General features: G+C 31.5%; 5 protein-coding genes across 7 annotated transcripts; 3 read left to right on the plus strand and 2 right to left on the minus strand.

The window, feature by feature from the left end:
* Positions 1–1101: 1101 nt before the first annotated feature.
* Positions 1102–34488, minus strand: LOC148278599 (uncharacterized). Its single transcript, XM_088231166.1, has 18 exons — positions 34232–34488; positions 31142–31379; positions 29839–29999; positions 28086–28229; positions 26868–27073; positions 25553–25778; positions 22955–23176; positions 22623–22714; positions 19279–19447; positions 17393–17558; positions 11057–11287; positions 9270–9433; positions 5341–5481; positions 5051–5259; positions 4450–4657; positions 4122–4343; positions 1991–2091; positions 1102–1275 (listed from the first exon to the last, which is right to left on the minus strand). The coding sequence occupies exons 2-18, from the start codon at positions 31363–31365 to the stop codon at positions 1102–1104; spliced, it is 3060 nt and encodes a 1019-aa protein (XP_088087292.1). The 5' UTR covers positions 31366–31379; positions 34232–34488.
* A 5498-nt stretch (positions 34489–39986) lies between these two features.
* LOC148278600 (cytochrome P450 9e2-like) lies at positions 39987–64693 on the minus strand. The gene is made up of 10 exons (XM_088231154.1): positions 64644–64693; positions 62404–62641; positions 55799–55959; positions 52027–52170; positions 50254–50459; positions 42049–42274; positions 41738–41959; positions 41208–41299; positions 40786–40954; positions 39987–40384 (listed from the first exon to the last, which is right to left on the minus strand). The coding sequence occupies exons 2-10, from the start codon at positions 62625–62627 to the stop codon at positions 40209–40211; spliced, it is 1620 nt and encodes a 539-aa protein (XP_088087280.1). The 5' UTR covers positions 62628–62641; positions 64644–64693; the 3' UTR covers positions 39987–40208.
* Positions 64694–70905: 6212 nt separating this feature from the next.
* Positions 70906–89015, plus strand: LOC148278601 (cytochrome P450 9e2-like). The gene is made up of 10 exons (XM_088231158.1): positions 70906–71032; positions 74572–74792; positions 75309–75469; positions 78315–78449; positions 79014–79219; positions 80534–80762; positions 81947–82168; positions 84318–84415; positions 85373–85541; positions 88929–89015. The coding sequence occupies exons 2-9, from the start codon at positions 74575–74577 to the stop codon at positions 85427–85429; spliced, it is 1326 nt and encodes a 441-aa protein (XP_088087284.1). The 5' UTR covers positions 70906–71032; positions 74572–74574; the 3' UTR covers positions 85430–85541; positions 88929–89015.
* A 5961-nt stretch (positions 89016–94976) lies between these two features.
* LOC148278602 (cytochrome P450 9e2-like) lies at positions 94977–107119 on the plus strand. 3 transcript variants are annotated; one of them, XM_088231157.1, is made up of 10 exons: positions 94977–95093; positions 99699–99919; positions 100575–100732; positions 101687–101821; positions 102053–102258; positions 102503–102734; positions 103296–103517; positions 104621–104718; positions 105034–105202; positions 106886–107119. In XM_088231157.1, the coding sequence occupies exons 2-10, from the start codon at positions 99702–99704 to the stop codon at positions 107065–107067; spliced, it is 1620 nt and encodes a 539-aa protein (XP_088087283.1). In that variant the 5' UTR covers positions 94977–95093; positions 99699–99701; the 3' UTR covers positions 107068–107119. The 3 variants fall into 3 exon arrangements, with proteins under 3 accessions (XP_088087283.1, XP_088087281.1, XP_088087282.1); XM_088231155.1 differs by lacking the exon at positions 94977–95093 and adding an exon at positions 97014–97094 and having other exon boundaries at positions 106886–107115; XM_088231156.1 differs by lacking the exon at positions 94977–95093 and adding an exon at positions 97016–97186.
* A 1287-nt stretch (positions 107120–108406) lies between these two features.
* LOC148278603 (uncharacterized) lies at positions 108407–133553 on the plus strand. Its single transcript, XM_088231151.1, has 12 exons — positions 108407–108544; positions 109723–109960; positions 110709–110891; positions 111535–111619; positions 112814–113125; positions 115279–115475; positions 117891–118028; positions 119806–119962; positions 121699–121855; positions 128135–128269; positions 131766–131875; positions 133356–133553. The coding sequence occupies exons 1-12, from the start codon at positions 108542–108544 to the stop codon at positions 133507–133509; spliced, it is 1869 nt and encodes a 622-aa protein (XP_088087277.1). The 5' UTR covers positions 108407–108541; the 3' UTR covers positions 133510–133553.
* Positions 133554–139194: the final 5641 nt, after the last annotated feature.

Here is a 139194-nt window from a genome sequence, read left to right on the forward strand (position 1 = left end):
TCGCACGCCGATTATTCCTACTTTTGACATGTCCATCTTCAAGTATTTGATGGACTTGATCGTGCCATGTCTTTCTCGGTCTTCCTCGTTTTCTGCATCCATCAACATTTGCATCGTAGATCCTCTTAGCCGTTATTTCGCAGTCCATTCGCTCTACATGTCCAAACTAACGCAGCACCCCTTTCTTGATTCTGTCAATAATGCGTGTCTCAGCCTTACACACTTCACGGATCTCGACATTTGTGCACCTATCATACATCGTTTTACCACACATTCGCCTGAGGGATCGCATTTCGACAGCATTCAACCTACTTTCATTATTATTTTTCCAATTCCATACTTCGCTCCCATACATTAGAGTTGGAACTAGAACTCCGTTGTGAACTGCTAGTTTGGCCTCCTGCGATAAACATTTGTTTGCCAAAGTAGATTTTAGTGCACCGTTCACCCTGTTCCCGGCACTCACCCTCCTTTCAATATCTTTATCGGCCTTTCCGTCCCTAGTAAACATACTTCCCAGGTACACAAATTCTTCTACCTGATTCAGAATATCTCCGTTCACGCTGATCTCACATTTAGTTATATTTTCATCCCTTTCAAAAACCATCACTTTCGATTTATCATTTTATCGATTCATCACTTATATTTACACCAATATGTATGTTATTTCTGATAGTTGACTGAGGTCTTGATTATTGAAAAGGAAAACAGGGTAAAGTACGAATAGCAAAAATGAGTAATACAATTTTAAATACAATGTTTGATTATGTCCAAATGCTTGCAGACTGGCTGGATTTCCTCCCTAGGGAGTTGTTCATATTTAAATTTATTTCAACAGAGAGGGAAAAAGCTTTCGAGAAGGGAATATGGAAGTCTAAGCATTTACAGGGCTTATGACCTGTCATTGGCTGGTTTAAGTGGCCACTTTACACATTGTGTAACATTCACCATTCTGCCCATGTTTGAACATCCACAAGTGGCCACTTAAACCAGCCAATGACAGGTCATAAGCCCTGTAAATGCCTAGACTTCCATATTCCCTTCTCGAAAGCTTTTTCCCTCTCTGTTGAAACAAAAACAATTTTAAATAGTTTATTTATACTAACCAAGACATTGCCTGGGTCCAGCACCAAAGGGAAAATACGTAAACGGCTTCATCAGCGGTTTATTAACATCTGAGAATCTTTCTGGATCAAATTTATTTGGATTTTCGTGGTACTGAGGATCTCGATGGATTTGATTTGTTGGGATAAATATTTGATCTCCAACTTGTACCTGCAATAAAATAACGCTCAAAAAACATTTAATGACGCATTCCTCTGTTTTATTGTCCTTTGATGTCTTTTTCAGTTTGAACAATCATGACCTGAGGTGATTCTCATGCACAAACCTTTCGTATAATGGACTATGGGCACCCCGCGCTTTTACTCTTTAAAAAAATTCTGTGGGCTGTGGCCCGCCGCCCCACCAACTTCTAGTACCTTCCTAAATAGTAAAATTAGTCACCGCATGCATTGATTGCGGGCGCTTGCTAATTAGATTAGGATATATCTAAAATACGAAAGGTTAGTACTTCTGTATTTTATTTTTATGTCATTGCAGATTTTCAAGAAGACAGTAGTCAACTAATGAATAGAACTACTGAGCAAACGAAAAATTTGCAGCTATCACCCTGCCAAAACGCTGTTTCTATATTCAGTAGCTGTACCGTGTAGGTTAATTTCAAATTTATTTTACCTATTTGATAGTCTGTAAGTTGTAATTGCTACATGAGGTTATTTGCTATAAAAAATAAAACTGAATAAATAAATTATATTGATGTTCTGTTTCCAAGTCTGACAGACGAAATCTAGTTACATCTTCACTCGAAAATAAAATTAGTGAGTGTAAATATATTATCATTACTGATTCAATGAAAAAATAATGACTTATACGTCTTCATTCTGTTGTTTGCTAAGTATTTTTCATCATTTTCTATTTCAATTTTTACCTTATAGGTTTTCCCCCCATTGTCATTCTGGGGAGGAAACTCGTACGGTTTTACACAAATCCTATCTAGATTACTGATTCCAGGCCAAAGTCGTAACGTTTCTAAAAAATAAAAATAAAAATTAGTATAGAATTCGACTAATACAATTAAATTTGTAATATCTTGTTTCGTTTATTTAAAATTTATGTAAAATAATAAACTCGTTATCAATTTTTCGGACTTATTGCTAAAAGCAATATCTTTAAGCTAACCAAACACAGACTTGTGAAAAGTTTGTACATTTTTAAGATTTTTTTTTAGGTATATAAATATACGAGTTTTTAATATCAACTGTTTTGAGTGCTCAGACAGAGCTTGTACATATAGATATATTAACAAAACAGTTTACATATTGAGTGTTAACATAAGTTGTGTCCGTTTATATACTAATTAAAAATGAACACCATAAGTAAAACAAAATAGTAAAGGTTGTACGCTATTCGAAAGAAAATTTTCAGCCCTACAAGATATTGTGTTATTAAGTATCATAAAATTTTTGATTACGAACCTTCAAAATGGTGTGTCAAGTAGACGACAGTTGGAATTTTCGACACCAACTTCTGTTAGCGTTCAATCGAGATAATAAAGGAGAAAACAAAAACGAACACAATTTATGTTAAAACCTAAGCTTTCGTTATTTATACATGAATGAAAATGAAAATGAATGCAAAAAGCATTTAACTCTTAAAAGACTTTGGGAAATAATTCCTTTGCCCGCGGTGGTGTAACATCGTGTTTCTACAAGCGACAGACGGAATGTTCAGACATTTGAAAAGAAAACATGGAGGCATACTGTTTAATAACTGCATTTCCATATTTTATAAAAATAAACACAAAATAAGCCATGTTTTAGCCAAATAATTTTAAAATCTTACATGCGTGCGTCTCTCATCACTGTCAATAAATTGCACAAATTAATATGTAACTGTATAGATGCCCATGATATTCTTGCTCAGATTAACCTTAATGTACCTCACCCTAATTTGCGTACCAATACTGTCTTTGCTGTGGGAAATTGTAAAAACAAAATTGGATTATTTTCCCTTCTGCCAAGAATCTTCAGAACATTGAACAAAATCTCACTCAACGGTATTGTCGATGAGTTCCTACAGCAAAGGCAAGCATTTAAGAATCGAGTGGTTTTGTCACTCCTGATTCGCGATGGAACACTTGCCATGTCCGCCTAGATTATGGCATAATTATACCTTTTGTAAATTTAAATAGATTTTAAGATTATTTAGATGAAGTGTAAGTATGTATATATATACTCATAAATGACAATCTGTAAGGGCTTCCATAAACCTGTGGTTGGTTTATCCATTTGACAAAAAAATTTATAATATGGGCTTTAAGCTTCGTGGCAAGAGACATGCGTCTGCGCAGTTTCTTTTCCTTGGAAGTTTAGCTTTAAGCTGAGTGTACGTATTTGGGAGTTTGCTGGGAATTCAAAGCGTAAGTTACTCGGGAACATTACCGGAATTTAAAGAATTTACTGAGAATTTATGATTTTTAATTTAATAATGCCTGTTTTTTTTTTTATATATTATTTTAATATAGGTTAAAAATTATCTTTTGCATATCTTAACAGCGCGTAAATGTATCCGAATTTTGCAATAAGTCTATTTTGGGTCACCGGTAACGTTTCCATCACATCACATCAGTACTAGTGTGACATCACAACCACAAAATAATTAATAGAGGATCCCAGATAAAAAGGAAAAAAAAAAGAAGGAAAATTAGGGGTTCCAAAGATACAGAGATGTTTCATAAAGAGGAACAAAAAAGAGGTAGCACATTCCAAAGTCTGGCAAAGGTGCCAGACTGCCAGGTTTAAAGTAACGTAAGGATGTAGTACTCGTATGAAGAATGAAAATCCAAAATTTTCTCTACGGAGACTATTTTAAACGATTTCGAAACGATTTACCATGATTAGAACAGTAAATTAAGTTCTCTGCGAAATATTTTGGTGCATAGTGGTTGTAAAAAAATATTGAGAGTGGTTGAAAGTTTACGCGCTGCCGCGCAGATTTAAAAAAGGACGATTTAGTTTACTACTTGAGTAAATCGTAAACGTTTAAAATGAGTAACTCACCAGAAACAACCATATCCAGGTACTTCAAATTGTGTATTTCGTGATAATCAACAACACCATTATTAGATTTTAATGATTCATCGATTTCTTCTTGTAGTCTCCGTTGTACTTCGGGATTTACTGCCAATTCATAACTCATAAAACTTATAAGATTAGCAGAAGAATCGAATCCAGCAAATAAGAAAACAAGTGCTTGAGCCATTATGTCATCATCATCCCATTCTGAAAAAAAGGGTAAAATATTCTGTACCGAGACATTTTCTAGGAAAACAAAACCCACACTGTTTTTTTTATATCATTTGTTACATAATTCATCATCCCAAATTACCTGGTTTCTTTTTCATTCTACCTAAATCGGACTTCTCCAAGTCATTGGAGTTGGAATCATCTTCTAGTTTACCTTGCTTAGCCAACATCAGAATATGTATCATGTCTTGTCTTATAATATTGTGATCTATCCTTTCTTTCATGTTGCTATTAAAAAGGTTTCTAAAGAAGTCAGTCACATGGGATCGGCCTAGTTGAATCTTGAAAAGCTGAAAATTGACATAATGCCATAAAATATGCAAACTGTGTTCATGAAAATAAAAAAACGGATGTTTTTATGTAGCGAGTTTTAAGTTTATACCACTGCATAATTTTTATGTCCAGCGGTTTTAAAATAATCAACCCGTTTTCAGGACAAAAAATTTAAAACTAATTTTAAAATTATTCGTAATTATTTCATACGTACGTAATTAAAAATTATACTGAATGCGTAGTTGGAATTAAAAAATATATTTTTTCTCAATTTATTATACCTAGTTGAATGAGTTAAAAAAAAATATCAGCTCATAAAATTTAAATATTTTTTAAATTTCTTTAGAGATATCTGGTGTAATAAGTTTTAGGTTTGAAATAATCAAGAAAATTAAAAAAGGTTAAATTACTTTCATCAAAACAGCAGGAAACACAAGAAACATTAAAACTTTTACAAAATCCAAAGCCGTTATAATTGTGGTGTCTTTAGCCATCAAGTAAAATGTATTATCCTTTTCCGCTAATGAATTAGTTTTGATTCCAAACGCGCAGGACGCGATCACGTCATTCGTATACCTTGTATACGGATCCTTTATTTCGATTTCCAGATAGTCTTTACCTATAAAAAAATGTAAAGTTGATAGATGAAACAATAGGCATTACATTGTAGTTATAATTTATTAAGAGTTGTATTCAGTACCGTTGTTTAAATTGTCAATTTGGGTGTTGAAATCTGCTACTAAGTTTTCAACACATTCTTGCATAAAAGGCAACATGGCACGCATTTTGGAACTGGTAAATGCTGGAGATAATGTACTTCTCATTGCTTTCCACGTTTCTCCTAAAAAGTTAAAAAAAGTGTACAAGTTATCAGTCTACACATCAGAAAGCCCAAACAAAAGATCAGATTAGAAATGCAGGTCTGAAAAACTACAAATCGGTAGTCAGATGGCAGAAGGGACCATCTGTAATTTTCAAAAATGTTCAGGAGAGCTAAAATAAGACTAAATTTCAAGACTTCAATCTACAAACTAAAATATTTTAGTGTTTTTTTTAAATAACAAATTACCATTATAAATAATAATGCTGTTTTTATTAAATTTTTTTTATGTGTATTTACCGAAATATTTATTAAAACTTTTGAAAACTAAAACACAGAAAAAAATACAGATGGTCCCTTCTGCCATCTGACTACCAAATTAAGCTATTAAAAATATGTAAACCAAAGTCCTTAAAATAAAGCTTGATTAAAATGACAGCTGCCAAACTAATGTAACTAGTCATGGAAAATTACTAATCACTGATCATGTACCGATCAAATCGATTTTATTAGATTTTTCAGGAAAACATAAAACTCTGTTTTCGAAAATTTAAATAAAAACGAAAAAAAAAGCCTACCATAGTTTGTTTAAGAAAATTATTTACTAAAAAATGAGAAAATAAATACGGTTTTTTATGAACAACAACAAATGAATTATGTTTTTATTCGATCGATTTAAATTCATCAATTTGTCTCATCTTTAACATTTTTGCAAATTTTGTAAGAACGTCGTTAATATTTTTTTTAAATTTATTTATTTTAGTTTTAAAGCTGATTTTATTATTTTTTTATTTTTATGTTGATTTATATGTCAAAAATTGTATAAAAAAAATTAACATGCTAGATACGAATGATTTTTCATGTGTCAATATAAATCATTCCTTAGACGTTACTACAAATTTATGTCGTTACTTTTGCTGACAACTGTCATTCTATCAAGCTATATTTTAAGGACTATAGTATTGAATATGACATGTGATTCTTGATAGCACCCGACCCTTCGTCCGTTCTAGCCAATACGTTTGATTTTTCCATGGATCAAAATATCATAAACACCTCGTAGGTGGCATGAGTCTACTTCTAGCAAAAGTTATGATTTAACTTCCTCGCACTATATCAGTTATGTAATCTCTATATGTAAACACACCAGTTTGACATAAACTACTTGACTAAAATTGAGACCTTAAAAATTGTGCACAAAATAACACTGGGAAACATACAAGACGACGATATAATATTAGCCAAAAATGCTGACATACACAAATATAACACCAGACAACAACAACACTATCATATTGAAAAAGCAAAGAGAAACACGGGACAGTCAAAAATGCTACATAATGGACTGAAACACTACAACGACTTACCTTACTACTTGAAAACTTTTACTGGAGATAATTTAAAATCAATTTGAAAAAGCAAATGATGACTGAACTAACTAGACTAGACGAGACATAAAATGACTAGACAATATAAAATTTCTAACGTAACCCTAACGGTTTTTTTAAAATTGTAAATAAATAAATGAAAAAAAATATAAATGTTTCCCTCGGCACGGGACACCCCAGTAAAGGAACATTTTTATGTTAAAAAATATTTCATACAAACAATGTAAAGGTGTAAATAAATAAACAAATAAATATGTTAAAAATGTAAACCCCGTTAGCTAATACTGCAATAATAGATACTCGTAATTGAATAGAAGTTCAAAGTTAAAAAGATGGGACTTCAATCGGGTTGTGATCCTGTGGCTAGTGTCTCGGACTCACGGCTCAAAGGTTCGTGGTTCGAATTACTATCACTACCCCAACTTGATTCCCATTTTCTAATAGTGAGTTATTTACAACTCGTTGAAAAAAGCCCTCAAAATGAAATATTTTGGTAAATCACAAGAACGCAAATATTTATTTTGTTAAAAAAAATTAAATAAAAGGTTTTTTGACCATTTTTATCTATGATCCTCTGTTACTTGTGTAATGAAGTGATTGATAAAAAACAATATTTTTTTAGATAATTGTCTTCAATTTCAAAAAAATACTAATGAGAGATAATGTAAAGTTTTATCAAAATAAATTTATCTCTAAATTCTTTTTACGGTAAAATATTATTTTTTTAGACCAAATTTAATGTTACCGCGGAATATAATATTTGGTAATATTATATGACATGATATTCATTATTTGGTCTTAAAATTTGGAAGACTTAAAGGCATTTTAAATTCACCTTAAATTGAATTGTTTTTACATCAACGCCACTCGCTTTCCACACCTAATGTTGCATAGGACACTTCATTTATATGAATCGAACCCGAGACCTCTCGCATGGTAGGCAAAAGCGCTCACCAGTACCCTACGAGGCGGGCAGACAATTTCGCATTACTAATATAATTAAGTTGTATCCTAAATAACAGATCATCGCCGAAAAGTAAGTGACACTGCTTGTTTAAGGGATTTATAAAATGAAAAATATACTCAATCAAATTTAACCGATAATGTTTTAAAATAAGATGAGATTATTTATTTATTTTTATTTAAACACTTTATATACATATACAGTTTACATACACATGATTATTCATGGGCGGGCATATTGCCTTAAGGCAATTTCTTTCTACCTACCTAAATCGTTAAATTTAAGAAAATCAGTTGTATACGAACATATTGTTGGTTAGTTAATAATTTTATTATTTAACAAAATATTGATAAAACTATATTTATTTTAAAAATAAAAATTGATTAAATATCTACACTTTACTATGAAAAATACCCCTGTGGAAAAAAACAGAGTCCACAAAACTCATTGTATTAGGTGTAAGTTATTACATCATTACAATGGAATTCCATTAAAAAAATTTAATAAATAATTGAAATCAAATATGAAATAATAGTTTGTCATCGGGTGCTCTGGCATTATTGTTAATTTAAATTAACATAAAAGACTAAACAAAGTATTGTAAACATATAAAATAATGAACATATATTTGATTTGTATTAATTTAATGCCTTGAATAAAAATAGTGTTTAGAAGAAGAAAAAACTCAACAAAATGAGATAAAATGGTATAAAAAATATATAATTAGAGAGGAAAAAGAGATTTAATAATAAACATAAATAAATATTACGATTTTAAAACTTTTTAGAGAAAGATATTGGGCGCTCGTTAATGCAACCAAATCTAGATAAATAATAAAGCAAAACAAATATTTTTTTAAAATTTATATACAAAAATAAATGAATTAAATGTGCTTTTTAAAATTATAATCTAAAATATATAAATAAAAAAGGGAAAATGTATTTAACGAAATATAAAATATATTGAATCAGTAAAGAAACAGTATGTCTTCTAACTACTTTTGTAATAAAAGCATATTTTGTATGTTTTATTAAGATATGTTTTCAAGTGACTGCATATGAAATACTTTAAGAGCAATATAATCTAACGTTTACTGTCTGTAAATATTTTTTAAATTTTGGTACAAATAGATCATCAACAGATGTAAATCATGTTAAATAATTGTGTTCAAATTAACTTTAGTAAATCAAGCTAAACATCAGTTGGAAAATAATTTTACTCCGTAAAATACCTTTAACTGATAAAACATTTCATTCTTTATACATAAATGGAGTATTATGTCTCTGATTATATACAAAAGTTGGTGCAATCAATTTGACAAGTGCGTTTTGAAAATTTCGTCCATATTGTACATATTTCATGTCTGATGCACAAAAATGTCCAGAATTTCGTATCTGCTAATGAATTCTTGGTCAAATTATTTAACTTTTCTCATAAAATTGTAATTTTTAATATACCTCGCATGGCAAATACCATTTTTGCTGACAGGGGATCAGCTTCCTCAGAAGCGAACTGGATATGATCCACAAAGTGATCGAAGTCTTTTACCATTATTTTTCTAAGTAATTCTGGGTCCCTTATTACCAGAGCAGGCGAGACTAAATTAAGCATTCCCGCGTATCTAAAATAGAAAAAGATTTGTTCAAACGATATCATTTTGATAAGTACTCGTATCTATTGTTTTAATCCTAATGTCCTGAATGTAAATGCCGCAGCCGTATAGTCATTTTGACTAGAATGGCTAGCCAAATTACAAAACGACTCCGCATTGTAAAAGCGCCAATCGACAATTTATAGAACATCGTCATCATCAGCCGTCTCTTGTCCAATGGTTAACATAAGCCTCCCCCTTTAGTTTCCATATCTCCTTATCCTGAGCCAACCGCATCCAACCACTTCCTGCAACTAGTCTTATGTCATCAGAGCACCTTGTCTGAGGCCTACCGACACTTCTTCTACCCGTTCTGAGTCACCATTCCAGGACTTTTTTGATCCATCTAGAGTCTGTGGTTCTGGCTAAATGACTAACCCAGCTCCATTTCTGGTTAGCAGCCTTTTGGACCACATCGGTGACTTTGCACTCACTCTAATCCATGTATTGGTTTTTCCGTCTCTCAAATAAATACCCAATTTTCTCCTTTCTATGTCTCTCTGTGTCACTGATAATTTGTGATTTTTTTTCTAATCATTTACACTAGCTCTGAAAGATGTCTTCGAAACTCTTGACTGGAACTACAAGGGTATTAACATCAACGGTAATCTCATAAGCAATCTCAGATTCGCAAATGATATAGTCATATTTGCTAAAGATGAGAAAGAAACTTGAAAACATGATAAACGAAGTTAATACAGTATACTTGAAAATAGGCTTGAAAATGAATGCTTCAAAAACTAAAGTAATGAGTGATGCCAACCAATTATGTAACATCTTGGTAAATGCACAAATCATTGAAAGGGTTATATAGGACATGAAATAAAGCTCCGGAAATATAATCAAAAGGTAAGAATAGAAATAAGGCGAGGTCATTTTGACACAATTATTACAAAATATTTTTCGTATCGCTACGACTTTTTAAACTTTTGTAAGTTTGAAATTACTCCGCCCGTGACGTCACGAATTGTCTTCGGTGCATTGTGCTGACATTATAAAGCCGAACACTAAACGTTGAAAAAATGGCTACCCAGAAACCGGAAATCTAACACAACATATAACAACGCTATAATTGAATGGTTATTTTTTACATGAGCTTGTGACGTTTTAAAGTTGTTCATTTACGAGTATATTAAAACCATTTTTATTAATTTTATGCTTTCATTTTTACCGCGCGCATGTAAGATAAAAAATTCCGTATCAGTGAACTTCCTCTTTTTTCTGTACTCAATTCGTACCTAATTCTACATTAATTATGATTTATTGTGTTTGGATAAAATATATTTTATCATATAAGTAACTGGGCACGTACATAATAGTAGCAATAAATAAACATTTTATATCATCCATCTTGGAAAATGTTCACACACTTTTTTTTACAATTTATGTATCAATTATTTTAAAATTATGGTTGTGTCACTATGAATGGTATCTTTGTAATCAACTTATGAATGTATAATGTTTTTAAAAAATAAACAATAAATTAATTTTATGTAAAAATCGCTGTTTTTTTTCCGAAGAAATAAAAACCTTTTAAATTGTAAAGTTGACCGCCGAGTCATATTTATTGAATAAAACGGAATAAACACCTACCTTTCTTCGGGGAATTCGTCGTACACATCTTGCAATAAATCTATGATATGTTGTTTTCGAAGGTAAACCCACAACATATTACCCACGAAGGGATATCCTTTAGCATATTTCAATCCTAAATTTTTGAAATAATCATTTTTCCTATAAAAATAATAGGTAACGATGCACAAAAGAGAAACAAGTAATATTGCAAAATCCCAAAATCCAAATGAAACCATCTTCACAGCTATCCTTAATCAAACTGTTTGTATTCAGGACAGCCAGACAACTAATTAGTTTTTCTGAGACGCCTGTTTACGTCTAAAATGAAATATGTATCCATTATCTTTTGTGTCATAATATGTCTGACAGATTAGCGGTTTATTTGCTGTACAGGTATATACAGGTATATATTCAATCAAATTGAATACTGACGCTTTAAATCATTGATTAATTATGAAATTTTAGCACGATTATATCAGTATAATGTTGGTATTAAGTAGTTTTTCTTCCGCTATCAAAAAATATAACGTAATTTGAAGGATAAACCTTTCTGTGATAAGCGAAAGAAAATGTTTTTTTTAAACATGTCTAAACTAGTATTAAGGTTTTTATCAATAAACATTGAAAAATGTATAGATTTTAATTAAATCTTTGGAAATGTTTAATTAAACGTGCTGGCTAAAGTGTTGATACTAATACTAAATAAATGTTTTTTTAAACATGTCTAAACTAGTATTTAGTTTGAAAAGTTCCTCTTTCATATTATTCTTTCAATCAGAGACCCAGATGTTAGCAAAGGGTCAATATTTTATATGATTTCTTCCAGTATATTCAAGCATTATTTTTCAATTGGTGAAATGGGGCCTTTTGTTTTCGCAATTTTATCCCCGTAAGCTTAAACTGTAAAAACGGAGAGTAAAATAAACTTTTAAATCGGAAGGTCTAATACTTGAATTGAAAATTGAAAATGATGTGTTTATTACCCTACTCCATTTGTGTGTAATAAATTAAATGATTTACCAGTAAGGGGTATTTTATGGAGCAAAATTATTATTATTATTATTATTATTATGTTCAGCTCGATATAAATTAGAACACATCTATCTAACAAGATTTACATCTGTTGATGGCCTAGTTGTACCAAAATTTAAAAATAAATATGGACAACGTACGTTGGATTATATTGTTCCAAAAATATTTAATTTGTTGCCACTTGACACGAAAACATGTCATTGTAAAAATAAAATTATGTTTTTATTGCGTAAGTGGTTAGTAGACAGAACGTAACCACATTGATTTATTGTTTATGTAAAACATTTTTATTTTTTTAATCTCTCATTGAATACATTTTTGTTATTTTCTTAGGTTAACCTTTTCTTTCATTTCTTTCTTATTTCATTTACATTTTTCAGATCTTAATTTTAATATGTACTTAATTTTCTTATTATTTTATTTTTTTCTGTAGATATGAATTGAAATTCTCGATTTACTTTGTTTATTTTATTTTTTATCTTGTTTTGATTACATTTATGAGCACACTCTATTTATATATGTGTTTATTTATTTTTTCTTATCTTTGAAATATATTCAAGTAAATTACTATTCTTTAATTTTAATTGTATTATTTCACTCTATTTTCTTACTTTAAAATATATATATATATATATTTATATATATATATATATATATATATATATTTATATTCCTTCAAACTATTTTTATGTTTATTATTTTATATGTATACAGTATTAAGTCTGTTACTCGTAAACTCGTTAAAGAAAAGAAGGATGCGTGGATAAATTTGCTTGCTGTAAAAAAGAATACAATTGAATATGAATCGGCTAAACGCGTGTATGGTGAAAGTAAGAAAAAGGTTAAGCAGGGTGTATGTGAACGGAAGAAAAAATTGAAGGATGAAGAAGGAATGAAAATGACACACAATTTCCATGAAAACATTAAAGTTTTCTGGAAAGCTGTGAAAAACTCCAGGAGTAGCAGTGAAAGCGGAGGCATGACAGTTGTTAAAGATAAGGATGGAAAAATGGTGACTAGTGAGAGTGGAATAAAAGAGAGATGGAAGGAATACTTTGAGGAAGTTTATGAATCGCACACTGGTAACTCGGGCGGTGCCGATGTATCGACATCCGAGGTGTGTTTGAACGCAAATGATGAGGTAAGTCAGATTAGTATGAAAGAAATTATCAGTGTTGTCAAATGTATGCGGAATGGTAAAGCGCAAGGGTATGACTGTATTGCAGCAGAGTTTATTAAGTCGGGTGGCAAATTAATTCTCACATGGCTACATAAACTTTTTAACTTGTGTCTCAAGGAGGAAAGGACTCCACCTGATTGGAGGAGGGCAGTTGTTATGCCGTTATACAAGGGAAAGGGTTCTAAGGTGGAGTGTGGGAATTACAGAGCTATCAGTCTTCTGAGCGCTGTGCCAACCGATATGCCAACATCATCTATGACTTCTCTGACTATCGCTCAAAACCATTTCATTCTCTTTTTCACGTTTTCATCAGTTGTTGATGTGCTGGGGCGTCCGGGCCGTCCGTGATCTTTAACGTCTTCACGGCCATTTTGAAAACGCTTATTCCACTTGTAAACTCTTGTTTTCCAATTTGCCGGGCTCATAAAAACACGTCTAACCTTAGTGGCTGCCACAGACAAAGTAAACAAGTAATACAGCTGAAAATTTTAGCATGCTCCAGGAGCATGTATACCAACATAATTGTTATTTTCAATTGACAATCGGACTCTCCAAATCTGCGAAATTTAAATATTCCCGTTATTTTCTGAACACACCTCGTATTATGTAAGTATAATTAATACAGTTTGGTAATCGAGCGATACATTAATAGTTATCCTACGGAAACATAATTTAATAAAAATATGATCACATGCAAACGAATTTACATAAATTTAAATAGAAAATTCATCGAGCATTTTAATTTTTTAATGTTTGCTGACGACATTAAAATATTTATAAAGGTTAAGTTACAAAATAATTGTTTTGAATTACAAAGCAACTTAGATAATCTAGCAGATTACGCACTGATATATATTTATTCATTTTTTCCCCGTTATAAACAAATATTAATAATCAAAATAATGTGATCGTACTGGGGTGGTTACCCGTGCCGAGGACATTTAAAAAAAAAAAAATTACATGTGAGAATAAACAAAGAAGACTTAATGTACAAAGATAATTAACAAAATGCTCAGACAGTTTTAAACACTACGTATTTAAATTTATATTTAATTTGTGTACACCTTTATTATCTATACTATAAAACGCGCAATAGAAGAACAAAAACATAACATCAACTATACATTTGTGAAGCAGTTCATTCAATATTGGTTTGGACGAATAAGGCAATCCACTTTACTTCTGCCCGGCTCCACTATCTATTGTTTTATAACCTTTTTGAACATTTTCATATTTCTAATTGATTTAGTTGACAGTGGAAGTAGGTTATAAATTTTAATTGGATAATACTCAAAATACATTTGTCCGAAATTAGTATTAGTTTGTATTTGTTTAAGTTGTCTTTGTGTTGAGGATCTAGTGATTGTATTATGTGTAGGTGTTGTATTGTTGGGGTTATGTCTTTCATTTGAGTGAGAAAAGTTTTTGAATGTGTAAGCAAGTATTGTTTTAGCGTATAATTGCTTTGGTGTCATAAGTTGTGATTTGTAAAATATTTATTTAAACGCTTTATATAAGAACACGGGTTTTTCAAGGCCAAATCACGAAACTTAAGAGTAACATTCCTCATGGTAAACTTTTTTTTATATCCTTATATTTTTTTTCAAAAACTTTTTTTTTTTGTAATTTGAAAATTGAGTAAATCCCTCATTTCTCCCACTAGCTTCCATTCCACAAACCCCTCTCCTACCTATCCATTAGTGGCGAATTCTCCCTATAATCGATTATTTGCGGCTTACAGTATTTTTTTTTAAAGTAATGTTTTATGTGTTCCATTATTATCGGAGAAAAACACGTCACAAAAAAAACATTGCATTTAATGGGTTAGTAAATTAACATCATATTCCTTTATTCCATAAAGCGAACCAGTTGCGCCTCTATTGGCCAAAATTATTACTACTGGGTTACACGAAATGACTTTGATGAAGAAAAAACATGAATTCTATTACGTCTCTCAATCCCAAATTTTAGAATCATGTTCGAAAAATGACACTTGCAATATTGCAGCTTTCCTTAATGCAATTAAGTCTTTCAACACTACTTCATAAGGGCTATTATTCTTTAAAATAAATCTGTTTGACTAAGGACGGTCCAAGGGAGGTGGCATTATACGCACTCGTCATGTGTAAGAAAGAAATAACGAATATAGTTTCTATGTCTTAACACGGAAGTTACAAGTTAATATAATAGGTGGTTTTTTGATTTGTGTAAATAAAAATATGAAATCCTCTATTGTTCCCTGTAAAAATGTAAGTGTTGAACAATTATTTGTTAAAGTTGAAATTCAGGGTGTCAAGTTGATTATTGGAAGTGTATATATCCCCCCTAATTCTGATTCTTGTCATTATAATGACCATTGTGAAGATGTTGAAAGCATTTATAGAAGATTTCCTAAGTACCAAATGTTATTAGTGGGTGACTATAATCTTCCGAGTTTTAACTGGCTTAACTTAGTGGACACAAATGTTACTGGTGTGTTGACTATGAACTCGAGTATAGTTAGAGACATGGCCGTTTTCCTGGGTCTATCACAGTGTAACTATGTATTCAACTCAAATAATCGTTTTCTGGATTTGAATTTTTCTAACATACCCTCAATTATAGTTGACCAAAGTGTAGATGCTCTTTTACCTATTGATGCCCATCATCCGCCATTAGATATTACGATTTTCAATTTATTAATTGCTAAACTAAAACAAGTGACTACGTACAGAAATTTTTCAAGAGTCAACTTTTCACTAATTTGTAATTATTTGGAATCAGCTGATTGGAGTTTTCTTCAAGACTATGATCTAAATGACAATCTCTTAGCTTTTTATAATATTTTAAACTCTTCTATTGAGCAATTTGTACAAATTTCAGTTCAAAGGGAAAACGAATATCCAAGTTGGTTTTCTAAGGATTTGATTGATTTCATAACCTCCAAAAAAATTACGCATAAGCAATATAAAAAAACCAGATCAATAACTGATTATATTGAATTCAATAAGATAAGGAAGGATTGTAAAAAAACATCATTAATATGCCACAATGCATTTATAAAAAAGATCGAAGATAATATTCTGACTGATCCTAAGTATTTCTGGAGATATGCTAAAACCCTAGACAATAGCGATACTGGTGTTCCTAAATTTTAATTTCGTAAATTATTTAGTTTATCAGAATATATACTTCGTGCCTTAGATATTTTTTTTGCATTTCCTTAAATGTTTGACTATAACACTATTAACATATTACAACAGAGATGAAGAACATTTAAGAGAAGGTAATATAGAAGTCCAGGCATCTACAGGGCTTATGACCTGTCATTGGCTGGTTTAAGTGGCCACTTTACACACTGTGACATTCACCATTCTGCCTATATTTGAACATCTATATTCCGTCAATTCTTTCATCTGTTGATGTTTGTGAAGTTAAAGAGCTGAAACCTTTATTTATGCGGGTGAGATTCATCAAAACTCATTAAAATAGCATTATATCAATTCATTAGTTAACCCATAGAAAATTTGTTGATAATGATCCTTAAGATAAAAATAACTTTATTAAATTTACTTACATATAACTTTGAATTATGTATCCTTACCTCTGTTCTGTATAAATACATTTAACTTTTTAATAAAGATACCAGTCTCGAAAATGTCGCGAAAGCGATGAAACCGGTCACTGGATATTCCAAATTTGTGGATTAAAGCATCACTCGTGTTTTATTTATATAATAAATATTAGTATTGGCTCTACGTAATACGTCATTGTTGGTTATCATATCGGTCCAAGATATTCTTAACATTCTACGGTGGATCCACATTTCAAATGCTTCAAGGCGGTTGATAATATTGACTTTTAGAGTCCACGCCTCTACACCGTACAATAAGACAGGCCATATATAACATTTGACCATTCGTTGTCTCAGCTTAGGGTTTATATTATCGTCACAAAGAAGATTTTTCTTTATCTACTGGAGGAGCTTAAAATACGAGTATTGTTGATATTTTAGACTAGTTTTTTGACCGGTCTTGGGGATGCTTCAGTATGCGAAAGCGTTTGTTGGTCAATAATAAATAAATAAAACGAACCCATGATGTTTGATTGATATATTATTCTGTTTCAACTTAGCGCAATGAAAATTATTTAACTAAGTCAGCCTTTGTCGGTTTTTCAACCCCAACTGGATTCCGCCTTCAGCATGCATATTGAAAGGGTGACTCTTGATCCGTAAAGGAACTTGTGTCGCGGGTGTCCGGATTATCTCGAACTCCGATAAAAGGTAAAACATCATTACCTTTACCTCCATGAGAGCGAAACGATTTCCTGAAACACAATTTCAAAATCATAGTATCAACACACCGCTATCCAGTCCAGAGAAGGACCTACTTTAGGACCAGTTGGTACAAAGCACTAATCTCTTACCAGGGGCGAATCGTCAAAATAATCGATTATGCACAGCTTATCATTATATTTTACTTTCTATGATAATGTTTTATAGTAACCATGTTCACGAGAAAATAAATAAAATAATTATTATTTATTATTAATATTTAAAGCATTAACGTTGTGGTCAAAAAAAAGGTAGAGGGGATGGAGGAAGGGGGTGAGCTTAGTAGGTTTAGGGTGACCATTACAGCGGAACATCGTATATCGGACTAAAAAAGTCGGGAAAGCTAGGGTTTCCTAGGACAGCGGTGCCCGTATCTTAACGGCCGTAGTGAACGGTGATGCGGTGGACAGCCGTCGTAACGGTGACTAGAAAGTGGCTTAAGAGGGTGTTGATAACATTTATCAACACCGTTTTCCTAGGAAACCCTAGCTTAAGTGATTGTTTACAAATATTAAAGAACGTTATGTTATTATTTTTTATTATAAAAAACCATCTCTCGCAGTGAACGATGATACTAGCCGATTACGTCGGCTAATTCCTCCATTCAAAAAAGTACACTATATTTTACATCTCCTAGTTGCGTTCTTTCAGTACTAAAAAAAGAAGAAATCTTGATCTCTTTTTTATTTATGTGTTGGCAATTTGCGAGTGTTTTCAAATAATTTTATCATTCGACTTTTTCTTTTATTTTCCATTTGAATTTCATTTTTTTTTTCTCTTTTTGAGTACCTATTCGCAATATGTTAATAATTTTCTTTGTATGTATATTTTATAATTTCTCTTTCTTCGCACATGTAAAAGGCAAACAGTGTAATTTTTTCGAAATAATGAGATTAAATAAATGAAACTTGTTTTCTTCAAAAGTTCAAAAGTTGCTGTCAATGTTCACTAAATATATTATTTATGAAAAATATGAATATTCATTTGGAGTCAGTATGTTGAGAGTACGGCGTGTAATTATGGATGTAAAATTACGTGATTTTACCAAAAGACGCGGTAAAACACCAGTAATTTTCATAAATGATAGTAATTATACTGTGGAATATGGAGACTTTTTATTTGTTTTTTTTAAGTTTACCTTACCTAAACACACAGTTTTAGCTTTATTCGAAAATACGTGGTTTTTCAACATGAACATTTCTCATAGTAAGCAAAAAAAAAATCCTTATATTTTTTTTCCAAAAAGTCATTTAAAAAAAAATTCAAACTCAAAATGTAGTGAATCCTTAATTCCTCGGACAAGCAGTTTCTCCAGAAACCCCTACCCCTCTCCTACCCAGCCGCTTCCCTTGTCCGCGTCTGGTGCATATCGCTTTGTTGGTCAAATACGATTTTTTCGCATTTTTTTTTGGTCTAGGAGTGGTAGGGGTTTGCGGAAGGGATGCTACGACAAATTATATATATTTTTTAATGGCTTACTACGAGAAATGTTCCTCTGAAGTTTCGAGGTCTGGCCCTGAAAAACCGTGTATAAATTGAAGTGTAAAAAATGTTTACTGACATTAAGATGACGTGATTTTTATATTTGTAGGGTGTGGTGTTTTATAATCTAGAGAGAAAATGTCAAAATACGTTTGTATCAAGAAAAGTCAGACCTCATTTTCTTTTAAACATGACGTTCAAGTATTTTTTTTCAACGTAAAAAACACCTACCGATACATATTCGGGGCCCAATACCAAAAGGGAGGTATGATGCTGTAGGTATGGAAGATTTTTTCTCTTCAGAAAATCTTTCTGGAATAAACTTCTCTGGATCGGGAAAATATTTAGGATCTTTTTGTAACGAATAACCTGGGATGCAAACAATTTCTCCTTTTTCAATCTAAAAAGAATTTTTTTTTTAATTTTATTTGGGAAATCAACAGTTCTACATACATATTTAGTAAGAAAACAGATATAGTGTATAAACTCAGAACTAATAACAGATTTCCACATAGTATACAAAGTTAGTGAAGAAAATATATTACATATCAAATAAATACATATAAAAATGTTATTTTTATGAACTTAATAATCAAAGAATTTTTAAAATATTTATTTTAAGAACATTAAGTTACTATAAATTGGGCGGGATTTGGACAAGAATGCTGGAAGAGAGGATAAGGAGGGGAAGGGAGATGTACATATTTATTATTATAATGTCTACTAAGTTACATAATGCATTTTTAGTGTAAATTTTTAATCTGACAGAGTGATCTTTGTGTAATTTATATTTTTAAATTTTGTATTGTACACTGAAAAAGTCCTAGGAAAAAAAGCATTTTTAACATACGATGTTTTACTTATTGGTACATTAAACAGGTGGTACCGTCTACTGTTATTTATAAGAATGTAGAACATTCAGTGAAGTAATTGAGAGGGGAAAAATATTGTAAATTACATAGAAAAAACAATTATCAAAAAAGAATGACCCACCCTCAGACGCTGTATTCTTTGTGGGCTTTTTTTTCCGATTCATGTTATAGCTTAATTTCAAGATGTATTTTTCTAAAGTGTATTTCTGTAATTATATTTCTATGTAAATTAATATATGTATGAAAAAATAAACAAATAAAAAAAATAATTAAAAATAAACATTATATTGTAGAATAACAATATTGAGTTTTTTTATGGTCAAGATTAGTAAAAAATTACTGCCTTCTATATAAGACACTCTCTGATTCATAAAAATGATATAATTTTTTGTTTGCTTTCATTCCATGCCTTTAGTTGATTTTATTTATTTTGACAATGTACATATATGTTGAATTGTACACGTTTAATTATTTCATTTACTACAAGCTGTTATTTGGTTACATTATTTTTTACTTTAACAAATTTAATTTATAATTAATATGCCCATATGTATAATATTAATAGTCTTAAAATGATTGATTGCATCTGTCATGTACGGGCCTTTTTCACACGTTTCGCGCCAATCCATTAAGACCGGTAAAATTGTGGTGGATGGATACTGATTTATTTTTTCATTTTTTTTTATTTATTTTCTACTCACGGGTGAAAATAGATTAGCCGGCCTAATGGAGTTATGTTTCGTGTTTTTACCCCATAAAATATAAATAATTTTAATAATTCTGTTATTTTATTTTATAATGTCTGTAACAAAATATGCATTATTTATATTTTGTTATTTGCATTTCTTTATTTTTAATGTTACTCCTTTTTTATTTGTTTAACTTTATATCAGTGTTGTATCTTATATAATTATTATTTATTTGAAGGGTATTTTTTTCTTGTTATTTATTATGGTTTGGCCCGGGGCAGCCTAAAAAGCCATTATAAATTTGTGATTTTAACAACTGTAATTTTAAACAAATAATCATATAAATTCAAAAAAAATATCAATCAAAAAAGAACCCTGTTTTCATGTACTCGATATTATTTGTAATTATTTTGTCATGATTACAGAACAACGACGCGTATGATTTTATTTGACTTTACATGACAGCGGGGTTTTTTTAAAATGTTTTTACTCGATAAGTTCAAAATCCTTTTATATTTTGCTTAGTTAAATGTATTTAGTTTTTTTTTTGAAACCCGGAAATATTAAAAAAGAATATTTGTAAAAATTCAACGTCGTATTTTTCGCACATCCGTCGTTCTATGATCATTACGACTTTACGTAATTTACTGTAATATACTATTATGGCCATAATAAATTAGCGTATAGTAATTTTGTAATAATTAGAATGACAGTAGCTCAATCACAAATAACTATCGACGTGCTAATAAGTGACGTGATAACAATTTCTCACCATGGTTGTTTATCGTATTCGCGATCACAACGGAACATCCGCGAACACCTAATATTAACTGTCAAAATATGTACGTTTCGCGACCTATAATCCTTCTGCGCAATCTCGTATTTGAATTTCACCGGTGTAAATATGGAAAATATTCCAAAACTGCTATTTTCGTTTATTTATTTATTAATTATCATGCTATTCATTGCATTTGGCTGGCCGGCGGTTGGCAAGCCAAGCGTCAAGAAAAGCAGTCGCCATAGTAATTGTAATTTAATTTTCACATTTTCACACTCTTAACTATTTTGTAACTGCCTTACTCATAAAAGTATTTTGTATTATTTTTTATAGTAAATGCCGATTTTTTGCCAGTGAAATGTATTTATTTACGAGGAAAACAAAAAACAAACCGACGCGAGCGTTGACTTAGGGATTACACACGCGTTGACTTATGACTTCGATTACTACAAGGTACATTTTTGGTCTTAGGAAATATGACCACATTTCTGATTATCGCAAGCAACTGAAATGGCTCAAAATTACACAGCGGAGAGACTATCACTCCCTCTCACTTCTGTTCAATGTACTTCATAGTCCTAATGCTCCTATATACCTGCGTGAAAAATTTCAACGCTTATCAGTTCATGGTTTACCTCTTCGTTCTAATTCTCAAGGCACTCTCTTAATACCCATCCACAATTCCTCTTTCTTCTCTAACTCATATAGTGTCTATGCGGCTAGACTGTGGAATCATCTCCCATCCACCATCAAAGATGTTACTACATTATCTCTGTTAGAATCACGTCTCAAGAAACATCTCTTTTCTCTTCCTTAATCTCTCCTCCTTTCCTTTTTCCTCTTTTTTCCTTTTTCCCATTGAGTAATAGTTTTGATTTAAGGTAATTTATAAATTTATTTATTTTTTTTATTTAGATTTTTAATCTTTTTTTCTATTGAATATGTTCTGTAATTTGAATTATAAAAATAAAACTTTTATTTTACTGGTTGGTTGGAAGAAATTGCCATTTGGCAATAAGCCCGCCAATGTACAAATAACATTATGTGCAAAAAGTGAAATAAAAAAATAAATAAAATAACTTAAGCATGTTAATTATTGTTCATTGTGATCGCTCAAATGCTTAGCATGTTTTTAAGCACGTCGAAAGTTATTTGAGATTTAGCTACTGGTATAAAAAAAAACTACCGACATCTGTTGTTAAAAAATAGGTAAAGTTTTACCAAATAATATTATACCGTGTAAGATGGTCCAAATGAAGAAGGAATTGTAAAAGGCTTCACGCACAAACGATCCAAATTACCAGCTGGTGGCCATAACCTCAAAGTTTCTAAAAAATAGAAGTAAAAATTATAGCAGTGGTCAAACTAGAAACTTTTTAATCATTTCAGCATTTAAAAGCTAATAAATCTTTTTCCGAGCAAATCGTTTGACTATGGAACAATTGACATCAATTATTGTATAATAAAGTAGACTCTTTAAACCTACTCCCCAAAATTAATTTTAATGTCCTCTTTCGCTTGACAAAACGGTTGGATGACAACAAATTATTATTGCAAAGAGAACTAACCTGATATAACCATGTCCAAGTAAGTAAGATTAGGGATATCGTTGTATTGGATCATGCCCCCAGTGTCTTTGATATATTGGTCTACTTCTTCCACGAGGAGAGCTTGCACATCGGTATTAATGGCCAACTCATAACAAATTAATGATAAAAGGGTTGCAGTTGTCTCAAATCCAGCGAACAAAAATATCACAACCTGAGCTATGATTTCATTATCTGTCCAACCTTAGAAAAATAAGATTTTTTTAAATTTTGTTATTCAGTCACGTACATAGATCAATGACATGCACAATGCTTTCAATTATTTTTACCAAAAATCTAGAGCGTCGACTGAAGAAAGCGACGTAGCGTTTTCTGTTTAACACAATACTTTATAAATATAGTGCAGGCCAAAAGTCAAAACCAGAGGAGGACCACAAACGGTATAAAGAGACGATGCTAGCTAAATTAGCTGTCACACAGGCAAAAGCCACGTTCTCTCGGGACTTTTACGAAAGACTGGAAAAATCCTCAAACGAAAACACAAATAGAATTGCCGAACAGTGCCACAAATCTACATTGGATCTAAAACACACTTAATGCATAAAAAACTAACAGGCTTGTTGGCATCAAATGAGGCAATAAATATAAGGTTGAAGGAGTATTATGAACATATTTTAAATTAGGAATTCCCAAGTTGAGAATTGCCAACATTAATGCAAATACAAGGCCAACTTGACTATGTTATGGCTGAGGAGATTAAACAAGGTCTTAAAAAATATAGAACTCAATAAATTTCTTGGTCCTCACAATATATCGGCAGATATCTGGACAATTATAGGCGGAGATGCGTTGTCCTGGCTCAAAGAACTGTTTAATAAGACGATTTGTGGAAATAAAATACCAACATCATGGCGCGTAAGATACCCATATTATTTGTATAAAAATAAAGGTGATGTAGCATATTCTTAAAACTGTATAGAAATTAAAATAGCATCTCACACACTAAGACTTTGGGATAGGGATGTTGGAGCAAGGTTATCGGCGGTAACGGGCATTCAATAGAACTATTTTAGGTTCACAACTGGCAGATCAATAACAGAAACTATTCAGACTTTTCGATATCGAAAGATATCAGGCTAGCCAGGAAAACATTTACATGGTCTTAATTGACCTTAAAAAGAGTTCTGATACAGTCCCCATTAATCTTGTATGGAAAGCTCTGCAAGCACATAATGTACTGGAAGCCTACATAAAATTAATACAGGATATGTACGATGACATAAGAACTAGAGTGAAGGGGCCAGCAGGCATAATTAAAACATTTCACATCAAGGTGGGTGTTCACCAAGGTTCAGCATTGAGTCCATTAACTTTCAACCTCACCAAAAACTACACAACCAGATCATTTCAACAACCCATACCATAGTGCTCACTCTATGCTGATGGCATTGTTTTCGTAGATAAAAAGGCTTCGGAGCCATTGAGGTCACATTATTTTTATTTATACTGTGAAAAAAAATTAATAATGAATGAGTAAGAGACCTTTATCAAGTGTGAAAAAGAGCTAGAAAAGCGTGGACTGAAAATAAGTAATACAAAAACTGACGTTGGAGAAGCGGAAGACACAGGCTGTGATATACTTTTTGATACAACACAAAGCGACCCAAGGTGTCACACTTTATTAACATTGAATCTATGTTTACGACTAGCGCCCGTGTAGATGAAGATGTTCATCACCGTACCAATACAGCATGGTTGAACCAAAGATCTCTTTTTGGCGCTCTCTGCGATAAAAAGATAGGCTGAGTATACAAAACAGCAGTAAGACCTGCAATGTTGAACGAAGCAGAATGCTAGAGAAAATCCAAAAAGCACGAACAACAGCTGCAAACAACTGAGATGAAAATGTTGCGCTGGGCAGGTGGTGTAATACTCATGGACAAGGTCCGCAATGAGTATGTCAGAGCGTCATTCAAAATGGCACCAAAATCGAATAACTGAAAGAAAGTATGTTGAGATGGTGTAAGAAAAGAAAAGAATGTAAGAAGAGCGCTGAACATTCCAACACCTAAAGGTAGAGCTAGACTCCCAGCAACACGGTGGTCTAATATTGAGGACACTTATTTGTTTATAAATTTGTATAAACCACTTAATTTTTTTTAATTACACTTCGACCGGTTTCGAGGTTACTACCTCATCGTCAGGAATTTAACTTATGATGAGGTAGTAACCTTGAAACCGGTCGAAGTGTCATTAAAAAAAATTAAGTGGTTTATACAAATTTATAAACAAATAAGTGTAAAATGTCATACCACAAAGTGAAAAATGTTTTTGATAACAATAATATAATATTGAGGAGTTGGAGGCTCAAGATGTTCCAGTTGTGACAATCCAAGACAGAAGATCCCGACGCTTGCATACAAGGATGTCTGACCCTAAATAAACCGGGATATAGGGACAAGGAGAAGATTATATTGCTCGCGCTTCATAATCTTATTATGTATTCTATTCAACATGGAAGAAATACACATCGACCGTTTTATTTTGCCATCTCCAGCTGGTTTGAGAGTTCTCCTAACAACAAATATAAAAGCGTCCACAAATAAACCAGAAACTTACTAGTTTTAATGTTCTTTTTTGGGGTTTTTTCTTTATTAATACCGGAATCAACATTTTGGCTGTCGGGAGATTCCTCATCGTTCAGAGTGCCTTGCATTGCCAGCATCAATAAGTGGATCATGTCTTTTCTAACAACTCCAGATTGTGTTCTTTGTTTTATAATATCCATGACAATGCGGCTGTAGTATGTTTCCAATGAACTATCCATTATTTTAGCGCTGAAAAACTGAATTGTGAAAAGTGTTTTATATTACACATTGTATGTACGATTTTGGAGATTAATCAACATTGATGAATAAAATTGTTGAAAAATTGAGTATAAATGTAAAACTACGAGTATTTTATTTGGTAAATTCGTAATGACTATTACTTAGCAGTTCTTTCGAATCCTTTAAATATTTCTTATTATATTCTCTTTTATTGCTTCTTATATAAAATATCTGCGATGCAAGTTTAGTTGCAATGTTTAATGTCCAGGGGTCAGAAACCACAAAAAGCTGTTAATTATTTTTATTTAAAAAAAAAATTAATTAAATATTTAAATTTTTTGATTTTTTTACAATACACATAAGAGGTAAAACAGAGTATTAAAAAATGAAGAGTTATTGAATAGTAATGAAATACATATTAACAGTAAGGATAGTAATCGAAAAAATCCCACAAGGGCGTGACCTGTTTGCGGGTATACAAGAAATGTTGATTAATTGTTTGATCCTATAATAAACAGACAAGTATAATATTTTTGTAAAATATAAGAAAAATAATGAGAAGTATTCTGTAAAAGATACTTTAATATTTAGTAATTAAAAATTAATATAAAAATATAAAAAATCCTAAAAATATTCCTTGGTATTAAAGGGCAACAAAAAAAATCATAGAAAAAAATAATTAACATCTTTAGTTTGAATCCAGGATAGTGCGTGTTTTTTAAAAGAAGGAAAATTTAAAAAACTTTTGATTAACGAAATGAATGAACCATTGCTACGTTTTCGTCAAAATAGGTAAATTGTAATTTTATTGTACTTTTTACATAAATGTCATTCAGTACAATTTTGTAAAAACGAAACAGTTATTTAGCTTTATCTATTTTTTATTTAAATAGCTCTTACTTAAATAACACGAGTGCATTTTACATAATATGTATTTATTATGTACAGTATGTAAAATGAAAATGAAAATCCACTCATAAAGTTAAACTTTTTCAGAAATTTCTCTCTGATCTCAATTTTACTTACAGAAAAGATCTTGCCCTGTAATTCAACCACTAATTTTCTTTGTTGGAATATTGCAAAACATATATTTGTTTCTTTCTTACCTTTCGAAGAAATGGGAATAGTTTGGAAAAGAAAAGTTTCAAGGCAACTTTAAGATCAAAGTCTGTTAATTTCTTGGCCATTCTAAAGAATTCATTGTTCGAATCTGTTATGGAATCAGCTTTTATACCAAATGCACAAGAAGCAATGACGTCATTAGTAAACTTTGTGCAAATTTCTTTTATTTCTATGTCCAAGTATTTTTTTCCTGTAAAATTAAATATGCAGGGGTCATTTTTAAATTAAACATACATAGTCATTTTAAAATAGAGCTTTGGATACTTCAATGATCGGTGTATATAATTACTGTTAATATTATATTTTAAAGTATTTGAAGAGTATCAATAATATAAATATGTTCATTTCAATTATTGTTTAATAAATCTGAATACGTTTTGAGCAAATTAATTGTTCATATGAAATAATTGGATGGGGAAGTGCAATGGGTCAATAGTCTACTTAATATCCTATATATTGTGTCCGATACTTAAGTAGAAAAAAATGCTGTGAGCTGTAATGAAAAGCGTTGCTTTTCTGTACAGATTTATCCTTATAACAATTAAATTTCAATCAGGAGGGCACTGTTAATAGATAGACTTGATTGTTGTTGAGGAAGTTTGGCATGCAAGGCAGGAGCGAAAAAAAGAAACAGAGCCTGATTTCTTGCCTTATATAGCCTCTACAGGTGGCTCCACATATAAATCTTAGTATGCATCTAATGCACTGGAACCTGCCCACAGAAGAACATCAAATCTAAACAGGCGTCCTTAAACAGTTTCTAGACTTTTTTGTTGGTATCCGACTCTTTTGCATCCTTCTAAGTTAGGTCTGCATTCGTGATGTGGATTTCTGACCAACTGTCAATAGTTGACCCCTGCACTGGAGAACTTGTTGCCTAGTACAGTAGGCAGTCCGAAGGTATTTGCAATATGTGGAGCAGCAAAACAAATATTCTTCGCTTTACTGTTATCACCGGTGGTTTCAACATTTTTCACCATATTTATTAGATTCTAATCAAGTGAGTACTTGTAATTTTCTCAAACAGAACGGCTTGGGTAGGTAGGAAGAAATTGTTTTTATATTTATATAAATTGTGTATGTATATAAAGTGTAAATAATACGTGAGTAATTGAAGTCAATAAAAGTGTAGTCAAAGCAACTTATTGGCAATGAAAACACGCCATAATCCCCGAGGATGAAATGTGTGGGATATTATTTACCTTTTGCAATTGCAGATTGAACTTCCTCTTTTAGATGACGATTAAAATACTGGGAACATTCTACCACAAAAGGCATCATAGCTCTCATTTTCGAACTTGTAAACGCTGGGGTTAACGTAGTTCGCATGTTGTGCCATTTTTCTCCTGCAAAATATATTTAATCTTATGTTATTTTTATTTGGTAAAACATGTTATTGTTATAAGCTGGCTCAGGTAACCTTCAGTGTACCACGCCGTAATTTGCGTACCAATGCTGTCTTTGCTGTTGGAAATTTTAGAACTAACATCGGATTCTTTTTACCTCTGCTAAGAGGATCCCCATCCCATTTAACTAAATCTCTCTAAACAGTTTTGTCGATGTGTTTCTACATCAAAAAGCGCGATGTTATAATATCACCCCTGGCGCAAAGATGACAAACATGCCATGTGCCTAGAGCATGCTAGTACCATAACCACTTTAAATAGTTTCTGAGATGGTTTAGCTTTAGTTCAGACAATGTGTATAAATCTTTAATGCTAGTTCATACGGGATTTTGCGAGCCAGTGGATTGGCCTTAAAAAGTCTGCCAAAACAAATTATTTTTCTAAATCAAAATAGAGAAATGACAATATCATATTTTGGGTGATGCCAATGTGGTGGATTTTGGGAAGTTCGGACAAAAGTTCGAGGAAAGAAAATGAGTAAATATTTAATGGAATACGATTTTAAAAGAATTTTAGAAGTTTAAGAATAAATGTATTTTTGTAGGGCAGTCTAGAAATCTGTTCTGCGCCCAGGCGGATGTAGAATACAGTTCTGTATGTGAAATAATGTCAGAACCCTGGACAATGAAAGCATCCACCCCTTTCCCGAAACTGTTCATAAAGACTTGAGTCTTTCTTCAGTTTCGCATATCAATCAATCAGAACCCTGGACAAGCGTTTTTGACCCAATAGCTCCTCTTAGGTAAAAAACCTAAAAAAACAATTGAGTGGATCGTCCGTCTCGTGGTTAGATCATTCGCCACCCGGGTTCGATTCCTGACAGAGCCAATATGAAATGTTTATTAAAGGTGGTTCACTTCAATATTTCATTGTCCCTGAACTGGCCATCTGAAGTGTAAGACTATGAATTTTGAACACCGATGCAGTGCCCTATGTACCACTGAATGCGAAAAGGGAAATGGCTAAGAGGGATGTGTAATTACAATTTTGAAATAAAATGCATAAAAAATGGGGAAATACCACATACTACGAATACCCATAAAATTTTATAAAATGGATTTGGAAAAATTAATTGTATTTTCAAAATCAGTACTAATGGATATTGTGGAGAAATCATTTCATACATAAGATTAATAAAGAAATTATTAATAAATATGCGCCTAGAAAACGCGACATGTTTGGCATTGATAATTGTGACGTCAAGGTTCGTGAAGATGTTCTATAAAAAATTAAACGGTTTCAAACAAAGTTCAAAATAAACATGAATCGTCACGTATTAGGGGCGTGGCCAATGCAATGACCGTTTTAGCGGGAATTCAAAATTGTAAATTTAAAACTATAAGTAAAAAAAAAAATTAACTCCACAGTATTTCATACACACCTTTATTACTTCAAAATCGTAAAAAAAAACATAGGCAAAATGGTGAATGTTATACAGTGTGTAAAGTGGCCATTTAAACCATGCGATAGTTTAGGTAGTAAACTGTTCTTTGAACTGACAGCGCCTTAAAAAGGTTTGGTTAGGAAAAGATTTAAAGGGATTTATTACCTCGAAGGTGGAATAAATTATGGCAGAAAATAGCATCACTCTCATCCGGCATTTGCATATGGTCGGTAAAATGATCAAAGTGTTTTATAGTAATGAGTTTGATTAGATCCAAATCCTTGATTACGAGCTGCGGGAATTTAAACATGTAAAACCCAAAAAATCTGTAAAAATACAATTATTTTTATATCCAGGTAAGGCGATTAGTCTTGCGCATCAGGTGCCAGTCAAGCTATATAATATCTTACGTCCACCTTGCCAGGAACCGAACCCAGGATCTTAAAAATGGTCGACAAGTATGCAACGATGTGGACTTATGTCCGATCGATTTTTATCTGAGAATAGCCATCGAGTCGAAACTACTCATCCAGGGTTCAGATTTTATTTCAAACACGGAACTGTATTCCTCATCTGCCTGGACACAGTTGGTTAGCCAAAATAACCACCTTTGACGAATAAGGAAGTTCAGCCCGACGGGAAATTGGATGTGTAAAATGTATTCTTACGCATTTTACCATTCAATCACTGATCATTCGATTATTAAATCCAACAACAACAACAAACTATGACGCCGTTTCCCCGTAAGGGTAGGCAGAGAGGATAGAACGCCACATCACTCTATCTTTGCATACAGATCTCGCTTCTTCTACCTCTATCTCGATTATTCCGACTTTTGACATGTCCATCTATAATCCCCTCCATTTACTGAAAATGTACGCTTTATAATGGCATACATTGATTCCCGGAGGACACATTGAAATAAGATTCCTAACTTAGTACGTCGTGACTACGACAATTTATTATTAAGTATAAACTTGAATATTATTAAACTATAAGTAAAGTAAATCCAACGAGTGTAGTTGGAGACATATTGTTATCTTCAAAAGTGAATTAAATAAAACAATACCATCTTCGAAGCTGCCTTTTATTGACGACTGGAAGGCGATTCAATTACTCATTACAAAGTGCCCCTCAACACCTCACACGGCACATAACTATTTATTAACACTGCTCACAACCATCACAACCAACAATTATTCATTAGATACAGGTAGTAGATGTATGTAAAAGTAAAAGTTAAAACAGTATTTACAGTATAATATGTCGATGTCACTAAAACTGCCATTAAAAGGAGTCTGTATTCTACGAGGGGTGCTATTCTTCATATAATTAGTCTGTAGGATCGGAATGTAGAAAAGTACAGAATGACGAGTTTTACGGACAAAGACTCGATATGAAATGCTTCTAACAATTTCTGGGCTATCGATTAGCTTACTAACAATTTTATATAGAAAAATTGACTTACTTTTCGTTTTCGAATTGATTATATGCGTCCTGAACAATATTATTCAAGTGCTTCTTCCCCAAAGCCAATTGAAGCATATTTCCAATAAAAGGGTATGGCCTGATGTGCTTTATTTTCCTCTTTTTGAAGAAGTCCTGGTTCTTTCTGCCTTGGAAATACACCAAGAAGATAAGCACAGCACTCAGGAATAAAGTTACATCGGTCCACGATAAAAACCACGCCATCGAAAATTGCTAATCTGAAAATAATAAATTAAAGCATTTTCAGAAAAATGTATAATATACATATTATCTACACGTTATTTCCTCGCATCTCAGTTTGAGCCAATCTAAGAAGTTCAGTGTTTCGTCTTCATTTTTTATTTGTATAGACTGAGCCAAAAAAAAGTTTCAAAGGAAAAATATCACATACTACGAATACCGATAAAAATATAAGAAACGGATTAAGAAAAAAATATTGTATTTTCAAAATTGATTTTTATACTGTGGAGAACTTTTTTTCTTCATCGTCATCATTGTGCCCTTTCCGCAACATATGGTGCATAGGGCATTGCGTTGGTGCACCAATATGGTTAGTATTACGCTTCAGATGCCAGTCCAGGCACTATTTATTCATTTATATATACGCCCAATGAGCATTTTTATGGACGTATTTATGCATAAAAAAATATTATGAGGAAAGTAGAAAGACACAATGGTATATAATAGACTAGGGAGTGGAAGCGGAAGAGAGGTGTTTATAATTGAATTTGATTCAATTCGAAAGAAGACAATTTGTTATTAAAAAATCAAGACTGGTATGTTTGTTGACAGAACTAAGAATGCTGGGCATAGGGGAATGAAAACCACAGTTAGTTCTATGGTTATGAAAATATCATCATCATTATCTTTCCAGTCCGCTCCTTAGTCATAGCATATGGTGTCCACAAAGAGCCTTCATGCATCTCTATCGGCTGCCAGCTCCTGTGCGTCTTTCCAAGTCAGATTCGCGACCTTAACGTAGTTTATATCAAAGATCCGAGGTTCGAACCCCACTCTATTCTTACTTGAATCCTTTTTTTCTAATACTGACGTTTTTACAACTCGTCAAAAATGGTCTCAATATTGAAATATTTCGGTAAATCATAAGAATACAAATATGTATTATTTAATAACAAAATCACGACGACTATTGCTTATAGAACTTTTTCGTTTGTGACCCCAAGAGTGTTTAATGGCTTTCATATTCATATATGAAGTTCTCCAAAACGAAAGCATTGCAGAAGACTGCTGCGGGATATAGCATAGATTTATTTGCTATTATTCCAGATATTTATTTAAATGTATGTTTATGTTATAATTTAAATTTTTATTATTCTTTAATAATATGTATGCTTCCACTTTCCATTATGTTGTATCCCAACTCAGCCAATGGCTCTTGGCCTAATATAGTTAGGGATACATTTTTATTAAAAATGTGTATCTTTATATAAATCAATACAATTAACTCAAATAACTCAATTATAACTTATGGCATAATAGGATGGGGAGGCACTTATAAATCAATATTAAAACCTCTCGAATCCGCTTAAAAACCTATTACTAAAATAATTTTCAAAAAGTTGTTCGATGAATTTGATATATTAAATATAAGGCAATTATTCTACCAAATCCCAAAAGGAACACTCCCACACTTCCAGAAGTCAAACTAAAGGATGGGTCATGGGGTCTACCACAAATTCTGAATTCGGGCAAAGAAATTTCAGGTTTCTAGGCCCCAAAATATTTAATATGTTACCCGGAAATTACAAAACCACGACCCAAATTCTATTGAACAAATTTGTAATAAAATGGTTACTGGATTTACGTAGAGAAAAATCGGAAAACTTAATAAAAAACATTCTAAAATAATAAATAGTATATGTATTGTATAACTTTATATTAAATTAACTAGTAAGTAGTCATGTGATTGTTTATTTTTTCATAAAAATGTTTGCCTTAAAACAGGTTGTACCCAATTAGGCAGACTCGACATAATCCAGAGAAATATATTACCTAAGTATGTATGTAGTAGATAAGGAAATTGTTATTTTTGTCAATAAACCATTTATTTCAAAATAGAGGGAAAACATTTTTGAGAAGGGAATATGGAAGTCTAGGCATTTACAGGGCTTATGACCTATTATTGGCTGGTTTAAGTGGCCACTTTACACACTGTGTAACATTCACCATTCTGCCCATGTTTCAACATTCACATTTTTTTGACTCAACTCAACATTTCCTCAACCGGATGAACCTCACCCACGTGATAAAGGTTTCAGCTCTTTTACTTCACAAAAGTCAACAGATGGAAGAGTTGAAGAAATGTGGATGTTCAAACATGGGCAGAATGGTGAATGTTACACACTGTGTAAAATGGCCACTTAAATCAGCCAATGAAAGGTCATATGCCGTGTTAATGCCTAGACTTCCATATTCATTTCTCAAAAATGTTTTCCCTCTCTGTTGAAATAAATTAAAATATGAATAACTCCCTAGTGAGAAAATCCAGCCAGTCTGCAAGCATTTGGACATACTCTAACATTGTTATTATTATTATAATGTTTTAAAAAAACTATAATCTACATCCCACGAACACAGACAAATTTGTTTTTTTTTTTTTTTTCTTACAATAAACATAATAATAAAACAGAGGATTAAAAAAATAAAGCTTAATCACATTACAACAAAATACATATTAATAGAAAAATAGTAAACAAAAAATCCCACAAAGGCATGGCCTGTTCGTAGGTATACAAGAAAATGTCAATGAATTCTTGCTTCTATAATAAACAATGAACAGTCATAATATTTTTGTTTAACATAAGAAAGAAAAAATAGAATATTCTATAAAAGATAATGTGGTATTTTTTTTATAGTAATTAAAAGAGGAAATAAAAAATATTTTAATAAAACACAAAAATATTCATTATTATTAAAGGGCAACAAAACAAATCATAGAAAAAAAGAGTTCATGCGAGTATCTTTAGTTTGAATCCAGGAGAGTGCATGTTTTTTAAAAGAAGAAAAATTTTGAATACCATATTTAATTAGTATTGTTGAAATTACTTACCTGATATTTTTATCTCCTTAAATATGTAATGAATTGTATTTGAGTTTAGAATTTCGTACACAATTTACTTGTCTTGAAGATGCCCACTTAGGGAAAGCGGTTGTTTGTAAATAAATAAATTATTTAAAAAAAAACAGCTAATGATTTCAGCTTTGTTCGTAGGTTATGAAATATTCGAGTCGAGTGCCGTCCGCTTCGTTTTTTGTCACATATATTTAAAGTTTTTGGGACGCGTTTGGGAGTATGTAATACATACAATGATAAACTTGTATCATTTTCACACAGGGTTGGGCTTAGTTTTTCAAATTCGAATTCTAGCGTCTGCTTTCCGATCCTTTTGTTGCAATCGACATTGCTGACAACGTTAATTTGACTTATTTAACACTTTATATACATATATAGTTAATACAATTTTTTAAATAACATAGACATATTGTGAAAGTAAATTGTTCTATCAAATCCCAAAAGGAACACTCCCACACTACCAAAAGTCAAACTAGAGGAAGGATCATGGGGTCTATCACAAATTCTGAATTCAGGCAAAGAAATTTCAGGTTTCTGGGCCCCAAAATATTCAATATGTTACCCAAAGATTGCAAAACCATGACCCGGATTCAATTTAATAAATTTGTAAAAAATTGGTTACTGGTTTTAGATCGAGAAAAATCGGAAAATTTACTCAAAATACATTCCTAAATAATAAATTAATATTGTATAACTGTATGGTAAATTAACAAGTAGGTAGTCATTTTATTGATTATTTTTTGCAAAAAAATGTCTGCCTTAAAACAGGTTGTACCTAGTTAGGCAGACTAGACATGATCCAGAGAAATCTATTACCTAAGTGCGTATGTAGTAGATAAAGTAATTGTTATTTTTGTTAATAAACTATGATTAGTATTATTATTATTTTACAGAACATGATTCAGAGATTTTGACTGAGATTTTGCAATTATAAAACTCCACCATCTTTCATAAATTAACATGATTAACGTGCTAAAACGTTGCACCTAAAATAGTGTGATGACCGAAGAAAGCAATGTCATCATTTAATTTCTATAGAATCCAATACAGCAACTCTAACAGTATTGCACATGAAGTCGGGGCGCGTCGTTCTGCAGTACATTCACATCGTCCCTACCATGAAGAAGTGAACTACAAAGAAATGTAGTATATAAGGAGACCACAGGACGCAACGCCAGACAGTCAGCCCAACAAGTTCAGTTCACTTCAGTCCATCTCGACGAAGTCACAGAGTTCCAACATGTAGTTCAAGTGCAGTCTCTTCAACTTCTAATTGCCGTAACACTCGTGCGACATAATTCATTATTTATTCGTCATGCAATAAATACACATTAAACAACAACCTCGTGTCTTCTCTGTCAATCTCTAACTGGGGTAAGAACTCCGACCCTTAACAACCTATTCCTACAGCTTAATTAACTCAATTTAAGTAAAAATAAAGATTAAGAGAAAGATAAGAATGAATATTGAGTTGAAAAAATAAAATTGAGTTGAAAATAAGAAATTAATTGCTTTCAAAGAAAATAAAAACATGTAAGAAGTAATAAAATAAACTACAATTAATTTACGTAAACAAAATAAAGGTTAGACATTTGATTTAAGAAACACAGTTTTTTTTACAATCATTTGCTCTATCATGATAAATGTCAATATTAACTTTTTTTTTCTAATTTGTTATAGAGTCTTAACATTCTTGCAAGAGGGTTAAAATGTGCCCTATTGTTTGTAAAAATTGGGAGGTAAAAGGTATCAGGTGATCTCAGACGCCTACGGGGAACGTACAATGACACATTTTTAACACAAAACACTGAATCAACATTATTGTGAATTATATTACACAAGTACATCATATCTGTTATTTGTGTCCTAGTTTCTAACTTTTCATTTTAAAATACTCCAAGCGCTCTTCGGAACATCAAAGTATTTGGCCCATATTACACTTTAATGACAAAGAAATAGGTTTTTTTCCGTCCAGTTTCAATTATATTTTTATAAATCACATAATGAGGTGACCAACAATACATTTGAATTCCAAATTGCTACGTATAAGATAATTATACAAACAAATTATTAACGCTGCATTTTTACATGGCTTGGATATTCTGTATATGAAGCCCAACATTTTTAAAGGTTTCTCTTTAACAAAATTGAAATGATTGGAAACAGTTAAACGTGAGTCAAAATTTATTCCAAGATCTTGGATTGTGTTGACTGAGTTTAGGTTAATATTATTAATGCCATAAGTTCTTTTTCTTGTAAACGTTATTTTAAGGCCATTTTTTAACATTTAGGTGCATATCATTCAGTTCTCACCATTCACTTAAGGAATCAAGATCTTTTTTAAGCATTTCGTAGTCAACTATTGATTTAATTTTCCCGAAATATTTTTTCGTAATCAGAATAGAAAAGATAATTACACTCTAACAGGGAGCCAAGATCGTTTATAAAAATTGAAAATGATAATGGTCCAAGATTAGAGCCCTGCGGCACACCAGATGTTACAGTTAATGATGATGATTCAAATATATCGGGTTGTGGTCTTGTGGCTAGTGTCTCGGGCTCATGGACCAAAGGTCTGTGGTTCGAATCCCACTCTACCCCAACTTGATTCCATTTTCTAATAGTGAGTTATTTACAACTCGTTGAAAATGGCCCTCAAAATTAAATATTTGGGTTAATCATAAGAACGCAAATATTTCTTTTTTGAAAAAATAAAAATATTTATGCATACAATCTGGGTTCTGTTTTTCAAATAAGATATCATCTAATTTAGAAAATCACCATGTATACACCTGATTGCTTCCAACTTTTGTATCAATGTGTGGAAATTGCAATGTCGAAAAATTACCGGTATTAGAAAAATGGTCCAATAGTCAATACTCTAGTTTACTGTGAATACTTTATTATGTTCCAACTCCGAATTACATGTTTTTCTCTCTAATCTTATTCCAGCACTGTACCGTTTATTTGTATTTGTTGATGTATGTATGTATGTATGTCCAGCTTTCAGATACGATACTCACACGCACCGACACATACAGTCAATTAAATTAATAAACCCCAGCATATAAACTCATTGAATAACACAATAACGAACTGTCATGCCCGATGTTCAGAGTTTACAACCAATTTATTATCTATTACGTGAGATGACTTCTAAGCATGACCTGAGAATTATTTAATCTGCATACTTTTCGTATAATATTATAATATGTAAGGGCTTATAGCTTAAGCAACTGTGACTGTGGGAATATTTGTACCAAGGAGAGGATGATGACAGACAATCAGAGCGAAGGATGTCCGCCATAGAAAACTCCAAAATTGATGAAGTTAAGTCCTTCAGAGATTTAGGAGGTGTTTTGGACTATAAACTGACATACAACAAACATATAGATAATACAGTAAATAAATCACTGAAATTACTTGGATTCAAACCGAATTTCCTCTGAGTTTACTAATGTCCGCACTATCAAAACTCTTTATTGCTCAACTGTTCGCCTTCTTCTAGAATATACCTTCGTGGTCTGGTCTCCATTTTATGTGAATTGCATAAATCACATCATTCAACATCGCTTGTTTTGAAAAGAAGCGTGGATGCTTGGACTAGAGAGGGGTAATTATTCTTATGTTGATATAGAGTCAATGTTAAATATGTCCAGTCTACAAAAACTTATAACTAATATTGACTATATATGTATAATTATGTTCGGCATACTAAATGGTATAATCGATGTGTGATTATTACTGGGACAGGTAAAATTCCATATTCCTACTCCTAGGCAGAGAAACAATGAAATACTGTTCATCGATCAGCACAAAACAAACTATGGCCTTAAGTTTTTGTTCTTTCATTGTGCGTTTTGTAATATAAATAATATAGATGTACAAACATTAATTTAAACATTACGTAGTGTTAAAATCTGTCTGAACATTTTGTTAATTATCTCTGTTTATTAAGTTAGTCTTTTTTGTTTATTCCTAAATTAAAAAATATGTTTAAAAAGTATATTGTTAAGTTTCCTCGGCACGGGTAACCCCAGCGAGGTCACATTATTTTTATTATTAATTACAGTTTATAATGGAAAAAATATGAATAAATAAATTCTCCGATGACCCGTCTTTGTCGTATTGTTAATTCAAGACAAGATCTGGATTTTTTGGTTTAAGTTTACAACGATTTAAACGAGCACTAAATAGGTAGTTCAGATCTTGTCTTGATGTCCCTTATGTTTGTCAAAACCTCTTTTCTTTTAAAATTTTTTTTGTACATTTTTTTTTGTAATATTAATAACCCTACGAATTGTTTAAATGGAAAATATCCGTTAATAAATACATGTTGCCTAAAACAGAGTCCAGAAAACGACCGTTGGCGGCGTTCACTTCCTTCCCGGATCAACACAATCGCAGTAAATCAATTTTGTAACATAACCTCAGTCTTAAATTGCAACCACACAATGACTTTTACACAACATTTTCCTTCAAATAAAAAACAGACGGGTGGAATTTTTTCAAGATTTGTACTCGCTTACACTATAAAACACATAAAAACTAAAACACCATCATCATAGTTAGAGCATACGGTATCCACAAAGAGCCTTCATGCATCTGTAAACTGCCAACAACTTAGATTCCTCCCAAACCAGGTTCTCGTCCCGAAGTTCTGATATAAACTTCCGATGATCTGTCAGCAGTGGACGTCCAGGACGTCGAGAACCTGATGCTTTGTAAAGTAGGCAAGGGTAGTTAAGGCTCTCAGGAGGCATCCGCAGATATGGCTTAGCCAACCGTATCGCCTCCGCTTGACGGCAGTTGTCAGACAACAACAGTATATTTAAATATTTTACCTATATGCATTTATATATTATATAATGTAATATTTTATGATGAAGTTGGATCAGGTAAGAAGTTTGGTAGAAGAATGTAAGAAGTTTGGTACGAGATTGTAAGAAGTTTGGTAGGAGAGTGTAAGAAGTTTGGTCAGAGAATGTAAGAAGTTTGGTATTAGAATGTAAGAAGTTTGGTAGGAAAATGTAAGAAGATACAGGAAAAGAGAGGGCAGAATTAGGGTTCTAAGGAGAGAAAGTAATGTTTTTTGCATTTCCTCAAGGTTATTCCAGTCTTTCCAGTTATTTCTTATTATTTAGTTTTCATAAAAAAAAAAAATCTCGTACCTTTTAGAGAATTTCCAAATTGCTGATTCAACCATTTCTCTTTGCATTTCTTTTAATATGGAAATATCACATACTACGAATACCGATAAAAATATATGAAATGGATTTTGATTAATTAATTATATTTTCAAAATCAAAACGGATATTGTGAAGAATTGATTTCAGATATAAATTTAAAAATGTTTTTTTTTAAATACGTCACTAGACAAACGCGACATTTTTGGCCTTGATAGTTGTGACGTCAAGATTCGTAACAATGTTCTTAACAAATTTGAATGGTCAGAAACAAATAAACATGAATCGTAACGTATTAGGGGCGTGGTCAATGGAATGACCGTTTTTTCTGGGAATTCAAAATTACAAATATAAAAATGATCTTTTTCATGCCACTAATAAGTAACAAAAATTTATTTTTTTTACTGGACAGTATTTCATAGAGCTAGAAAAAAAAGTGATATTTTACCATTATATTTTCAATTTTTTTATGGTAGGTACTTGCTTTTTGCACACTTTTTGATTATTTATTTATAATTTTATTAAATAACTGAACTTTGAATATGTATATTTTATAGAATGTATTTTTCTCCTTACGCGTTATAAGCACAATGTGACGTTTATTTAAATAATTATTTTATTTTTCACTGTATTTTTTCGACACATAATTTATTTTTCATGCATGTTTTAATTTATGTTTTTTACATTTGAATATGAACATGTTTATTTCCATTGAGTGTGGATTTTCGCTTTAATGTTTGAGTCCACCATATTAACATTTCTACTAATTAAGACGGCCTTTGTCGTTTCTTCAACCCCAACTGGAATCCACCAATCGAATGTAAGTTGAAAGGGTGACTCTTGATCCGTACCGGAACTTGTGTCTTGGGTGTCCGGATAATTTCGAACTCCGACAAAAGGTAAAACATCATAACTTTCACCTCCATAAGAGCGAATCTGTTTCCTAAAAAACAAATAATAACAATATACATAACAATAATTCAATTACGATGTGTGCCAGTCAGAAATGGTGTATATTCAAATAAATTGACACTTTGGTCACAAGACGAAGAGATACGATAGAGATATTCTAGATTTGTAGGGATAAATTGAAGGATCTCGATGTGGAACGAATTCAACAATATATATTTTTTCAATCTAGCGTCTTCCTCGAGGGAGCTTCCAGAAGAACTAAGTGTCGAAATAGGCAAATTTTGGCTCTACCTAGAGAGGTGTACGACTACTCTAGCAAGAACAATTGAAAAGGGCGATTCAAACTATGGATAAAAGATTTTCTACAAAGTTTATCGAAAATTATCTGCCAAGATGTTTTTCAAAACAATTGGTTGATTTTTTTTTGCTTACCAATACAGATTCTCGGTCCTATGCCAAATGGGAAAAATGATGCCGCATTAAATGATGATTTGTTTTCTTCTGCGAATCGTTCTGGAATGAATTTTTCTGCATTTGGGAAGTATTTAGAATCATTTTGTATCGAGAAGACTGGTATACTAATTATTTCTCCTTTTTGGATCTGAAAAAAAACACACATTAATCAACCGCATGCAGAAATGAGCATGACCATGATTTAAAAATATGTTATTAACCTTCTAACAATATACAATACATGAAAAAAATGATAAGCAAATATTAATGAAGTTGGTTTAAACCAAACCATGCTCCCTAAACGGTTTTGCGTTGGTTTTTTTTTGCAATTCTTATTAGAACAAGTGACAAACACTTTTGAGACCGTTTTGAGTTGAGGGTTAAGAAAATATTTTACCAACCGTGTAATCTGGTTCATTTGAAGCAGGAATTGTAAAAGGCTTTACGCAAACGCGATCCAATGTACCACCAGGGGGCCACAGCCTTAGGGTTTCTGAAACATAAATAAATCCTTAGTAAAATTATTTTGAATACCGTTAACGTATATGTTCAGCAAGATTCTTTTTGAAACGAACTGAAAGTAACACATTTCATTTTACAGAACATGACTTAAGCTTCAGAGATTTTGACTTATGTTACTTTTCAAGCAGTTTCTTAATGATTGGACTTTGTCATTAATATATCAATTCCTTATTTAAATTTTTTATTTAAATTTTTAAATAATTACTGTTGCAATTAATTTTAATATCAATAACTCCCTAGGGAGGAAATCTAGTCAGTCTGCAAGCATTTGTACATATTCAAACATTGTTTAATTAACTACCTGGTGAAAGAAGAAGAATAAAAATTGGAAAATGGTTTTCCCTCTGTGTTGCAATTATATTTTAAATAGGTTAGGTTACGTCAGATTTCACCTAAATATTGAACTAACCTGACGTGACCATGTCCAAGTAAGTGAGGTTAGGAATGTCGTTGTATTTGATCATGCCCCCAGAGTCTCTGATATATTGGTCCACTTCTTCCATGAGGAGGGCTTGAGCATCGGTGTTAATGGCCAACTCATAACACATGAATGATAGGAGGGTTGAAGTTGTTTCAAATCCAGCGAACAGAAATATCACAGCCTGAGCTGTGATTTCATCATCCGTCCAATCTTGGGGAAAAAATCAAGAGTCAATTTCAACGAATCGATTTTACAGGAATGCTACCAAAGAATAATGCAGAAACTACAAAAAGACTTACTAGTTTTAATGTTCTTTTTTGAGTATTTTTCTCCATTTTCACCAGAATCAACGTTTTGGCTTTCGGGAGTTTCATCTTCGTGCAGAGTGCCTTGCATTGCCAGCATCAACAAATATATCATGTCTTTTCTTACAACTCCAGATTGAGTTCTCTGTTTTATAATATCCATGACAATGCGCCTGTAGTACTTCTCCACTGAGTCGTCCATTAGTTTAATATTGAAAATCTGCATAACATAACAACAACAACAACAACAAACCATCACGCCGTTTCCCCGTAGGGGTAGGCAGAGAGGATAGAACGCCATAACACTCTATCTTGGGATACAGACCTCGCTTCCTCTACATTCATACATCTTCTCATGCACGCACGCCGATTATTCCTACTCTTGACATGTCCATCTTCAAGTATTTGATGGACTTGATCGTGCCATGTCTTTCTTGGTCTTCCTCGTTTTCTGCATCCACCAACATTTGCATCGCAGATCCTTTTAGCCGTTCTTTCGCAGTCCATTCGCTCTACATGTCCAAACCAACGCAGCACCCCTTTCTTGATTCTGTCAATAATGCATGTCTCAGCCTTACACACTTCACGGATCTCGACATTTGTGCACCTATCATACATCGTTTTACCACACATTCGCCTGAGGGATCGCATTTCGACAGCATTTAACCTACTTTCATAATTAATTTTCCAATTCCATACTTCGCTCCCATACATTAGAGTTGGAACTAGAACTCCGTTGTGAACTGCTAGTTTAGCCTCCTGCGATAAACATTTGTTTGCCAAAGTAGATTTTAGTGCACCGTTCACCCTGTTCCCGGCACTCACCCTCCTTTCAATATCTTCCTCGGCCTTTCCGTCCCTAGTAAACATACTTCCCAGGTACACAAATTCTTCTACCTGATTCAGAATATCTCCGTTCACGCATAACATAAAATTATATAATCTGTACATACTTTAGAGAATAAAACACGGGAGTTCATTTTTTGCTGTTTTGAAGTTGAAAAGGTTTCCCGAGGTTTGTAAACAAGTATGGCCAAAGAACACTTCATTATAAAATTACTAAAATTTTTAATAAGATTCCTAACATGATTTTAAAAGAAAATGTTGACAAAGCTTTTAAGAAAAAAATAATTAAATGTTTAATGTGTAACAAAGGTTTATATTGATTATCATTTAATGTCATCTATTTTAATTTTTAAAAATAAATTTTGTGTGAAAATTAGGTATGCTTTTAGTTCTTAATAATGTGACAATCTAGAATAAGTAATTAAAAGATAAAAATATACAAAATGAAATAAAAATTTAGCGTAAAAAAAAAATCATTAATTAAGAGAGTGAGAGACGTTTGGTTTAGTCGGGCGCCAGTTATCCGTAAAGAATAACAATTAGATTAAAGTTGCATTCAGTTTAATTATGTCAATGTGGAGGGGTAAGAAAGGAAATAAGATAAACAATGGAAATTAAATGTATTTAAATTAAATTATGAACAAAGTCTAACCTAACTTAGAATTAGCCTTAACCTACTTAAACAATAAACTTAAAATTAACCTGACGCCCTGATGCGGCGCGCGGCGTGGTGACGCGAAGGCGGCGTGGGTCCTTGACGTGCGGCGTGGGCACAGGACGCGATGGGGGCGGCGGCGTGGTGCATCGTAGGGGGAGGCGGCATCTGGCTGCGGCGACAGGGGTAGCTGGGACGGCGGCGTCCAGCTGCGGTGAGATGTGCCGCGAGGACGGCTCGTCATGAGCGGCGGCGTGGCTTCCTGTCCCATGGCGGGGCATGAGAAGTGACGTCGGGTGCGTGGAGGGACGCACGACGTGGGCGGCTCGTCATGAGCGCAGCGGCGTGGGCGCGTTGGCGCGTGGGCGCGTGGGCTGCGTCACCGTGGTGCGGCGACGTGAGCGCGCGGGTTCGTCGTAGGCGGCAGCGTCGGGGCTGCGGCTTCAGGGCTGGTTAGCCAGCGTGGTGGCCTTTCTAGTGGCTGCTGACTGGGCTGCTGACTGGGTTGCTGACTGGGCTGCTGACTGGGCCACGGGGATGGCAAGGCACCCGCCCGTGACCCTTGAGGTCAACTGACGCAGTAGAAGAGAGTCCGTAGAAGAGAGTTTAAGTGGAAGAGAGTCTAACAAGGAAGAGAGTCTCCGTCGAAAGAGATTCCGTAGGAAGAGAGTCCGGGAAGCGGGCGTCACGGTTTTTATCATCTTTTCGACGTCCCCCCTTCCCGGTTGGTCTCGTCGCTCTCATTGGCGGGCGCACGCTTCGGTTGGGGCGGTCTTCTTTTCGCGCCGAATCCCGTCTTTCCCGCCAAATGGTGTTCTTAAAATCTTATTCTGCTAAACTTAAATATTAAATTAACCTAGTCTTATAATTAACTTATGATAAGAATCGGAATAATCGGCGAGCGTGCACGAGAATAGGTATGAAGGTAGAAGAAGCGAAGTCTATATGCTGAGATAGAGTGACGTGGCGTTCCATCCTCTCTACCTACTTTTACGGGGAAACGGCGTGATGGTCGCCGTTTAATTTTCATGGAAATATAAATATGTTATTCATGGAAATTAAGTGATTTGGATTTCAAAATATAAATATTATTTTAAACTATTATTATTCGCGTTTTTAAAAGTGTCCTGAGCTTCACAAATATGGACATGTGGCTGGTTCTTGGGGTACCTTCTCGGCAAGAACAATAGGCTCCCGATTGCCTGGGCGAACGGACTTTTATTACTTTCAGCGACCCTTGCGAAAGGCGCAATTCGGGTCATTGTTGCTTCCAAAAAAATCGAACGGTATTTTTTTAAAGATAGACGCGTTCACAATAATTATTTTTAAACAAGAAATTATAGAATTGATGGATTTGGCACAGCGGTACTTTCGGTCTATATCAATCCACCCTACTCTAATTTGACAAATCCATCAATACTTAAATAAATTTAAAAAAACATCTAAAATTAATTCGCGGTTCTTATACTACTTAATAACTAACTACTAGCTGGGTCCTTCGTTGAATATCTGTTGTAGCACGCGGTCAGACTGAGGTCTGAGGTATGTCGATCCCTTAAAATGTCTGCGCTCGCAGCCAGCGTTTGCATTTAAAACGGCGATTCGAACTTACTTGGAGTACTTGGGCGTAAACAGTGTGTTGAATCGGGACGTAACAATTCTGGAATTAACATAACCTTTCCTCGTTCTCACTACATACTACTGTGATATTCGCAAATCAAATCCTCCGTAAGACTTGGCCATCCAGGCTTCGTCTTCCGTAATTTCCTGTCTAACGCACAGTTGATATTCCCCTCGGAATATTGCGAGATTCCCACTAGAATTAAATATTATATCCCTCTGTCGAGATTGAAGGTAATTGCTAACTGGTTTCGGTGCTATGCGGTACGCGACGCAACGTACAAAAACAAAAATATAAAATTATCACGAAAAATTACGAATATAAAATGGACTAGTTACGCGAATATGAAACCATGATTTAAAATATAATTGAATATTAGCAATGAAACAAATAAACTCAAGACTTGTTCTACCTAAATTTCTACGCTTCCGATTATCCCGCGCTAAAACAACAAATTCACATTTAGATTAATGAAACATAATATGCACACACAAAATAATAATTTTGGCTTAACAAGTACAAATAATTAAGCAAACCATATGCAAAAATTAAAAGGTAACATGGTACGAATATTTACTGAATTTTTCCTCCACATAATTAAACTGAATGCGCAATGTATAAAAAAATATTCTAAATATTATTACTAAATCTCAGAGTCGTAAAATTCTGCTATATGACATTATAGCAAAGCCCCACGTTTCGGGCGCCACTTGACAATCTAGAATAAGTAATTAAAAGATAAAAATATACAAAATGAAATAAAAATTTAGCGTAAAAAAAAAATCATTAATTAAGAGAGTGAGAGACGTTTGGTTTAGTCGGGCGCCAGTTATCCGTAAAGAATAACAATTAGATTAAAGTTGCATTCAGTTTAATTATGTCAATGTGGAGGGGTAAGAAAGGAAATAAGATAAACAATGGAAATTAAATGTATTTAAATTAAATTATGAACAAAGTCTAACCTAACTTAGAATTAGCCTTAACCTACTTAAACAATAAACTTAAAATTAACCTGACGCCCTGATGCGGCGCGCGGCGTGGTGACGCGAAGGCGGCGTGGGTCCTTGACGTGCGGCGTGGGCACAGGACGCGATGGGGGCGGCGGCGTGGTGCATCGTAGGGGGAGGCGGCATCTGGCTGCGGCGACAGGGGTAGCTGGGACGGCGGCGTCCAGCTGCGGTGAGATGTGCCGCGAGGACGGCTCGTCATGAGCGGCGGCGTGGCTTCCTGTCCCATGGCGGGGCATGAGAAGTGACGTCGGGTGCGTGGAGGGACGCACGACGTGGGCGGCTCGTCATGAGCGCAGCGGCGTGGGCGCGTTGGCGCGTGGGCGCGTGGGCTGCGTCACCGTGGTGCGGCGACGTGAGCGCGCGGGTTCGTCGTAGGCGGCAGCGTCGGGGCTGCGGCTTCAGGGCTGGTTAGCCAGCGTGGTGGCCTTTCTAGTGGCTGCTGACTGGGCTGCTGACTGGGTTGCTGACTGGGCTGCTGACTGGGCCACGGGGATGGCAAGGCACCCGCCCGTGACCCTTGAGGTCAACTGACGCAGTAGAAGAGAGTCCGTAGAAGAGAGTTTAAGTGGAAGAGAGTCTAACAAGGAAGAGAGTCTCCGTCGAAAGAGATTCCGTAGGAAGAGAGTCCGGGAAGCGGGCGTCACGGTTTTTATCATCTTTTCGACGTCCCCCCTTCCCGGTTGGTCTCGTCGCTCTCATTGGCGGGCGCACGCTTCGGTTGGGGCGGTCTTCTTTTCGCGCCGAATCCCGTCTTTCCCGCCAAATGGTGTTCTTAAAATCTTATTCTGCTAAACTTAAATATTAAATTAACCTAGTCTTATAATTAACTTATGATAAGAATCGGAATAATCGGCGAGCGTGCACGAGAATAGGTATGAAGGTAGAAGAAGCGAAGTCTATATGCTGAGATAGAGTGACGTGGCGTTCCATCCTCTCTACCTACTTTTACGGGGAAACGGCGTGATGGTCGCCGTTTAATTTTCATGGAAATATAAATATGTTATTCATGGAAATTAAGTGATTTGGATTTCAAAATATAAATATTATTTTAAACTATTATTATTCGCGTTTTTAAAAGTGTCCTGAGCTTCACAAATATGGACATGTGGCTGGTTCTTGGGGTACCTTCTCGGCAAGAACAATAGGCTCCCGATTGCCTGGGCGAACGGACTTTTATTACTTTCAGCGACCCTTGCGAAAGGCGCAATTCGGGTCATTGTTGCTTCCAAAAAAATCGAACGGTATTTTTTTAAAGATAGACGCGTTCACAATAATTATTTTTAAACAAGAAATTATAGAATTGATGGATTTGGCACAGCGGTACTTTCGGTCTATATCAAATGTTTATATTACTTTTTATAATTTCTCTAACGTTTCTCTTTGTAAGGGAAAAATAAGAAACTGCTGACAAGCTGGTTTCGTGGTTTATTGGGTTTCGTTATTTTTCCTTTTATATTTTTGGTTCATGTTTTACCTTCTTTAAAAAAAAATGCAGAAATTATCGCAATTAGCTATTATATACGTGAATAAAACATCAAAGTCCACTTTCGTCATAAAAATGCATTTTAAAGTTGAAATAAAAATATGAAGTAGGTACCTATACTTTGTTTTAATGCAAAAAACACCAGTAATCCCGGAAACACTATTTTGATATGTAGTGTTATTATAAAAAAAACATTGTTTGACTTTGAAAGTTCTTGATAGGTTAAAATTATCTCATTTGGTTCAAAAGATTTAATGGTTTGGGAATCGCACAACCTGATTGTGATTATCACAAAATCTTGTTTCCTAAACATTTCGTTCAATGTTACACCCATGGTTTATTCTTTAAGGTTCAGATATAATATAGAAATAGAGCATATCTCTTTGAATGGGTGATTGGATGAAAGTTGAATAATTTGAACAATAAGTATCGATTTGCAGCAAACATCTTCAATCTCTTTCTTTGTATTACTAAGTGTGATTTTGAGAGACTTGGCATATCCGAGGCATATCCAGATAGTAAGAGTACCCAATTTTAGTATTTAAAAAGTAAAAAAATAAAAAATCACTGTGCATTTTATATATTATATAACTTACTAGCGGACCTTGGCCAAACGTTGGCTTCCCTGCTATTAGCTTGGGAAAAGACTTTTCATTGATAAGTAGGTACCTAACTACTTGTTTGTGATTAAACTCCAAAACCTCAAATTGATAATATTAATATATTTCATTTAAGTAGGTACCTAGGTACTTGATTATGGTTGAATTCAAAAACATAAAATAAATATTTTTTCAAATATGGCATTCTTTTTCCAAACGTCAAACTCCGGTCATCTCACCACAAAGGTAAGGTACTTATGTAAGAATACGATTTTTTAAATGTATTAAATTTAATATTATTTTAGTGTTACCAAAAATCCAATAAAAAGAAACAAATGGGTAAAAATTATAAGGAATTTAAGGAAAAAATCTGATTGAGATCCACAAAAAACAAATTTTGTTTGTAAACATTCAAAAACAAACTTTTTTATACACAAAAAACAACACCTTTCTATTTTTTTGCAAATGCATTCTCCTCGAATGCAACCCTGGTAGATCGATGAATCAAACATTTATGCTCCTAACTTATTTTTTACATATTCGATTGAAGATTTAAATATCTACAAACGCGCACAGCGCAAAGATCTATGTTTCTCTGAAAACCGCACGTAAATCGGTTAAGCCGTTTAGGAGGAGTACGGTGACGTCACACGAAAAGAGGAAATATATGTAAAGATTATTCCATGAAGACGCCTTCCAGTTTTTTGCAGGTTGTAAGTCGTGGGAGAAGCTTTTTGATGCCCTCCTCACAGAATTCTCCCGCCATCTTCTTCGTCCACTTCAAGATCTCTTGTTTCCCCTTCTTATCGGTTATATTTTTTTTCCACCCATGTGAGTCTTCGGGAAAGTGGAAAGATGAAAATCTGAAGGCGCTAAGTCAAGGGAGTATGCAGGGTGGTTCAAAACGTCCCAACCAAACGAGTTCAAACGCGCCTTGGTGGCGTTAGCCGTTTGCGGGCGGGCGTTGTCATGTAACAAACACACTCCTTTTGTCAACATTTCCATCTGTTTGTTTTGAATTGCTCTTTCGAACTTTTTTAGGATCTCACAGTATCGTGCTGCAGTAATCGTCTCCCTCTGACGCAAAAAAAAATTCAAAATTATCATCATTTGTTCCCAAAGCACGAATGCCATGATTTTTTTGTCCAAAATTGAGGTTTTGAATTTTTCGGGAGACGAGGAACTAGTGTGCCGCCACTGTGATGACTGCCTTTTTTTTCAGGGGTGTAATGAGCCACCCGTGTTTAATTACCAGTCACAATAGATAGACTCATAAACAGTTTTGATCCATACAAAAATTTCAGTCGGAGTTTTACCTTCCGCGAGAAAGAATCTTATGACAGCGCGCACCTCGCACTTGGCGGGATTTCTTATTGACATATTTCACAGAAACGAACACTACGAGGTAAGTTTTTGTACTAACGAGGGTCGCCGGTGCTCGTTGTGTTCAGAAGACCCCCCACTACCAATCAATGTAGCCAACTTTTGGAAAAAAAATTGCAGCACGAGAGCCAAACAGTACTCTTACTTTCTGGATATGCCTCGTACAAAAATAGATAATTGAAACTTTATTTTAAGGTCAAAATTACCTACTTGGATGTTTTAATCTATTTGTAAATCACTCTCCGATTATGGCGGATGTTATATTTAGGAACAACAAAAGTACCAACCCGTTTTCCGAAATTGTTCACAAAAACTCGTGTCTTTCTTCAGTGTTGCATATTCAATATCAATTTTTAAAAACTAGTTTAGTGAAAGTTTATTATTTTTTGCAATCAAACTGCGAAAACAAAATATCATGAAAACGTTAAAAGCTTTCATTGTACCCCTCATTGCAGTTTTGTCAATTTGTATTCAATCTAATACACTTGGTCAGTACATCAACCTATTTCTAGTTTACCAGTGTGACAGTATAGGAAAACAGTGTTAATCCAAAATTGGGACCGCGGCCATACTTCCCACATTGTATTCAAGTAGTTACTTACTGTTTTAATAAATGGAAATACTTTGTTAAAGAACAATTTTAACGCGTCTTTCAAATCAATATTTGTCATTTTATAGGCCATTTGGAAGAACTCATTGTTAGGATCTGATAGGGAATCAGATTGTATCCCAAATGCACAAGACGCAATGACGTCATTTGTGAATTTGTTGAAAACTTCCTTCATTTCTATTTCCAAATATTTGTTCCCTGGAAAAAAATTATGACATAATTTATTTTTATCATTATAATTATTTTTTTTTATTTAAACTTTTTTGTTTTTTTTACAATAAACATAAGTTATAAAACAGAGTATTAAAAAAGCATAATTACGTAGCAATGAAATCTATATAAATAGTAAAAATAGAAAACAAAAACTCAAACAAAGACATGGCCTGTTCGTGGGTATACAAGAAACTGTAAATGAATTTTTGCTCCTATAATAAATAATGGACAGTTATAATTTTTATTTAACATAAGAATAAAAATGTAAAATATTCTGTAAAAGATTATTTGGCATTTTTTTATTTATATTTATTAAAAAAGGAAATAAAAAATATTTTAAAAAAACACAAAAATATTCCCTATTAAAGGGCAACAAAATATATCATAGAAAAAAAGAGCTCATATCTTTAATTTGAATCCAGGATAGTGCATGTTTTTTAAAAGAAGGAAAATTTTTGGGCCAATAAAATATGCGTGTCTCTGTGCGAGCTTCGTTTTACAATGTGGTATTTCCAACACACGATTCCTTCTTTGACTTGATCTATTTGAATTGCTTGTAAATAAATTTTGGTTCTTAAATATATATTTGAGGAAATAAATATATTGTCTCATTCGCCCATACCAATGCTGAATCAACTGCTCCACAACTGTATGGCTTATGTTAGGTTTTTGTTGTTTTCATTGTGTGTTTTGTAATATAAATAATATAGATGTATATAAATACCTTGTTTTTAAAACTGTCTGAATATTTGTTAATTATGTATGTTTGTTTTTCAAGTGAGTCTTCTTTGTTTATTCTCAAATGTAATAAAAAAAAACTAAATTGTTAAGTGTCCTCGGCACGGGATACCCCAGTGAGGTCACATTATTTTTATTATTAATTATAGTTTGTAAGCGAAAAATATGAATAAATAAATAAAAAATAAAAAATATTAAATATTATTTGAGAAAATACCAGAAAGCATAAAAAATGAAATAAATGTAAATATATTTAAAATTAAATGTAAAAAGTATATATGTGAAAAATATTAGGTAATATATAGTATAAATAGTGAATATAAGTAATGAAAATGTACATATGAAACAGTGAATATTATAAATTAGGATATTAAGTGTATAATAGTGATAAATAATGTTAGAATAAGTATAGATGTAAATATTGTGTTGTAAATATATATTAAACTATGTTAATCATAGAACTAAATAAAATAAAAAATTATTATAATAATAAAACATTGAAAACAATATATTCGTCTTAGGTCTAAAAGTTTAGCTTCTTGGAACAATTGGAAAGAGGGAAAAGTGCGATTTTTGTGAAGCATTATTTTTAATATATTTTTTTTTACAACAGTTTTTAATGATTTAATATGGTTATTTTCATCACTCAGTTTATCAAGATCAAGTAATGAGGAAGTTTAGCGCTACAGGAAGTTGAAAAAAAAGCTCGATAGTCATTTAACAACTATTTTTTAAAACCACTGAACTTCCCCATTGATCAATTGATCATTGAAATATCATCAAGGGCAGTAATAAATCAATGTGTTTATATTACCTTTGACCAAAGCCGCTTCACATTGCTTTTTAAGGTGTTCATTAAAACGTTCAGAGCATTCTCTCACAAAAGGCATCATAGCTCTCATTTTTGAGCTTGTAAAAGCTGGACTCAATGTGATCCGCATGTTGTGCCATCTCTCCCCTTCAAACAATTTTTTTAATACATAAGAATAAATAAATTACACAATTTTTTTATGAATTCGTGTGAACCACTTTAATTTTTAAGTTATACGTCCTCTCGTTCTCCTCTCGAAATATGCAAGTCTAGAGCGAAAGGTTAAACACGTGTTGTAAAGGTTTTATCATTTTAGTAAGATAAAAAAATACTATTATTATCAGGCGATCATTTCCTAACCTCAGGTTACCACACAGCTTACTCCAGGGAGTTTTTCACACAGTACGAGTATGTTAAAGCCTTAATATTAAAACATTTTTCACTTTGCGGTATGACATTTTACACTACTTCAGTAGGCGTTGAAATTTTACATATCAATTAAAGTGGTCTTCGTTAAAAAAATCTCGAAAGATTAAAAACGAGAAAAGCAACCACAATTGAAAATCAATTAAATTTAACTTCTAGTCCTCTTCTAAAAATATTTGATGATAGATGTTCAAATACGGGCAGAATAGTGAATGTTACACAGTGTGTAAAGTGGCCACTTAAACCAGCTAATGACAGGTCACAAGCTCTGTAGTTGCCTAGACTTCTAAATTACCTTCTCTAAAATGTTCTTCATCTCTGTTGTAATATGTTAATGTTAACATCTCCCCAAGGAGTTGAATCCAGTCCTTGTGTACAAAATTTTGACAAACTCAAAAATATGTTTTTTATTCTAAAAAATCTCATTATGTGGCATTTTGTTATATTTAATTGTAGTTTATTGGTGGAGCACCACTGGAACATTTTGTCTAAATGAAGTTGCAGAGTCACACAATAATTTACGGTATTAATAACTTTAAAAATCTTCATGTCATCGGCAAACAGCAATATATCCATATCATCAAATAGAATTTTATTTATTTATTTACGGTTCCATGAACCTTTTACAAAATTACAATAAAACCAGTGAAAAATAATACAACAAAAAATAACATGATATTAAAAAAATAACAAAAACATCGAGAAAAGTTTACAATGGTAAACAGTATTTAAATATAAAAAAGAAATAGTACATCTGTAACAAACATAAATATTTACCTTTATAAAAGAAAGGTAAATAAAAAAAAATAGAAAAATAGCAGTTTTTAAAAAAGAGGAAGAGAAGAAAAAAAATAGAAAGTGCTTTAAAAAAAAATTTATAAAGTTTACTTCATTTTTATATAAAAATTAAATTAAACAATATTTATTATTTTAAATATTTATACACACAAGAGTAAAGAGTAAACAAAGGTGAAGAACTAATCATTATTTGAATTTTAAATTGTTTATTCTTTTTTAAAACACAGGGCTTGATCATCAGCGGCGTGGTATAAAATAAATCTAATTCATCACTGTATTGATTTGCAAGTCGCTGCATGCGAACATTCGGCGAATTTAATGAATAATTAGTACCATGATGATGACTGTAAAACTAAACTAAAAAATTAAGTCTTGTTGGTCTATGTGGAATACGAAATTTTATTAAAGTTAACAGTTCGGGGCAATCTATTTAATTATTCAATAATTTATAAATAAACAAGAGGTCATTTATTGTCTTCCTGCTTGACAGTAATGGTAAATTTAAAGCAGTCATCAGGGATTTATATTTTATTTCTGACACAGGTAGACCAAACTTAAATTGAATATATCTTAAAAACTTTCTCTGTTATCGTTCAAGATCATATGAGTTGCAGTTATAAACATGACTCCAAACTGCAGATGCATACTCTCGCTGTGATCTTACAATAGAACATTAAAATACAACAATTTGTGAAGTAAAAGAGCTGAAACCTTTATCATGCGGGTGAGGTTCATCCGGCTAAACCAAGTCACCTACTAGGCAACGTCTGAAAACAATTTTCCATTTTTTATACTTATTCTTTTACCAGTTTGTTTAATCAACAATGTTTTGAGTATGTCTAAATTTTTAAACGAATCTCACTCATATGATAAAGGTTTTAGCTCTTTTATTTCACAAAAGTCAACAGTTAGAAGAGTTGTGGAAATGTGGATGTTTAAACGTGTGAATGTGTAAAGTGGCCGCTTAAACTAACCAATGACAGGTCGTCCGCCCTGTAAACTTCTATATTCCCATCGGAAAATGTTTTCCCCCTCTGTTGTAATAAATTTAATTATCTCTCTTTTGTGTAGTTCTATAATATTTTTTACTTATTAATATATATGCCCAACGGGCATTTTAAGGACATATTTATACATAGAAAATTATTATTAGAGAAAGTAGAAAGACACGTGGAGTGGAAGCGGGAGAGTGGTGTTTATAATTGAATTTGGCTCAGTGATCGTTTGAAAGAAGACAACTTGTTATCAAATAAATCAATACTGGTATGTTTGTTGGCAGACCTAAGAATTCTGGGCATAGGGGAATGAAAACCATAGTTAGTTCTATGGTTATCGGTATGAATGTTTTCTCTGAGGTTTCTAGTTGGGATATTTAATTTTATTGAGCTCAGTAGTTCAGGCGCATCAAAGAGTGAGTTGAGAATTTTGAATAGGACTAGAAGGTCGGATTTATTTCGACGGTCTTGAAGATAAGATATATTTAAGCTTTTCAAATTTATTTCAACAGAGAGGGAAAACATTTTTGAGAAGGGAATATGGGAGTCTATACATTTACAGGGCTTATGACCTGTCATTGGCTGGTTTAAGTGGCCATTTTACACACTGTGTAACATTCACCATTCTGCCAACGTTTAAACATCCACATTTCTTCAACTCTTCCATTTGTTGACTTTTGTGAAGTAAAGGAGCTGAAACCTTAATCACGTGGGTGAGATTCATCCGGCTGAACCAAATCATCTACTAGGCAACGCCTGAAAACAATTTTCCATTTTTTTACTTCTTCTTTCCAGCCAGTCTGCAAGTATTTGGACATACTTAATCATTGTTGAATTAACTACCTGGTAAAAGGGTCATAAGCCCTGTAAATGCCTAGACTCCCATATTCCCTTCTCAAAAATGTTTTCGCTCTCTGTTGAAATAAATTTAAATGAGAAAAACTCCCTAAGGAGGAAATCCAGCCAGTCTGTAAGCATTTGGACATACACAAACATTGTTATATTTAAGCTAGCCATATAATATATATATGCATGAAAATCGTATTGACGAATACCTTCAAATTGTATATTTTCTAGTATATTTCAGATTTAAAATTTAAACTAAAAATGTATTATGTAACTTAGTAGACATTATAATAATAAATATGTACATCTCCCCCCCCCCCTCCTTATCCTATCTTCAAGCATTTTTGTCCTTATCCCGCCCAATTTACAGTAACTTAATGTTCTTAAAATTAATATTTAAAAAATCTTTGATTATTGAGTACTTGAAAATAACATTTTTATATGTATAAATTGTATGTATTTATTTGATATGTAATATATATATTCTTTACTAACTTTGTATACTATGTGGAAATCTGTTATTGGTTCTGAGTTTATACACTATATCTGTTTGTTTACTAAAAATATGTATGTAGAACTGTTGATTTCCCTAATAAAATAAAAATAAAAAATAAATAAAAATAAAAAAAATATTTCTTTGTTGAATTACCTTATCAAACTAAATAAAAAATTGAAACTATACAAAAACGATTAAAATAAAAACATCAAACCTTGAAGAGAGAACAGATTGTGGAAAAATAGAGGGTCTTTTTCATCCGGCATTAGAAAATGGTCCGTAAAGTGATCAAAATGTTTTATTGTAATGAGTTTGATCAAATCTAGGTCCTTTACCACTAGCTCTGGGTTCATGAAAAAAAATAAACCAAAGAATCTGTAAAGAGAGATAAATAATATTAACAAAAACACTATTTTATATGGGAGTTGGGTATTCTTCGCCTTTGATGAAATCGAAAATAATAAAAAAATACCAACACATTATTTTTGTATTTTTGTATATTCATTTATTATAAATAAATAAATAAAATTAAAGTTATAAATAATATATATATGGTCATAAGGTCTACGATGTATGCAAGGAAGCGATTTGCTGATGAATGTCGATAAATGGAATGTGATGGTTTTTGAAAGAAATGAATGTGTGACTAAATGTAAAATCACTGTGAATGGGGTTATACTAAAACAGGTAGAGGAATCTGTGTATCTTGGAAGTATTTTTACTAGGGATGGAATAACTGAGAAAGATAATTAATCAAGGGTGAGTTCCGGGAACAGAGTGAACGGTGCACTTAAATCAACCTTGGCTAATAAATAAAATCTATAAAAAATTATCAAACTTTTAAAACTAAAATTAAAAAAGATTTAATCTTACCCCTTCCTAGACTCGATAACAAAGAATTTTTATTATTAATATACCTTGTTTATTTTTAATTTTAATTTTAACTTACTTTGTTTTAATTTACTTTGTTTATAAGAAAAAATAAAAATGTGAAACGAACTCCCTCTCTAAACACAAGTATCTACTTTATTAGAGAGGTAGAAACGTTATATATAAGATGTTCTGTATATTTACCTATTTTGTATTTCAAAAATGTATTTTGTAAAAAAAAAAATATAAAAAATTATTGTCGCAAGAGGCAAAATTTTACCGTTCACTATGGAGTCCTGGTCCCGACCTTGATGTATGGGAGCGAAGTATGGACTTGGAAAACAGGGATAAAAGTGGGCTGAATGCTGTCGAAATGCGATCTCTCAGGCGGATGTGTGGTAAAACTACGTACGACAGATGCACAAATGTTGAGATCCGTACATTATGTAAGGCTGAGATAAGCATTATCGACATCAAGAAAGGAGCTCTGGACATGCAGACCGAATGGACAGTGAAAAAACGACTAAAAGATTTACGGTGCGAATGTTGATGGGTGCAACAATAGAAGAAGACAGAGAAAGACATGACATGACCAAATCCAACAAATACTTGAAGATGGACATGTTAAAAGTCGGAAGAATCGGCGCGCGTGCATGAGAAAATATATGAATGTAGAGGAAGCGAGATCTGTATGTAATGATAGAGTGATGTGGCGTTACATCCTCTCAGCTACCCTTACGGGGAAATATGCCATAAACTTTTTGATAATTAAAAAAGTAATGGCCCACGCACAGACACTGAAGTCTTTGTGGGCATTTTTTCCAATGTATGTTATAGCTTAATTTTAAGATGTATTTTTCTAGTGTGTATTTTTGTAATTATATTTCCATGTAAATAATATATGTATGGGAAAATAAGCAAATAAAAATAATAAAAAACGGTCTGATGGTTTGTTTGTTTGTCATCCATATGACATACCTTTATTTTAGTAAGAATCTTGTCACCAACAGGCATCTTTATCAGAGTTCGACATGTTGAAAACAATTTTTTATCAGTATTATGACGCACACACATATTTTTATTCGTTTATTTATTTTTTTATGATTTATTCAGTTAAGCTAGGGTTTCCTAGGACAGCGGTGCCCGTATCTTAACGGCCGTAGTGAACGGTGATGCGGTGGACAGCCGTCGTAGTGGTGACTAGAGAGTGGTTTTATTTTTTGACGGTGTTATCAACACCATTTTTATAGGAAACCACTCTCTAGTCACCGTTACGACGGCTGTCAACCGCATTAATGTTCACTACGGCCGTTAAAATACGGGCACCGCTGTCCTAGGAAACCCGAGCTTTAGTTTATAACGTCTTAAGAACTAATATAAACTTTTAAAACATTACAATTTTTTTTATCAAAATTTCTCAATAACTTGTTTTCAAATTAATTTGAAATATTTTGATCTTTTTTATCTCCTTTATTTCTTCAGGTAAAGCTAGGGTTTCCTAGGACAGCGGTGGCCGTATTTTAACGGCCGTAGTGAACGATGATGCAGTGGACAGCCGTCGTAAAGGTGACTAGAGTGTGGTTTTCTAGGAAAACGCTGTTATCAACACCATTTAACACCGTTTTCCTAGGAAACCACTCTCTAATCACTTTTACGATGGCTGTCCACTGCATCACCGTTCACTACGGCCGTTAAAATACGGGCACCGCTGTCCTAGGAAACCCTAGCTTAACTCATTGTACAGCTTCAATCCCTTGTACAATGAGTTTTGAGATTCTGTTTTTCTCCTTATTGGTAATTTTATCTTTTTTCATCCCTTGTTTCGTATGTATGACATTGGTTAAACTTTATTATTGTTTTTATTTTATTCATCCCCTCAATTATTTTACGCATAAAAATTGCTACATTATATTTAATTTGCTGCTTTACTGTGAGCAACCCAATTTCTCCGTGCATTCTTTCTACATTAGAATAGACATTTCTTTTAAGTATAATCCTCAACGTCTTATTTTGAAGAATTTGTACTTTTTTCATTTCTCCTTCATTGCATAAAAAAAGAATAGAAGAACAGTAATTTATGTGTGGACATATGATTGTTTTATATATAAGAACACTACTCTTTACATACATTTCGCAATCTTCCCATAAATTAAATATAAATTTATGTCTTAAATATATTTTTTTTGGGAAAACAGTCAGTCAAAAGACAACTTCAAATATTTAGTATTAAATCAGTGAATGCACGAAGTCAAAATAGCTCGGAAATAGATTTTTTTTATACAGGGTGACCGGAGATATGACGTCCAAAGGTAAAATGTAGGTGCCTCATATTGAGGGGTCTCCGAATCACCCACGTGTATATTTCACGATTTTGCGTAGTTTTCGAGTTATGATTTTTTTTAACGAGTTTTAGAAAAAATTTGACCGCATCGGTTTTAATTATTTTTTTTTAATTTTCGGAAAGATTTTTTTTGCCACCCCTTTTTTTTTAATTGTAATTTCACGTATAAAATAATCCGTTTCGTAACATTAATGGAAGCTACCAAAGTTTTGACCTTAAATGCTGAATTTAAATTCGAGTGAGTCAGAATTGAACTTTCAACCTAAAATTAAAAATCCAAAAAGGCAATTCTTTAGTTTCTGAGTAAATTTAAAAACTGCACTACACGTAAATCTTTTTTAATGATACAAAAAAAAATTGTAAAACATAATACGATATTATTCGCCGAAATCAGCCTTCAAAAATATTTCACAAAATGCATTCTACAAAGGTATGGAAATCAGTTTGAACAAATATTCCATATTTTTAATATAAATTCTGTTAATGAATTTAAATTTAATCTCACCCATTATTATTTTGAAAAGTAACGGTTTAAAAAAAATCATTGAATTTTTTTTTTCCTTGGATACGTATTTTTTTATTTCTTTATTTTAACGTGTTGTACATAATATACCTGACTATGTTGACTAAATGAACAAACACAAACTTACTTACACTTAAGGAAAAAAAATGCAATATTATCCATTTTGAATCTAGAAAAAAATTACATAAAATAGATGCTTACATAAATAATGAACGACTAACTGAAATTGAACATGTTAAATACTTAGGACTAACAATAGACCGACGATTGACATGGACAATTCATATCAACAATTTAATTAGCAAAAAAGGCGACTTTATCGAGTCTTTTTTTTAAATCAAAAAAGGAAAAAATAAAATAATGTACGAAGCCTATGTGAAAACTAAAATATGTTATATGCATCTACTATGGGGAAAAGGAAATCAAAATGACAGAAACAGACTACAAAGACAGCAAAATAAAATATTGAAGTTGGTATATGACCTACCCTATCTAACAGCAACTAAAGAACTTTTTAAACAATCTATACAATTAAATGTAACTGAACTCTTTAAACTAGAATCCGTAAAATGTATTCATAAATTAGCCACTGATGTAATCGTAGACGAAGAATTAAAACTTGAAAAAAACTATAGTAAACATAAACACAATACGAGAATATCAGAAAAATATATGCAACCTTTCAAAACGAGAAAAGGACAATCGAGACTAATAAACCATGGACTGAAATTATATAATAAACTACCAGACAAAACTAAACAAAAAACTCAGACAACCTTTACAAAAGATGTTAAAAATATTATTATTAACAGTAGAATGTGAATTTAAAAAGTAAAAATATTTTGTTAAATGTATGTTACCAGTAAGGGTTTATCAATAAAAAATAATAATAAAATGTACATCGTTGGATTTATTGGTAAATGGCAACTTTCTCCAACCAACTGATAAAATAAAGATGTTATTTAGATAATTTAAGTTTTGTTATTGCTCTAAAAACTTATTATTTATATAGTACTAATGTTACATTGATTTTCTTTTTATTATGACCTAGTTGAAAACTAACCACTTTATTTTTATGTTAAATTATTCTCAACTTCATTTTGTTATTATTTAGAACATAAGATCTTTTTATGTTATTTTTTTATCTTTTGTTTAGAGATGTTAAGTTTCTTTTTATTTTTACTTTTGTACTTTGTGTTCACTAAATTGTTTGGTTTTAATTATTCTATAATTCTACTCTATTATGTATAACATAATGAATTGTTCACTGCTATGATTATTTCTGTAAAACATTTTTTGTAAAAGGTTCTCTAAACCGTTGATGTATAAATAAGATGTTAATGATTTTATACTCGTATTTAAGAAGTAAGTTTTGTTTTTAGGACCCCAATTACGAGTTACCTTTGTCTGCCCATAAGGTAAAATCGAAAATTATGTAAGAAAATGTGTATTTGTATGAACGTTTAAAATACTTCGTCGACAATGTGTAATTGAACATGTATAGAAAAAAAATACTGTAAAGTACCTAAATACATTTTAAATAAATTGAAAATAATATAATAAATGTCCAACTACCCTAATTTTGACGATAGGTGTAATATGGACCTTAGTGAAATTTATTCTGAATAATAAAACATACAAATTGCCTGACATGTTAAATGTATTCCTTATCTAATAAAATACTAAAATGTCGTATTTATACATTTATAATACGATAATTATCATCAATAGGTAAACACTTGAGTTCGAGAGTTTTAGTGCTTGACAAGTTCTGCACACCGAGTGTATTGTAAACATAGGTGTTAGAATATACATAGGTTTACATATATAAGTGTAAATATTCAACCGTTTAAAAATTAGGATAGTAAGTGTACAATAGTGATAAATAAGGTTAGAATGAGTATAGATGAAAATATTATGTTGTAAATACATATTTTTTAATTATTTTTTTTTGTTTAAATTTTTTTGTTTTTTTACAATAAACATAAGAGGTAAAACAAAGTATTCAAAAAATAAAGCATAATTACATTGCAATTAAAGACATATTAATAGTAAAAATAGTAAACAAAAAATCCCACAAAGGCATGGCCTGTTCGTGGGTATACAAGAAAATGTAAATGAATTTTTGCTCCTATAATAAATAATGGACAGTTATAATATTTTTGTGTAGCATAAGAAAGAAAAAATAAAATATTCTGTAAAAGATTTTAAGTTTTTTTATTTTTTATAGTAATTAAAAACGGAAATATTAAAAAAAAAAAAAAACACAAAAATATTCCTTATTATTAAAGGGCAACAAAATATATCGTAGAAAAAAGAGTTCATATCTTTATTTTGTATCCAGGATAGTGCGTGTTTTTTAAAATAAGGAAAATTTTGAAAGTTTGGAATCAATCAGTGTGTGTATGTACATGTGTATATTTGTGTATATTTATATGTACATGTGTGTATATATGTGTATGTCTGTATGTATATGAATCAAAATGTGTATCCGAATAAGTTTATATTTTGTTTGTCTGTGCTCTATATTAATTTGTTAAGTATTATAATATATTAAAATGTAATTGCCTAGCTTGGAACGGGGTATGTACCCTTGTTAGCTGGGCAAAGTGAATATGGAATTGTATTTTGATAAAGAGTGTGAATAAATAAATAAATAAATAAATAAATAAATGAAATATTATCAGTTAAAAAATATTTTTTAATTTTGAACCAATAAAATATGCGTGTCTCTGTGCGAGCCTCGTTTTACAATGTGGTATTTCTAACACACGATTCCTTCTTTGACTTGATCTATTTGAATTGCTTGTAAATAAATGTTGGTTTTTAAAAATATATTTTAAACATTGAAAACAATATATTTGTCTTAGGTCTAAAAGTTTGGCTTCTTGGAACAATTGGAAAGAGGGAAAAGTGCGACTTTTGTGAAGCATTGTTTTTAATATAATTTTTTAAACAGTTTCTAATGGTTAAATATGGTTGTTGTAAGTTCACCCCCACCCAATTATTCCATTGGAAAGCGATGACTGTACGAGTTCAAAATATACAATTTTAATCGTATTTAGCTGGGCGTAAATAAACTTACTTTTCGTTTTTGAATTTATTATAGGCATCTTGTATAATATAATTAAGATGTTTTTTCCCCAATACCAGCGGAAGCATATTGCCAATGAAGGGATATGGGTTCGAGTATTTTATTCCTCTTTTTTTGAAGATGTCTTGGTCCTTTTTCCCATAGAAATACACCAATAGTATAAGCGATGTTACGAGAAATAACGTAGCGTCTAGCCATGACAGCATCCACGCCATTTTGATTGATGGATCTGTAAAAAATATAATATAGATGAAAACAGAGTCAACGCTGTTGATATTCAATCTCGGTGAAATACGATGAATGTATGAGAAATAAAGTTTACGTTGAACATTTCAAGACTTTGAATTAGGCCGTTTTGTTTTTTTTTTTTTTTTTTTTTTTCATCAAGGGGTGGTATTCTGAATCTTCTCTACCCCCTAGAGAGTGATGATTTGACACAAGCATCTTCTATTTAGATAAATTAATACCAACTTATGAGCAGCACAGTGTTATGATGGGACATAATGTTATAAACTCTTGTGTGGCTGTGATGTCACACTAGTCTTTATACTATTATTGACAATTCAATTCCATAAATTAAAAAAAATACTTTTGTAATATAAATAAAAATAAAAATAAATTGTTTATTTTTATTACCTTATACTTGTTTTTTTATTTTTTACTATTATATCAAATTGCATTGTAGTATTGGCAAATACGCATTTCATATATACATATTTTTATTTCTTCCTTTTTCGCGATAATATATGCTTTCTTGTTTATTAATTTAACTTAAATTTGTCTTTCTTGCTTACCGTAACACTTGATTTACTGTGTTTGCTTTACAGAATTTATTTCATAAGCTTTGCATTTTTTGTTTATATGCTTACTGTTTTTTCTTGCATACCTTTGTTATTATTGTTTTTTTTTACTTTGTAAAACTGTTTATTATATCCTTTCTAACTAATTTCACATATTTTTTCTGTATATTCCGTGTTTATTATTCAGTATGTTAGCATGTATTTTATTTTTGTTTTATGTAAATGCCTTTTGGGCGTAAATGAACAAAATAAATAAACAAATAAATACGATACAAAACTTGATATATCTCTTATTTTTTTAAATGATGAATTTGTATTTTTTGTGATCTTTAAATGTACATTTTCACACCGCATTTGGAATGCAAATTTTGTACAACTATGCTGAATTTTGGTACAAAAAATATTACCTTGCCACGCGAAGAATGAATGTGACGCCAATACAGCGTTAAATCTGTTTAAGAGATAGCTCGAAGATATAACTCATAGCAAGAAAGACAAGGACGCTGTTCTGTGGCCGGTGTTTGTGTAGAAGAGATTGAGTACTAAGTCGGGTTTTGACAGTGATGAGAGATGTACGCATGTAAGATAACCGGCGTATTTATGATTTTTAGTTCATTTTAATAAACTATAGAAAAGAAATTATTGAACAATATGTCTCTATCTTTTTTTTCAAATGTGTAAGCTTCAGAATATTCCGTTTTTTGCTTGTGGTAACACGGTGTGACATCACTGCGCGCAAAGGAATTATTTACCAGTCTTTTGACCGGCAGCCGGTAGGTATAGAGGAACCAAATAGCTCGCAACGTCTACGGTGGCATGCTTCTCGGCTCAATATCTGCCCAGTACCTATGTAAAATATATTACTGCTCTTTTCATTTTTTGTTATTATTATTATTGATTTTACTGTTTATTTAAATATGTATGTGTACATCTGTGCACACATTTATGTGTGTGTGTGTGTGTGTATGCTCGTATATTATTATAAATACCAATTACTGTACTTAGAATATAATATAATATAAAAATAATGTAAATGAATGCCTTGACACGATTTATGCCCAGTGAGGTGTTCATATAGAAAAGAAAAAAAAAGTTTTATGTGAAATAAAAAACCGACCGATACAAACAACAATAATCATACTAACTTAGGATTGTAATATTTGTACTCACAACACTAAAAAAATAACATTAACAACGCCGCTTTTCCGAACAAAAATATTTTTCTTGGTGATGTGGATTAGAAACCCGATGTTAAAATAATTATCTAAGGTGGTATTCTGAACGCAAAAGCGCGTATAGATAACGCATTTTTAACGCTTATTTGCGTACTAAATACACGCTAACAGAGCGATCTTTCGCGCCCAGTTCTATTCGGCTCACAAATCTTGACGATATTAGTAAATAAACGGTGGATGGAAAATTTTAACTCACCTTTTAGACAATATCAAGCAGCTGTCTGTGAAATTACGTCGAGTACAACTGACTTGCTTTGAAGCATGTTTATACTATTGACCTTACAAGTGGATTCATAAGAGCACAGGACTGAATTGAGTTGATTTTAAAATAAATAAGATGTAATAATAAATCGTTGAAGAACGGCACTTGCTAAACGCAAAGTACTAGAAGTAAGAATTACGTAAGAGATTACGAACGAGGCGATTAAATGCCTCGGGTACTCGAACTTTTAAAAACTTTGATTTCATCCATTCCCTTAAGACAGTGGTCGGCAAAACGCAGCTCGCGAGCCGCATGCAGCTCTTAAGCCACTCGAGTGCGGCTCAGTTGCAACAAAAATCAGTTTCTCCAAAAGAACTTTTGAATTATTGAGGATATTGCAAATACTGTAATCTAATGCATTGAGAAGCATTATATTAAACTTGATGAAATTATTTCGATTCCAACATATGGAGCTAAAATTTTGACCGAAGTAAGAACGGATTTTTTTCTATTTTCGAAGCAAAAATTAATCACAAGATGCTTTTTTACCATTGCATCAAGTGGCGAAAAGTTTCAAATGTTGTGGATTTGGTGATCAAGATTGTCATCGCAATTGTCGTTAAATCTTTTTTACTTCGCTAATTTAAAGAATGTTTACTCAATAACAGAAAGTAAATACGGAGATCTTTGCTGCTAAATCAGGTTCGTTGGCTTTGAAGAAAACAGTTTAACGAAAAGAAATTTGGCTATCAAAAGAAATCTTAACTGTCGTAACGCTAATCTTTGGTTCTTTTGACTAATCAGTTTCCCGACCACTACCTTTAGACATTGTTTACTACCTTTGTCAGGAATGACTTTAAAAAAATCTCAACAATATAGGAACCTTTTTATAATGTGCATGTAATAAAGTTGGAAAAATTCAAAACAAATTTTTCGCATTCATCGACTTTAAACTTTATTTTCCAGCTGAATAGATTGACTATACTTTTTTACTTAACCTTTTAAACGACGAATGGGGAACTTCAGCCCTACGGGGAAATTGGATACAATAAATGTTATCTTGCGCGCGGCAAAAATTGGAGCATTAAATTGTACGGCAAAGTTTTCTGAAACTGTACAAAAAAATATATAAAAAACACTTTAAAAAAAACGGACTACTTTGAATGACGTCACCGGCTCATATGAATCAATCTATGATATGAAAGTTATGGCAGACTTCTGGTTTGCTTGCCGTAGATGAACCAATGGGAAGAACTGACGAAGAATAGCCGGAAAAGAACCTCTGACGTTACACGCGGAGTTATTTCAGAAATACAAAACTTAAAAATAAAAAAATAAAAAAACTACTGAACTTCCCCATTCTTCCTATGCGAAGAATTCTTAAAGATTCTACCAATTTTTATAAAATGGCGAATGGCACACTGGACTGATTTAACATTAAATTGCGTTGTTCCAAGGTTGTTCAATGATCTCCCACAAACCATCATTAACATGAAAAATCTTCAAATGAAAAAAAAAGAACTCAAGAAATATCTTCTGGATACTTTATAGTGCCTGTTTATAAATAAATCTGTAAAATATAAATTAAATAAATATAATATAAACCTGTCATAAAAAAAAAATGTGTCCCACCGCAAAGTCTTTAGACTTAGTGGGTAACAAATTATTATGTGTTTTTTAATTATAAAATAAACGCTGCTCTGCAGCACTGAAATTGATATGTTTCGTTTTCCATTGTCAGCTTTGAAACCAAACATTCTTGCGGCGATGGAATCAAAGTAATTTTCATTATTCGAATGCTGTAAAAATAACTGAGACTTTTCCTATTTTGCTAACTTAACCTAACTTGTTCTATTTTGCTAACTACCGTAAACTTTAATGTTTTTCCCTAAAACTGATATAAATTTTCAAACGCATTTAATTATATGTACCTACTTATATGTAGTATTTTACTTAGATGCATAAGGTAATCGTTATATCTATAAAGTATAATGTCTTTTGATACTTTATTCTTTGTTGTTTATTAAATAAGTACCTACATAATATTAACTCGTTATACCATAAACATAGAATTACAAAAGTCCGGAAACTACACGTAAATAAGTAGCTATACGTTTTGGCCATTACTTAGGTACTCTGTAGGCGTCGCGTCGCTCAGTACGCAACTGCCGATTTGAATTCAATTATGCCGTGTTGTGTCATTTTTCAGTAACAAAATACCGCCGGGATTAAAGGGGAACCGGGTGGGATTACACTTTACGTGTAAGTAGCGAATTTACAAAAAAAATATTTAAGAATTTGATAATTTTACCGTCTGTCAGATTGTGACAACAAGACGAACATTTTGTTAGTATTGCCAGGTTAGTCGATTGTTTACCCGGCCGTAGCATTTTTTTTTTTAAATATATATTTGAACCCCTGTATTTAGTAGCCTTACGTGTCATGTACAGGGCTAAGGTACTCGGAAAAAATAGCTTTTGTTTGTCTTGGAAATGGGATGTTTAATCACTGATTTTGCTTTATTACCTTTGTCAAATCACCATTGTTGCCAAGTTCAAGAACAATAGCGCGTGATAACTACTTTTAACTACAGAGTGGATATTTGTTAAGGATATTCTATCTTTCCTGCATTCTGCTTCAAGATTATGGCGTTGTAAACTGAAAAATGGGCACTGAAATAACAGATGTTCGATACTCCGTGAAGAAATATCATCGCATGGACAATAGTCATCATTCCTTAATTTAAACCTATACAGGTAACTTCTCATAGCTCCGTGACCGGTAAAAATTTGGGTCGTTTCGAAGGTACTTTTGTGATGACGACGGAAGTTTGCTGCATCAGCCAGCGCTGGGAAAAACATTTTAGTGATTTTACCTGTAGAAGAAGCGCGGTAATGATCCTCCCAATGCTGTTGCGTATTTTGTTTTATACTCGTTTAGCAAAGCTAAGGGGAAATTCGTAGCAAAATATTAAACGGTATTGTTCGGACCAAATCTATACCTACCAGGGTGTAGATTTGATGTTGCGATATTTTAGACTTTTGACAATAATTTTCTCTTAGCTCCAAAAGTTCAGATTCTTGGAATAATCGGTTGAAAGGAAAATGATTATGTATTATTAAATATTAATATTGTTTCTAAAACTAATTCCTAATACCAGTTCTTTGTAGCACGTTGTTTATATTGTACAGCTGAGATAAGAAAAATGGTATGGATCTTAAGTATTTACGTGCCTATATGCATACGGTTTATTAATAATTAAATACATCATTATTAACTTACACGATTTATAGCAAACATTTATCATGGATAGTGTTCTAAGATGATAATGTTTATTTACTGGGCGTCCTTGAATAACAATACTATTACGAACGTCGTTATGCAAAAAGCAGCCAGCCATAAAAAAAATAAACTGAGATAATAGCACTTTTGTTAAAAGAAATCAAATCTACACAACAGTTGGAATGTTCAATACTTTGACAAATGATAAATAATGCATACGTTCGTTTTATTTATAATACTAAAATAAATGTAATTAAATATTTGACCAGTTTTAATGATTTTCAAATTCCGACTGACCACACAACCTAAATACGGATGTACCTACGTTGTGTCATTATGTATTGAACATATTATTTTATAATAAAATAAATAAAACAAGTATGATATTTTTAATTGAATCGGCATTCACTTCGTAACACTTCATTATAAATTATTATGAAAATAAAACTTTGTTATCAGTGTTACACAATTTTATTCTTTTACAAGAACACAACTATAGTTTCGGGAGAGCACTCCTCCCATCGACGGGTGATATAAAACTCATATAATACTCAGTTTTATATCACCCGTCGATGGGAGGAGTGCTCTCCCGAAACTATAGTTGTGTTCTTGTAAAAGAATAAAATTGTGTTACACTGATAAAAAAGTTTTATTTTCATAATAATTTAAAACAAGTATGTTTTCAACTGCTATTTTTTTTTTCCACCGACCGGTTTCAAAGTAAAAAGGCTTCTTCGTCAAGGTTTACGTAACTAATAAATTATTTCTTATTTTATTTTACTCATGTTTAGGTACTAAATACTACACGTGGAGCTAAAAAATCAAGTCTTTTTTCCCCAAAATGGTGGTAATTTGAGATGAATACTTTCGAAACTAGACAGGAGGGGACTAAAAGAAATATTGTTTATTTGGATATTATTTTTTCTTTCTTATTTTGAATCGCTTTTTAATTTATAAGATTTCCAAATTGTCTAGTTTTAATATTTTATTTTCAACATGAGTGTCTTTATTGAAATTAGAATTATTTTATATCGGATGGTTTGCGAATTCAGAAAAATGATTACTATTTACAATATTTGAGTTTGTCCAAACGTTTGTAGAAAAAAGACTGGATTTCACAACCTCGGGAGTCATTAAAATTAACAAATTCTAGTCAAAACTTCACTAAAATCAACAAATGGAAGAATTGAAGGAATATAGATGTTCAAATATAGGCAGAATGGTGAATGTTACACAGTGTGTAAAGTGGCCACTTAAACCAGCCAATGACAGGTCATAAGCCCTGTAAATGCCTAGACTTCCATATTCCCTTATTTGAGGTATTCTCCATCCGATTATTATTTAGTTAAGTGTTCTATTACTCAAACATCAAAGTTTCTTTTAATTTTTCCAATGTAGATTGAATTGGTAAATGTCAGATTTATTATATTAATGGACCTTGTCTTTATGATTTTTAAATAAAATTAGTGGTTAAAAACAAACTTCTTTTATTTATTTTATTACTATGAACATCCACAAATTTAGTGCTTCAAATATACTATTTATATTATTTTATATTTATATTAGGGTACTTAATTGCTAACATTTAATATACATATAATATTGTGTTTCCTATGAAAGAGAAATAACATAATTAACACATTTTTTGTTTATTCATAAAAGCGAAATAAGTAAGGTTGTGATCCCGTGAATAGTGTCGCGGGCTCATGAATCAAAGGTCCGAGGTTCGCACCCCACTCTACCACAACTTTATTTCCATTTTCTAATAGTGAGTTATTTTCAACTCATTGAAAATGGTCACTAAAATTGAAATATTTGGGTAAATCATAAAAACGTAAAGATTTCTTTTAATTGAAAAAAAAAATTAACAACATAAGTTGTGTCCATTTTTTCCAACTTTAAAATATTTTTAAAATCATTGCTCATGCAACGAAAGTAAAACAAAATGGTAAAGATTATCCAAATATTTCAATTGTGATGGATATTTTCAACGAGTTGTTAATAACTAATTTTTTTTATGATTCTGGATAGCCATTTTTTTATAATACGCCTCAAGGGCGCTTTACAAATACATAAATATTGATTTTAATTTTTAGTATGGATAACTTATGTATATAGCGCATTTGAGATCCTAATTAACCAAGGCCCGGAAGGCCGATCAACTGGGGCCCGTAGATTTGATAAGGTCAAGAAGACAGATTCGTTAATGGCCGTAAGGTCGCCAACAACTGACTGTTATTATTTTCAATTTCACTATCAAATTTTAATAGCTTAATAACCTAACTTTTTGCTTAGATATTTAGGGGCTATTTCACCATGTCCTTGAAATATCTAATTAGCTTATATGACCTGCTAAATCGTATTTAAGTTTAAAAAATAGATTTCTTAATCTCTGATAATTGCAAAAAATTGTAAATCTCGTTTAAATCCTCGCTAAAGTTAAATAGAGGTATATTTTTTACACCTTTTGTGAATTCGCGATGTAATTAGTCAAGCAAACGCGATAACTATTTGACAATGAGACGGACTAAACATATATTTATCTACCTATAAAGGCATATTAAATTACCTTTAAATGTATTTATTGTTACTTATATTAAAATACACACTTACGTACTACCGTAACGCGTTTTTATTCAATAATAATGTATTGTAAAAGAGTTTTCATTTTTTCCTTTCGTTGAATCGTCTTGTTGGAAAAACGATTATAACAATAAGATTCAAATTGCATTTGGTGCAGACCCAATAATTCTTTCAACTGAACACAACACCTATGGAGAAGAATTATTATAGATATTCGTTGTATCGAAAGTTTGAACATCTCTCTTATGATATTAAGAATTAAGATGGCGAACGTCTTACGGATTAATTATCACTTAATACGCAAATCTCAAAGTGAATGTTTTGATTACTCTAACATCGCTAAAACTTCTCGCGCTTAACGATTTTTTTCATAATACGTGTCTAGCATCTACCAAAGAGCAATGTCAAATGATTTCATCTTTGACGTTTTCGCGAGTCAGACGCGGCGCTGTAAATCTAATTAAATCTTCAAATAAATAATAATTTTGTTAACAGCGGGGACAGGACTACATAATCGGGTAAAAAGGTTATTTATTCTTAAAATTAGGCATAATTTTAACGCGGGTGTCTGAATATTGTTTTAAAGCAAAATTAAATTAACTTTCAGTCATCAAATAGTAAACAAAAGCAAACGCAAACATGTATTTTATAAATATAAACAGTCAAGAACCGGCTTGTGACGTCAGAGACGAGTTTCAAACTGACCTTAAGTAGTGATGTTCCATTCGGTTTTGTGAAAATATGTTGGTACCTACCTAAGCACGAATTGCGTTTTATTTTAGCACTTCACACACATCATTATAATTGTCATTAATACAAAACTATACGTACCTAATGCTGTTTTGGTATTAAATAATTGATCATCATTATCGTCTAAAAATCCCTCATATCATCGGTAGTGCTTTGTACTTTCATATATCAGTTCAAATCAGTTATCGGTTATCAAAATAACACAATAATATTCCACTACCAAAATAATCGAATCTACAGATCATAACCGATAACGAAGATAAATATTTTTTGAAAACAAGTAGGTAGGTATAATAGCTAGCAGCTAGGTATAATGTTTTTTTTATACAATTAAATTATAACAAATCCAAATTTAGTTTATAAAATTAAACCCATCATATAAATCGAACAAAAAATACTTTTGTATCTGTCTTATTTAACAATGTTTTGAGTTTGTCTACACTTCTGTAGATCAGGACTGAATTCAACCCCATAGGGAGCTGTCAATATTAACATATAACAATAGGGATGAAGAACATTTTAAAGAAGGGCATATGCATGGAAGTCTAAGCATCTACAGAATTTATGACCTGTCATTGGCTGGTTTAAGTAGCCACTTTACTCACTGTGCAACATTTACCATTCTGCCTGTATTTGAACATCCATATTCTTTCAATTCTTCCATCTGTTGATGTTTGTGAAGTTAAAAAGCTGAAACCTTTATTGATGCGGGTGAGATTCATTCGATTGAATTATTTCACCTGAAAATAATTTTCTTATTTTTTATACTCCTTCGTGGACCAGGTGGGTTTATCAACAGTATTTTGATTTTGTCCAAACTTCTGTAGATACGGACTGGATTCAACCCCCTAGGGAGCTGTTAATATTCACATATTACAACAGAGATTAAGAACATTTTAGGGAAGAGCATATAAAAGTCTAGGCATCTATGACCTGTCATTGGCTGGTTTAACTGAACACAAATGATCTTCATACCTGTTGTTATATGTTAATCTATCTTATTTGTTTAATTTCAAATTATTTCCTCTGAAATATAGATTTAAAAATCTGAAGCATTAAACCTTTTATCTTATCTTCGTATTATAATTCGTTTTTTCAAACTCATACAATGCTGTAAACGGGTTTGATTTATATTTATAATCTTAGGTGTACCACAAGGTTCTCACCTGGGACCTCTGCTATTCTTAATTGTTATAAACGATCTGCCAAATCAACTTAAATATTATATACTTCTATCTCGCATACAGACACTAAAACAAGTTACACTTAGACACTGCGAGAAATATCGATACCTTTGGAGACTCGAAGGGCGTTTTAATGTGTAGTTTTTTCCCTAGATGATTTATTATTATTCCTTTTGCTTTAATTTTGTTCATATTTGAATGTTTCTTTTTCAATATTTTGTTCGTATGATATTTAATTTTTTGCTTTATTTTTAAAAAATCCATATGATTTTTGTTGGACAGTAGTTATATAAGATTACTGGCCAGTTATATTTTGTCTTGGGAGAATTGCTAGTAGTTTGTCATTAAGTAAAAAAATTATACGAAATAGGCAATATTGTGTCAATACTATCATGTCATTTAATTCCAGGAGCAATAAAATATTACAGTGTAGAACGACCTTAAAAAATAATCTTTCAAATTCACCTTCCTAGCAATCCAACCTAGGACCTTAAACACGGTAGGCAAATACGCCAACCAGTGCACTACGAGGCAGACCTGAAAGTAGCTATTGAGTCGAAAGTACTCGTCCAGGGTTCCGGTTCTATTTCCAGTCCATAACTGTATTCTTCATCTGCCTGGACTATTATTACTGCCTGTAAATTATGAACAATATAAAATTACATATATATATATTTTTTATTTTAAGATCGAAACATGAATACTTTCTATAAAATTTTGTACAATTTTGTTTTGATTAATTTATGAACTTTGTAACCATATTAAAACTATTAAATAAGTTTTTATTGATGTTAACTAAAAATCCATACACAATTATGTAGATAAGTGGACAGTTACTGCATAAATTAATAGAGATTAAGTTTGTTTTTTTAGATATGAAATAAATATTACAGGAATTCCAATATAAATGCAAATATTGTTTATCGATGTTTAAATTAGCTATTTTTATATTTATACAACCAGCTTCAATTTTACTAATAATATTTTTAATTTTGCTACTTAAAGCTGCTTAAAGCTGGTACATAAATATTTGAAAACGAAAATTAGTTGTTGGCATATTTGAACTTTTCCAAAACAAACCTATCCCATTGTTTTAATGTTTTAAGACTACCCGATAACACCAGCTTCCGTGGCAGCTCATTCTAGCTGGTTGCGCCGATATTATATACTTATTTATTTGTATTTATAATTTTCCGAGGGATACAATGAGCTATAGGAGCGGTTGGATTCATAGGAATTTTATTGGAAAATCCCTTGCCAACGTTACTTTTCATTGTAGTAAATATGTTTTTTAGAAGCAATAAACATTTTAATCTACCGACCGTACGGTTTTGATTGCGCAAATTTTATGTGATTCGTTTCTGTAGGTATGACGGTGAATAAAATGTTATAGACTATGATATTATTGAATCTCTTCTAAGAAAATAAATATAATATTACGCGGGATATGGACTGCATTTTTAAGGAGATCGTTAATCCGGCTCGAAGGACCAAAAATCAATAACCAATATTAAATCAATAACCCTATTGCTCATAGAGTTTAGAGTTAATCCAGTTTTCTCCACCCCTAAGCCTGTGGCCTCAAAGTCGAGCATCTTGCTTAAGTTTGAACATGATATCCAAATAAGGGCAGTTAAAGTGACTCGAGTATTTTATTTGTCTCTTAAGTTACCCCTTTCTCGCCATTCCTACGGCGTTGTGAGGCTGAGAGTTTCCAGTCTCTGCACATACAGAAGCCTTTTCGGGCTTGGAAACAGCTTTGTGGCTTGTCTTTGGACTCTTTACACAAGTTGATATCCTATACAAAATAGGATTCCATATCTGAAACCCGTATTTGAGTGTAGGTTTGGTTTAGGATTTGTATATTTTCAGTAGCATATTCGGTGTATTATATTTTAAGAAGATTTTTTTAATCTAGTAATTCGTTTTTAAAATATGTTTAGTAAGTTAGTAAGTGGTTATGTACTCATATTTACTAATATTTATTCGTTAAAAATAAAGATATTCAAAATAGCTATTCCATTTTCAGTAGATACTTTTATTAAAATTCAAATGCTGAAATTTGTGCGACAGTGTATGTAATCAAAAAAAATAAGTAATAATTGGAGCTAAAACTGTTTCAGAAAATGTCTTTCTCAATATGGGAGTGGGCAGTTCTATTAGGCAGTATTGTTGGCTGTGCCCTTATGTATGGTAATTATATTTATGGACATTTTGCAAGACGAGGAGTTAAGTATATTAAGCCGTCTGTTCCCCTCTTTGGAAACAGTTTTCGAATGCTGATGAGACAAGAACATTTTACAACAATGATAAAGAACGTGTACAACGCTTTCCCAGGAGAAAGGTTATTATATTATAATTATTATTGTAGCACTACTGTTCACCACTACTGCACTTTGTGGGGTTTGCATTATTGACTCAACTCTTTGTAGGTTTTGCATTGTTAACTATTACACTTTGTGGGGTTTCCATAATACTACATTTTACCTTTTGTGAGATTCGCATTACGAACTTACTTTGCGAGGTTTGTATTATTATATTTGTATTTGTGATTTTGTAATTGTAATTTTTGTAATTTTTACATGTATTTGTAATTTTCTCAAACTGAATGGTTTGAATAGGTAGGAAGAAATTGCCTTAAGGCAATATGCCCGCCCTTATATGTAAATATATTGTATATGTATATAAAGTGTTAAATAAATAAATATAATTGACTTTTACCCTTAGATGATCTTTACAGAACTATTTTCATCATTATTATTAATTTGGGATTCTAGTTTCCTATTAAAATTTCACTATACTTACATTAAAAGAAAAAATTGCCTTAATTACTTAGTTTTACCAAAACAATATTTTTCAGATACGTTGGATACTTCGAATTAGTCAAAGATATCATAATAATAAAGGATATTGAACTCATTAAAAAGATATGCATCAAAGACTTCAACCATTTTATTGATCACCGGAGTTTTATTGAAATTGATGACTCCATTTTCTCAAAGCATTTGGTTGCCCTAAAAGGTAAAAAATCTTCTGTATTTTTTAAACTAAAGGTGAATTTTTTTTCAGGTATTTTTATTAAAAATAGCATTATACACAATGTAGTAAAAACTAAGATTATCAAAAATAAAGAAATCTCTTTCTTCTTCTTCTTCGCGTGTCATGTCAGGTCCGCCCGACGTTGGCGACCTCTTGGGAGTAAGCTTTCCTGTCCTGAGCAGTGCGAAACAGTTCCTCCACAGTTCTAATTCAGCGCCTCGATTATGATCGCTATCTTCACCTGTAAATATCGAGATGGTATACATGATTATATTTAAACTTTAAATGGGAACTATTTTAAATGTTAATGACGTAAGGAACGCGTACTAATTGTTTGCGGTCATTCCATTGGCTCGTTTCGATCATATGATGTCGATATGACAAGTAGGTAGAACATACCGAGGTAAGATACAGATAGTACAGAAGTTAAGTATACCGTCTCGATATCTACAGATGAAGATAGCGATCATAATCGAGGCACTGGTCCATGTTTCAATGATTTGAAGCCAGGAAAGCTATTTTTTCTCTGACCCCTCTACATTCTCCGATCTTTTCTTTTATGACAAGCTGAAGTATGACATATTTGGAGATAGAAAGTAGGGGTTTTTGGAAATAAACGACTTATTTATCCCTTCTCAACACATGGCCAAAATATGAAATCTCACGGAGCGGAGAGGTGGTGAACAGTCCTCTATTCGTATTGGCTCTATGTAATACTTAATTGTTGGTTATCATATCTGTCAAAGATATTTTTAACATTCTGTGGTGGATCAAGGCGATGAGGGGGTTTATAATAATAACTTTAAGAGTCCACATCTATACGCCTTAAAGTGAGACCGACCATAAATAACATTTGGCAATTCATTGTCTCAGCTTTAGGTTTACATTATTGTCTCAAAGAAGATTTTTCATTAACCAGACTCGATTTATTTGTCAGCTAAATTTGGTAGCCTCGCTGCAATCAATAGTAAAGACATTGATGTTGCCATAAAACAAATTTCACCAGGAAAAACTGCTGGACACGACGGTATCAAAATAGAACATATACGTTACGCCGGCTCAAACATATCACAATATCTTTGTGTTCTTTTTACGGCGATACTAAACCATACACACCTACCGAGAGATATGACAAAAACATTGGTGATACCTTTAGTTAAATCTGGGCAGGTAAACTTGTCGGAAAAACAAAATTACAGGCCAATATCACTAACAACCATGATATCCAGAATCTTCGAAAAATTGGTGTTAAGAATTATTTCGGAGAAATTAAATACTTGCGGAAACCAATTCGGATTTAAAGCAGCTTTGTCAACAGATATGGCAATATTTGCCTTAAAACAAACAGTGGCCTACTATAAATCAAGAAAAACAAATACATACGCATGCTTTCTGGATTTGAGTAAAGCATTTGACCGCGTAAATCATAAAATATTATGGAATAAAATGGAGAAGAAAGGAATTCCATCTTGTATTATTAATACGTTGGCAGCCTGGCACACAAAACAGGAAAATATTGTAAAATGGGGAGATGCTACATCTTCGCCTTTTTATTTGAAATGTGGAGTCCGACAAGAAGGTTGTCTGTCTCCGGCACTTTTTAATTTATATATGGATGATCTCACCGTGCTTCTTAATTTATCCAAAGTCGGATGTCATGTTAACGGCGTCTGCGCTAACAATATTAGTTATGCAGATGATATGGTATTATTGACTCCATCTATTAATAGTATGAGATTGTTGCTCAATATTTGCGAAAAATGTGCAATTGACCACAATATGATATACAATGCAAAAAAATCTGCCGTACTTATATTTAAACACAAGACGTCACTTTCTGAGTTCGTGAACCCATCACCACCTGTATTCCTAGACAACAACAGTTTAATGGTAACTGCAAAAGTCAAATATCTAGGGCACATACTGACTGATAATTGTAAAGACGATCAGGACATAGAGAGACAGAGAAGAGCCATTAATGTCAGGGCCTCTATGCTAGCGAGACGCTTCTTTCAATGCAGTAACGAAGTGAAGAAAATCATATTTACTTCGTATTTGACGTCCATGTATACAGGTGAACTTTGGAACAACTATACGCAAGGAGCGTGGAATAAATTAAGGATCACATATAACAACTCATACCGACAATTATTCGGATTGCCCAGGTACTGCAGTGCCTCTGAAATGTTTACAGCTGGACGAATAAACACCTTCGCTGCCCTGCTTCGCCAAAGAGCCTGGAGCCTATGGGAACGCCTAAAAAAATCTAATAACGAAATTCTCCAAGCCACTGCAGAGTGGATCCAATCACCGTTGTTCAAGCGATGGCGCGATATGTTAAGACCACCATAAGTGCTGCAATATAAAATTTTATTTTATGTTTATATTTATGTTTATTGTTATATTTATATTTATTGTTATATTTATGTTTATTGTTATATTTATGTTTATTGTTATATTTTTGTTTATATTTATATTTATGTTCATGTTTATATGTTCATATGGTAGAATTGGCTCTGCACTTTATAGCCATTTTACTGGAATAAAAAAATAAAAAAATAAAAAATAAAAAATAAAAAAATAATAAAAAAATTTCACTTAATGCTGTTTGGGCCGCCTTTATTCGACATTTTAAAAACCAGATAGATCAACATTTTTTTAGTAATGGTGTCAATTTTTTTAAATACGTATTGTGTAACTTGACTAAAAAAACATAAATTAAAAAATCTTTGACAATAATTTGCTTTTGAAATTTTCGTCGACGATATATTTTTTTCAATCTAGTACTTATTCTTTATTATTTAAACCATAATTTGATTATGATCAGGACAGAGATGGAAAGACATGCGAGGGACATTGAGTCCTGCATTCACTTCAGCCAAAATGAAATCAATGTTTTCATTTATTGTTGAGTGTGCAGAAGAAATGACCGGGTTTTATGACAAGAAGTGTAAAGAGTCAAGTAAGTAAGACGTGCCTTTCTTGCTAGGTAGGAGCTTTCGTAAATTTGTTTTGAATTATTGTAATATTACGTTTTTAATGCAAAGCGTAAACTTTTAAAATAATCTTGAACGAATTAACTTATTGGCATGTAAATAAAATTTCTGGATACTTATGAATTAATTTCATAGTGCATATGGTGATTCGAATGCGTATTTGCTCTATTTTACCCTGACACTTTGTGGGGTTTACATGATTAACAATTATTATTATTAATAATTATTAACTACTATACACACCTGTGTAGTTACCCTAGTAGCATTTATTGTTTGGAATCAGTAGGTGAATGCTACTAAAGTAACTATGACATTTTGTGGGGTTGGCATTGACACTTTGTGGGGATTGCATAGTTAACTGTTTCACTTTGTGGAGTTTTCATTATTATCTATCTATTACACTTTCGTGTTTACCTATGACACTTTGTGCAGTTTTTATTATAACCTATCTATTGGACCTTGTGCGGTTTGCATTATTGATTCATTTGGTGGGGTTTGCATTATTTGATATTTTTATTTTTTCCACTTAGGTGAAGGAACAATTGATATCGAAATGAAAGATACCTTTACAAGATACTCAAATGATGTTATTGCAACGTGTGCTTTTGGTTTAAATGTGAATTCTTTTAAAGATGAGAAAAACGAGTTCTTTGAAATGGGGAAAAAAATGTTCAAAGTCAACGTAAGAATTATACTGAAATATGTTGGGTTCAGTCTGGTTCCAAAACTCATGAAGGTTTGTGAAAAAAAAAACATAATTCATCATTCATTTGTTATTAGCTTTTACCAGTGACTTTGTTTGCGTGGTATTAGGGAGAAATTAGTTAGGTAATGAATTTGTTTTGATGTTTAGCAATAAGAAGTTTCTCAGTGGAATGATATATTTTTTGGGATAGAAATTAGCTTGTATCGATTGCCGGTCCTCCAACTATCGCAACGAAGAAAAATACGATGATCCGTTAGTCTAAGGCGAAGTAGCATCGTTATTCTGTTCTTAAATTCGAAATTCTACCACAAAACCAAAATAAAAAGCAAACCAAAAAAATCGTATATGAAGCAAGTCAATAATTATACAAATTTACAGAATTAATTTCAAAATTATTATTTTTGGCATCCTACCTTACCGCCTGCTCATTTTGAAATAATGTTGCTCACTGTTAAAAAATTTTCTTTTTCATTGTACTTTTTTTATATAAAGTGCAAATCACTACTACTAATCCAAAATCCTACTTTAAAACCAAAACGAAAAGTAAATCAAACTAACCAATGTTTCATTGTTGATAATGAGCTTGACTTCATAGATAATGTAGAACTGTTTTATTTACGAACCTTGTATTTATTTATTCATTCAAAATTACACTAGTCTAAATATTAATTAACTTATTGGCGCCCTTTAGGCTATGCCCGTGTCAAGCCATAATAATTAACAATAAAAATACATTGTAAAATTAATTAGATTAAATCATTTAATTATAATGACATGTGATGCAATATAATAACAATCTATAAAAAGGTATAAGTAATAAATAATCAAATTCCAAAGAATACATTGCAAAAAAAATAGTCAGAAATCAATTTTAAAATATGACTTTTACAAATTTAGATTCACACATCATCAAATATATAAAATAATGATATTATTAAAATCAACAAAATAATAGTAAAATATAGTAATATAAAAAAAAACAAAATAATAGTATCATTGTAAAATAATATAAAAATAATATATATGTGCTAATCTTAATTTTATGATATATGTATATAAAAACATGATTGAAATGATAATTAAGACATGTTTTCTAGAAACTCACTCAATACCATAAAATGCTATGGTCAATAGTATAGTAAGAAATATAAGAAATAGGAGTAATAAATAATATGCCAAATAAGAGTTAGCAATAAATTACCTACCTTAAAAAACATTTATGTGCTGTGCCCAGAATTTCATGAAATATTTTTTTGACAAAAACTCTACTTGAGTTCTTATGGTTGATTATTTTTTACTACAAATTAATTCATTGAATTGTTTAACATATTTTTGTGTCCACAGCTTTTAAAAATAACCGTTGCCGACAAGAGAATGGAACAGTTTTTTCAGTCACTTGTCCAAGGTACCATGAAGTTTCGTGAAGAAAATAATATCGTTAGAGAAGACATGATACACCTTTTGATGGAGGCTAAAAAAGGTTCATTGAAACACGATTTACATACAGATAAACAAGATGTCGGGTTCGCTACAGCTGAAGATACTCACCTGGTAAATGATGCTAATAAGACTGGTAAAAACATTAATTATTTTAATATACTGGTAAATACTTAGATTAAACACAAAGTATTAAAAAATCAACTTCATTTTCATTCAAGCTAGCATTCATTTATTTTGTAAGCAAACAGGTACACGTGTATACTTTAACTTTATAGCATACATCCTTAAATAAGATAAAATTATATTATAAATCTCTTGAATGCATTTCGACGTTCCCTACGTATACTATCAAATTTGCATTTCGGGAGGTTTACAGGTGTAGTGAACTCTATTGTTGGAATGAAATAGATGGTTTGACTTACCGCAGTTTTGTTGTAAGATTGCGTGAAATCAAATGAAAGATTCACTTATATTGTTCTGAGGTTTAATAAATAATAGATTAATACAAGATTATACAAAAAGCGATATAATTAATTACAACACTGAATGAATTAACCGTGACATGAATTTATATTATGTGGGTATTTGAAAGTCTTAGAGAGAGCAAAACGCTAACGAACTGAAGTCAACAAGGGAAACGGGGATTCTGGCGTGCCTCGATCGTGCCGGCGTCAAGCAGTTCCGGTGTGCCTTGTGCGGTGTTGCTAGCGGTTAAAATGCAGCGAGAGTGCGTCCCCATACATGAAAGCAAAAAATATTTTTTAAAGAACTCACTATTAGAAAATGGAGATACTAGTTGGGGTAGAGTAGGTGATTCCGAGACACTAGCCACAGGACCGCAACCCGATTCTTTACCTCCATCCTTGGTTAACCTTTCAGGCGGACATTGTCCAGGTGGAATTTCATTGGCTGCAGCGTACACAAGTCTGTCACTGCTCACCCTGCCCATATGGTTCCTCCAGTATCTTCGTATAGATCAGCTCCATCGCTTAATATCCTATATTTCACACATGCCGCTAATTACAGTTGTACAGATTCGGTCTCGGAGCATTTTTCCCGTAACGGACCTTAAGACCTTTATTTCAGCAGTTTTGTTATTGAGGATAAGCTACACTTACTTGACATCTTACATTGTAAAAATAACAGTATAATAATATATGCTGGTTCTGATATGAATTAAATATGTATTTTAAAGCAAAATTTAACAAGGACATAAGAGTAGTTCTCCATTTTGTCATGGGTATTGTTTCCAGAATATTTTGAATTGATAATTTACAACTAAAATGTAAATATAAGTTTCATTTCCCTTTTTAACAGAATGGTCAGATGATGACCTCACGGCCCAGGTACTTCTGTTCTTTGTCGCTGGTTTTGATACATCATCAACTCTTCTTAGTTTCATTGCCCATGAGCTAGCCGCCAATCCTGATATTCAGAGCAAAGTCCATCGAGAAATAGATGATGTGAAATCTCACCTCACTGGAAAACTGACATACAACGATTTGCAAAATTTGAAGTACATGGATATGGTCATTTCGGGTAAACACATTTACAAAAAAGTCAATTTTATCTTTTATACTCAGACATTTTGCAAACGAAGGATACAGGGTATAGGGGAAGTTTTTTTATAAAGAACTCTTGGACATTAAAATAAGCTTATAAATTAATATAAAGGAACCTGTTTAATATAAACAGCCTGTACTGTTTTATGTATTCCAAAATAGTGTTCATTAATACTAAATGATCGCTTTATTTCTAGTGTTCAACTGACATCCACTTTTTATTCCATGTGTGAATTTTTATTTAATTGTCCATGAGGAAGTTCAGTGTTATGGGAAATTGGATATTAAATATGTTTTCTTACATGCGATAAAAAATAGATCATCAAATTCTATCATGAAAAATTATTTCAATAAAAATTAACTACTTTAAATGACGTCACCAATTAGGATAACTCACCGAAGAGAACTAGCGATGAATTATTTTATATTAGAGAACTAGTAAAAAGAAATTACAAAACCTTAAAAAATCATACCGATGGTAATACGATACATAAAATATGTACATTTAAATTTTTTTACTTAGTTTGATAGTATTTCAACAAATTAAAAATGTTTTGAAAAACATTGGACTTCCTAATCATCTTGAAAAGTAGAACCTTTATGTCAAATTTTATTGAACAGTAAAGTAAATCCTGTAAATTGCTTTCAGATTTATTAGTTTAAAAACACATTTAAATTGACATTTATTCTTTATACTCTGTACCCTTCATATCTAATGTTAAGTTAAAATTTTCACCAGTTATTTTTTAAATATATAAATGGTTAATATTTTTAAATAATAGTCTGAATGTTTCTACCTCTCTAATGGAGCAAAATGCTCATAGGGAGGGAGTTTGCTTCACAATTTATGTTACAGTATTTTCTTGAAATTTTTGTAATAAAAAAAGTTATCTAAAAACCATCAAAAATACATATATTATTATAAGAATCGATGAATACAGAATGAAAATTAGGATGGAGTTATTTTCATTTGATTCTTAAATTTGGCTTGAATTCTTTTATATTTTAAATATAGGTAAAGGTCGTTTTATGCCGGTGTTCTGTTCAAAGAGGAACAATTTAACATGTTTATTGAATACATATCCTATAATATATATTCTAAATTAATTATAAATATATTTAATAAATACAGTTTAAATTTGTTTACAAAATAAATAATAATCTCTTTTTTTTTTTTTTTCAATTGCATTTGCTTTGATTTTTGCTTCTTCTTGCAGAATCATAGCATAAATCAAAAATATTTTAATATTCTTTTAATTTTAACACTAATAAAATAAAAAATATAATCATACCTTTTTATTTTTCTTAAAAACATAACAAAAACTAAATCGGAAACAATTTCACATACATAATAGGCTGCTCGCGTACACAGTAATATAATAAAACAACGTGTAAAGGTGTGTCTGCAAAACGACGTTTACTTGTAAAGAATAATGGTTTTGTGCTACACTCGTGTTGCAAATATGGTTTTTTGTAGCTACTAAAGGGTCTTTAAGGTATAGCTAATAGCTACAACATTATATTTATCTATTAATTTCTTTTACATTTTAAACAATAATAAATAATAAAAATATTGTGTTCCGACTAAAAATATTGTGTTTTGACCCGTGCCGAGAATGCTTAAAAATACACTTTTTTTATTTTTTTACATGTGAGAATAAACAAAGAGAAATTATAAAATGTTAAGACAGTTTTAAACACTACATATTTATGTTTTTATTTTATTTCTTTATATTATAAAACACACAATAAAAGAACAAAAACATAACATAAACTATACATTTGTGGAGCATGTGATTCAGTATTGGTTTGGGCGAATGAGACAATCCATTTTACTTCTACCCACCTCCACTCTCCATTTTTTTATAGCCTTTTTCAGCATTTTCTCGTTACTAATTGTTTTAATGGACAGTGGAAGTAGGTTATAGATTTCAATTACATAATACTCAAAATCCCTTTGTATGAAAGTGGTGTTAGTTTGTATTTATTTAAGTTGTCTTTGTCTTGAGAATCTAGTGATTACATTATTTGTACGTGTTTTATGTTGGGGTTATGTGGGAAATGACCAATTCAATAATAAATTAGTTCCTATATACATATCCTAAATATTTTTTAACATGCTTTAGAAACACTAAGAATATGGCCCCCAGCATTGGTGACAGACAGGTTATGTGTAAAATCATATACACTGCCACCACCGCATGACTCAGGAAAGGAGTATCAAGTAAGAAAAAAGAACTTGCTACCTTTTTAATTGTTTATTTTAATCAATTATGTTTCTTTTCTATCATTTTACCATAACTACATATTTAACAAAAAACAAATATTTGCATATACGAGAGTACGACTAGCCACAGCTTCGTAGCTAGAAGCTGTTCAGGCGGGCAGCTGCCAGGGGCGTAACCTTTAGTGGGGTGCACTTTGAAGACCCTCAGCTTTCTTTTCTCTTTCTCTTCCTAGAAAATAAGACTTGGAGGGTGCAAAGTTCAAATCTTGCCAGGGGACAATGCTACCAATTTTTAAATATCTTGAACAATTGGCTATTTTTATGACATAACATCAACCACTCCTTCCCCACGCCACTCATCATGGTTTGATAAAGTCGCAGCTACTCCATCCACCCCCTACCATGAAAAAGAAATAATGTTAAACTGTTCCTTAAATGACAGTTTTTGGCAGCGTGGCTTATAAGTAACAGTTTAATTAATTTTTGTGAAACTGTTTTAGCTGATTAAGGAATCCACCGATTTATTTTTCTGAATCTACTGATTTTGACTTGATGGGGGTTAAAAACTCTGCGTAGCGTTAAAGTCTAAAAATTAAGTTTGGTATTGTTGAGTATTGGAATGAAGATTAGAAAGAGCAAAAATTATACATTGTTTTGTCAATAAAAATCAAGAAACAAATTAACAAAAAGTAATATTACCTTCTCAAAAATGTTTTCCCTCTCTGTTGTAACAAATATAGATCTAAACAAGCAACATTATTTGTAAATGTTCCAATATGAATAAATAACATCACATTTATAAAATATTATGTCTAAGTAAAATGCGCAAACTTGATTGATTACTGCCTAATTCATATATAATGTATGTATAATGTATGACTTTACAAGTAAAAATAAATAAACAATGCATAATCACTGACATCAAAATAAATAATAATCTTCTGACTATTTCAGTTACATAAAAAGAGCTCAGTTTGGATACCGATTTATGCCATTCATCATGATCCTTAATACTTCCCGAATCCTGAAAAGTTTGATCCTGAGAGATTTTCAGATGAAAATAAGAATAGGATCAAACCATTTACCTTTTTGCCGTTTGGCATTGGCCCAAGAAATTGTATCGGCAAGTATTATGCATTAACTTTACTGTCTTTTTCAATGCTCCGTGCATCCCGGCACTTGCTTGTCTATCTTTCTTGAAGCCATCGGCAGACATTGTTCCTTATCAGGTATAAATACCTTAAAGTGCTTTTGGAAGTTGAATTCCATAGTCATTACATCCTATGTGAATTTGTGAATGTGATGCTTCACATCATATAAAAAGCCGCATCCTCGTGGGACCCTGGTTAAACCCGAGGATATTAAAGAGCTCGACCCCTACTGAATAGCCTGATACTTTACGGGTCTGGGCTTGGAGGGGGAGATTTAGCAAAATGAGAGCTCTCACCGTCCACACAGTAGCCAGGATCTTCAAAGACCTGGATGAGGGCGAGAACTATTCACGAGTACCCGTCACAGGTCGCAGTGACGTCAGAAACTTACATAGCACTGACCCCTAGCTTAAATAATGAGAATAAGACATACGAGGGTCGATAGATGTTTTCAACCGCTTACCTATTTTAAAGTAGAAAAGAAGAAGTTTTTGTGCCTCTTTTTTTGACGCAGTCCTCCTGCACTTGTATGCACTTCTTCCAGCGATGCTCCAATATTTCTATAGCTTCCTCGAAGAATATTTGTCTTACCCCTGTCAACCACTCATCTACAAAGCACATGACCTCATTGTCGTCCAAATATGTATTTCAACGGAAATGTCCCTAGAGTTTTAGGAATAACTGATAATTACAGGGGGCTAGATCAGGTGATAACGGAGGGCGTTCAGTCAATTTTAACCCAGCCAAATAAATAGCAGTCATTGATACTTACGCATTATGTGCTTTAGCATTATCCTGATGAAACAGCACTAACAGAATTCTGTAGTGGTCAACGGCCTTTTGTAACTTAACTGTTGCAGATTTCAACTTGTCGCTCGGTGCTTTACACAAAGGCAGATTAGGCAACATGTTCATAATATCTGCACATCAACTTGACTGGTCGACTCAGAGCAGGTCAGAGGTGGATCATATTAATTAATCAACCCTCGTAGAATGCATTAGACACGTTACAAGTGTATAGAAAATGGAATTATAATTCATCGGTGGGTGTAGGTAGGTGCATCCCTTGCCTTCATTCTCCGATGGACTTTCGTTGTGATCAGACACGCAGCTATGCAGAAAAATGCCACCATGTTTAATTAGAAAATGCTTTGATTACACTGCAGCTATAAAAAACAAAACAGATATATCCTTTCATTTGTAAAAACAATCTATTTTATTGAATAATAAGATCGTCACCGTTCTTTTTGCGTACCAAATGATAGCACTGGGCACTGTATCGGTACACCAATTACAGCCTTTCTTGATTATTTATGTTACATGAAAGTAAGATGATCAGATTTTACTTCAGGTGCCAGTCCAGAGACTGTGAAATGTTCTAGTTTAAAAACACCTTTTAAATAAATATTTTATGTCAACCATGTCAAAAATCGAACATATTTATTTAAAGTTAGTTACAACAGTATGCAGGCTGTCTGGAGATTGTAATATTTACTCAGTGAAAACCAAATGCCTGCATTACACCTATTCTCGTCTATGGATGCGAATCGTGGCACCTCACTAGGGCCTAAAACAGCAAAATACGAAGTAATAAGATAACGGACACAGCAAACTCCGGTGACAACTGTCATCAAGCGGAGACAATATGGTTGGCTGGGCCATATACAACAGATGCCTCCTGAGAGCCTTTTAACCACGCTTGCTGAATTTAGAAGACATCAGGTTCTCGACATCCTGGACGTCCACTGCTGACTGTTTGTTAGCAGTTTAAATCAGAACTACGGGACGCGAACCTGACTTGCGAGCATGCACAGGAGCTACCAGCCGACGGAGATGCATTGAGGCTCTTTATGAACACCATATGCTCCAACTTCCGTGTTCCGTGGTTGTGACAGTCATAAGAGGAACAATTATTATAAAATGTAATAAAAGACAGTTTTTTGCTTAAAAGATTGCTCTAAACATCCATCAAAGATATTTGGAATGAATCTAAATACTTAATTTCCAATCCTGACTAGCTTGAACAGGGGATTCCTTAAATCCAAACATAAGCCTTATTCAACCATGTTTTTTGTTAAAAGTAATTACATTATATCAGACAGCAACATTAACTAAGGGCAGTGGCGGTCACTCACACTAACAGAGAAATACATTCATCAGTTTCTCACCATTATGAGACTTGGAGTTCCAGTAGCGATCTGATTTCCCGGTGAATGATTAGAACTTCGCTAGTACAGAGGCAATACTCCTGCATAGGACAAAAGCTGATAATATAATGCCAGAACCATGGAATTGTTGTAAGAGCCGAAAGCTAGAAAAGTTACTGACTACTTTCCTCAGTGAAATTGGTCGCAGAGAGTCTGAGGGGTTAGATGGCCAGGCCAACACATGTTCTTTTTTAATTGATTGTTATCTTTTATTTTGATAAGTTATGTTTCTTTTTTACTTTTTTTGATTTTTTTAAATTTTATGTTCACTAAATTGTTTAGTTTCAACTATTCTATTATAATATTATGGACTGCAAAATTACTGTTTGCTGCTGTGATTATTTCAGTAAAACATGTTTTTATTAAAAGGTTCATAGAACCGTTGATGAATAAATAGATATTTTAACTTTTTATTGATTGAATTTTTGGAGATCCTCTTAACTTTTTACTCTGTTTCTATTTTATGTATTTTTTTAAACTATGTCTTTTATCATGTTTTAATAACGTATTTTACTTTGTTTTCTGCTATCCATGTATTTATTTTTACTATATCTTTAACTAAGTCTCTTACTATGTTTTTTGTTTAACTATTATTTTACTAGGTTTTTAAATACGTTTTTTATTTGTCTATTACAACATTTTTTACTGTATTTCTTTATTATGTATTTCACTATATTTCCAATGTGTCTACTACCTTTATTTATTTTTTCTACGTATTGATTGCTGTTTTTATTTTTTTACTGCCTTACAGCGGTGTAAATAACTCTAGTTAGACAGTCAAAGCAACTTAGTATAAATGTATAATTTTATGTCGGTATATGATAGGAGAGTAAATAAAATAATAATAATGTGTGTTCGCTTGATGGCTTGAAAAGAAAAGATTATTTAATATGGAGATACTGGTTTATTTATAAAGAATAGGTCTTATATCTAGGAAGGTCTGAATCTGAGTCACTGTAAATCATTACCCTCGGCCTAGCCGATTGCTACATTAGAGAACAGGTGGCTTCGCCCACTCCCACGTCACATGGCTAGTCTAGTAGCGACATCTAGCATCGATGAGTGTCACTACTTTACTACAGTGTTATTAACTTTATATACATTGAAGAGGGAAAAAGAAGAGGAGATCTTTACTTTGTTTTATTTTTCTAGGTTCCCGTTTTGCCCTGATGACAGTGAAAGCAATACTATTCTATTTCATGGCAAATTTTGAATTTCTCATCACCTCTAAAACAAAAATTCCTCTTAAACTAAGCTCCAATTCTGTCGCAATGAAACCCAAAGATGGTTTTTGGCTAGCTTTGAAACCGAGAAACACAACTTCACTATAATTATTGTTTTGTCTGTTTATATTTATTTTTTTAGGAAAAACCACAGTTGTTATATAAGAATATAAAAATTTTAGACACATCTAGTTCAAGTTTTTCACAAATATACTGAGGGAAATATTACACAGTAAAGAGAAAAAATAAAATAATATATAAGACAAGAGAAAAAAAGAGCCAGAAGGGATAAAGAAATATAGTAGAGGAGTAGAGAGAGGGATTTTCATAATATAGTTGACCTATTCAAAACATTAATATGATAATAATATGAACATAATTAAAGGAACATAAACTTATGTTTCATTGTTTCAAACTTTTCGCTGACAAATGTTTCATTTTACAGTGTTTCAAAAATAATATGAGCAATGTTTTAATTTTACTGACTGAAAAAGTAACCCATAAAAAACTACTTCTAGGTTCTCAAATACATGTGAAAAACACATTATGAATTTTGTTAATATCAAAGAATATATTGTTTACTTGTGTAAAAGTAAAAAAATTAGCAAATTTGTTAGTAGATTAAAGGTTTTTTTATTATATTTGTTTTTATTTAATTTATTTCTTAAGGAATAACCCGCTAGGCCTCGATTTAGAGGTTTGTCATCAGGTTGAAAAGAGGGGATATGGAAGGGGGTTTTGAAAAATACACCACAACACCCAAACCAATTGAAAAAAGTTATTTTTTAGATTTTTTTGCAACTGGAAAAAATCGAACCCGCGACGCCAGTTTCGCAGTTGGCCGTCTATCAACGGGGCCTGTCAAATTCTTTATTATAACATTTAAAAATTATTATTTTTTATTATTCCCTTTTCGCACCTAAAGGTCAAACAGCACTGGAGCGTCACTGCGCTACAGCGGCGCTGCCCGACATTTTTTTTAGTTTAATCCAAAACAGTGAAAATAATATTTCATGTGGCTGCGACGCGCCGCACAGTGCACCGCAGTTACACTCTGGCGCTGTTTGACCTTAATGGTGCAAAGTCAGTTCAGATATTGGTGCATGTTGATGATATTGACATTATTGCAAAATCGGAATCAGCACCGAAGGAAGCATTTGTTGATCTTAAATCATCAGCCAGAAGAGTGGGTCTTTGCAAATGAGGCCAAAACAAAATATATACCTGTCACAATGTTGGCCCGTAACAGCTAATCCTCTGAACCAAACGTCAGTTCAACGTCGTTGAAATTGTGGGACAGTTCACGTATCTAAGTTCTCTAGTCAACAATCAAAATAATGTCAGTGAAGAGATCGGAAAGAGGATAAAGAATTGTAGCAAACTTGAGTTACCTTGATCTCATTACACAATTAAAGTCAAACTATCCAGAAAAACAGACGACATTATGCAAAACGCTGACTAAACCAGCTAGGGCATTTGCACAGCATGGAGCTTCCAATAGAGTGTTTGTCCTTCGGTCGTACGTCACACATAATACATACCTTGATAGGTTAGTACCTATTGGTAAATGGTGATTCTAGGTTATTTTCAAAGTTGGTAAATTAAAATGATGTCATTTTTCTTAATAATTTCATAGTTTCTATATTATTAAATAGAATGTCAGCAGATTACTAGTTTTAATATTAATTAAACATTTTTTTCATCTGTAAGTATTTTCTGCTCAAATTTAGTTTCCTATTTTAGCGATGAATAGTTATTATTAATGTTATTATTGAGCTTAAAATTACGATAAAAGAGAGGTAAACATGAAAATTTATGAAAGTTATTCTCATCTCACCAGAAGTCGAATCCGGAACCCTCCGTGTGTCAGGCAAGCATCTTAGCCATTAGTCCACGGGGACCGCAATTTGGTTTGATTTAAAAAAATATTTAAATTTTCCACTTGCACCTTTAGCAAAATTTTGTAATGAAAAAGGAAGGGAACTCCCTTCCCCTCCTAACTACCCCCACCCTTAGGATAATGAATTTACCAAAATATACCGATTTATTTTTGTTTATCTACCGATTTAAGCTTGATGGAAGTTGCCAACGCTGGGGCGAACTACAAATGTACACAGCATTTGAGTTCAGATGTTGGACTTTTAAGAACAATCAACTTCAAATAGGTGTACAAAAAAAAATGGTTTATAATTGCAAAATTTTAATGCCCTTTTAAATCTGTTAATATTATGGAACAGGATTTATAAAAAAATATTGAGAACCGGTGATACGACGCCAGAAAAATATTGATAAGCAAATATTTAATATCAGATAAGATAAAAAATACTAAAGGTGGGCATAATCGAATAAAAATGAACGAAAGTTTCGATAATTGAAATGATCGGAACATGTCCAAGAAATTTACTCGGATTTAACAAAAAATAATCGAGATGAACGATCGAAATTTTCCGATACGATCAAGATATTAATTCGGACTTGACATTTCTAAAGGAGTTTCGATACAATCGAATTATTAGTTCGGAATGGATCTCGAGACCATCGAGATATTAATTCGAACTTCACTTTTCGAGATAATTCATTTGAAATGGTTTCTCTCACATATTATATGTACCTACTAGTTCTCGAGAAATCAATTCGAATAGTTTACTCGGACTAAGTTGACATCGATTCGAATGTGCTTTTTAGAAAATGCATTTGATACTGTAGTTTGCGGACGATAAGATGCGTCGGATACCATGAGACGTATCCCAATTATGCTTGAATTTCCAGAGTAAAAAAGTGTGACTTATTGTCAAAAAAATACAGTTCGTGGTGTCCACAGACTACAGATATCTTGTGGCGTCTGACATAACATTTTGAAAGTAACGGAATTTGATTTTAATGATTATTCGAAAGTGTGAAATATTGTCTCTGTTCAAGAAAATTCATGTACCTACTTATGTTATCAATATCTCTATCTCTCTATATGAATCGCCGTGTTGTGTATCGCAAAAACTCGAAAATGGCTTGACAGATTTACGTGCGGTTTTTTGCAAAATTTTCTAATTCACAGACTCAAGGTTTACAAACAATAACATCTTCAATATATTGAGTAGAAAAAAAGTTAGAAGCATATTTGTGTTTTCATCGATTTTCCAGGGTTGCATTCGACTGAAATGCATATTCCAAAAAAATTGGAAAATGTCGTTTTTTTGTAAGTTAAAAAAGTTTGTATTTTAACGTTTACAAACATCAATTATTTTCAATGGATACCGAATTGATTAATTTCCTAACAATTTCTTAAGTTCTACATTTTGACATATTTTCAGTAATGTTTAAAAAAAATTAACCAACATTCGAGACATTTTTGAAAAACGGATTCTTACATAGAATGCGCCACTGCCGGTAAGTAGCGTAGAGTTTGACATTTGCAAAAAGAATTATTTATTTGAAAAAAAATTATTTCATGTTTTGGAATTCAACCACAAACAAGTACCTATGAAATTAAATCCAATATTTGAATACTAAAAATGTTTCGTTTTAGAATTCAATCATAAACAAACACTTAAATACCTACATATCAATGAAAAGTATTTTTCCTTTTATCCGGAAAGTTTTTGCACGTTTTCACGATACAGTCATTTTTCTTTTATGTATTTATCATTTATGTATTTATTGACGGACTTATACAGTCCATTCCAACAATGGTAAACACATTTTCTTATATTAAATACAGGTACAAATTAAATAAAATACAACGAAATAAAATTAAAGCTAGAACAAAAAAATAAAAAAATAACTTTCTTTTCTTTTGGTTTCAAATTAAATGTCAAGGTCACGTCGAAACACGGCTGATGATTAAAAAATTACTAAATTCGCATTGGGCATGGGTTGAGTGCCATAATTTTAGAGGGCTCAGGGTCAATCGCGCTCTGAATTTTCTTAATTAACACGTATTCCTGTATTTTCTCCATGAATTATTGGTACTAGAGTAGTAATTTTTGCATGATTTCATTTTAAGCGCGAGGTGACCTCTTAGCCAATCACATGAGGAGATAAAACGAAAAACTAACCCTTATTACAAAAATATCATAAAAGTTTTTTTTTTATCCGAATAGTTTTTCCACACTTTTACGACGAAATCAGGCATTTTCCTTTTCATTTATTTTGGTTTCGAATTAAATGTCAAGGTGACATCAAAACCTGGCTGGTGGTTTAAGAATGACCAAATACGCATCGGTCATTAGTTGAGCGTCATAATTTTAAAACGCTCAGAGGAAAAGTGGTCTGACTTTTATTCATCAACACGTATTTTCTCCATGAATTATGGCACTAGAGTGGTGATTTTTGCACGATTTTAATTTGAGTACGACAAGGCCTCTTAGCCAATAAAATAAACGAAAAACGATTGCTAAACCAGTAGGCAAGCCAATGTTCGGGAATATAAATAATTTAGAGTTTTGGAATTCAATAATAAACAAGTACCTAGGTACCTACTTATCAATGAAAAGTCTTTTTCCATTTATACGGACTGTTTTTGCACGCGTTCACGACACAATCAGACATTTTTTCATATATTTACTTTGGTATCGAATTAAATGTCGAGATCACGTCAAAACACGGCTAGCGATTAAAGAATGACTAAATTCGCTTTTGGCAAGAGTTGTAACATAATTTTAGAAGGCTCAAGGTAATACGCGGTCCAACCTTTCTTCATTAACACTAACTATATCCTAAAATCTGGCTGGCGGTTAAAAAATTAACGTTAAGCATGAGTTGAGTTTCATAATTTTAGAGACTCAGATATATCGTGGTCAGACTGTTTTTCATTAGCATGTATTCCCGTATTTTCTCCCTGGATTATGGCACTAGAGCAGTGATTTTTGCACGCTTTCACAACACAATCAAGCATTTTTCTTTTCATTTTAAGACAAATATTTAATTAAATTTTAACTGCAATATACAAACAAGAAATACAAGAGCTTCAAATAATTTGACTTACGAACCTTATAAACAGTGTGACAGAACAGTGAAATATTTTTTTGTTGATCGGAACGCTTCATGACGTTGGTAATGTTTTGATGAAATAATGCGGATAAAATTATGTTTAAGCATTATGTTCGACAAGTAATGCGTATGTATGGCACAGTACCTACGGGTCAACAAAATTATCATAGTCTTTTATATTCTCTTTTACTCAAAATACTGAGGCTTGATCCATTGATCCTTGACATTAATATTTTCTGGCTTAAAACTCCCAATGCCTGATTCCCCGAAGGATTCCCCGAAGTCAGCTGCCAGTCTCGAGTAGGGGATTTTGCTTCCAGATGCTTCAAATAAATAAAAATATATTTATATTAATGTACGTGCATTGTATAATTCAATATCTAATATAAGTACTGACTGAATATTTAGGAAAATGGCAAACTTCAAACATTATTATTTCAAAGGACTATTTTACGGTCGGCCTCGTGGTGTAGTGGTTAGCACGCTTGCCCACCTTGAAAGAGGTTTCAGGTTCGATTCCCGATGTGGTTGACATGAAATATTTATTTAAAAAGGTGTTTTCACACAGGAATATTTTGTAGCCCATGGACTGGCACCAGAAGTTTAAGTCTGATCATTTTATTTTCATTTAACAAAAATGATCAAGATAGACTGCGGTTGGTGTATTGATACAGTGCCAAATACCACTATTTTCTTAGATGTAGACTATTTTGTAGGAAAGGGGAATGATTATGATTTTTTACTTGCATCCACACGTGGTTGTAGACGCGGTTTTCGATTGGTTGACGTATTTTTATTTTTTACATAATCCATGTCTAGATATGTTAACTCCCCCCACAATAAACAAATAATCAAATAGTTCGAATGGTAATTCGATTATTTGCATGTTTCGAATGGTCATTCGATTATTTGCATGTTTCAAATGGTCATTAGATTATTTGTATTATTATCTAAATATTTAGATTATTCATCATTACCAAAAATACAAACCACAATTCTTTTGGATAATATTTGTCATAGGTGTGGCATGGTATTATTGTTTTTGCATTCAAAGAATCATGCATAGGAAACCTATATGTTGCAAAGTTCATATTAGATAAAATATCAGGTACTAATATATAATTTACCTATACTATTATTTAATTATTATGACTGATTACCTGTTATGGAAATGAATTATTGTTTGTGACTGTACCTATCGGCATAGAATTAAGAATAGTCTCTTCATTCTATGCCTATCTGTATCTGTAATAATATGTATTAGTTTTTTCAATTTGCAACAGGCACATCAACAAATTTTATTTGGAAAGTGTTAGTAAAAATTTAATATGCTTGATCATTACATTCATATTTTGTGAATTTCTTTCTCTAACATGAATTCATTAAATACACGATCTTTTAATATAATAATACTATTTAGTATGGCACAGAAGCACATATTAAATGTATAAGTACCTACACAGAATTTATCTGTTGTGACAAATGAAACTGATTTTGATGAAAATTAATTTTGTCACAGTACCTACTTAAATCTACTAATTTAGAACGTCCGGTTTCATCGCTATTACAATATTTTTGAGACTGGTATTATTGTAAGTATATTTGACTGTAAATATTTAAGATAGTTTGAAAATGTTCTAGGAAGACAAAATGCATCACATTGTAATTTATTATACAAATAAAAGGCGAGTGATACTTTAATCCACAAATTTAGAATATCCAGTGACCGATTACATCACTTTCGCATCTTTATTAAGGAGCTCAATACAAAACAGAGGTAAGGATAGATAATTCAAAATCATATGAAAGTAAATTATATATAAGTACAATTTTGAATTATCTATCCTTACCTCTGTTTTGTATAAATACATTGAACTCCTTAATAAAGATACCAATCTCGAAGAGGTCGCAAAAGCAATGAAACCGGTCCTTGGATTTTCCAAATTTGTGGATTAAAGTATTACTCGTCTTTTATTTATCTAATAAATTACAATGAACTTCCATCAAGAATTTTCACTTAAAAATTTAAATGTATCATATTGTAATAAAGTCTTGTGCATGACTCTTTTATATGGCTCTTGTATGTGGCTCTTGGACCAGGCATAATGCCCTTTAAACATAGTGTATTATTATGTATATTTTTTTACTGCAGATAGGTATGTATGTTTATGTACTTGTGGGAGGTATAGTGAGCTGCGATAGCGGGGTGGTCCGCTGTCATTCGAGTGAATATAAAAATATTTGAGCGAATGACCGTGGATCACTTTGCTGTCGCTTCCTGCTGTGCTGCTTGCGGGTCCGATACCCTACCGTTACCACACCATACAAATACAACTTGCATCTATCTTGGTACAGGTTTACCTACATAGATAGATGCAACAAAAATAATAATATTAGAAATGTACATAGCACATTGGATTCTTCTATTAGGGATTATTTATAAATATTTTTTTAATGTACACATTGTATTAATATTATTTTTGATATGTTAATGTGATTTTTTTCTTAAAATGCCTAATAATGATCATTATTATTATTTGTATATTATTAAATAAACAAAGTTATATATCCAGTAATATTTAATTTTGTATATCTTATCAATAATTTGTATCTTAATTATAAAATTAAATCTATTCACAGAGCTGCATTCATTTTTATCCATCGCGATATACAAAATTGTGTTTTTGTATGATTGTAGATAATATGATAATTTGGTAGTCAGATGGCAGAAGGGACCATCTGCATTTTTTTCTGTTTTTTAGTTTTCAAAAGTTTTAATCAACATTTCAGTAAATACACATAGAAAAAAAAAAAAAAAAAACACCACAATTTAGAATGGTAATTCATTATTGAAAAGCAACACTAAAACATTTGGGTTTGGGGATTGGTGTCTTGAAATTGAGTCGTATTTCAGCTCTCCTGAACATTTTTGAAAATTATAGATGGTCCCTTCTGCCACCTGACTACCGAATTATTCCGATAAAGATGTATGAAGTAAAAACATATTACTCATAAAAAACAAATCTTTTCAGTCAGTGCCGAAAAAAATGGCGTTTATTGATAGCAGAGCATATTATTATAATGATCTGTTTTCAAAACAGTGAAGAAGGTAAAAAATATGTAAATAAGCTAAATTAAAATATCAAAAAACATATTAGGCACTGTCTATTATCACTAGGTATAGTAAATACCTGTTTTGAGGTAATTATGATAATTTAATATTAGATTATCATCATCATGTCTGAAATGACCGACCTTGGCATTATATTCGATGAAAAATTAAATTTCATTAAACATATACAGAGCATAACAAATAAAAGCATGAAAACTCTGGGATTTCTGTTGCGAACGATTAGAGACTTTGACTCAGTCTATGTAATAAAAATTTTATATGTTGCTTTAGTACGTAGCAAACTTGAATACAACTCGGTTATATGGTCACCATATTATAAAGTACATATAAATAATATTGAAAGAGTTCAACATTAATTTTTACGTTTCGTTAATTTTAAATTAGGTATTTCAGTTGAAGGTATTAATTACTCATACTTAAATTAATATTTAAATGTACAAACATTAGAAAATAGAAGAAAACTGAATGATTTGTTATTTTTATTTTAAATATTAAATTCAATATTTGATTGTTCCGAACTGTTACAACTGATTAATTTGCGAGTTCCTGGCCGGGTTACCCGATTTAATAAAGTATTCTATGTAAATGAATCAATAACAAACTACAGTGCACACTCGCCAATAAGGAAAATTCATACATTTGCAAATGAATACGCAAATGACGTGGATATATTTAATATAACACTTTTGAATTTTAAAAGGCAGTGTATCAATTTACTGTCTTCAAATTGTAAAACCTAAATAATACTATGTTGATTTCAATTGTTTTTCGTTTATTGACTAATATATGTATTCTAAATAAGTATTTTTCTAACTTATAACATTAAGATTATTTTAATACAACTTATACGCAAAAATGTACTCCTGTTCCCCACTGCAATACATGTATGTATTATTATGTATCCTGATATATTTTCAATTAATATGTAATGATTTTTTTTTTATTTTTATTTAATTTTTATTTTTCTTTCTCTTCTTAATTCATTTTTATTTTTGCTCCTTTCTTTATGTAAAATGCATTTCTGTCTTCATATTTAAAGATGCACTTCTGTTCTTTCCACTTTTATACTAATGTAAAGATGATATTTTTGATATTTTTCTTTTTCTTCTAAAAATCATTTAAATATTTTTTGCTACTTCTTTGTGAATTACATGTCTGTCTTTATTTGTATATATGTATGTAAAACTTTTAAAAGCCTAAAAGGCGTTTAAATAAATAAATAAATAAATAATTTTATAAATAAATGTGATGATTTGATCAATCAATGTATAAAAACTTAATAAGCTTAATAGAAAAAAGTTTTTTGTCTTAGTGATAGTTTTCAATTTTTGATAGTGTAATATGAAATGTTTTTATTTTTATTTTATTTTTATTTTATTAGGGAAATCAACAGTTCTACATACATATTTTTAGTAAACAAACAGATATAGTGTATAAACTCAGAACTAATAACAGATTTCCACATAGTATACAAAGTTAGTAAAGAATATATATATTACATATCAAATAAATACATACAATTTATACATAGAAAAATGTTATTTTCAAGTACTCAATAATCAAAGATTTTTTAAATATTTTAAGAACATTAAGTTACTGTAAATTGGGCGGGATAAGGACAAAAATGCTTGAAGAGAGGATAAGGAGGGGGGGGGGAGATGTAATTTTTCAAGTAAAATTATTATTAATGTAGGTTAAGTGTTAATAATCGATGCAATTTATAAGAACCTGCTGACAAATTGTATGTATGCAACTCAGCAGGACTTTAATTTAAGACTATTTTGTAAATATTTTTGAAAAAAAATAACATACATGTATATATATCTTTTCATGCTCGCACGCAGATTATTCTGTCTTTTGACATGTCCATCTTCAAGTGTTTAAGAAAGGCATGTTCAACAGTTTTTCTCATCCATCAACATTCGCATAGTTTTTTTTCTAGCCATTTTTTCATTGTCTATTCCCTCTACATGTCCAAACCAGTGTAGGTAAATACATGCCGAAAATAAATGTAAACAATCACAAGAAAAACATTTTCTACAATTTTCATTTTTGAAAAGCATTATCTCTTTATCAGTCACAATTCAGTAACATTTGCAAAAGTTTAGAAAAAAGGTTTTTGAGTTTAATAATTCTAGATGTCAAACATAATAATATATTTAATTTAGTAAATACGTCTCACTCTTGTATTTAACTCAGTATTTTTAATATTGTCTGGTAACATGTTAAATATTTTGGGTATACTGTATTTCAGTGTCCTTTTTCCACATTTATTGCAATATCTAGGAACAGCTAGCCCTTCCATACTAGTAAACCTGGTGTTGTAATCATGTACCAACTTGTGTTTATACTCGGAGTGCGACGCATGCTGACAAATTAATTTGTACCAAAGTAGAAATAAATGTAAAAGTGCGAGATCTGTATGTAAAGACATAGTGATATGGCACTCTATCCTCTCTGCCTACCCCACAGAGAAACGGTTGGTTTGTTTGTTCGTTTACCTTCAGTTACATGGGTGTAATGCACTTATGGGAGTTTTCATATTATTACCAAATATTTCAAAATCATTTGGATTTACAGAAAATGATCTCTACATTTTGGCAATGGATTGCTGCCTTAGGATGCGTTTTAGGATGTTTTATTCTTTATTCAAAATACTTCTACCGACATTTTGAAAGACATGGCATCAAAAGCATTATACCATCTATCCCTATATTTGGCAATTTGTTTTGGGCAATGATCCAAAAGGAAAATTTTGGTACACTGATGGTTAGAATATACAATAAATTTCCGGAAGAAAGGTAATAAATGTTTGTTTACTGTACACTTGCAAACATATTACACATTACAGATTTTTACTGTTGATGCCTCCATGTATATTTTTCTATTTGATTTGTCCCTTCCCTAAAAGAAAACTAAATTTTATATTTAAAATATAACTGTATAATGTTGATTCAACCTTTCATAACTTATTTTTTTTATTGACTTGTATAAAACTAGAATAAGAATTAAAATGATTAAAAAGTAAACACATATTAAGGAATGAAAAAAGAAAAAAGAATTTTAACAGGAAAGCAATTAAATGAAATCTTTTATTTTAAATAAAAACATTTATATTATGTCCTTATCATGGTCTCAGTATTAGTGGCAACTGCTTGAACAGGGGTGAATGGATCCACCCTGCTGTGGCTTAGAGAAGTGTATTGTTCGAGCTTTTGAGCGTTGCCATGGGCACCAGGCTCTTTGGTGAAATAGGGCAGCCAGGAAGTTTACCCGTTCACCCATAAAAAATTAACATTTAAAATAACCATCACTAAACACAATATACATAAAGGGAAAATCTTAAACTGCCGACTTCACATTCAAAATTGTCGCTAAATCCAGTTGGGTATTGCCGTATTATTTCTGTATTTTCTTTTTTTAAGATTCCCTTCTCAACAATATTCAATATTACAGATATGTGGGAGTTTTTGAGTTCACGAGACGTGTTATAATGCTAAGGGATATTGAGTTGATAAAGACATTATGTATACGAGATTTTGACCATTTTACCGACCACCGAAGAGTAAATGAAGACGACTCCATGTTTTCCAAACATTTATTTGCTCTACAAGGTAAAATTAATATATTCACAATGATTTTAATTGTTTGATCATCATTTAATGAATGAACACAATATGTAACACAAAAGGTCCTACCTAAACGCAGGAAATCCTTAGCTAATTGGAACCTGAAACAAAGAGCCTCAGAACATTATAAAACTGTGACATAAATCAATAGATATTCCTTGTATGAATATCCTAAGCATAGAATTATGAATAGTCCAGAAACCGCATACACACATCAAACAGAAGGCGACTAAACTACTCATAAAAGAGTAGGTTTACATTTTGACCTATTAATTTCTATGTAGACTTCGCTCAGTACGCAACTCTTGATTTAAATTCAATTATGCCGTGTTGTGTCCTTTTAAAGTGTAGAAATACTGCTAGGATTTTAAAGAAATAGGATAGTATCACATTTCATGTGTAATTAGCAAATAAATGTTCAAGTAGCAAATGTTTTACTTAAAAATTTAATTATTTTTCCATTCGTCAGATTGTCGAAGAAACAAAATGGAAATTTCGTTAGTGTTGCCAGGGTAGTAAATTTTTTCACTCTACTTTACTCATCTAATAAGAGAACTAATGAAAATCGTACCTTGTACATTAATTAAATTACTCTTATTAAATAACCCTTTACTTACCAACTTTGTTGTTTCAATCAGTATTTCCGCGTGCACAATAAAATTTTAGAGAAATCAACAGATTGCTTTTTTTTACCTTACATTTGTGTTATTATTATTTTTTTCCCATCGTGCAACATTACGCGGCGGGATCACGAATGCGCGCTGCGGAAATGGGGCATAGTGGGGGGATTATTGGACACAGTCTGATGTATTCAAATATGATTCTACACTCTTTCTGGACTATTCTTAATTCTATGATCCTAAGGTTCAAAGTTGACTTCAGATCTGTGACAATACGATTAATTTAAAGCATTTAGGTTGTCTATCATTATATTTTTAGGACAAAGATGGAAAGATATGCGTTCTACATTGAGTCCTGCGTTCACATCATCAAAAATGCGATCCATGTTTGGATTTGTTGTGGAATGTGCAGAAGAATCAGCCAAGTTTTACAAAAAGGAGTGTCGAAATTCAGGTAAAAGATATGCATGATGTTAATACTGTCAAGTTTATGTTTTCCAATACACTTTACTTGCAAGCAGAACCTAAAATGGTAAAAAATAAAAAATAAATTACATAAGAAAAAAATATGCACAAAACTACTTTTGTTCCGATAAACAGTTAAAAAATGGACCATTTACAGAAAAATTACATAAGTATTATAGTGATATGAAAACAAAAAACCCAGATTTAATTATTTTTTTAGAAAAAGGTTTAATAGATTTAGAAATGAAGGAAACGTTCATGAGGTATTCTAATGATGTGATAGCAACATGTGCATTTGGTTTAAAAATAAACTCATTGGAAGATAGAAATAATGAGTTCCTTAATAAGGGCAAAAGTTTTACCAATCTCACTTTTCTCCGAGTATTAAGAATTCTTGGTTACAACATTACACCTAAACTAATGAAGGTTAGTAAGTATGAAATTATATCAATAAAGTAGTGTTAAGTAATAAAATGGTATATTATAGAAGATAACAAATACATTTTACTATATTATTTTGTAAATAACAAATGAAATAGGCAAATATATATCGATTCTAGGGACGGTGTAAAGTTATATTTGCATATGTCTAAACCAATAAACGCCAAAGTGCTGAGTATTTAAAAAATAATGTTTGTAGTTTGTGTTCTTTTCATGTTATTTCTTTCAGTTTTTCAGGATCGCTCTTTTTGATGAAGATTTAACTTCTTTCTTTCGAACCCTAGTGCAAGGTACAATGAAGGAAAGGGAAGAAAATAATATAATTAGAGAAGATATGATACATCTGTTAATGGAAACCAAGAAAGGGTCCTTGAAACATGACAAACAAGAAGATAAGGAAGATTCAGGATTTGCTACGGCTGAGGATTATACAAGGCCTGATCTTGCCAAGAAAGATATAAGTATATAGTTATTTAACAGCCAATTATCTTCCTAAAAAACTATAATTTAAAGCGGAATAACGTTATGTATAAAACAATTACTCTTTTTTAGTGGGAAGAGAAAAATAGTAATACAAATTTATGTTTGAATTGTACAGTTGTATTTATTTTTCATTTTTTATATCCGTCTTGTGGTAAATATGAGCCAGAAACAAAACAGTATTTACCTAATTAATATTACTGAAAACAAATCAAACAGAACCTAAGATAAAACTTTTTTACTTAGCATTAGAAATAAAATAAAGCTTTGACTAAATCTAAAGTTTCAATTTGATCTGTTTGAAATTAATAATGTTTGCTATTATATGAGAGTAACACCAACGAATACCATTCTCTGAGGGTGAATAATACCTAGTTATTATTTTGTACCTAGTTATTATTCGGACAAAATCGATTCTTCTGAAATTTTTAATGACATGCATATTCAAATTTCTTAAGTTAGATAACCTAGCCTCATAGAATTCAGATAAGAATCGTCTATTTTAAGGTAAAATATATTAAGTAAACCTTTGTTTTTTGTAGAGTGGTCCGATGATGAGCTCACAGCTCAGGCACTTCTATTTTTCATTGCTGGATTTGAGACATCCTCAACTCTACTGAGTTTTGTAGCCCATGAGCTTGCAGCTAATCCTGATATTCAGAAGAAAGCACACAACGAAATAGATGAAGTTAAATCTGGACTTACTGGGAAGCTGACTTACAATGATCTCCACAAACTCAAGTACATGGACATGGTCATATCTGGTATTTATTTTTAATTAAAAAACATATTAGCATTCCTATTATTTACCTAAATATTTCAACTTTGGGGCCATTTTCTTTAATTCGTAAATATCCTTGTTAAAATAAAGTGAAATAAGTTGTGGTGGTGCAGGGTTTGAACCTCAGATCTCTTAATCTGGAATCTGTGATACTACAATGGGACCACAACTCGTCTCAATGACCGTCTGCTAACAAATTTACCATAAATTCTTCTTCTACTTTTTGCTTTCTACATCTACTCCTAGAAGAAATTTGTAATCCAAACTAAAAACTGGCAGCTCGAGAGTTTGAAGTTAGTTTTTATCATTATATAAACTTTATTGTAGAAATTCGGTTTTGCGAATATTCATTGCGCCATTTTCGTGTTTTAGTTGTAATTTTAAAAATGGTTAATTGTGTTTTACATACATTTGTTCTTTATGAATAATTATGATCTTTTAAAAAGTTGCAATAAAAAAATGGTTCAAACATTTCTCCATGAATTTTTTAATAAAAAATAATTTACATCTTCTCTCCATTTACATTCTTTTTGTCGGTCCCTTAAAAAACTTCATTTAGGGGTTTTACTGTAATTTAAAATATTTTTCATTTTAGTGTTAAATTTTATTTTAGTGTTTTTTAATAAAATATTTATCTAAATGGAGCATTTAAACAACTTACTGCTCTCTCTTTTTAAACGACACTGAATTACAAAACATCTAAATATTGAGATATACCTATATTATATTATATGAAATATTTGGTGGTAAAAAAAATATATCTTGAATGTTTTATAACCAAAATATGATTTCAACTTCAGAGTACTAATTCTTTAGAGAAGCCTTTAAGCTCTATTGCATAGAACAAAAGCGTTTCAAATTTTTGGTTTGGTTTTTAGTTAAACTACAAAAGTTTAACGGACGGTTTCGATTGACGCTTACAATTTCTAATCCAAGTACCTACGCCACATTTTGCTGCTGTAATCTGTAGCTAACTTCGTGGTCAATAATCATAGTATGGTTTTTCTCCATATGGGCGATAGATTACTCTGAGGTTTCAACAGAATGTCTTTCTTCGGTGCATGTTTACGAGATTCTTATTTTCAGAAACACTAAGGTATTGGCCACCAGTTGGATTGACAGATAGATTATGTGTTAAGCCATATTTCTTACCACCAGCTCATGATGGAGGAATGACATTCCAGGTATTATATTGCATGAATATGATGCTTGTTTTTACATTATATTTTATCAGGGGAAATTATAATGAGAAACAAAGGGGACCAAAGTACTTTTTATGAGGTTTGAATTTTAATTCCAACAAGAGACTCCTAAAATATCTATCCACTTACAATAAACAGCCAAAGAGCAAAATGCCTTCATTGAGTATTGCAAAATAAATCCAAGATAAATGAGGACTTATTGACTAGTAGTGATCAAATATGTATCAAATACGGGCTAAAATTTTGTTAAATTTATTATATATTTAGTGTTTAATTTTTAAATATTATTTTTTCCAGCTAAATAGTGAAAATACTTTCTGGGTACCCATTTATGCTATTCAACACGACTCTCAGTATTTTCCAAATCCAGAGAAATTTGATCCAGAGCGATTTTCTGATGAGAATAAAGGATCTATCAAACCATATACCTATTTGCCATTTGGCATTGGACCGAGGAACTGCATAGGTAAAAAATAGTCAATTTCATCAGATTTTATGAGACAGTTCAGTATTTTAATAGACTATCAAACTGAGCAAAAAATATTTTTACTATCAGCGTTATGATTTTTAAAAGTTTGGTAATTTTGAAATTACTCTGCCTGTGACATCACAAGATCTTTTTGTTAAGTTATGCTGATTAGTGAGTTGGCTTTCCGTAAACGTGAACTTATGACATAGTTCGAAGTAGTTCATTGTTATTAATAACTTTGCCGTACAATTAAATGCTTTTATTTTTACCCCTTTTAAGAACATTTTTTTGTATCCAATTTCCCGTAGCACTGAACTTCTTCATTGTATTAAAAAACAATCCAAAGTAGATGAGTGAAAGAGGGTCAAAGAAATATTTTATGTTAAATATGTGCTTGTATTTATTCTAATTTATTTACAAATCATTTTTAATTGAATTTTGGCGTTTTGTTTCATTTTTTTTCATAAATGAAGATTTTAGTACAGCCCTTTAGATAACTCTAACTACACCATCAAAAGTTGGCAGAAAACCAATTTTGAGAGCGAATGAACGTGTTATATTTTCACTAGTGTTCAAAACTTTAACCCCAGATATCTCTGCTTTTTGTTTTTTGCCACAAAACACTTTTATCCATTATGTCTTTAATTTACACCAATTTAAAACAAATCAGTTTCTAAAATAAAATTCATTTAAGTCTAGTGTAGTAAGCACTAGAAAAATAATAGCGCACCTAAGCGTTAATAATGGCTCAAGTCCAAAATTGTTGTTTTTGAGGTAAGTACCCATGCAGAAATGTTCCTGAATATATTTTCTTAAATACAATTCTTAAAAATATTAATGTGACTTTATAATAAAAAGTGGCAATATTTTACTATAATTTTATACATAATTTCTGAAACATTGGAAACTTTGTGGCACAAGTTAAAAAAAGTTCAAGTTTTGTTTTTTTTTTTGCCAATGAATTTTAATTTACTGATAGTGTTGGTATTTGTGTAACTACTCTTCCTTAAAAATCAGTTTTTTGAGTTGTTCCACTATTATTCCGGGTTCGACGGAAAGTAAAGCAGATAAAATCTCTTTTTAATTCTGTTTGTGTTATCTGGATCATATCTAGTCAAAACTGTGTGAATTCATTTATTAATCAATTCATTCATTGACATCCAGCCATTTCTCGAAATTGTTATATAAATACTGGTGTCTTTTTTCAGTTTCATATGTTCATTGTCAATTTTTGAAATCTAATTAAGGTAAAATTTAATATTTCTTTACAATCGAACTGCAAAAATAACAAAACATTGAAACTTTAAAATCTTTTGTTGTACTCCTCACTGCAGTATTGTCAATTTGTACACATGGTCTGTACAATCACTTTATTCTAATTTCCCAGAAGAAGTACACTGTTCCAAATCCCGCTTCGAAAGGGAATAGTTAATGATTAAAAAACTTTTTCATATAATTATTCTATTTGTTTAATGTCTAGGATACAGATCCTATTTTATTTCAGGTAAGAATTAAAAACAAAAAGATTATATTATTTTATAGTAATGTTCATAACAACCGTTGATTTCTATAATTCCTAATAATTATGAAATAATATTTCTTACCTACATTTTGAAATTATTATTTGACGTATATCTACATATTTCTTTCAATTTTTTATTTGAAAAATACTTTTTACAGGTTCTCGGTTTGCTCTTATGGAGGTGAAGGCAATTTTATTCTACCTTCTGGCTGATTTTGAATTTTTAGTTACTGCTAAAACTGAAATCCCATTGAAAATGAGTAATACTTCAGCCTCAATGAAACCTAAAAATGGATTTTGGATTGCATTAAATCCGAGAAACTCTTCAATCAATCAATAAAAGTTTATTTTTTTATCTTTTAAAAAAAAAAATATTATAAAAACATTTATAAAGCACTTTGTTTTATTATAATTTGGTATTATTTATTTTATAATTTTATAAAAGTTTTCGAATACTCGTGAGTCCAACTTGTAAAAGTTTTGGAATAATATTGAAATATTGATTCAGTAATTTTATCAGCCGATATTATGGGGCATCAACTTTTAAATGTAAAAGCATCTATAGATTAGAAAAAAAGAATTTTTAACATTTACTGTTAAATAAAAGTCAACTTCAATGTTCACAACAATGATTTTCAAATATAATTTCCTGAGCAATAGGGTTGTTGATTGGAATTAGCTACTACAAAAAAACTGGTTTCAACGTGTAGTCCCAATAACTTGATAATGGACTAGATATTATATTTTTGAAAAGTTAAAATTTACTACTAAAATAAAACATTGTATTTTTTTAAATATCTAAAATAAACATCAATGCATGTTTTTTTTTATGTTGCTATTTTCGAAGTTTACAAATATAATTGATTTTAGATGAAAGCCAATTGTAAATAATTATAATTAAAGACGAACATTTTGAAACAAATTGCCTACTAACTTATTTACCATATGTTTCATAAGACGCACTTTTTTGCACTGAAAATTCAATAAAAAATTTAAGTGTGTCTTATGGTCTGATGCGTCTTAATCATCCAAAACGTTTTTTTTTTAATGATAGCTGAATTTCGGGGTGCGTCTTATGATCCTATGCGTCGTATCATTAAAAAATACGGTACTTATTCATACACAAACGGCATTTGGAAAAAATAACGGTAGGTACCTGCTCACATAATTTTGACACCATAAACAATCTGAAGGGAAAATATGTCTTATGTCTTCATAGATTTGAACAAAAACAAATGTCAATGTCAGCTGGTCAAATGTCAAATGCCACTGTTTCAAAAAGCGTTGCCGGTTAATGTGCTAAGTCCTTTTGATCAAACCTTTTTTACTCTTCAGATTCCTTAATCAACAATTGTCTATATTTTACAATGAATTCTATTTCAAAAGATAATGTAATTTCAAGACGATCGTTGGAAGTCAAAATTCCAATAAGTTCTTCGGATGTCAAAATTCCATTGAATTTTAAAGAAATTTGCCGTGCTTGCTTATTAGAAAATTCAACCATGATTCATTTTTCTTCGAAAGAGCAGTTTGAAGGAAATCCAATTACAGTTTCTGAGATATTGACGTCGTTTTCAAATGTAGGGTCATTTTTTATTTATTAAAATTTTTGTTCATTTAATATGACAAAAAAGGTTTTATTTTGAATTTATAAATTTATTTTAGAGAAAAAATGCACCTTTTTCTTTCAGATCACAGAAATTGATGGTTTGTCAAACGTTATTTGTACTGACTGTTTGCAAAGTGTTAGATTTACGTATTGCTTCAAACTGCAATGTGAACGAGCAGACATTCTTCTTAAACAGTATTTTGGAATGGTGAGATTTGTAACCACGCTCAATGTTGTCACATTTATTTATTTAAATCTTCAAGGACAGAAATATATTCACTTTGTCGGGTTTATTGCAAAAAGTAATATCGTCTGGTCAAAAGGAAAACTACTCAAATTTAGTACTTGAAAAAAAGTTATTTAAATACACAATTATTTTCAAATAACGTCCGTTTTTTAGTGGCAGATAAAGTTTGAACTTATTAATAAAATTCTTTATGTTGTATACATTCTACTGCGATGTAATAATTACAACAAGGCAGGGGCGAACCGTGTATAGAAGCGATTATGTGCAGCTTACCATTATATTCGACTAACCATAATAATGTTTTACTTTAACTTTATTTATAGAAAAACAAGTAAATAATTACCATTTATTTTAAATCATTTACACCGTTTGTATTTTTATCCTAATATATATATTAATATTAATAAAGTGCGCCCAGCGCCTGCGGTGAGCCAAGAAACTAGCCGATTATTCCAGCTTATTTTTTCATACAAATAAGTATACTATATTTTGAATGTATTTACCCCAGTGCGGGTTTTTTCTCCTCCATTTAACTTGCAGATTACACAAATTATTTGAAGATTCTTGATATAGAAAACAGTATTTCAAACATTATTTCTTAAGGGCTATTTTTCTTTGAGATGGTACTTTTGACATTTATGACAGTTTTTAGCACTATTAATTTCTAGAACAATTCGGCCAGTTGACATTTCAATTGAATACCTAATATCGACTGAATTCATAGCGCTATTATTTATTTATATACATTAAAGTAATGGATAATATATATATATATATATATATTATATAATATATCACGAAGTTACATTTGAGTTGATTTCATGGATGAGAGTTGTTGTATCACACAGAACCACAAAAAATATCAATTTATAGTAAATATAACTTACATTATATTATGTACCTTCAATGTCAGTACAAATATATGATATTTTTATAGCTTACCTGTAAATAAAATCACCATACGCCACTGCAACAAGGTATCTTCAAAATCAGGATTTTTGAGTTATGATTTAGTAGTGGCCATTTTTGTTGCCACAATGAAAATAGTAAAGTTTTAAGTATGTCATAAAGCCATCAAGGGGTTAAATTGCAAAGCTTGAATTATGTCTATTTGAGCAAATGAGATTTTTTATTTCCAGATAATAAAAAAAGACGATTCTGAAACTAAATATGTAAAGGAAGAAGTTAATTCATTGATTTCTGATATGGAAGACATGCCATTATCCATTTATAGCGAAAAGATACCTACTTTAGAAGAGCAATACATTGATGTAAATTCTTTAAATGCCAACATAGATCTGAATTGTGATAAAAAATTATTTTTACAAAAAGAAGAAAATAATACAAAATATGTATCTAAAATGGATACTCCCATAGGTAATTTAAATTGTTTATTTCAAAACTCAGCATTTGACATTATATTGTATAGTATCTTTATTTAGTCGTAAAATATTAACAAACTAATATTACACATACAGTGGAACCTTTATATTTGTCTTTTTTTCTCGGGGTCTAACAAATGTAGAATATGAGGAATATAGAAACAATTTTTCTGGGGGTCTAACAAATATAGAATATGAGGAATATAGAAACAATTTTTCTGGGGGTCCAACAAATGTAGAATATGAGGAATATAGAAACAATTTTTCTAGGGGTCTAACAAATATACATAGAATATGAGGAATATAGAAACAATTTTTCTGGGGGTCTAACAAATGTAGAATATGAGGAATATAGAAATAATTTTCTGGGGGTCTAACAAATATAGAAACAATTTTTCTGGGGGTCTAACAAATATGGAATATGAAAAATATTAAAAAAAAAATTCCCATAAGAAATAACTGAAATTCAACTAATCTGTTTCCTTTCCTAAAATGGTACAAAAATTACAAAAAAGCTACTTAAGCTTTTACTTTATTGTATCATAGTATCACAGGCGTGGGATGTGTGCACAGATCTGGGTTAAAATATTTGTTGATTATTTCAATTAGATTTGATAGTTTTCCTCGCTGGTATCCCTTCAAGATATACCTAAATTTGATTTTGTCCAATTTGTTTGATGAATAAATGTGGCGCTGAATTGAACTAAGAAAGTTTTTCAATGTATTTTGTATTTATTTCACAGGCAGCCATTGCGAAATTTGTGGTAAGCTGGTTCGGTGTATACAGCGCCATATGAAGAGACACAAAGGCAGACACTTTACATGCGAAACCTGTGGAAAATCTTATCCTAGTCAATATGATCTTAGTAACCATCTCAAAACTCATTCTAAAGAAAGACCACACAAATGCAAAATTTGTTTTAAAGGTTAGTACTGGGGTGTTAGATTATCTACTGATATTTCATGGTGGAACTGCCTAAATTAAAAACAATTATAATTTTAGTAACATAAAACACACATTTAAAAATGTACCATACTTTAATATGTATGATTTTTATTTAGAAATTTCGCTGGTCCGTCTTTAAACCTAATCTTTATTCATAATAATTACATAATTTTATTCATTGTTGACTGTCTGTTTCTGTAAAAAAATAAATAATAATACTTAATTAAATGTTCTACAAAATTTGTGGATTGTTTTTATAGGGGCCTTTATGATTGGCGGTACTTCATTCATTGGACCCATTGAAAATTGAAATTCATCAGAATATCGACGGAATTAACTGACAATTGTTAGAGAAAGTGGAGGGAAATTTATGTCGATGGCTTCAATTTTGCATCAACAAAAAACATCACTTGAAAAAGATAATTATTTACTGATAAACCACGATTAAGTTGACGGAGTACTGTTTTTTTTTAAATGTCTGTTTTCTGTGCCGCACCCTGTTTATTTTGTCTGTGAGAGATAATTAAATAATTACTCCCTGTCTTTCTGATTTCATTCCTCTGGATTGGTTTGCAGCTCCTCTGCCACTCTGGTCTGTCCTTATAAATCTTCTTTTTTTTTAGGTTTCTGTCATACCCACAGACTAAAGGAACACATGTTGAGACACAATAATAAACGGGAATTTATATGCGAGCTTTGTGGAAAAGGGTAAATAATGTTTCTAAATGCAATACTTTAAGCTTTTTTTCCTACAACATCCTTTATTTAGCTTTAGTATTCTATCTAAACATACTATGATATCGACCCTGTTTAGGTCAAAGGCATTAACCACAATTCTGAAAAATTCAGTTTCGCTATTTCAAATTTGTTTCAACCAGCAGTTAGTTAGTAAGACCTACTTTTAGATCTTTCCCATTTTAGCAAAGAACTGCAAACGTCTATTGATTCAAATTCCTTGGCTAAAATATGTATAAAGACCTCTGCAATTGGTTTAAAATACATTTGACATAATGAAATCACTTGCCTTCGACCTGAACACGGTTGATATTACAGTACAAGTGTATTTATGTACATACTTAGTGAAGTTTATTAGAATATTAATTTAATAAGCAACTTATTTTTTTGTTCCAAGTCCTTATTTAAAAAATTACATACATATGTTATATTACAATATCATTTAATATTATAAAATATTAAACAATAATTGTCCCGATAAACTATGAACTATTAGTTTGTCATCGGGTGCTCAGACATTAATGTTTATAATAAATTAAATAAAGAAGTACAGTAATTATTAATTTCCCGTCTAAGTCGGCCTTGTGGTGTATTGGTCAGCGCTTTTGCTTACCATGCGAGAGGTCCCGGGTTCGATTCCCGACATGATCGACATTAAATATTTATTTAAAAGGGTGTTTTTACACCAGAATATTTCACAGTCCCTGGACTGGCACCTGAAGTTTAAGGCTGATCATTTAATCTCCATTTAACAAAAATGATCAAGATAGACTGCGATTGGTGTACTGGTACCTGAAGCTTAAGACTCATCATTTTACCTTCGTGTAACAAAAAATGATCAGGATGCACTGCGATTGGTGTACAAATGCAGTGCCCTATTCACCATTAGGTGCGGAAAGAGAATGATGATGATGAATTTCCCGTAGGGCTGAATTTCCTCATTGTAAAATAACAATTTATTATTTAAACCCAATTTCGATTTCAAGCGAAATACAATAGATACAGTATCTCGCTATTTCGCTAATCCCTGCTGGAACATTTGCTTAGGATTTTTCGTACATTCTATGCAAAATAGGCTCCGATTTAAAGGGCGTATATCACAATAATGAATGTTTTTTTTTTCTTATAATTTTGTTTTGATCACTTTTTCATTTTAATTTTTTTTAGATTCAACGTCTACAAGCAGTTAGCGGTCCACATGTCAGGTCACTCTGGTATAAAACCCTACCAATGCAATTTGTGTAACAAGTCGTACACAAGTTCAGAGAAATTGAAAATTCATCTTCGATCTCACACGGGTGAGAAGAAGTTCGTGTGTGATTATTGTCGCAAGCCATTTGCCTCCAAGGAGCCCCTCAAAGCTCATCTGCGGATCCATACTGGAGAGAAACCCTATATTTGTGATGCAGAAGGATGTGAGAGAAAGTTTACAACTCAACAGAGCTTATTGATGCATAAACCGGTGCATAGTGACGAGAGGCAAGTCCTTTTCTTTAATGTATAGTAGGCGCATGCGGTGAATATTATCCGTAGGGATGCTGACAACAAATAATTATGTTCTTACTTTTAGTAGGCATGATAGTAAATATAGGTAGATATCTAATTAAAATAAATATGGCATAGAATCACTTTTGTAAAGTGCGCTTGGGGTATTATATTATGAATATAGTGCTTTATAAGTTTTCCATTGTAATAATAATAATTGATAGTTGATTTTCTATAAATTTAATGAGCACAGCAGCAGGCGCGTCTAGCGGTGAAACTGTAAACATTGGGACAGTACCTTAAACTCGAGACTAGAGATGTTCTTAAATTTTGGCCAAATTACAATAATACGCTATTTATAACTTTATTTTTTTATATTTTCTTTTATTCAGGAAACATACAGTACAGTTACAAAGTTTAATATTTTACACAATTGGACTTAATTCTAATGGACCAGTGAAGTTTCCATATTAAAAAGCAATTAAATGTAAGGTTAATTATGAAAGTATAAAAAAGAGAAGGAAAAAGAAAACATAAATGAAAGTTGTTTAAAAATTAAAATTTAAGTGAAAAAAATATATTTTAAGGTTTGTAGTTTGTAGTTTGTAGTATTTACAAATGGAAATAATATTAAAAATGAAGAAAATTTGTAAGAGTAATTAAGAATTAAGAATGGAAATAAAGAATGAAAAACATGCTCAGATGTAAAAATAAAATAAAATAGTAATAACATTTTTTTTTAAAAAGGAAAAACATAAACACATATTTATTTTAAGGGATTCAAAGAAACGATGAGAAGAATCTTTAAGTGAAATATAAGACAGTAAATTTAAATTTAGGTCAATTTAAAAAATACGCAATACGTTATAAGAGGCTTTTTTCTTCTTCGCATTACATGAGTTGGATGCTTTTATTTCTATGAGTCTCGAACAATACGACAAATTTATGAACCTTAATATGCGTGCACGGAAATTTGAACATTTGTAATAGGACTGGACTCAAAATGAAAAGTAGTATCTAGATTTCAGCGTATATAACGAATACTATCAAGGCCAAGGTACCTTGATATTCAGAACATCGATATGGGAAATAAGCATACATAAATACATGTAGGTAGGTGTGTATACTGAAAATATTATTTAAATTTGTAAATCGCGTGTTTGTTTTCAAAAAACGTTTTCAGCGATAATTTTAGGAATATTTGCGGATTATTTAAAAAAAACTATAATTTTTAATAATAAAATACATGTTATTATTTTCAAATATTCCAGGGATGCACCGCATCCACAGTATGTATGGGCGAAAGGCGCCTGATTTATAGGTATATCTGTGAGAGGCGTGTTAAAACAAAGGCCACAAAAAAGATGGGCAGATGAGATTTTTTTGTTTTATTTTTTGTTTTTAAAGGATTAACCCGCTAAGTCTCTATTTTGAGGTTTATCAGCAGGTGAGATAGAGGAGATATAGAAAGAGGTAATGAAAAATACACCACAACACCCAGACCAATTGAGAAAAAAAAATCTTTCTAGGACTTTTTTCTTGCAACTGGCAGGAATCGAACCCACGACACCAGTTTCACAGTTGGCTGTCTAACCAACTGCGCCACGGCGCCTGTCCGTATATTATTATAATTTAATTCAATGCAAAAAAAGACCTCCTTGCAACAAATCATTATTAAATTAAGTGTTGCTTCTTGTTAATGTTATCATAATAGATTTTGTTTATAGACATTGTATTATGTGAGTCAAAAAAAGTTATTTAGCAAAAAAGTTAGAGATGACTTCTTTAAGTTTACCTTTATTAAAAAAGGGATAAGGTAAAACTGACAAACTCAAAAAGTGTATTTTTGAATTATTTGCAATAAACTGTAAATTTATTTATTATTAATTTCTTTATTATTGAACATTTCATAGTCCCCGGACTGGCACCTGAAGTGTAAGCCTGATAATCTTATTTTTGTGTTACAAAAATGATCAAAGTACGCTGCGGTTGTTGTACTAATACAGTGCCCTATGCGCCATTAGGTGCAGAAAGGGCATAATAATAAATAATCAATCATCTTTAGCGCTCTAAGGATGATACGCTAGCCAGAATACAATAACCATGTATTGACCAACTCAGTTTAATATTATTGTCGTTTATTGCAGACCTTTCCCTTGCTTCACATGTGGTAAGAGGTTTGCTCGCATGTCTGACTGGCGCAAACACGAGTCCATCCACACCTCTGGGAGCAAGTTGGCGTGTCCACAAGATGGCTGCCAGCGTACATTCACTAATCCACAGAGGCTCAAGGACCATACCGACTCTCATTCGACTGATAAAAGAGCACTCTGCACCACATGTGGTGAGCATGAAATATCATATTATACAGGATGTCCGCCGGCAGATTTGATTGACTAAAAATGAATGAAAATTCTAATAAGTATATGTTGAATGTAATTTATTTATTTTTATGGTCACAAATAATTCAGATTTATGTTTTGAAAATAAGATGACCCAAATGTTCTCGGTTTTGTTGCAAACACTCTTGCAATCGAGACCTCATATTGGCAAAAACTCACTCGCAGAGATCTGGACTGATACCTGTAATCTCATGTCGGATATTTTCCAGTAGGGTCCTTATTTTTGTAGGCATATTAGTGTACATGCTTGATTTTTAGTAGTATTGTTTAAAAAAAATAAACGGGGTAAGATCAAGTGATCTTGGGAGCCAGTTTATGTCAGCAAAGCGACTTATTCATTTTTCAGAAAAATTTCTCCCCACCTTGGTCATTGAGGCTCTAGCGATGTATGCTGTAACTCTATCCCTCTCAAAATTAGTTATATTATTGAAATGTCATGTTGCTGAAGTACGGTATAAAAAAGTTATCCACTATCGCGCAAAATATCGTTCTGAAGTCACTGTTTCACGTTTACAATTTTTTTATCTTAATTAGGTATGCGTTGACTGGAAATGGTGCACCAAACAGCTGTCTTCAGGCGGTTAAGTGGCCTTTTAGTGACATATTTTGGATGTATATTCTGTTTATTGATGTATTTTTCAATGCGAAAATGCTCCTCCTCACTAAATTGTGTAAGGCGTTGGGGTAGAAAGTCCTGAATTGTAGCTTGTAAGAATGCAATCTCAATTTTTTTTAAAAATATTGTGTATCGAAGTGTTTTTATTGCCAGTAGATGCTTCAACCTTATGATCAGATTTACGAAGGTCTTGCAAAATTTTGTCTCCTACACGGTAACCCAAGCCTTATCCCAAGTTGTCTCTTCTTCACACCTCCGGGCTTCCGTCATTCCGGAAAGCCGTCCACGCTCCACTTAAGAGCTGATTCTATTTCCTAGCAAGTTTATAAAAATTAACCTGTTAACCGGGCGGGACGCATAAATACGTCAAATGTAAATAGTGAGCAGTGACAGGTATGTACTTACACTTACCTACCTATTTTCGTATTATATATTATTTACTTATATTTTTTTATATTTCCAACCCTTTAAAAATAATATCAAATTACCGGGCGTGACATACTGACACGTCCTAGTGAAAGAGTTCGCGCCCGTTACGAGTTGCGTAATTGGACAGCGGACCGCCCGGTTAACAGGTTAATAGGCATATAACAGTGAAAGAAAAAAGGGAAGACCAGTCTAGGCTGGTTTTTAAATATTAAACATAAATTGATGTGTTCCCAACATGGTTGACATGAAATATTTATTTTTAAAATTGTGTTTTCGCACTGGAATATTTCATAGCCCCTGGACTGGTACCTGAAGCCTAAGACTGATCATTCTTACCTTCATGTAACAAAAATGGTCAAGATACGCTGCAATTGGTGTACCAATGCAGTGCCCTATGCACCATTAGGTGCGAAAATGGAATGATGATGATGAATGTGTCCTCACTGGGGTAAACCGTACTGTGGACACTTTACACTATTTTTATTTTTTTACTATAAGAGCACAAAAAGAAATCTCATATTAAAAAAAAAAAACAACAAACTGCCTTTTCATTTACAAAAATATTTTCAATGGAGTAGAGAATTAAATGTTTATGTGATCACTGTACACACTGTAACATTCTCCATTCTGCCTGAATATCAACTCCCACCGTCCCAACTCAACACAGGACTTTTAGTCGCATGGAGTTGGGATTTATGTCTCAAAAAATGTGTAATAAACTACCTAAAAGTAAATAAATTAATAAATATTTCTTTGACTCTTCTATCTATCAATTTTTAAAAGTGAAAGAGCTGAAACCTTTATTGATGTGTGTACAATTCGTCTGAAATTCATCATCTACTAGGCATCACCTGCAAATACTTTTCCATCTTAAAATTTTTATACTTTTACGTAGATCAGTTTGTTAAGTCATCAATATGTTTAGTGTGTCCAAATGTAGTAGTGCCCTAGACACTATTTTGTGCAAATAAGGAAATAATGAGTACAAAATATATTTATGTTACATATGTGTAATTGAGTTAATAAATATAAAACACCAGTATGTCCACACTATTTAAAAAAATAAATGTTCTACAAAGTGTAGTGAAAAAAAATATGATCATTTCACTACTATTTCTACTAAAATAAGTTCTCAATATTACAATGACAACACTGTCAAAAAACTCTGTTTTAATTCAGAAGCTAATAGGTCTACATGGAAATTGTGGTGGATTGTTGTGGGCATACTGGAACTTGTTATTTATCAACTCAATTTCTTTGAATGTAAGGTATTTTATCACGTGAAAAATATGTGAATATTTTATTTTTGCAGGTAAATCTTTTACAAGGAAGTCAGATCTGACACGTCATATTCGCACACACTCTCAAGAGCGTCCTTTCAAGTGTCCGCAGTGTGGTGTTGGCTTTAATCAGCAATTTGGCCTCACACAGCACCTTATAAGGCACACAGGTTAATATTTTAGTAGCCGGTTTTAATCATTATCATCTTTTTATATCCGATTCCTAGTCGGAGCGCACGGTGGCTCCTAAGTCTGGTTTGCGTCTCGTAGTTCTGACTTGACTTCCGACAAACATGCGTCGAGGATCTGACGCCTTGTAAAGTAGGCAAGTGAGGTTAAGGCTCTCAGGGGCATCGGCAGTATATGGCCCAAATAACTGTATCACCTCCGCTTGATGATAGTTGTCAGCGAAAGTTGCTGCATCCAGTAATTCCTTACAAAGTCAAATCACTACACACCCAAAATTTATTTCGGACACTTATTCTCCTTTTGCTGTTACGAACCCGATAGTAAGGTGTCAGGATTGACATTTATACAGGTGTTCTCTAATCCCTGTCACATCCGAAACCACAATGATCAGTATGAGCAAGAAGATATATTGGCACATTTCAATAAATATTTAAAACCAATATTAATATTTTTTTAAATTTAGAAAAAAAAATAAATGCCTACTTTTGCAAGAGAGAAATGGGGAGGGGGGAGTCTGATACACCGTCAACCCCGTGGCCGCGCCCCCCTCGCTTCTCCCCTGCAAAAGTAAGAAACTTTTTGTTTTTTTTAAATCTTTTATTTTTTTAAATTTACTTCGTTCTAAATATTTTAATATGCTAATATGTCTTCTAACCTTTACTGATCATCGTGGTTTTGTATGTGACAGGGTTTAAAAAACACCCCGTAGAGGTGAATTTACTAAATATGTGTAATTATTATAATGTCTCCCAATTTAATTTATTATTATAAAACCCCCCTCCACTCTTTGTCCACAATTCCCCACCATATTGTCAATGAATATATTTGTTTGAAAGTGTATTTTTTTATTATTTACAATGTTAGTTGTGATTTAAATTTGTTTTGTATTATTTCTATAATAAATAACAATAAACTTGCATCAAGAATTTTCATTAACAAGTTGAAATATTTTATAATAATACTTGTTATTTTGGTTTGTTGGAAAAAAATGCTAGGTAGCAATAAACCCAAATGTACAAAAGTTTCAAATGAAAAAGAAACTCGGGTATTTTTTTTAATTTTTGCTTGTGGAATTGCTCTTGTCCCATTTTTCTGCAAAATCTCTGATTTTTTCTATGGTCAAATAGGCAACGAGGAAGTTCAGTGCTTCGAGAAATTGGATGTAAAAAAAAAAAACTTACACGCGGTAAAATCTATGAAAAATTAATAAAAATGGCTTTAATAAAAATGAACTACTTTGAACTATGTCCCGAGTTGTACGTAACAACCAATGATAGAGTGTTGTGATAGATTTTCGGTTATGGGAAGCCAACTCACAAATCAGCAGATCTCACTGGAGAAAACTTGTGATGTCACAGGTGGATAATTTAAAAAATAAATGAAAATCATAGCATAATATAACATCAAAATACATTTTTTTAAATTTAGGTTACTTTGATAGTCTATAAACAATAAAAAAAATATTAAAAAACTGAACACTCTCATTATAATGGCAATTATTTTTCACACATTTTTTTGTAATTTTGCCTTGCAGTATTTTTTATTGTGATCATATTCAAGAAAATATTTTGAAAATTGTAATATTGGTTAGACTAAACTTCTTTATTAAAATATTTGAGGATCGTTTTAAGAACGTTAATTTAATTTATTTTACGCTTTGACATCGGAACAGTTGTGTTGTTGACTATCATTTTAAACATTGCGAAATATGTTAAAAAAGTAATTTTTTGAATGAATTCAAACTAATTTTTATTACAGGCGAGTCTCCATTCATATGTGACATGTGCGGAAAGGGTTTTAACCGTAAATGTTCAATGAAGAAGCATAAAATGGTCCACTCCGGAATCAAAAACTATGAATGTGAACATTGTGAAATGAAGTTTCTAGATTGTTCTCAACTGCTGCGTCATAAGAGGTTAGTTCTAATAATTGGTATACCTTATTTTATCAAATTACATTTTTTTTAATGTACACTGCAATTAATATTTTCTGAATGTTATTAACCTAGTTAATTAAATATCAGTACTACGTGGGTATCTGGTCTGTCTATTAGTGGTAAAAAAATATTTAGCGCTAATAGACAGACCAAAATACATTTAGATTTTAAATGTTACATGTTTAATCTTTTTAGGCTAATTAGGTAGGTTTATGATGCTCCACTCTTATCAATGTACAGAGTCCCAAGTAGAAGTTAGCAGTGGAATAAAAATGAAATAACATTTTACGACATTTATCTATGGATTTGTTTACTGTCATCGTTGCTGCGTTTTTTAATTTTCTCAAATGATTTGAGGCTAACAGTGCTCGAAGTAATACCAAAAAACTATTACAGAGACGGTTCTAAATGTGAAAGCTTTTTGTGAAGAGGAACATAGAATAAAGGCTTCATTAATTCAATTTTTAAAAGTGGATGTACAAGTTGCTGCTATGACAGATAAGTGTTGTCATATTCCAGAAAATTTATTTCCAATTTACGATTAGTGTAATTTTTTTTTAAAATGTTTTTTTTGTTTATTTTTTTATTGATTCTAAAGGTGTCTTTGAACGTCGGTCCAGAAAGTTTTTTTCCGAAGGAGAATCAGCTGAGAACTCTTTGAGAACGCTTTGAGAACGCTTGGAAATTATTGCTTAATAGATATTAAAATGAATAACTAGGAATAAAAAAGGAATTAAAAATTATAATCAATATATAATTATATATTATATAAGCAATAAAAACTATTAAATCTATTATATCTCTAAGTAAATCCAAAGAGAATTTAAAGTTTTTTTTTGAACCCGAGTAAAAACAGCATTCTATTTTAATTAGTATAACGGTATTCTCTGTTTTTCTCTTTATTTTGCTTTTTTTTTTTATTCTTATGTATATTCTAAATTTCATGTTATATAATTTTGAATATACATACGAACTATAACAGTATAAGTCACTTCCTAAGCACAAGAGCTAGTCTCTTTTTTGGAAAGTTACATTTTGAATTACTAACTGAATATATAGAGGTAGAAACGTTATAATTAACTATGTATGTACAAAACATTTATAACTTTATAATTACTTTGTCAAAAAATCTTTTTCAAAAAAAAAAAATTTAAAAAAAGATTGTAATGGAAAAAACAAACATTCATCATTTTATGTTACTACAATATTAATTAATAAAAAACTGTAACTGTGTTTCAATATTTTTATTATATATGTATAATACAAACTTAAACGATTTTGTTTTTTTTTTAGACAGGGTACCAGAATGAAATTTTCTGTGTTGGTACCTTTTCCGTTTTTCAAAATTATTTACTTTATTTACATCCGAGGACAGCAGGTAAAACTGGACGCTTTTATTGGTTTTCGGGTGGTCCTAGCTCGCAAGAAACAATTTATCAAAAAAGTAAAATGATAGACACGCCAATCGTAAATATCTATAGTGTGTAAAAAAATCACTGCTCTAGTGCCCTAATCCAGGGAGAAAATACGGAAATGAGTTTGTATGAAAAAACGTTAGACAGCATTTTTTTTTAACACTGCTATGTTTTACTATTCCTGGACTGGTACCTGAAGCCTAAGACTGATTATTGTCCTGTGCACCATCTTGTGCAGATAGGAGGTATGATTGTACAGGTAGTCCACATGAAATTATGTGAGTGTTGTTTTATTTATAGGACTCACACGGGAGAGCGTCCATACAAGTGTGAAGTGTGTGATAAGGCGTTTGCCGCCCGCTCCAGTTATGTTGTTCACCTACGTAAGCACACTGGCCAGAGACCGTACCAGTGCCATCTATGTGACAAGGCTTGCGCGACTTCTACTGCACTCAAGGTAAGCAAACATTGTCATTTTGATAATTGTACTTTTTATTCATACAATTGAAGACACGAGTGTAAAGATATCTGGGGTTAAAATTTTGAACACCAGTACAATTATTGATAAAATAACACCTCCATTCACTCTCAAAATCGGTTTTCTGCTTCTTTTGATGGTGTAGTTGGCTTTATGTAAAAGGGGTGTACATAAGATCTTCATTTATATAAATATGTGCATTTTCAAAAATATGCAACATAATGCCTTCATTCACTCGAATCTTCAATTCTACTTATCACTTTCATAACTTTGCTTGTCACTCGTATAATTCCACTATTTACTCATATAATTGTACTTCTCACTTGTATAACTACTTGTCACTCGAATAACTGTACTTGTCACTTGTTTATTTGTACATGTCACTCGTACAATTGTACTTGTCACTCGTACAATTGTTCTTGTCACTCGCACAATTGTACACGTCACTCGAATAATTGTTCTTGTCAATTATATAACTTGCTTATTCCTCATATAATTGAACGCAGTTACGCAGAAAGCAGCCAGTCCACAATAAAAAAAAACAGATATTGCTATTATAGGGTGCAGTAAGGTCAATTTTATGTTCTGCTAAAAACAGCCAGACCGCTTTCGTACAAAAAACTGTATTAATCGCCTTCCGAAAATGGTGTCGTTCACAATAACGGCATTTATCAATTTACAGAAAACACCCACAGCATTAAAAAAATCTAACAATACTTTAAAAATCATTAAAACTTTGTTTGTAATAGAAAAAAAAACTAATGTATTCATTGTTTATCATTTGTAAAAGTCAAAAACATTCCAACTGTTGTGTAGATTTGATTATTTAGTCTTTTCACAAACGTGCTATTATCTCAGTTTCACTTTTCTATGGCTGGCTGCTTTCTGCACAACTATGTTCAATTGTACTTGTCACTATGGTCCTTAAAATGTATCATGATTAGAATGACAGTTGTCAGAAAAAGTGACGACATAACTTTGTAGTAACGTCAAAAGAGTTATTTATATTGACACACGAAAAATCATTTGTATCTGGCGTGTTAATTTATTTTTTTAATACAATGCTTGAAACATAAATCAACATTAATATAAAAAATCAGCTTTAAAACTAAAAGAAAACTAAAATAAACATAATTATTAACGATGTTCTCACAAGGTTACATCATTTTGCAAAAACGTTAGAGATGAGACCAATCGATCAAATAAAAAAATAATTCATTTGATGTTGTTCATGAAAAAAGTATAGATGTCTGATTTTTTGGTGAATAATTGTGTTAAACATACTATAATAGGCTTGTTTTTGCGTTTTTTATATCAATTTTCGGAAACAGAGTTTCATGATTGCATGAAATAACTGATAAAATCGATTTGATCAGTGATCAGTAATTTCCCATCACTAATGAAATTAGTTTGACAGCTGTCAGTCTAATCAAGCTATATTTTAAGGACTATAGTATTATTGTACTTGTCACTTGGATAACTGTACATTTCACTTATATAATTGTACTAAACTATGTTGTTACTAAACTTGTACAACTACTGTGGTTTTCACCAATTGTGTACAACTGTACTTGTTTGTAGACTTTTACTTATCAGTCGTATAATAAATCATAATACTTGTAACTTATGTTGTAAGACGTCACTTCCCTTATGGTACACAAGAATTCTTTTTTTTTCTTTTAAGTAATGGAAAACATTTATAAATATGTATGTAAATTAGTTTTGTACTAAATTGTATTTTAAATAATTTTATTTTTTCTGAAAAATAGTATATTATTTAACATATAATTGTACTTGTTACTTGTGTAATTGATCTACACTAAGATTCAATGCGAGACTGCAAAAATCAAATCTAATTTCACAATACAAAAACGTTTTTTTTTACAGTTTTTCACAATTTCCAATATTCATTGTTTTATTAAAAGGAATTCATTCGCGTCAGAAAGGGTTAAACAATAAAGCCAAGGGGGGCCTAGATAACCCACAATTAGTGACATCATTAAATTGACTGAGGTTTTAGGAGATAATACACATTGTAACGTCGCAATTTTGTTTACCCGGAAATCTCCAAGTACACGGCCGTACGGGTTAAATCCTTATCTTTACCACTAAATTATACAATATTTACTTTGAACGCACTAAAATAATTTCAATTTATAAAATCAATGTTTTCAATTTATCATCGTTGGACCTGTAACATCTGTTTAGAAAATCAAATTAAAAATCAAAAGGTAAAAATTTTACAAATTTAAAAAAAAAAACACTTATTTTCTTAAGGCTGTAGTCCGGTAAAACGCACGAAAAACGAGAAAATCACACTATTTTGCCATTTTAAAACTAATGTTTTTTAAAAATCGCGCAATAATAAAATATAAAAAAACATTATTTTTTAAGGTATATATAAAGAAATATTTCTTTTAAAAAATATACTTCAAAATTTATATAACTAAAATATAATTACTTTTCGACCGGCAGATTACGCCATTTCAAATTTAGACTAACAATTGAGTGAAATTCTTAAATTATGCCTAAAAATCAAATAGCAATCAAAAAGCAAAAGATAAAAATCTACCATATCTTTTTGCCTCATTCCGCAAACATAAAAATCACCCCTCGTATACGCACACGATATTCATATATCAAATCTAGTTTTTAGTGACCTATTGAAGTTTCGGTTTTGGCCAATAAAACGAGTTTCAGCAGCTCAACCGAAACCTGCGGTCAGGATGTGTCGGATTACATTTAGCTGTACTCGGATGTATCTTATGGCTTATGACTCGGCTGCGTAACCTTTGATTTATTGACTATACCCAGATAGCAATTTAAACTTGCCTCAAGCTTGTATCAAGTTTGAAGTATCAAGAGTTCAAGCTTGACCCAAGTTTGAGATTGCAACTCTGTAAACTTGAGGCAAGTTTAAAGCAAACTTCCTAGTTACCATCCAACAAACTTGCATGATGTTTGTTTTTTACAAAAAAACAAACATCATGCAAGTTTGGATTTACTTAGTAAAAAAAAACAAAAAACAAAAAAAAAACAGAAACAAAAAATACAACAAAAAAACTTTGAAAAGAAAACAACAAAAAAAAACAAAAAAAAACAAGAAAAAACAAAAAAAAACATAAAAAAACAACAAAAAACAAAAAAAAACAAGAAAAAACAAAAAAAAACAAAAAAACGAAACAAAAAAAACAAACCAAAAAAAACAAAAAACACAAAGCTTCTTAAAAATATTAATATGAAATCAAATATCTTGTTATTATTACTCAGTATATTTATTTGGAATAAATAATAAAAATACGGGCTATTTTTGCCTAGAAAGTCAGATGATGTGATGTCAGATGTCAGATGATGTGGTGTCAAATAATTCATGTCAATTGACTGGAGATCAGAGTCCGGTGCATTAATTCTTTTGTCTCTCAACTCTGAAACAAATAAATAAAACTGTTTTATGACTTACTAGCTTTTCGACTAACGGGATTTCTCATGGTAAAAAGTATCCGATATTCGAATCAAAATTTGTTGCAACAAAGGGAAAACATTTTGGGAAGGAAATATGGAAGTCTAGGTATTTACTGGGCTTATGTACTGTCATTGGCTGGTTGAAGTGGCCACTTTTCAAACTGTGTACCATTTAGCCTATGTTTAAACATCTTCATTTCCTCAACTCTTCCATCTGTAAAGTTTTGTGAAGTATAAGAGCCTCTGGGGTTAAAGTATTGGTTTATTATATCGATTTATTATCAACAGCCTTTTCGTCCTGTAAATAAAACATAATTCAATCAATTCAATTCAATAATAGTATAATGTTTGTGATATTTAATAATTAATCAGTTGAAACTGTTGTAAGCATTATGCAGTGGATGAGATATTAATGATGGTAAAATATATTCAAACTTACCTCAAAAGAACTTTGGACAAGGCGGTTTTGTCGGATGACAGTTCTACAAAAACTCATTTTGGTTGTTTTTTCCTCGGTGGCATATCAATAGTTTATCCTTTAAACTGAGTATTAATATTTAAACAATATTAAAAGCATTAAAAATCACCCAAATAGAACTGCCTGATTAATACTAATTTATCGGCAGCACTGCGCACTAAATCTACATATAATCAATAACCAGAGTAAAACAGTGATTTTTCTATGACTGGAGAAGTGTTGCCAATCTGAATGTTATTTGGAATTAACCACTGTTTTAAAATAACTAATTTAATTCGGCGGCCTCTGTGGTGTAGTGGTTAAGACATTTGACTCACACACGGAAGGTTCTCGGTTCGATTCCGGTGAGAACACAAAAATTAAATATGATTTTTCTTATGACTGGGTGTACCGTGCTGTAATTCATCACTGTAATTGGGCCTCACGACCTGTTGTGGTGCAAAAAAAATATCGATCTTGTAGAAAAGTCTTGGGATTAAATATAACTGTTAAAGTAAAAAATAAATCAAAAAAATAACTCTCTCCATATTTTAATGTATATGGCAATGTGTTGATCATCATTCTATGACTTTCGGATTCTGAAATACCGTTATTGACATAACAAGTTTCCAGAATTTTTTAGCAAAAAATTGTCTCTTCAAACTTGTCATAATCATTCAAATTGTTTTCCAGCAACTTTTGATAAAAACTTGTCGCGTCAAATTTTCCTTTTCAACCTTCTATCAATCTTAAATCAAGTTTGTACCAAGTTTCACTGCTATCTGGTTAGTTTGTAGTTCTAAGATCATTTATATTTTTGTAATTTCTTTATTGTATTTTACTTACTATTTTTTATTATTTAAGTTCCTATATTTTTTGTCCTAGTTTTTGTCCAGCAGACCATTTCAACGAAACAGTGTTAAGTGTACAGGACTTTTTAAAAAGCCTTGATTTATAAAATTCAATAATTTTTTTGTTTTTTAATTGTGTAAGGGGTTTTTTAACCAATTTCGTCTCAAGTTGTGGTCATTATTTATGCCGATTTTGTAAAAAAACTTTAAAGCTCTATTTCTGCATATTTGAGTTTTTATCTGTTGGACAAAAACGAACTGAAACATCGATTTGTGTATTTTAACTCTTATTTTAATAAACTCACAAGGTTCAATAATAAAAATGCCTAATTTTGGGCATTTTGAAGGAACTTTCAAGTAATTTAAACAAGTTTCTGTTTTAGTTTCGTCCGAAACAAGAACAGAAGCTGAAATTTGGTTTCAATTTCGGCTGGAAATCTTGTTTCGGTCGGTCACTACTTTTTTTCGATGAAGACTCATGTGACATCGAAGCCACACAAAAGTTGAAACTGTATTTTTTTATAATATCTAAGATTCAAGATTGATCGTTTTACCTTCGTGTAATGAATTTTTGAGACATTCTAAATTTATGTACCAATGTGTGATAACGACGGCGCGCATAGGACATTGCGTATTACGGAATACCAGTAAATGCATTATCTTGATTATTAATTATATAAAAACAACAATCAATCTATTACCTAGGTTATATGTAAGTAATGAGATTTCAAAACCTTGGTTTATATAATTTGTTTACAATTTGTAATTTTTATCCAAGGTAAACAATTGTATTATAGTATCTGATGTAATTTTACAATTCTAAGGTATCATCTCTGTTTTATGACCTTTTAAATCATTCAAATTGTTTTCTTTGTCAAATTTTTATACATTATATTTTTAAAAATGTATTATTGATGTTATCATATGTCAATCAATCTATTTGAAAAGATAATGTATCTTTAATCTCTGAATTTACCATTTATATTTTCCAAAACAATATTCCACATAGAAAACTCAATAGATAAAAGATTTGAATCAGGATTTTATAATTGTATTTATTGTTAATAATCGCTCAGTAATACTTAATAAATTATTACCATATCAACAAAGCGTAACCTTATCGTTGATGGGAATCCATCACCGCGTTACTTAAATTTGACCACTTTAGAGGAGAGAGATTAAAACATTTATTTTTGTGCGTTCAATAAAATTATGAAATACTATAAAATTATAATAAAATCTTATTTTACAAATAAATATTATGTTTTTTTTTGGTTTTTACTAGCAATGTTTAAATATGTTTACCGCCAAATGGCATACTGGATGACTTAGGCGGTGATATTTCATATGCGGTGATGAATTGCCGTCGACGTTATACTACTGTTATTTTTTACTTTTTACCTCAAATAAAACAAAACGAAAACTATTGATCAGTTTATTGTTTATTTAAGCAGCTATTTTTAACCATGTCGGTATGTTCTGTTTTAGATACACCTGCGAAATCACACCGGAGAGAAGCCGTATGTATGTCCACAGTGTGGAACATCTTTTAGTCGCTCGGACCTCAGGAGTTTGCACATGAAATCTTGTTGCCCTAATGTTATTGCAGAGCCCGTAAACCAGGTGAGTAGTCATTCTTTCCATTTTTCTAATTCTGTCTTATTGAGGATGTTCGATGCTACAGGAAATTGGATATAAATTCTTCTTTCTTACATGCGGTAAAAATTAGAGCATTTAATTGTATGGCGAAGTTTCTCAAAAATCGATATATATTTCCTCAAAAGATAGATAAACATATACCTACTTTATACATTTTACTATCTTGGGGTGAATGCTTTCATAAAACAGATAAATTCGTGATATTCATCTGTATTCTAAAAAAAATTGCCAATTGCTTTATCATCACGTAAATTATTTACCAGAACGTTTATTATCTGTCCTTAAAATTGTTTGCTACATAATTTTGATTGCTTTTTTTTTATGATTAAGGTTGTATTTAGACCTCACAATGTTTTTTCAATTTGACAGTTCATCGCACTCAAAATGTGTTTATTTTCATAATGATGATTATTTTCATGAACATAATGATAACTCTAGTATTTTCACCGGCTTTTAAAAATTTTGACTTGTTTTTATTTTTATAATATCAATTTATTATTTATTTTTTCAGTAATGAATCATTCTTAAATATTTTTATTGAGAAAATAAATATAGCTGAACTTAGTTATAATGGTCACGGAAATAGCAAAATCTCTAAGTTGATGAGGAAACAATAGTTGAAATTTTAGTTTATGGTTTCCTCGATACCTTTATTCATTTTTATAACGAGCTTCTTCTCGGACGTACCAAACAAAAATATTGTCAACAGTTGAGCAAAAACTCTTCAATTTTCAAAAACATAATTTTCAAATTAAAAACCCAAGTAATAAAATCCAAACGGGCTGCTAACTTAGGACCGATGCCGTTGGGCGTCGTGATTGAATTACGTTTATGACACTATACAAGTGTCACAAGTGTAATTTGTGAAAAATTGACAATTATTTGTGTAGTAGAATGTGACGCGAAAAATGTTTTAGTGTGTAAAAAGTTTTCTCTTTTGTGGAAAGAAAGGAATGTTGGAATCTGCCTTTGATAAATAAATTTAGAAAATGGATTTTAAAAAACTTCTTTCTTGTATAATGAGTAATGCTTAATTATTGACAAGCAAATTCAGTCAATCTCATCTTCCTCGTTTAACTGTAGTTCAATATTTTCCAAACTGCTTTTTTACATAACAAGAATTTAAATTGAACTATATAGGATTCCTAACTATGTACAAAACATAAATGTTTACTATTTTGGAACATGTCATCTTGTAAAAGAGCACAATAAAAAAATTAATGTACATATACATAAACATGACTCATGATTTTGTTATAAGGTGCCATTTTATTTAATTAAAAAAACAGTTTGTTTATATTATTCTCTTTTACTAGGCAAGCCTAAATTTAAAAAATAATGAAATAATATGGCATCCAGATAACCTCAATTAAAACATAAGCTGAATTTTCATATATCAACTCAAAATTTTGATGCATTTTTTCAGTTATCTGTTCCCAATTCCTTATCAATAGCTTAAATAAGTCCATTTAATTTAGAATACATAAGCGTAAGACAATATATAAGTGTTTGTGCACCGGTGTAAGTTCGTGTAAATGTTTATTATCTCCTGTAAATTTATTGCCTACTGTCACGGTGATAACAATATACTGGAAGGTATGTCAAATTTTCTCATTTCACGATAACTTGCATTAAAATAATAACAATAACAATTTATTATTAATATAAAATTATGTAATGTTATTATTACACACATATGCATATGTTTATATGTGTATAAGATTTAACCCTTAATAGGGCACATATTTTGGTTTTGATTAACGTCTTCCAAACCTATCAAAATTGGTTGCAACAGAAAAGGAAAACATTTATGAGAAGAGAATATGAAAGTCTAGGCATTTACAGGGTTTATGATCTGTCATCGACTGGTTTAAGTGGCCAAGCTAATTTGAATCACAACTTGTCTATTTGTAGCATTCATGGGGGTAGATACAAATATGTGTTTTTCGTAGGTCACTCAAAAATGCTGATTTTGAAATTGCCTGGTTGTAGTAATTTCCCTACGATATAATTTCAATTTCAATTTTATTTATTCATATATATGTACATTACAAAATGGAATATCTAAATTCATACATATAGAAATAATAGAAATAATAAAAATAACAAGGTAAAATTAGGTGTATATAAAAAAAACACAAGTATACATAATAATTTTTTAAATTGTTAATATTTAGAATCGGCTCAAATACTTTCATAATCAACTATTATGATCGTCTAAAGTACTTTCACATCTTTAGCTTAGTTCAGATTTCAGATTCTTGCACAAATTAATATCTAACTATATAGATGCCCATGATATCCTTGCTCAGATAAACATTAATGTACCTCGCCGTAACTTGCGTACCAATCCTGTCTTTGCTGTGGGAAATTATAAAAGTAACATCGGATTCTTTTCCCCTCTGCCAAGGATCCTCAGAACAGTGAACGAAATCTCACTAAACGGTACCGTCGATGTGTTCTTACAGCAAGGGCAGGCATTTAAGAAGCAAGTGGTGTTGTCTCTCCTGAATCGCGATGTCACACTTGCCATTTCCGCCTAGATTATGCTATATTCATACCTTCTGTTAATTGGTTATTTTAAGTGATTTAAGAATGTTTAGATTAAATATTATTCATTAATTCCAATCTATTAGGGCTTACTTAAGCCTGTTGATTGGCTTTAAAAATATATATATATATATCTAGAGAATAATATGTTATAAAAGTAAGAGAATCTTGTAACGAAAAAATCCCTAAGAGACGTGGAAAACGTCAATGTCCAAAGTAATGTTGTTCAACATAAAGATGGCCCTTCCAACAGGCATAACCATTGGCAGGTTGGTCCTGTATATGGAATGTGAAACAGTCTATGCTGACGCTGTCTAAGGTAATTATCCGGAACATAAAAGCTAATGCTCCGCATAATTTCAGGGTTGTCAACAATTCCGCGCAACAATGGAAAGAAGTGCGTAGTTAAATACACATTCCTTCTGGTCTTCAAACTGCTGTAACCGAGCATACCCTGGAGGAACTCAGTGGGATAAAGCCATGAATAATATCCGCACTCCCTCATGTAGAGAAACTGAAGAAATTTCTTCTGAACCCTCTCCACCATAAGAGAGTACTAGAGTACATTATAGTTGCATAATTTATAAGGCGCAATTTTTGTGAAAATCACCTCAAGTGCTGAATGTGCATGGCATGCTAAGGGGTCAGAAAAAAAGTATAAAGTTAAAAAGAAATATCGATACAATGAAAAAAAATTACAAAATTGTAATTATTTTTTCTTTTCTCAATAGAAAATAATAATTTGACCAAATAAGCATTTGTATTAAGTAGATAAACGTCATGATTTTAATGTATCGTTGTGCCTTCATGTATACTATAAATTAATGATCACTGATACATTGAGTTTGGAGCAGAAATGCATCAGATAGCGGAATGATTAATGTTATTAACTTATTTTAAATATTCTCAGGCCCCTCTCAAGTACTTTTTGCACCAGAAGAGCAGTGGTGTTAATTACCTTCAACTAATCCCCCAATCAGTGGAAATACACCAAACTAATTGCGACATCCAGAATATAAGGTTTGTTAAAGTATTTTTATTGAAGGTTCTCATTTGAAAAAGTTCTCCAGTTCTGTTGAAATACCAATCTGTAAACAAAATAAATAACATGCACATGGAGGTAAATAATTATTATTTGTTCCTACGACTCCACTTTCTTAGGAACAAACATTCTACAAATTAATAATGATTTATTTAACTTTAGTATGGCTTTTGAGCTCTCTTTAAGTCATCAAAATCCAGGAATTTTCTGTAATATTTTTTTAATAATAATCAAATAATTTAAACAGAGATGGAGATCATTTTACAGAAAGAAATATGTAACTCTAGGCATTTACAGGGCTTGTGAACTGTCATTATGTGACCACTTTTCACACTGTAACATTCACCATTTTGCCTGTGTTTTTCAATTCTTTTATCATCTGAAAGATTCATCTGTTAACTAATTACTCCCTAGGGGGTGAAATCCAGTCGGTCTACAAAGATTTGGACAAACTCAAAATATTATTATCATAGATGTGTTTGTATTTATAATTTTCTATAGTTAACCTTTCTAATTATATTATTTTAAATAGTCATATAATTTTTATTTTCTTGTATAATTTGTTTACTCCCATATTGTCTATGTCGTGGTGTAGTAGTGAGCGCGTTTGCCTACCATGCAAGAGGCCCTGGGCTCAGCTCAATTTAAATATTTATTTTTAAAAAAGAGTGTTTTTACTCTAGAATATTTCATAGTCCCTGGGACTGGCACCTGAAGCGTAGGACTGATCATCTCACGTCCGTGTAACAAAACAAATTCAAGATACGCTGCAATTGGTGTATCAATGCACCATTAGGTGCGGAAAGGGGAAGATGATAATATACTCTCGTAAATTATTTATGTTTTCAAATAAAATAATTATTGTAGGTTAAGTTTGAAACGATATATAAGAACCTCCTGATGAATGAGGAACTTCAGCTCTACAGGAAATTGGATACAAAAAATGTTTTATTACACGCGGTAAAAATTAGAGCATTAAATTGTACAGCAAAGTTTTTAGAAAATTTACAAAAAAAATAATTTAATAATAACAAACCACTTTTAGCGACGTCACTAGTTCATATGAATCAACCAATGATAAGAGAATTGTGAAAGATTTCCGGTTTACATATTGTCAACAGGCCAATCGGCAGACCGATAAGAAGCGAAAGAAAACTTGAGACGTCACTTTCAGAGTGATTTCAGAAATGAAAAACTTTAAAAAATCATTGCGCCGATAATACGATACATATTTTTTTTTTTTTTAAATTTTGGTTTTGTTTAATAGTCTATTAACAAATAAAAAAACCACTGAAATTTCTCATTGTATGCTTGCAATTCAGTGGGACTTTACTTTTAAGATTATTGTGTAAATATTTTTAGAAAAACATTAATATAATAATAATTATAATGATTCTATTGCGAAATTATTTGATTTAAAGACGAATGATTTAAAGATAAATCTTTGTGTAATTTCAGCATGGAAAGCGCAATGGACAGAGGTGTATTGGAACACAATATATTACCAACTGAATCTTCACTTTTGACTCCTCACCAGCAGCATATCAATGAATTGATAAATCAAAATTCGTGTGACCAGGGTGTATTACTTATGCAATTTAACAAATTGTAAAATGCTTGAATTTTATTTTTTGTGTGAAAATATATATTTAAAAATATTTGTGTTTTTGATTTTTTTTAAATCATTGGCAAGCGAAAGCGTATAAAAAAAAAGAGTTTTTGCACATCATCGGTAATACTGCAATACCACGTAACCTATTTTTTTTACAAAAGGGACTAAGAGCCACTAGTTTGAAATGATTGCTATTTTTATTATAAATATATTTTTTTAGTAAAAGAAATATTTTAGTTTTTATGATTTACCCAAATATTTCAGTTTTGGGGCCATTCAACGAGTTGTAAATAACTCTCTATTAGAAAATGGGAATCATGTTGGGGTAGAGTGGGGTTCAAACCTCGGACCTTTGATTCGTGAGTCTGCAACTCTAGCCACGGAACCAAAACCCGATTATGATAATTATCTAACAGTATTTTTGATTTATTAAAATTGTAAGCAATATGCCAACATAAAAGTTTTTAAGTTCCCCTGTTAAAAAATAAACATGTTGTATGTAGTATGTAGTAATGTAGTGTATTTTAGTATTGTAGTATCATCGATGATATGACATTAAATTTAAATTATTCATAAGCTCAGTTAATGCAAAGATTTCCAAATTCCCATCTTCATCTCTGTTCAAATATATGTCAAAAATTCATTCTTTTGTACTTTGTTAGGGTATTTTATAAGTTTTAACGATACAAAATAATTATAAAAATGTACATAAAATAATGATTATATGAAATAATAAATAAATTTGAAAAAAAATAATCAAATATATTTTTTGTAATTTTTAACACAAAAAATATGTTCTAAAAGTACAATAATAAATATGACTAGCAGGCAAGCTATCAGTCAGCTATCGCTAACTGTTACATGCGATAAATATAATATTTTTTTATATCATCTTATAAATAAGAAAAGTAAATAGTAGTCAAACTAGAGGATGGGTCATGGGGTCTAAACAAACATTGAATTTGGGCAAAGAACTTTTAAGTTTTTAAGATCCAAAATATTACCTGAAAATTATAAAATCATGACCTGGATTCAATTGAATAAATTTGTAAAGAAATGGTTAGGTTATTACTATCTGCCTGGAATGCGGAAAGTAGATGGTAGGGCACAAATTTTATGCAAAGATAGACAACAATATTAAACGAGTATCATACTGTGCACGCACCCTTTTTGTTTATATTTATGGCACTACCAACATTAAATTAAATGCATCACTCGTGGAGGACTTGTGTGGCTAAATGTATTGCCAACTTACGAAATTGCTGTTTTTGAATAGTGAATTTTACAAACAAAATTTATAAATTAAATTATTGATTATTTGGGCTTTTACATTAACTAAAAGAGTTTGACAAAACCTTTATATGTACAGTATGTTAAATCCGATTTTCCTCCTGAGTGAAAAAATCCTATTTTTTTTACGTCATGTTATTTCTGTAACTCTGTTCAATGACATTTTCCTTATTTAATCTCCATTAGACAGCTCTAAGTTCTAATCTCATTAATAATTATTTATAGCATACAGATACGTCTTTGGACAGAGTTATCGTAATTCTATGGTTCATTTATGTAGTTATGCTTCCGCCAGCTACAAAGATAGTGTCGCATGCTAAAAAAGATATATTGCATAAAAAAATATTACTTTTTGACAAAGATAGAAATAAAGGTTTTTAAACATTCTGAATATATTGATACTAAAAGTGTCCAAATATTTGCATGCAAGTAGTGGGTTTGATTATCTAGAGTGGTGTTTTTCAACCCTTTTGAATATGCGACCCCTTTCAAAGTTAAAAAAATCTCCCAGGACCACAATTGTTTTATACTACTCAAATGCTAGTGATTTTAATGACAAGATATTTTCTTTCTATTGAGACCATATTATTTTTAATCGAGAAATAATGTGCAATGTAAAAGCGGGATAAAACTCTTGCTTTGTAACATAAGGACTTTAAAAGGTTCTAGTTATATTATTTGAAGTGGGGGTCAATGCTATATAAGCTCCTAATGTCACTGCGATCTGTGAATATCTATTGTGACGTAAATTCTAATGTAAAAACCATGTCTTTAAATTTTAAATTAAAAAAATATATATTTTATTCAGAAGTTCAACAAAGATACATAAAAAACATATGATTTGTAAATGATGCATTGGTAACATTCTTCATACTATATCCTCAATTATAGAACTCCACCATATTGAAAAAATTATATAAGATAAGTGTGTAGTTATGTAATACATTTTAATAATAATAATGTTATAAGTAAGGCCAACTATTTTTATAAGAAAAATACTTTTTATTCTTTTAAACTTAAATACAAAAATGTGTTTTGGCAGAACATAAAATAAAAAATACAGGCTGGTGAAAATTTTCTCATAACTTGTACTTTTTTACTAAATAAATATACCTACAAATTTTTCAACTACAGCCGTTTTTAGAATAGTTATAATCTCATGTCGACCGTGTCAGGAATGATTAGAGGCATTTGTTTTTCGTTAGATTTGTTCTTACAAAGTACAAATTATCAACATAGCCAAATTTGTCATGCATTATTATTGACAAAACTTTTGGACTTTTAAATTATTGTCTCACAACATTAAAATTATTTATCTCTTATCATGTGTCACGTACATACAGTAAACTGTTGACCCAAAAAGATGAAATGTCAAGAAGAATTAACCTTGTGAAGATATTAAATGTTTTGGTTAGGTACGAATTTTGCAAGACACAAACTAAAGGATATTGCTAGCCCGATATTAAAATATTTTACAAAAATAACATTGTGAATATTTCTTAAATCAGTTTTTTTTTTAATTAATGGAATGTAAACTAATGGCCGTTTTACATGGATTTGAAAGCAGAACGAAAATTGTTCAGCAATCTGCACAGAATTCTAATCCACAAATACTGTCTGACATACATCATAATGGAGTGGACAACATTTTCGAGAGGGTTTATTATTAACCCTTTGTTAGTCTAGGCATTTACAGAGCTTAAGACCTATCATTGACTGGTTTAAGTGATCACTTCACACAATACTTATTTTTTTACTTTAAAAAAAATAAAATTATAAAAGTATTTTAAAAATAAATCCCCCCGTGCATATAAAAACACACTAAACATGGTTTCCTGGAAACCGGAAATATATCAAAACACATAATTGATTGGCTGTTCTTAACTGCTGTTTACTAGAACTTGTGACGTTTTAAAGCAGTTCATTTTTATTAAAACAAACTTTTATTAATTTTTCTATAGATTTTCAGAAAACTTCGCCATGATCTAATTTAAATTTAAATTCTCTAATTTTTACCGCATGAAAGAAAACATTTTTTGTAGCTAATTTTCGGTAGCACTGAACTTTTTCATCATAAAACCAAAAAAAATAACAAACAAAAATTCTACAAATCAAAAAGCAATACAATTTAATTTTTTTTAAATGCGAAGTAACAGTGATTTTTGCGCTTCGAAGTCTTGATTTTTGATGAGGTAGTTCTTCTAAAGTCTCTTTCTTTGTTTCAGACTGGCAGAGCCCTTTGCAGTTTAAACATCCATAGTATTTTTTCAATTTTTCTACATGTTGACTTTTGTGAGGTAAAAGAGCTGAAACCTTTATTGATATGGGTGAGATTCATTTAGCTTAATTATTACACCAACTGAAAATATTTGACCAATTGGTTTGATCAGCAATAATTGAGTATATTCAAACGTCTCAGAGGAATAGTGTGCTTTTGCACAAGCAGGATGGGTGTGATTGTATTATCAGCGCTATGATTTTTTGAAGTTTTGTATTTCTGAAATTAATCCGCGTGGGACGTCTCAAGTTCTCTACCCCTTCTTCTCGGTTAGTTCTGCCGATTGGTTCATTGGCGCTAAAGACACCGAAAATCTTCAACAACTCTCTTATCATTGGTTGATTCATATGAACTAGTGACGTCGTTCAAAGAAGTTCGTTTTTATTAAAATATTTTTTAATATTTTTTTTTGTATATTTTCAATAAACTTTGCAGTATAATTTTTTGTTCTTATTTTTACCGCACATAAGAAAACATTTTTGTATCCAATTTTTCGTAGAGCTGAAATTCCTCACTAAGCAGAGGCCGGGAGGATGCTTTCCAAGAGTTTTAACCATGCTTACCTACTTTACAAGGTTCCAGTCCCTCCTTCGCCGTCTATTTCATCTTACGATGTCTTCAGCCTCCCTTATTTCTCTTATTCTGGTGTTCCTTACTCGCAATCTCTTAGAGATTCGCCTGCTATCATCCTGTGTCTTGATCTCAGAAGTCCTCCATACTTGATATGGAGTGGAAACACAGTCAGAATCAAACAAGTATCGATACTATTACCCAACTGTATATTATAAAACTCTGTGTTATCAGATTTAAAATCCGACCAGCATTCTACAGATTTCTGACCCATGTGATGGAACCATAAGGAGGAAATTGAATTATTTACTTTGATTTGGGTCAGTAAAGTAACAAGGATTTTATAATTATATTTATCTGTTTTATTTTAATGGTAATAAGCAATAAATGTGTGTTGTTTTAATTATATACCTAAAATAGATATATGAAAATTTGTTCCAAAATATATCTGATTTAATCATAATTAATAATATTTTTTTTTACAAAGTACAAATCAAACTTCTTCATTTTGTTTCACTTATTTTTTTCTATAAGCTGTTTCGTATTTTCATCTACGCATTAAGCAGGCATTTTCGGTTATCAAAATGATAGAATCTGAAATTTTATCAAAAAATATCCATAAAAACATAGTATTTTTAAACATATGGTTTCCTACCCATACATCCCTCTGCATTCATGACTTTTTTCATGTTTTTGATTCTCCATAGTAAATAAAATATTTTTTCTCAAATCTGTAAAGTTATATGTTTTTATTCTATAAATATTTTTTGATGGAATTGTATTTAAAATCAAACTTGGTATTATTTTGAAGAATACGGTTTTTCAATTCAATTAATTTAAAAAAATATATTTATAAGAAATTACTATCGTAAAGGTATTTTTATTTCTTCTGTTCGACATCTGATAAATTGTCAAAAATGGTTTAAAATATGCATATTTTGAATTACCTGAAAATGAGACTTACCCGTGGAACAAACAATTCGTATTGCATTACCACGCTATACATGTATACAATTAAATTAAATTTATTTCATTAATAATATCTACATTACAAACTTAAATTTAAGTTTGTGTGTGTAATATTATAATATGGCGGCCTCCGTGTTGTAGTGGTCAAGACGCTTGACTTACGCACGGAAGGTTCCGGGTTCGATTCCCGGTGAGAACACAAAAATTAAAATGTGATTTTTCTCAAGCCTGGGTGCTCTGTGATGTAATTCACCACTGTAATAGGCCTCCTGGCCTGTTGTGGTGCAAAAAAATTAATATGTAAATAATTTATTTTTTTAAATATAAAAAGACTCTTGTAGTAGAAGAATCCTGCTCCGAAAAACCATCCAGAGCAATATTGTTCAGCATAGCGGTAGCCCGGAAGGGCTGTTTGAAAACAGGCAGGTTGGTCCTGTATATTGAAATATGAAACAATCTATGCTGACGCTGTCTTATGATTACATAATTATATCAGGAACTTGCAAACTTATGCTCATCATAATCTCAGGATCAACAACTATACCGCACAACAATCGATAAAAATGTGTAGTCAAATA

Source organism: Micrasema longulum, unplaced genomic scaffold, assembly GCF_059751315.1.
Source record: "Micrasema longulum isolate JH-2025_06_02 unplaced genomic scaffold, ASM5975131v1 h1tg000857l, whole genome shotgun sequence".
Taxonomy (NCBI): domain Eukaryota; kingdom Metazoa; phylum Arthropoda; class Insecta; order Trichoptera; family Brachycentridae; genus Micrasema; species Micrasema longulum.

Coding starts and splice junctions, on each gene's coding strand:
- LOC148278599 (XM_088231166.1), bottom strand. CDS start 31,365: ATGGCGTGGTTTTTATCGTGGACCGATGTAACTTTATTCCTGAGTGCT. Junction 22,715..22,954: donor CTTGGACATGGTTATATCAG/GTTAGTTCTCTT, acceptor TCTATTTTTTAG/AAACTTTGAGGTTATGGCCA. Junction 2,092..4,121: donor CCTGGATATGGTTGTTTCTG/GTGAGTTACTCA, acceptor TTTATTTTTTAG/AAACGTTACGACTTTGGCCT.
- LOC148278602 (XM_088231157.1), top strand. CDS start 99,702: ATGATCTCTACATTTTGGCAATGGATTGCTGCCTTAGGATGCGTTTTA. Junction 101,822..102,052: donor AAAGGAGTGTCGAAATTCAG/GTAAAAGATATG, acceptor TTATTTTTTTAG/AAAAAGGTTTAATAGATTTA. Junction 104,719..105,033: donor ATGGAGGAATGACATTCCAG/GTATTATATTGC, acceptor TATTTTTTCCAG/CTAAATAGTGAAAATACTTT.
- LOC148278600 (XM_088231154.1), bottom strand. CDS start 62,627: ATGGCGTGGATGCTGTCATGGCTAGACGCTACGTTATTTCTCGTAACA. Junction 50,460..52,026: donor TGAAGCGGCTTTGGTCAAAG/GTAATATAAACA, acceptor ATTTTTTTCCAG/GGAACAAATATTTGGAAATA. Junction 41,960..42,048: donor AAAAAAGAACATTAAAACTA/GTAAGTCTTTTT, acceptor TTTTTCCCCAAG/ATTGGACGGATGATGAAATC.
- LOC148278601 (XM_088231158.1), top strand. CDS start 74,575: ATGTCTTTCTCAATATGGGAGTGGGCAGTTCTATTAGGCAGTATTGTT. Junction 82,169..84,317: donor CATGGATATGGTCATTTCGG/GTAAACACATTT, acceptor AACATGCTTTAG/AAACACTAAGAATATGGCCC. Junction 84,416..85,372: donor ACTCAGGAAAGGAGTATCAA/GTAAGAAAAAAG, acceptor TGACTATTTCAG/TTACATAAAAAGAGCTCAGT.
- LOC148278603 (XM_088231151.1), top strand. Junction 111,620..112,813: donor TGCGAGCTTTGTGGAAAAGG/GTAAATAATGTT, acceptor AATTTTTTTTAG/ATTCAACGTCTACAAGCAGT. Junction 119,963..121,698: donor CAACTGCTGCGTCATAAGAG/GTTAGTTCTAAT, acceptor TTTTATTTATAG/GACTCACACGGGAGAGCGTC.